Source organism: Acromyrmex echinatior, chromosome 18, assembly GCF_024713525.1.
Source record: "Acromyrmex echinatior isolate Ae372 chromosome 18, ASM2471352v2, whole genome shotgun sequence".
In the NCBI taxonomy this organism is placed as follows: Eukaryota; Metazoa; Arthropoda; class Insecta; order Hymenoptera; family Formicidae; genus Acromyrmex; species Acromyrmex echinatior.
The window spans coordinates 3843685-3987863 of record NC_141869.1 but is presented as its reverse complement, the minus strand read 5'-3'; the positions used below and the strand labels follow the sequence as shown (position 1 = coordinate 3987863).

General features: G+C 36.3%; 1 protein-coding gene across 4 annotated transcripts; it reads right to left on the bottom strand.

Moving 5' to 3' along the window:
- Nucleotides 1–56043: 56043 nt before the first annotated feature.
- LOC105144894 (T-box protein H15) lies at nucleotides 56044–127394 on the bottom strand. Of its 4 annotated transcripts, none has more exons than XM_011054129.2 (6): nucleotides 126641–127393; nucleotides 113297–113699; nucleotides 98708–98981; nucleotides 80496–80663; nucleotides 79329–79405; nucleotides 56044–59095 (listed from the first exon to the last, which is right to left on the bottom strand). In XM_011054129.2, the coding sequence occupies exons 1-6, from the start codon at nucleotides 126816–126818 to the stop codon at nucleotides 58642–58644; spliced, it is 1554 nt and encodes a 517-aa protein (XP_011052431.1). In that variant the 5' UTR covers nucleotides 126819–127393; the 3' UTR covers nucleotides 56044–58641. The 4 variants fall into 4 exon arrangements, with proteins under 4 accessions (XP_011052431.1, XP_087271520.1, XP_011052432.1 ...); XM_087415394.1 differs by having other exon boundaries at nucleotides 113297–113702; nucleotides 126641–127392; XM_011054130.2 differs by lacking the exon at nucleotides 126641–127393 and adding an exon at nucleotides 122390–126634 and having other exon boundaries at nucleotides 113297–113702.
- Nucleotides 127395–144179: the final 16785 nt, after the last annotated feature.

The following is a 144179-nucleotide window of genomic DNA, read 5'->3' as shown; positions in this document are numbered from 1 at the left end:
AAAAGTAATATAACGTCACTGTAAGTTACTCAAATCATCTATGCGTTATTTGTAATGAATAAAACACCGTTTATTTTATTTCCTTGAAATTTATAAATCACACTTGATTTGATATTTTTTTTAACTTTACGCTGCAAGCCTTCTCTGTTTTTTACTCCGAGAAGTATTCGTTTCTAACTGTCGCCTTTTTGACTGATATACGCATTCGGAACTCACAATATGACATGTTGTACGTAACAGTTGCATTGTTGAACCAGAAATTATAATGTTGCTCTTATATGTTAGTTTGTTTATTGGACGTCGCTTGGTTTTATGCTGACAATCACAGAAAAATCGGACACGATCGAATGTGCTGAAAAATCGACGAACAATTGAAAATAAAAAAAAATGCGCATTTTAATCTGCAGTTTCCATATATGGAGAGAACGTTTTGCTAAAATATCTACAAATTGAGCTAAAAATCTGAAAATAATTTTGTTAGGCCATTAAAATAATTGTGTAAGACGTACTACTTACTAGAATGTCAACATTTTTGCAGCATTGTTTATGTTTTCTACATATTTATTTTGATGGCAACAAAATTATTTTCAGATTTACCTAAATTTTTAGATACTTTAGCACAGCTTCTCTTCATGCATTAACTACAGAACGCGACAATAGGAATAAAATAAGAATGATAACCGTTTTCATCCAAGCGCAAATCATACGAGACATGAATTTTATTGCCCCATAATAGATTATTCTAAATTAACAACTAAAATTACGGATGCATAACGATTGCTTGATGCGTTCCAATGTAATTTTACCTAAGATCGCGCGTCGTGCGAATTTAATAAGTTACTCAACATAAATGGAGCAAGTTGTTAAAGTGATAGCTGACCGTTGCGCTGTAATTCATTTGTCGCGTTATTGCCTCAGTTCCTTTTGACTTTTAGTATCTCATTACCTTTCACATTTTTGTATGCGTGAGACAGGTAATGACGTTACGGTTTTAAATGATAAAAAAAAATCCATAGATTGCCGGTGGCCAGTTAATTAAATTTAAGTCATTCCCGAACCATACAAACCGAAAAAGCCGTCATTGAGATACGCATCGGCAGTTTCACGACCACCTTGCACGATAAAGAGGTTCATTATTAGACTTCCTCTCTGGAAGTCGACAAATCGCGATCGCCGTTTAATGACGTTCTCCTTAGCGACAGAAGGAGAGATCGTGGTCCTCGTTAGAGCGGGTTTACGCGACACCCGAGCTAGGTAAGAAGCGAGCCTGTGGATAGTATGGGTGCCACTCGACTACCGAATGGTCGAAAAGGGTGAAACCCGTAGAGAGAGAAGTGGAGAGAAAGAAGTCCTCGAAGGGCGAAACCTGAGCCGACCCCGGGGGGGGGCTCGCACTTTTTCCTCCTCTCTCTCCACCCCCATCTCCGCCAGATAGAGGCACCTCTATTCGTTCATTCATTCATTCATTCGTTCATTCGCTCGTTCTCGAGTGTGTGCTCGCATACATGGACCTACCGCGCGACGCCGCTAATCTCGATTTACAGCTAGAAGAAAAATCGATCGCACTCGACATCCAATCGGGTATATCGGAATCGGGTTCCGATATACTGGCTACCGCCGAACGTCGGTCGACGGTTTACTTCTTTTTTTTTCCCGTTCTTCTCTCGGTGCGACCTTTTTCGTTCCCTCGTTTTTTGGTAAAACTCGATTCGTAAAGCGATTCCCGGTGCTCCTTCTAAATTACTACGTTAATCGATTAGATTAGAGACGTGAAAAATATTACTTTGTGTTATCGCATATTCCATGTTGATATATTTTGCTGATTCGATTGTCTCACTATTTTTCTACAATTTTATACGATTTCTATAAAAACGTATGTGAAACAATGAAACTCTTATAGATAGTGTTTTAATAATTTTAACAATGCGCGCGCGCGCGTATAATAATTATTCTTCCATTTGTAATTTTAAATTTTAACTCAAATGTCTATCTAATGAAATCTCACTTTTTACGTTAAAAAAAAGTCACTTTCAACATTTCAGATATGCGTGAGAGTATTTTTTCACGCTTCCTTTCCTGGGGAAATTGTACGGCTTATTCCTCGATCTAAAAGCGTACGCAGCATTTTTTTTTTTTCGGTACACCGCTTAACGCGTGAGCGGCGCAGTCGTTAAAATTTGGTCGGCACAGTGAATGATTTACATCTGTTTGACACGCGGAAAGTTTGCGACGGCGGCGGAGACCAAATAAGCGCTCGGAAATCCGCGACGGATTCGACGCTTCGGCTCCTGAAAAATTCAAACGGCCCCGAGGGTGGATTTCGCGTCGGATAGCGAGCGCCATTAGGGTCGTAAATGTCGATAAGCGGAACACACGATAAATTAAGGACAATGGATCTGCGGATAAATAATAAATCTCGGGCCGCGCACGATTAAGCGAACGCTGCTTTTAGCCAGGCGACTACGGTGCGGAAAACGCGAGCGGTTACCCGCGTTAAATCTACACTTTCACGGACGATTCGATTCGTGTCCTGCGGGCCCGCTACCTGCTGAGAGTATCTTGTAGTACGTTCTGTTGAATAGAACGTAATCCGAATGCCATGATGATCGATCATACTCTTGTGACTTGAAAAGAAGCTAGTAGAGTCTATCGTTGTTCGTTTCGACGCTGCCACCCAAGTGGCACTCACAAATTTCTGTGGGCATCGCGCGATCATCTTATCGAAATTTCAATACTTCCACGTAATGCGTTGGTAGAATAAAATTTGACGAAGTCGAAGTCACAATATTGCAGTGATTGCAAGCGTAGAAATAACTTGGCTAAAAAAAGAGAGATGAGTTCGAAGTCGCTTAAAATTAAAAACAAAAAAATTAACATTAGTAGAATTTAGAAAATATAGTATGTAATACTGGTATTAAAATTATTATTTAAAATGATATTATTTATAGATATAAAAATATAAAACTTGATAAACTGAATTTTATTACGAAATGTTTAGTTTTAAATACAACAGGATTTTAAATACAACTATAATGATTCTATACTTGTTTTTCTGTATTTGTGATTTTAAATTGTATAAAATATGTACGTTTTTCGGTAATTTTGTTTTACACCTGCTAATTAAATTTTACTCCAAAATATAATATTTTATTATAATTTCGAAATGACGATTAAAAAAAATTAACATTAGTAGAATTTGAATAAATTTTAATACGGCAATAGTAAACAAAATTATTATTTAAAACGCTATTATTTATAATCTATAAATATAAAAAAGGAAAACTTGATAATTGAAATTTGTTACAAAATATAAAATGACAAGGCTTTATAAATCAATCACAATATAAGAGAAGAGTATAAAGAGTCTAAGAAATATTGTGATTTATTTATTACAAATTATAAAAATTTTATCAAGCTCTATGAAAAATAAAATAATCGAAAAACGTGTATCCTACACAATATAAAATCATAATTACAGAAATTAATACTACATTGTACTAATTGTGGAAACAATTATATTGTATAGGATACACGTTTTTCTGTAATTTTATTTTTCATAGAGTTTCGAAATTGCAAAAGTTTGACTGCAAAAGTTATCGAGCAGATTCCGACTGACAAGTCTTTGTAACGAAATCAAAGATGGTTGTAAGGCTCTTCTGGGTAATCCCCAAGCTTGACAATAGATTGGCGTGGCTGTGAAAATATTTGGAGTCCTGCGACAGATTCCTGAATTGTGATTCGACCGGTGCGACGTTCCCCGCCCTTTTCAAAAAGATTACGATACGATGGGGAAAGAGAGCAACGGCGAAGAATAAACCAAGTCCTTATGGTCCTTGATTCACCGCGTAATCCTATGTTCGAAGTTGTCACCGGTCGGAATCATGATCGATCGAGCTTGGGGATTTCTCTTGGTTGCTGAGAACACCTCGTCGATCACGAGCGATTGCTCAAGTTAAACTCGTCTGTCAGAATTAACCAACCTTTACGTATTCGCACAATTGAACAAACGAACAATGAGACATCTCTTGAAATAAATAAATGGAAGAATTTAAAAATCATACAGGAAAAAAGTAAGATTAACAGCATTAGTCAATATAGCAATAATTGAAAATAATCGTGTTGATTCAATTACAGTAACGAAACAAATAACATTTTAGGACAAAAGCATCCTGTACTTTTTAATATTGTCATTGAATTAACAAGATTATTTCAGTTAGACTATTGTCAGATAATGCTGTTGATACAACATGGTTTTCTTTTATGCAAAATAATGAAAAATAGATTTAATTTATAATTCAACTCACTTTAATAATTTAAAACAATAGTGTGATTTTAATTCTTCTTTTATTCTTCTTACATGTATAATCAGAAGATTATCTCTATAATATTATATTGTCATCATATTACATATTATATTATTATATTAAAATTAATGAAAATATATTAAGAAACGGAAGAACCGTATGGTTTATGGGATTACAAAGTTGCGAACGTGAGAATAACAGTGTCAGTTGCTAAACGTCGATCAAGGGAAAAATCTTCGATTCGATCACCTTGTCCAAATATTTGGAATCACCTCGCGACTGGGTGACACCGAAGGAAAAACGCACGCCTAACCCGTGACGAAACGCACGACTGCAGGTGGCCCACAGATGCCGGGGGGATTATGGGGTTTATATTCCCCAGCGGGATATTGATCCCATTGTGCTGCGGCTATGGAGCGAGCGACTCTCGTCGAGTCGTTTCTCGTTGCTCTCGGTTTCCTCCGAGATGAACCCGAAGACGGAAGTAGCGTGTTCACTCTCATCTCCATGACAGATCTCTCGTAATTTATGAAGAATAGTATTCTTACGCGTTTTATGTTTTTTTGTTAATCGTCGTTCTATGTATATCTATTGTAGACATTACGATTCGTCTTTATTTCAGATCATATCATATATTGCCATTTATTTATCTTAATTCGTTTATCTTTGTATTTTAATTCGTTTGTTATAACGACAAGCGCGCCCAATGCAATTCGGCTACAAAATATATGTACACGTCACATTATACAAAAAAATTTTGAGAGTAATACAACGAATGGAACATCGCGAGTCTGGGAAGTTATGTAACGAGCGCGACGCTAAATCCACATCGCCATTACACAGGATATGCAATACTTTATTCGGTAGAAAAACACGATACTTTATTTACGCGTCTCTATGTCCGATCATATTGTTCATGCCCGACGGTCTAATGTAATACTCGCTTAAAATAATTGATCCGCCGTTGCTGTCTCGCTATCCATCAATAATTTCTGCGACAGACTCGGAACCATAGCACAGGAAAACGTAAGGCAATAAACGAATTGGTCAATCAGGAAAGATCGTGAGGCAATAATGTAAACAGTCGCAAATTCAAAAAGTAAGATTAACAGCATTAGTCAATATAGCAATAATTGAAAATAATCTTGTTAATTCAAAATGTTGATTTACTTACATTGAGCAAAATTTCTAGTTAAAAACGAACGAATCAGAAGATTCTAATCATATCGATCAGAATTCTGATTATCTTAAATACATTTTAAAAATATATATAATAATCGTGCGGATTTAATATCATGCGGTGTCTATATAATTCTCATTGGTATTAATTAACACCAACATAATGAAAATTAATAAAGACATCGTATGGTATTAAAACCATATCGATATTTTTTAGAGTATAGAATTATTTATATTATATGTATAATAGACTCAACTTAGAAAATTTCGATTTGTCAATTTACAACTAGAACTTCAATTAATGCAATTAGATTCTTTTTCCACCATACTGCTTATGTACATTTTTTTGTGCCATAGTCTTTAAATCAAGGCTCTTGAAAAGAATACATCCGTTAATGCGATTATTTTGTAACAATCGACAATCTTCAAGGATATTCGCTAATTTATTTACGTAGCAATTCGTAGTAGATTGTACGATTGCTATTTGCAATAAGTATATTGTTGTTTAACAATACACTCGAGAGATTCCCCGAGAGCGACGATCGCGTGAGTCTGATTCGCTCGTAAATCGAAACCGAGGAGATCCGTGATCGAGGTAACCACTCCGCGATTTCGATCTCGACGCTCGAGCGATTTCGATGGTGGCGAATCAAGCGTCGGCAGGAAGGAAGCTGCCAATTTGCACCGCGCACGCCACGTCAGGACACGGATAACGGGGATGTCCTTCGGCTCCTCCTACTTCACGCTCCTTCGAGCAACGATGATTGGCTTGAGCGCGCAGGCTCCCCTTGCAGGTAAGAATTGCAACTGCACTCGTCGATGCGAATCCGAAGAGACTGATTCTCTGAATTTCTGCACGCTACACGAATAAACTGCAAGAAGAAAAAATTTATTGGTAGTTATGTCTCAATATCATTGTACAAGCTCGAATATAAATCAGCAATAATTATTAATCTTAGTTTTCTGTAAATTTTTTATTTTTATCTACGATTTAAGAGAAGACTAGATGTTTAATTTTATTTTATTACGAAATTTATTGCATTAATTTTTATTGATTAATTTGATTAATTATTTCGTTATTAATCTTTTATTAATCTTAATTTTCCATAAGTTTGATTTTTATTTACAAAAAACTAGGTACTTAAAATTTAATTTAATTTCGTTATGGAACTTGTTAAATTAATTTTTACTCGTTAATCTATTACTTATTTTACATTTAATATATATTTGATTTGCGCGTAAATAACACATACATTTTGCCTTTTAGAAACGGAATGTAGCTGCCAAGCTTTATTTAACCGAATGAAAAACAGACGAATTTATATCTACAAATAACAATTCGTGTAAGGCCATTCTGATATGCAGATTGATTTCGAAGAGTAACGTGAGAGTAGGAGAGATAAAGCATGATCGTTATACTATATTTGTGAAGCGTACCGATCCTATTAGGGGTTACGCCTTTTGGAAAATAAGCTGTCACATATCGTCACTAAACGCGAGGGGATCGGATAGGATAGAAATAAAGGGGAATAGTGTATTAGGTTCTAGTTATTCCCCATATCGAAATGTTACTTCCCCATATCCATATTACCACGGCCGTCGTGTGCAATTAGGGGGAAACGGCAGCACATGCATGTATATTTAAAGAGACGTTCATTTTTCATTATTTGTTCTGTATATGTGCTCATACATGCTTCACCATTTTTGTGACTATTGACTTTTTCTAGTCACCGCTTTCCTATCTTGTGTAGTCACATTCGATTACAATAATGCATCTGAGTGTATCCTGTTTGAATATTTGTGTACAGCTTGGAATTCTTGTCTCCCCCTTTTTCTGCCCCTTTCTATAATAATACGATCGTATATCAATATTCCTGAGTTTAAATAAGTCAATTAAAAATTAAATCAACTTGTTCTTTTGGGATACACGACAATTCGACGCTGTACTAATTCACAATTTTGCGTGTTATTTCTCATTTAATATTTTAGATATAAAATAAAATTCTAATATTTTTTTTTAAAAAAAGCTTCAACAGCCTTCAACAGCCTTCATCATAAGTATAAAACATATCCACATAAACGTTCTATATCTAACAAAAAATAAATAAAATTTTAATTTTCATAACAATTTAAATATTTTGTTCTTCTTTGACTTTGATCTTTTTCAAGAAAATGCAATAAATTTTATACTTAAGGTTGTTGATTGATGTAATATTGATGTTTTTATTTTATGTTTTAATTGAACAAATTATGAAATTGCAAATTTGTTGGGATTGTGCAAATATCGGAAAAGAAATCTTCCGCGACGGGACCCTTCGCGGAAGAGCGACGTCCAACCGCGGCGGACTTTCCGTCCGTTACACTTGGAAGGGCGCAAACTATATCAGGAAACGCGGCAATTGTCCTGTCGTGAGGAGAAGAGCTGTTCGTCCAAGGCGCGCAACACTCGACACGCAACTAACAGGAACCCGATAATTCGTGCGATCCGCCACGATCGGTTCGTGAAATCACCTGGAATCACTTTCGCGCGAGCCTCTCTCTTGCGAATTCAGCTCGAACAAAAATAATGTTAACCATCAATCTATCCTTTATATGAAAAAAGAAATATATCGTAGTTTTAACAATTTTGGAAAAACTTTCATATGGGTGTTAATTTTTAATGTCGACGAATAATTGTTTAAATTCAACAAATTATTGTGATTATTTATTTTATTATTCTGAAACGTGGATAAATTGCATTTGTCCTTCTGGAACGAAAATTTCATAGTCTCTATCTTCTAGGTGAAGATACATGAAAACTTTTTTTCTTTTATTCTCGGACACATTCAACCTTTCCGCGAAGTTGAATAACTTCCATCTACCATGCTTAAAAATACTTATGAAGAAACCTTAATTCCTAACAACTGGAGCGTGGATGCTCGCTGATTGTTTGTCGCGGGCGACACACGCGATGCGAAATCCTGTTATCCGGCCGGCTGATTTTCAGTCGGGGCGAGAGGAGTATCCTCGTTCACTCCCGCGTCTCAGCAACTACACACGGAGTTTAATTAAGCGTTGTACCTGAAGTGAAATGCACGGAGAAACAACTACGACGGTTATCTAAAGCCCAGCACGTAAATTACAGGTACAGGCACAAGACGTTCGAAAGAGAGAAAGAAATAGAGAGAGAGAGAGAGAGAGAAAAGGTTCTAGTTCACGCTCGCTGCTAGTAATTAACTCGAAGGGACGCTACAATTTCTTCCGCCAAACGCGTCCATTTGCTCGTCCTTTTACTACGGAATTGTTTAACTGACGCCGCCCGCCCATGTTTCACCATATCGATCGCACCTTTGCGTTGCTATTACGTTCTTTCATCTCGCGAATTTTTCACGTTCACAGCTTTGAGATCCTTAAAATCTTGAATTGGGAACTCTTAGGAGAGCTTGAAAAGTCGACAAATTTAAAATCTTCAAAATTTTTTAAATAATTATAAACGCGTATAAATAATTATACACGCTTTATAAGGACGTATCAGGCATTAAAATTAATAAAGCATTTAATTAATAAAGAGTACAAGTAATTATGTAAAGTGTACGAAGTATACACTTCAGATAAGATAAGACCTTTCCTATGAAAGCAAGACTGCTTTTATTAAAGAATTATGCCAACTGACTGTCAGCTGTCTCTCTGCGACATATACGCTTCTGTTGAACAGAGTTGCTAGCAGAGTGACAATCCGGTATCGTCGAAGGAGAAATTACCGACGAACAGGTGCGCGAGAACGCAAAAAATGAAGCGTGCAAGTGCGGTTCCGCGGAACCAAGGAACCTAACATCATTCGGTCGACACGCGAAAGCAACTTAAATACAGATGTAGCCAGTTCCTTTCGGGTTATGTCAACCCTAATTTCGCGTCCATCCTTTTGCAAGGATCACTTCCAATTAGGGTACAAGAATTTTTATTTCTCGGTATCTCAAATAGATATATATTAACTGCGCATATAATATGGTTTTCAGAAATATTGAAAAGGATATATATTTTACAAAGTGTGAACTTACAAAGTGTGTAATAGAGAACGATGCAAAAATATATATATATATATATCTAATATATCGTTGATCCCTTACTTCAAAAGTGACATAACTTAAAGAATTAAGTTTCTCAGAATTTAATAAGTTTTTTCACGAAAGAAAAAATTTTTTAACTTGACAGAAAATTATTTACTAATCGAATAATATCTCCCAAAAAATATATTCTTAATATAATCAAATATCATTTTTAATTATTTCACAACTCTTAAAAAATCCATTTTTAATTGCGACGATTTTTTTATGAAGTTAAGTTCACTTTTCATGATTGTAATGATTACTTAACTTATGGCAGTGGCTGATTCAACAGAGAAAGCACAACTTTGCAACTAATACATTATTATTTAATATGATTTATAGATTTAGATTAGATTCCAGTCAGGAACTCTAAGTGCAAAATCACACCAAAGAATTTTACAGCAATTGCAAAGCTACTTTCTCTGCTGAACGCAGCCAATAACTCGAAAATCACGTTTTTGAGTTGTGTAAAGTAAGGTAGCAATATATACATGACATTATGAAACTGCTGCATTTTTTCTAACTAAACTTTCTCAACTTAGAATTCGATTTAAAAAAAATTTAATTGAGCTTCTTGTTCAACATTTATCAATTTTCAGTACCTGATTACCTTCGCAATTAGGCTAGGGTTAAAAATTATGTTGAAGTCCGATCGGAATTGAGCACGAGCACGCTTAGGTACGTTGCAGATACTGAAGATACGTTCTCATTGCGCGCGCACACGCGTTCACGGACAAGTCCTGCGGCTGTGTATCGTCGATTGAGTGTATACATAGCCGTTGTTCCGCTATCGAAGAGAATCAACGCGCATCACGCAACGCTAATTTGTCTTCGATTGCTCGACCGCGCCGGACCTCGTGGCGTGGGAGATTCTGTTTATCCCTCGCTCCCACCCCAACGTTCCATTGTCATTTCCGGAAAGAGCACTTTTTACGGATTATCTCGTAACCGGTTTTTCAGGTGAAGTTCTTGCATCACCTGCATCGTTGGATAATCGCGGATGAACAAATTACAGATCGGGAATTAAGAGAAAGCCAAAGAAACTCTGCAAAGTGATGTCATTACTTCTTTCTATCTTACAGCACCAACAAAATTGTAGTGTGAGATTACCAACTCAGTATTTTACCGCTAAATTCCGACGCGGTTTACATTAGAGATACCAGATCCAAGAGTTTCTCTCCCTCGCTCCCGCGTTCTTCCGCAGAGGACCAGCGTTTCCTCTTCGACTTCTTCCCTCCTTTCTCCCTTCGAGATCTTCTCATCCCTTCGTCTGCCGCCGCCTGTAAAGAGAAAGCGCGAAGCCGGCGGGGCCCTCGATGCGAGCACGATGTCGGCGCGGAATATCGCGGGTCATCATACCGGGGTTCGTTTCGCAATGATACCGCGCGTCATAAATAACGTTTGTTTCAATGTTAATCTGCGGCTCGGATCAAATCTAATAAGTACAGAGGCGACGCGGAGCAATGCCGATGGCGATTGGCGCTCGGCGCGGAATCGGCCGCCACGAAACGCAGAGGCGAACGTTGGAGAACGGCGGAAGAGACGAGCGGTCCTCAAGGGAAGAAGGAGAAAAAGAGGAGAAGAAGGAAGAAGGAACAGCAGCGAGGTGGCGAGGAAGAGGAGGAAGAAGACGAGCAAGAAGGGCCGCTCGGCATTGTTCGCAGCCGCTCGCTCGTGACTCGTGACTCTTGCGACCCGGATGACCCGTAGCCTCAATTACCTCAGACACATCCGCCCGCTCGTTCTCTCCCTCCGCTTCACCCTCACCCCCTTCGACAAACCCTGTCCCCCCCTTCGACGTTCATCTGCGGCCCGTGACTCTGTACCAACACGGGTGAACCGCATGTCGGTATATCTCACCCGATATGTGTATACGAGGTTCATTTTTGTGGTAAGCTTGAACGATTGGATTTACTTATGAGCCAATTTGATGAATCTTTAATCTTCTTTCTCTTCTTACTTTCATGCGATTAACTATTTTCGTGACGTGGTCGTCATTTTCAAAATTTTAAGGTAATAAAGGAAAAAATGGGGCGGAACGAATATGATAAATTTGTATCAAAATTGAAATTAAGAAAGAAATAGATAAAATAAAAAGTAGTAGAGAGGTATTATATGTATCTATAGCGATCTTATTTAGTGTATTTAATATACTCGTATATATAATTTTATATATAAAGAAAATCTATTACAGTAAAAGTAGGACAGAATTTAGATGTATAAAAGATACAAAAATTGAGATTAGTAAAATACTTTAGTATATATGAACTTTATTTTTGCTTAGAATTTTTACAACACATTCTAGAAGTTTGTTGATTTTCTCACGGAACACCCTGTATAGAATATTGAATTATCAGATGCGCATTTACAAGGGAAATTGACAGTGCATCCAAATCTTCAATCAGGAAACGTTGAGTCGATACTGGAGTCACGTAACATATGTATCGGGTATCCAAATGCAAGCTGATCGTCTTCGCTTGCCTGAGGAAACTAAATGGCAACTGGTCAGAACCTGGACGTAGATCCTGTCCCGATAAAGTTCGGGGGATCCGACGCCGATGTCTCAGTTAGTCGTTTCGGTGCTTAAGGGAATCGGTGAATTGGCTGGGTGGTATCAGCTGTTTCCTCGACTTCCGATAGGCTCAATTCCGAAATCGGAATTGAGCCCTTTCGGTAAAATACACGCGCATTATTTACTTCTCGTGAGGCTGAGTGAAAAAGTTAAATTTAAAATAAAGAAAATTAAATTTGGATGGTGGATTATGTTTTCTTAACTTCTTTAACGCAATTGAGACATATGTGTCTTAATAATTCTGAGAATAATTTTATAAATAATAAAGTTTGACAAAAAATTTCAACATGTTTTATATCTTACAAAATTTAAAAGCAAATAAATTTTATCAATAATATATCATTTGTGTTTTTCAAACTTATTTATACTATAAATCAAGAATATATAATTGAGTTTAAACAATTTTCTTAAAAAGAATAAGAAAAGAATAATAGCGAAAAACTTTAAAATTCTGGAGACTTATATGTTCCTTTAGCATTACAAAAAATATTTCTGTTACAGGCAAAAAATTAATTGCCTATTAATGTCAATCTTTTAAAAAAATCAAATAATTATTTCATTTAAATTATTGAACAGATTTTTAAAAGTAAGAAATTTACACAGATTTTAATATATTAGTAAGTTATTTAGGAAAAAGAGACATTTAATGCAATGGATCCACGATCAAAGGATAGAAAAAAAGGAATAGGCGCCGGCGTTGAAGGGAATTTAAAGGGCCACAAGCATGCCTAGATCAGTACGTCGATCCCTATCGCGGATGGATTTACAAACACGTTTTCGAGAGGTCCATAGTTAATCTCTTGGGGTCCGGGAAGAAGTAGAAGAAGAAGGCTGGCAAACGGGGTTCTCGCGGCTAATAAATTGGACCCTCGTGTAAAAGTATCTACCGAAATTCCAGCGCGCGTCTCTCAACACCAAAGTACCGGACTTCCATGGTCCCGATAATTAGGCGAGTTATCGTCCGGCTTGACACTATCCTGGGTTGATCTACAAGTGTTCGGAATCTGTATGGTTCGTACCGGTTCGTTCTATCGTAAAAATTCGATCCTCACGCGCGGTGACTAATGAAGCTAATGAAACGTGTCCTCGGGGCTTTATAATCTCTCTCCCTCTTGGATAACGATCTCGAGGCGCCCACACGCGGATAGTCGAAGTTATCGGCGTCGGACGGTGCGAATTTACAAACCTGCGATCGTTAGCGGCGGTCAAGAACGTTAACACGTGATTAGGAACTCACACTTAGGAACTTCATCGAAACGTAAATTTTCATCGGATAATTTTGAATTATCTGTTGGCGGTGCGAGCACTGTACATCGACAAGATTTTTGCCTTGATCATACCGTGCCGTCGAGGCTCTCGATAAAAGCGAAGGACGTGGACTTGATGATAATTACGGATAATGGTAACGGCGAGTCTACCATTGCGCTATGCTTGTATCGAACCGGCGAAGACAAGATCGACAAAGAAGAGAAGAGAAGATCCGTACTGATCTCTCGACACATGCGGATCCGCCCACAACAGAACCAAGGAATCAATGTGTCCAACGAGAGGAACGGGGGTTAGGGTAACAAGTATCTCCGGAATCTTGAGGTCAAAGGGCAAAGACGCTCGAGCTCTGATACCCCGCTGAAATTAGTGTCCTGAGAATAATTGTTTCGAGCAGAGTCATTTCCATGTCACGCGAATACCATCTTCCACTGCTGAACTCGCGTAAGCATAACGTAATATCGTTGATTTTGAAAAAGATATTAGAACGAAAAAAATTAAGTTTTATAGAAAAGAAAAAAACTATTTTTCAACTTAACAGAAAATTATTAATTGTAATTAAATAATGTCGGCAAAAGATATTCTTAATATGATCTCATATCATTTTTGTCATTTTCGTTTTACAACTCTTACTCATCCTTTTTGAGTTGTAACAATTTTGATGATTTTTATGAAGTCAAGCTATTTCACTTTTAATAATATAATTGATAAAGTAATATTTACTCCAAAATATAATAATATTTACTTCATGACAATGACTAAAAAAATCGAAAGGTTTTTTTTTTTAATTATGTCTCTTTTGAAGTAAGGAAGCGGAATTTTAAATTTTTTCTTTCTTTATCTTTACACAATCAGTAGCCATGAGAAATATTTAATATTAATTATATAGATTGACTTCTTGCATGTTATAATTTACACTTACGTATTGATAGCTAAAATTATGCGTTTTGAACGTATCACGAACAATTCTGAAAAAAATGGATCTTACTTCGGCTCTGTTTGAATCAAATAGATCGAAATCGGATCGTGAACGTTCTCAGGAGATACGGTAATAAATGTTAATCGTATTTTTCTCCGTTTAACGGAATCGATCAGCCTTTCAAGATACACGATACTTCCTGGCATCACGCTATGACGGGAATTCAATTTACAAAGCGCTGCCGTAGATTCTATCTGAATAATCGCGAAGATTGGAGATCAAAGCGCATTTTATAAGCGTCATAATTGAGCTATGAAAGCGTGACGAAATCACCTCGCGATCCGACTTTATCCAACCGATTCGACTCGAGCTAACTCGACGCCGCGAGACCCCGAAGTCGCGTTCGCCAAAGACTTTGCAGCACGTTTAAAAAACTATGGCACATCGGAACGGCGGGCAATTCGCTCGCGGCCAGAACACGCGACCGTCACGTTATAAAACGTAGAAGCGACGTTGATGGATTTCACGCGGGCCGTGCGTTATGAAGACATTAGGAGGGACGGAAAGGTGCACGAAATTGCGACGTGAAAATGATCGTTAAATTGCGTCCCGTCTACAACAACATGCTAACGACGATGATCAGTCTGGGTGTGGTCTTCATGCTAAAAAGAGAAACGTAGAATGAAAAAGAGAGGGAGAAAAAGGGGGGAGAGGAACAGAAAGAAAGCGAAAAGCGACTCGAGCTTTGACTGACTCCAGTGGTCCTAATTCATACTTCGTCCGTGTCGCGATCATCGACTTCGCGGATCACCTTAAGCGAAGTATAATTGAGCTCGTTAGAACCAGGAGGCACCCAGTATAATGGTGGAATTCGTACCTGCGACGCCAGGCGGGTAGGCAGGCAGACAGTCGAGCAGGTTGCACCTGCTCGTGCAGTCAACTCGACCGACTTCTTAATCCGACAATGAGCTTTCATGATCTCACCATCGTGCCTCGTGCGAGATCTTGGTCGCATCATAAATTCTCGAATTAAATTCCCCCGACAACGGTTCGCCTCAAATCTTCATTCGAGGGTATCGGGATAGGATTCGATCGTATAATTTTGCCAACATGTTGTGAGTTGAATCTTAAGCATCGCCAGAGAAATGACGTTTGATAAGATAAATCATTCGAGCGGCAAATATTTTTGAAGCAATGTCTTTTCAATTCCTTTAATCCTTTGCATACTTATCTTCTTTTATTTATTATTTATAGGTAATTGTTTTCTTCGATTTGATAAAATGGTTAAACAAAATTAATTTTATTACGTTATAAATAAAGTAGTGCAGTATATTAAGTATATTAATTTTATATAAATGTTAAGTAATTTGATAAATTAATTATCTGTATATAATTAATTTATGAAAATGAATTCCTCTAAATGTTTACATAAAAATTAGACGAAGGAAATTTCGAAAAATAATAATTTTTTTAGAATAGATTCGTATAAGAAATTTAAACAGGTTTCGGTATAATAGCTATAAGATTAATTTGAAGTACGCTCGTGAATTATAAGTGAGTGAAAAAATATGCGATTTTATCTTTAGTTATTATGATGACATTAAGCTGATATTAAGTATCGGCGAAGATATATTACCTCGTCGAAGCCGGATTTTTGGTCCAATTTAAGTAACCTGTCACATTAATCGTAAATCTCCGGACAGGTTATTATTTTATACAATGTATCCTTGTATAAAATAATGTATAAAATATGTAAAATATTATACATAAAATAATGTAAAAGATATGTTTTTTCAAGTCCGATGTCTTTAAAAATGAAAACGAATTATATTATACGAGTATAAACCAGGATTATAATAAGAATAATTGTCGCTATATATACCTGTTTTTATTCATAAGAGCGAAAATTAAAAAGTCTTGGTAAATGAAGCAATTAAAGAAAGTCTTACATTTCAATTAATGTATCAAATGAGATTATGATCTTAATTTGAAGTGTAATTATCAAAGCATTAAAATATGAGATTCAATGAAAATTTCACGCTGAAGAGACATTGATGTGAAAACTTTTGAATTTCTCGACAGGGAAAAGGATCCATCAATTTTCTAACACATCTTATACATGTCTTCTGACTCACACGCGTCACGCTAAAGCGCGTTCGAAAAAAATGTAACGTCGAGAGTGATCGAATCACGGCACCTGCCTAAATGGTCCACTGTAGCAGCAACGACGGCGGCAGCCGCGGGCAATTTAAAAGCCGCGCGAATTACAGGGTCCGCCATCATTACTTGCGAAGAAAGGAAGCGGCCCCGGCAGGAGAGAAAGAACGAAAGAGAAAGATAAAGAGAAAGAGAGGATGGAGTGCGGAGAAAAGAGAAGGAGAGTAGAGGAGCCTCTTATGAAATAATTGCGGATTTCGCTATCTGATCGCGACATAAATGGTCATATAGAGAGCGCCAATGGAAGAAAACTATCTGCATCACGTACGCTCTCCGCATTCGCGGAGGAGTACGTGACCCCGAAACTTTCGACCTGCGACCTTTGAAAGGTGCTCCAAAAGCCGACGATAAAACGACGCGGTCCGAAAGATAATTTCGCGATCCCCTTTTCGCTCCCTTTTCCTTTTAATCGAGAAAACGGGGCCACGTCGCCGCCATTATTTTAGGAAGTGGAGTGGAGTTATCGCGCGTAATCTTAATAAATCGATTTTTAATGTGAAACTCCACAGAGTCCACAGATAGTCCGGATATGCCTCTTCTTTTGTCGATTTGTCTTCTGCGCTCGCGACGCGCTTTTATCATTATTTAACGATTGTAACGAGATAAACGAACTACTTTTACAGAACTTTTATATACAGAACTTTTATTATCATTCAGATATAGTAGATAATTATAGAAAAAAATAGCATGCAATATCTTTTAAAAGATATCTTTTGTTCAATTCTACAATTCTTAAAATTTTCATTCGAAAAGAAATCTTCAGCATAGTATAAATAGAAACAATAGATTCACTCTGTATCGGCACTTTTGATCTAAATGCTAAATGATTGCCATGTTGTGAGCTGTGCGCGGACAACTTATAACAACGAAGTTAGTGAAATTGCTTTGTTCTTATTAATTGATTTTTTTTAAATCCAATCGTAATTCTTTATTTGAATAGAAGAAAATGATTGACGAATATTGTAATTGCCATATTATTAATTGTGCAATTCAATTATGCGCGAGAGACAATTATTAATATAATTTTTGGCAAAATGAGCTTACCGTTCTTTATATAATACTTATACTGTATTTCCTTCGAAATAAGTTCAAAAGAAATCTAAGTTTTCTGTTACTTAAAAGAGAATTATTCTATTATTCAAATATGTTGAAAAGATTAAAAGGATTTTTCTGATCATGCCTTCTGTTTTTCGCACACTTCTCTGTTGCAGTAGTTTCGGTTGTCTTGAGCATTAAGCGGTATATCATTTTTCGTGAAAAGTAATAGTTATATAGTAGGTATATTTTCGAATTAATATTACTCTTCAGATCAGAAAACTATAGAGAAGAAAATAAAAGGAAAGAGCGTTAAGCTACAACGGCATAAACTGTATCTATTGTTTGCAATTTCGATCAGGACTTACAAAGCAATTGATCAAGCAACAAACTAAATTTATTATTAATATGAGAATGACGGCAAAAATATATTATTCTTATTCAGCCTATTCTTTTTGGCTGAATTTTTGCACCAGTTCATCTTTCTTTCTTTTCTCTTCAGAAGGAAAGATGAAAAAGAAAAATGAACTGATGTAAAAATTCAGTCAGAAACACGCCTATAATGGCTTCTCTGTCATTAGTCTTCTTTTTTTCTAAGAGACAACATCGATATTTTCGAACGTAAAGAATAAAGAAATCGTCAAAGCATCAACTACATGCCGCGTTAAGCTGTCAAGAAACTTGACTCTCTGTCATCAGTTATCTTTTTTTCTAAGAGACAACATCGATATTTTCAAGCATAAAGAACAAAGGAATCGTTGAAGTATCGACTGCGTTAAGCTGTCAAGAAGTTTGTGCTCACCTTCGACATTCGAAGAGAACCTTGTAGCCTAAAAAACAATTCATACCAAGAAACCTTGTAACCTAAGTCAAGTCCATACGGAGTGGAACTTTGTCCTTCGTCGATTGTCATGATTGCTATCTAGTACCTTCTCATTTTTTTTTCTTTTCTTCCAATCGTAGCAAAGGAAATTTGGTTTTCTTTTGCTTTAGGTTTAGGACACACAAATTTAAGCAATAAAATGTAAGCAGTAAGCAAATTAGCCAATCACATTAGAGACCGTAAGCAGTAGCCAATCCAACATATTAATTTCTTTATCGCTTAAGTTTTTTTGTGTGCCATGGCCCTTATAGTTACTTCAACGGAAAGCTATTCAGTATCAAGTGGGAGTATAATAATAAGTATCAGATAATTTCGAAATTTTATGGAAGATATCGCATTTGTATTCGTTTTAAGAGAACTTATATTTATTTGGCGATCTGAGATACAGTTCCGTCAAGCGCAATCACATAATCAGTACATAACAATGTAGGACACAAGATAATAATGACAGCAACAGAGTGCAGTCCATAAAAAGTAATATAAAAAAAGAATATTGTGTATGCATATGCGTGTGCTAAAGTCACTTTAAACACTAGACTGTATAAAGTAACACTATCTGTTTTGACACGTTTCAAGCCAAAATGTCAATTTTAGAATTGAAAAAAAATGAAAAATAAGTTGAACCGAGAAAAAAAAGTTAATCTTATATTTATGGAATTGGGCCTTATCCTGATCGATGCTAATGACTCGCTAGAAGCCGGTTATTTAATTGGGTCTTAGGCCCTCGGCTTCTCGCCTGGTCTCCACCTTGGCGTCAGCTGGAAGCTGAATTCCCCTACGCACCTAATTATCTTATGAAAAATGATTCATTTTTAGGAAGTGACAAACGAATCAAAGCGATTCGAGCTCTAGAAGATCCGACGAGCCTTCTACGAGCCCGCGTGTTGCCATAGTGACGCAATTGCTGGAGGTTGCGTCAGGTTCCTGATGCCAGGGGGTGGCAGGCAGACGCGCGCACGGAGGATAAAGGGTCGGTATACGCGGATGAGAGATAAATGTAATGCGTTGTAACGAGGGAGGAGGCGCGCTAGCAGTGCGATTGCTGGGGATCCCGCCAAGTGCCACTCCATTGTGGCGCGACTAACTGACTCGGCCCAAACAATTTGTCGGCGCGTGCAAGACTCGCACCCTCCCGACATCCCCGATCGACGCTACGCGTAGCGAGTTGATCTCTTTTACGGGGCTGTTTGCGAATCCGGTAGGCGGATGCTTGCGTGTCGTCGTGAGAGAAAAAGAGAGGTGGTCACGTGTACGCGTGTTATCTGTAATTTGTAAGGGGGTTGAAGAGACATATAGGGATCCGCATCGAAGGATACTTGCCAGCTTCTCTTAGAATTAATACCCTTACGATTAAAAATCCCGTTTAAAACTATTCGAGTTTTTACTAGAAAAAATTGTTAATAATAATTAAGCCTAGTTAATAAATATGTGTTTTGATGAAATAATTTCAATCAAATGTTTGATTAATATATTATATACGATATTATATATAACAAAAAATAATAATAGTAATCAATCGTTTGATAATAATTATTAAATATTTAGAAAAATAAAATTGTAGCATTTAATTGGACAAATTAAATACTAATTTTACTTTTCTATATATTTAGTGATTATTATCAAATTAGTTATTGTCATTATATTTGATAATATTTACTAAATATTACAACAATACGTTAAATACATTTGATAATTATTATCAGGTTTTTTTTTCTTTTAATAGATATCCTTAGAACAAAACAATACAATCGAATGAGCTTTGAATGAAGGTTAATACAACAAATTTTTCTCATACAATTTAAAATATTAAAAAGCAGCGCTGAACGTGAAAGACTTGCTAATTTTTCATAGAATTAATGCATATACAATTAAAAATTTTACTTAAGAGATTACATTCACGTTAACTTCTTTACGACAAAAAACAATACAATTAAAGGAGCTTGAAATATAATCTAACAGCAAATTTTCCTCGTATAGGAATTTAAAAAGCAAGCATAATACGGAGAAAATACGAAAGCTTCAAATTTATCTGGATGTAAAACATCTAGCTCGATGCAAGCTCAACTTAGAAGCTCAGCTTGCCTTCCTCGCTTTCCTTACTCCTGTCAAATTTAGAGTTAAGGTCAATAAGAAGAAATGAAAAAGAGCAAAGGAGGAATCGGAGAACGGCAGGGAAACTGTGCATCCTTCTGTGTCCTGGGAATAATACTATTACATGGAGCGTCGCGGTGCCACGCGTCGGATCGTGCCGAGCACGATTGTCCTGATCTAAATTGTCATGCTCCATTCTCAGGGGACAAAGGAGATCGCAGGTCTAGAGAATGCGTATCGTTCTCAGTCTACCCTTTCAAATCTCCTTCGAAATCAATTAAACTGCGTATTTTTCTGACACATTCCGGTCGCGACTATAACGATATCCATCCTTGCGGAGACACGATGATAGATGCCGTCGCAATAAAATCGCCAAATCGCCGACGGGATTGCCCAGCCATTTTAAAATTCCGCTCACGAAAGGAATTTCAAGTTATTGGTATCATAGGAGATTCGGGTATATCAGTTTGGTAACTTTCGGGTCAAGATGGACGCCGTGCACCCGCCGGTGGTGTTCCCGGAGGGCAGGCAGACCGAACAGATGCGAACTATTGGCAATCGGACATCGGGCTCGATCCAATAACACTCGGAAGCCCGTCCGTGCCCTTTGTTTCTTTTTACATCCCCCGCGATGCCGGATGCTCGTCGTATCTTTCGATCCCCGACAGCGCTTTACCGCGATTCCATGTAAAACTTTTACGAATACGCGGGGGTGAGGTATGCATTTTACGGAAAAATATGTCGCGCGTTGCGCGAATTTAAATCGCCTGTGTTTGGTCAACGTAAATGCCCAATCCTGCGGGATTCCCTCGCCTCGTTGCGTATTAGGAGCCTCGAATTGCCTTTAGTACGACGAACACTCTTTACATTCAATCGAATTGTTGCGCACCGCGACTGGATTTCTTTTTTCTCTCCTATTTTTTTTTTGTTTTTGTTGTAAATACGTGGAAGCGTATAACTTTTTCGCACATCTAATTTTTGCTAATTTATGTCTTCAGACCTTTAGAGAAATGTTTGCGGAAATTCTGCTTCTTTTAACGCATCGAGTTCCCAGAAGGTCGTGTATTTATACCTACCACGGAAAAAAAGATTTGTTAGAACAACTCAAAACTTGCTAAGATAACGTGTACTTTTTCCGTTGTAATGAAAAAACTTGTTACATTAGTAATTTTTATTGTAGCAAATAATTAGCTGAATTAGCATATAATTGTTTGCAGACATAATTTCTTGATTAAACCATCAAATCTTTTTAATTATAGATATTGAACTCGCGCAGCAAACTTAGTTTTGTAAAACCAATCTATTTTCTTTCCATACCCACATATATATATATTGTATATATATATATATATATATATTCATACCAGTTTAATATAAACTGTTTATGAATAATCGCGCTTTAAACCATGAGGTGGCAAACATCGCGGAGCTGCAGGCTTTGCACACCGTGAAACGGTACGCTTGATTATCAGCGGATGTAGCATAATCGACGTTCGCGCGACCGCGAGTCGGGGTGTGCACGCACGTAAAGAGGATGCAGGGAACGACGGCGCGGTAAAACGATTGCAATACAATTAGCCTGATTGGAGGCAATGAAGCTTCGGCACAGCACCATGTCCAAACGTTAATTAGCACGTAACGATTTTGCGTGTGGACAGTGACGCGAGGCGTTCCTCCGACGTGCTGCGGCATGATTATACCGGGTATACTGATGGGGATGGGGTTGGGGGGTGCCGCGGGGTGCGGATGACGATGCTGCCGCGCGACCGTGACTCTGCTCTTCGTGCATCCGGACCCACGGCTCCTCCGATCCTCGACTCGGTGCGTGTAATACGAGATGTTTATACGTCGTGAATGATTCTACACGGTATCAATGGGCCGGCACTTGAATGCTGTTTCCAGACAGCTCACGGAGAACAGACGCGCCACCCAGAGTGCGCAACTATGTTTCGGAAATGCGGACGGGGGCGTTCCGCGGTCGTTGGCTTCATCGTTTTTCGGTCATTGAACACTTGGCTCTTTGATTTTTATGAGTTTCCTTCATATTATTCATAATTATCGATATTTTCAGAGTAAGGTCTGGATTGTTGTTTCATTGTTAATTTTGTAACTTTTACACTGGATGGTGGTTAGAGTCTCATTACATGTTTTGAAATATTTGATTGGTCAATCAGAAAAATTTTACGAATTGATCAATCAAAACATGTATAATATTACGTTGATATTCATTATGGTTTTTATCTTATTTACATTAATTTTTTATATTATATAGTTTATCGTATTATCTTTTCACACGTAATACTGAATCTTATATTTCACATTAGCTTTAAGGACATGAATTCTTAAATCTTTTTCGTTGCATTAATGACAACTCTCACAAAAGGTTCAATACCGAAAGGTAGTGATTAATAGCTTATCTTGAGTATTCAGTTCAGTGGTTTTAATCTTTACAAGGAAAAGCCTGTAGTAACTTTGAAACAGCGTCATATATTTTAAAAAATACTTTGAGAAAATATTAAAAAAATAAAATAATGAATTATAACAAATCTTACAATTTAAACTTTTTGGAGTGAATCTCACTCTGAAGAGTAAAATTTCTCTCTTGAAGATTGAAAATTGAGCCACTCTTTCTCAAGATTGGCTTAATTTTCACTCTTTAGAATGAAATTCTATTCCAAAGGATTTAGAGAAGACTCAAGGAAAAGTTGTAAGATTTTAAAAATAGATCCTGTCGTTTAAAGATTAAAAGTCTTCTATTGTTTTGTCTTTTTAATTTCGAAATAAGTAATTTCCAGTATTAAATTGATCAGTATTAAATTAGATTTCGAAGGGAAAACGCGCGTATTGTAGGAACTTTTCAGAGAGAAATTTTTTACAGAATGATACGACAAATCGAAGCCCGTGGAATTCAGGGTCGATAAAGTCGACTCGGGTTGCAATCGGATCGCATTTCTTGCCTCCGTCGACGAGTTTGCGGCAGCCACGAGATTGCGGTCCATCATCTCAAACCGGAAACGGACCGTTACGAGCGATGTAAGACTCGATTCCATAGCGCGATCGCGTGCCGTATTGTCACGCGTGGCACGCGTGTACTACGTGAACGAGTGCGCGGTTTACCACCGCGCTTCTTGCAAGTGCGAATACTCAGCCCCGGTCGGCCGACGTGGCGCACGACGGCGGTTGCGAGAGCTTATTATTTCGGCCGTTAAGAAAATAAACAGAAGGCAGGAAAACACGCGAGAACGGCCGGCGAACGGCGGAAATTATAGGCGGCCCCAGCCAAATGGTTTGAAAAATGCTCGACCACAAATCAAGGTGCTGCTCTCGCTTCGGCGTAGGAGCCATCTGTCCGTTCGTCGCGGCTCTTCTCTGCCCTTTTAACACGCACGTATGCTCTCACGTATGTATATTTTCCCGTATTATTTTCCATATTATTTATAAGGGCGGAACTCAAAGCGTTCTTTGAGTTCCCATTTGCTTATCGATGCCTATGCTCGTCTATTGTAAATTAATAATTGATATTTCATCAAATGTATATTTTGTATGTATTATACACTAAGAAAAAAATATCCTAAATTTCAATAAATATTTATTTGAATAATATCAACTAAATATTTATTAAACAAAAATATATTTATTTAGTACAAAAAACATTAATTTCATTTAACAATCACTTCTTTTTATTAAGTAAATATTTATTTATTATAAGTAAATGTTTAGATAGCAGTATTCAAATAAATATTTATTTAAATTTAAGTTATTTCTTTCTCAGTGTATGTATATATAATATATATTCATGCATAATTATTATTATTAAATAAAAAAGTATTCTTTATAATAATGTATAAAATACTGATATCATTTTATGAAAATTATAAAAAATAATTTTAATTAAATTTCTATCTTGTTTTACGCAATTTTATCTCTGTATAATTAGTAAGAAAATAAAAAAAGAATCATACTTAGAATATTCTAAAGAACTCAATAAAGTAATTAGTATTACATATACACAGAATATCCTAAGAACAATTGAGATATATACATAGTTTATTCTATATATATGAATTTTTTAGAAATCAATAGAGAATTTTCCACAAGGAAGTTGATTTCTATTTATTAATTATTATTTAGAGAAAAATATACACATCTTTTTTAACTCTGTTAGTAATTATATAGAGATAAAATTAGGCAAAATATTATAATATTAAAATAACTTCATATAATTATCATAAAATGATACAAAATATTTTTTATAATATTATAAAGAATTGATACATACATTTTTTTTATTTAATAATAATCATGCATACATAATGTACGTTGTAAGGTAAGAATTTTATTTACCAAGAGTCAGATTACCAATTTCATGCTTGCGGTAACGTACAAGGCAAATATGCGCGAAGCGACTTTACGTAAGAGATATTTGCATGTAGGACGTATTGTCGATGCAACAACCGCGTGCAATCCTCACGATTACGTTAACGAACACCGGGGGAACGCGATGCGATGCAATTACGTGATCGGACGCTCAAGTTACATGCATCCCGGTCGACGTGATGGAAGCCTTCGCGTCAAATATTCCGGCGCAGCGGAGTTTCGCGAAGGCTCTTGACTTCTGGCCGTATACGACCTCATTTTCGTGTCACGATAAATGTCAGTGAGCGAGGCGCAACCCTTTCTTCCTGTCACGACAGTTGCAGCGAGGCCGCGACCGCGCATAAGTGGATTTACATGGGATATTCCCGTCCTCTGACAGGAAATCATCGCTTGCGAATATGTACAGGCATCGACCGGGCACATCGGCAGCTGCGCGCTTCGTAACGTTTCGCCTCACTTTGCACACAGCATACTTTTCCACGCCTGCCTTCACGCGACCGCGCCGCCGCCGCCGCCGCCGTCGTCGTCGTCGTCGTCGTCGTCGTCGTCGTCGTCGTCGTCGTCGTCGTCGTCGTCGTCGTCGGTGAAGTATTAAAAATATGGCGTGCTCGTTGACTCCACCGCAAGGAAAAACTGACGGCTCCTTTAGAAATTCATTCATCCATTTGTTCGTCCTGGCAAAAACTCGTCCCGAACAAATTTGTTCAGGAAAAACTCTCGGATGGCCTTTTTTTGTCTAAAATTGAGTTTTAGTTGCTGTAATGAATTAAATATTTTAAAGGACGTAGGTATTGCTGTCACGTATCACAGCTCTACGATGCTAAAAATCTACTTTCTTAATTATATTTACTTGCTTTATTAGATTTCAAGTACTTTGTGCGATTATGTGCTGCAAATTATACAATTTTTCGAAAACTATAATACTATTTCATGTAGCTTATTGTTCCACAGAGTAACTTTTTTTCGAAAACAAATAATATTAAAATCATTCGTTTTTATACTAAGCAATAAAGATAATATAAAAAATTAAATTAATTTAACGAGCAAAAGCGAGCGTAAAAGATAATAATAATTTATTGAAGAAATATAGGATAATAAAAATAAATGATGAAACGTTTGGAACTTAACTTAGTCATCATTAGAAATAATATCAGAAATAATAAATTAAAATATAATGAAGATCACCAGATAGAATGGATGTCAAAAGGAATTAAAAAGCCAAACGTCTAACAGTCAGAACGTTTTCTAGAAAATGTCAGATCGCAATTTAACTCATCGAAATACCCTGTGTAATTCGAGAATAGGTTCATGCTGTGAACGTAGTTAATCATTTAGATTGAAGCATTTTCCGGGATACGATTTCGGCCAAGTGGAGTCAAGTGTCAACGGATCTTCGATGTCACCCTCATTTCATTGACCTGGCTCGTGCCGTTCGCAAACGTTAATCCTCCGCCACGTGCGTGCTTCAATCCTAGATTACAAGTGTAGAAGGTCGAAATCAGTCATTGATCATTGAAGCACGATCTGATGGAAATGTTCATTAGACAAAAGAATAACCGTACATTAGACGTGGTTCGATAATAATTTAGAAAGGTCGATTGAAATCCGTTATTACTTCAATGATAATCGATTCATGAAGATTTCCCAATTTTCAATAAAGAAAGCACACTAAGAAAAATGTTTTGATTCTAACAAGATTCTGGTTATCCCAACTAGAATATTTAGATTTTGATAGATTTAATTGTAAGTCTGATTTGTTTCTCGTTGAATCTATAAAAATTCCGATTATTACAACAGAAACTTTTTTTTCAGTGCAATAAATATTTAATATATTTTATAAGTATATAGATATTTAATAATTAATTATTTTGTCGAGTTTTGTAGATATAATACTTAAATAATGCATTCTAAAGATTAATAAGAGTCGAAAGTTTTAAATATATTATATGAAATTTTAAATATATAAGTTTTGTCCCTTTTTATACAAATATAAATATTACACAGATAATAAAAAAATAGATATTAATAAATTATTGCTTATAAAGAAAATTATTTGACTTTATCTGTTTTAAGCAATTTGTTTAATTCCCTTTTAAATTTAAATTAATTTTTATTAATTTATGTTTCGTATATATATAAAAAATTATTAAATATGACATTAAACTTGAACTTTTGAAAAATGTTTTAAGAATTTTGATGAACAAATTTGTATTTGTTTTAATTAAAAGTAAAAATTAATTTCTTATTGTCTTTTTTCAAACAACTCTGTGCTTCTGAGAAGAGTGAATTTGTACGATATTCATAAATTATACAACAAATGGCTACATTTTTCTGCAATAATTTTCTTTCATTTTTACAGAAATTCAATTTAATATTGATTAATGTAATATTATTATAGAAATTTATTTAGTACCGAATACTGCTCTTAAAACTCAAAATAAGTAATTAATCACTATCTCTCAGTATTAAATTTCTGAAAGAAACTTGGCAAAAATTAATAACAATAATTTAAATGTAATACTTCATTGTGCAGAATAAAATACGAGTTTTACTCTTCAAGTAAAACATCAAGTATAACACATCGATAATTTGCTAGGCGCATTTAATTGAAAAGCAAGGAGCAGAATACTTTCAGCAAATGTTTAGTTTAAATTTACCTTAATACGTTAAATATTTCACAGACGGTGCGCATTGTGACGTCACTCGCGCGACGCGCGACGCATCGGTCTGATCGGTCACCTTGATTACCTTGATATTCGTGCGGTGGGGCTCGAGACGATAAACAGCGTCGCAATCATTCTGCACGTCGTATCATTTTGCGAGATGCGAACATGACAAGGAGAGTTCCACAGCATTCTTCTGAGAGCAATCGCTATTAACAGCAGTCTGATTAAGTAACCAACACGATATGTGAACTCAAGTAAGTAAATGTATAACCAATTGATCAATCTAACCTAACCTAACGATTCGAACGGTTCGCGTCGTGCTTCTTTTTTTTATCGCTCTAAGGACTAGTCCATTTTCGGAGATAAACTACTGTAGTCATTTATTTGATAGATAAAAGAGAGCGGGACAGAGAGAGAGAGAGAGAGAGAGAGAGAGAGAGAGAGAGAGAGAGAGCAGGCTGAATTTTATCGAGGGGTCCCTGGCGAAAATATAAATTGGAATGTAAGTATTGTATTTGGAGAAAATAGCGGAAGTGTAAACAAAGTTTCTAGAAGGCGAAAATTGAGACAACGTAAGAAATGTAAAAGAGTTTACTTTTCTTTTCATTTCGTGGTCTCAATTTTTGTCTGCTAGAAACTTTAAGTCTATTTGCAATGTGCTCTTTGTTTCCTGTTTCTTGCTTTTTACATCTTTTTCCTTCTTTGTAATTGTTTTATTGACAATTGCATTTTCTTGCCACGTATTTCCTGTTTCTTCCGAAGTTCATTAACTTTTATCTCAGGCGATAATAAAAAACCGGATGAGAAGCAAAAAGACAAGATGTAAAAAATAGCGAAAAGCGGAAAACCGAAAACAAAAAGCACATTGTAGAATAGGCTTTGTGCTTCGAAATGGAACACTATATTTTTACATTATGAGATGGAGTCGAATAATTATACAATAATTTTATTATCGCTTAAACCATACTCGTGACATCAAATGTTTCTATAATTATCAATTATTAGATCACGAATTTAACTCTGCAATCTCAATGAGTAATAAACGTATCATAGCAATGATTATCAGAGCAATTTTTTCACATTATTTTTCCATTCTAAAATATGTAAATATTTATAAACATTGTTTAAAATGTCGCATATATTCAATTCTCTCCCGTAATCATAATAACCTCTTGTCTGTAATATGGATCTTATTTGACACAAGCGAATCTTACTCTTAAATTTCGACCTAATTTTTGCTCAAATTTTAATTTTTATGAAATAATATTTGAGTTAAAAAACTATTTAGTAATGTAACACGGAGAGATGTTAAAAAATTATTTAGTAATATAACAGAGATTTTGAAAAGTAATTCTAAATTTTTTGACAGTTTTTGATAACCTAAGGGTTGATTATTCCATCTTTAGATAAACTATGTAATAATTTACTTATTGGATAAACAAAATAGTAAAAGGATAAAACAGAGAGTAAGAAAGTAAGACAGTGAGCTGAAGTTTACCAAAAGATGGAACAACCCAGCCTAAATCAGTAAAAAAATCTTGGGCTGAACAAAAAAGATCTACATAAATTGCAGACGAAGGGAGTAAAAATATAATTGTAGATAAAGGATTAATTACATTTTTATAATTATAGGAGTGCTACTTACAAACAATTATGGAAAACTAAGAAGAGATGAAAAGAAGACATCATGCTGATTTAATTGTGAAAAAATAAACGAACCACAACTGATTAGTCGCGCATTTGCTTTGAGTGTACCATTCAAGTTATCGGATTAAAAGACTTATTGATAATATAATTAGTTTATTCGCGATTATATTATCTGTGTGTACTTTTCTCGAGTGTGTGTGTCAAATGTTCTGTGTGTGTCCACGAGAGGATAAGGCCTTACAATTCAAACTTTCTGAAGAGGAGGAGGCCCAGGAAGGGCATCAGGCTCCGGCGAAGCAAGCTTGGGGTGAATATCATTTCTTATCCATGTAAAATTAATGTCTTTCCCATTTATTCGAATCATTTTATCTCGAATCATTTTATCAATTTATAAATAATAACAATTAAAAAAAATAAAGGAATTAAAATTTTATTTAAAAAAGATTTATTCTTGTGTGAAGATCTTTCTTCAAAAATATATGTATAATTATATCAGTAAATGTTTAATTGAAAAATAAATATTAGAAAAACTAATACGCATAAGAGATATTTTTTGAAACACTAATCATTTTGAACGTAGCTTATAATTTAAATTTTATATTTGTGTTATAGTATCGTCGTAGCTATGGCAGACAACTTCGCCCGTTGCGCATCAATCGGTGAGTAAAAAAAAGTTCATTTTACATTGAAGGATCTATGAAAAAAAAATTTTATCTGATACACATGGATATGTTGCACATCCATATAGATGTACCAACGATTAAAGCCAACATAATAATATATTCATAGATCCATTGCTTTGAAATGTATGAATAAGATTTATTTAGTCTAGATAGACTATATGTGGGGATTAAAATTAGATTTTAGGTTATAATTTAGTCTAAATAGATTAGATTAAGTCTAGATATTTAGGACGTAACATTATTTTTTGATATATTGTATGAGATTGCACGCAGAGCTTATCAGAAGTTAGGTTTTTATCTAGGAGTTCAATAAAAAATGCAATAAAATGAGACGTAAAATTATCATTGCTTTTGTATGTCATATTTTCGATATAGCAGTACAAAAGATTGAATGATAAAATATACAGCACAGCATATCGTCCAGGCGTTGCATTTCTCAACCAACAATTGCATGTAGGACGATAAAGATATATCCATTTTCACACAATGTACGCAAGGAAGTTTGCAAACAGTGTTTGAGTTATGTCGCGCGCGTTAAAGTTGACAAGTAAATGATCGCGGCTCCATTTTAGTTTCTCTTATAGTCCGACAACTATTATTTCAGGACAGAAACCAACTTCCTTGCTGATTATTGTCACCTTCGCCTCTTTTCCAGCGTTACACTAACATCCATCATGCTGTAAATTGTATACAAAAATGCGATCAGTTTTGATTTTCAACATCAAGAATTACTCGATCGAAATATACCTGTCGCAACACATGAAATCGTCATTTCCGTGCTGTTAATTTTAGAAACAAAGCGTCGATTTGCTCACTTTTACATATTAAAATCGCATCATCTCGCGTCTCGTTGTCTTCTTTATAAAGCGAGATTGAATCTTCGCTGTGCAAAATAAAGCAATGTAACATGAAGTTATACCAATAAGCAGTGAAATATAAATGGCTGTCACACTAAACTTTGATTAAAATATTTCGATAAGAAGCATTTAAGAAAAAAGTATCTCATTTCTTTTCAATCGAAATATTTCATTTTTTCAATTTTTCTTAGACATCCTTATGTCGATAAAAAAGTCGGATGCTTTAAAATAATTTAGAATGATTATAAATATATTATAAATATATTCATTTTGTAATACTACTAATAATAACGATAATATTAATAGCAATTTTTTATAATCTTAAGAATAACTTTTTAGATATTAAAATTATTACATTACAGATAGCATTTCTTATATGACATATACAGTACTATTTATAGAAAAGCTATGCACATACATGATAATTAAATATTAATGCAGTATTTCTCAAAGAAAGTCGAATCGATAAAACAAATTTATTATGAAAATGTAGAGAAGTTAAAATAAGCATCCATTGATTGGAAGAATATTGCTAGCTGAATGATTATTTCACAGTGATGACCACACATATGCGTTAAACCAACATTAAAAATAAGTCGCGGCGACCGATTAGTAGATGGTGCAATGCAATTTATAATTTGCGCTGCAGATTATCATTTATGAGTGACTTATAGCCACTTATAGGCACTTGCCCGCGCACACAGCTAATAAATAATTTCTACAGTTGTCCTCCTCTCAGGAAAACGAAGGAGAATGTATCACGTTCCATTGTGAACGTCACACTGACGTATCCGGTCAGTAATTCACTTTGTGGGATTGCACATATTGCACCGTCACGTGTGGCGTGTTAAGTTAATTTTTGATAAACCGGCCGCTGTCACTTGAGCTCAAAACACCGGGCGAGAAAGATTGCCTTTAAACGCTCACAGATATCTGAATTGGCGTGTCGATTTTTGATCCGATGTCCATTTTTCGCAGTTGTACGAAATATTTCTACTTGGTTGCAATGAGTTTTGGGTAGTTTCTAGAAAAACATTTATGAACACATTTGTGAAAAGTAATAATGTAATTTTTTTACTGTAATTAATCTGGCGAACATTTTGAAATATCTTTAAATCAACGAATGTCTGGTTTTGTTAATTTTTCTTTTAATTGCATCTTCGAATCTTTCCTGATTTAATTTTCTATTTTTCAAATTCCAATCTCAATAGAATAATTTACTTTTGCAATTCTTAAATCAATTAAATTCTAGTCATTTAACGAGTAGATAAGAAAATGATATGATGATTCCCATTTTTATTTCTCATAAAAGATTACTCGTGAGACAGAATTATCGCCGTTACTTTCTTACTTTTACGTATCAATTTGTCAGAAAGTTTGCCTGGATGTCGCAATCCGAAATACAGGAGCAATATAAGTTTGGTAGGATGAATTTCTCGTGACACCCCCGGATTCGGCCAATATCCATGAAGATGAGTGGCCGTTCGGTAGCACGGCGTCGCTATCCATGGGTCATGATTACCCCAAAGCGGGGCAAGCATCGCTCAATAAAAACGGTATCATCTGGGATGGAACGCGATGCACGTGCCGACGTCGTCCACGGAGTGAGAAACCCGGGAGCAAGTGTATCCCGGCTGATATTTATTAGCCTTCCAGCTGAACTTGGAGGGTGGCGCGGCGGCGGGGGTGGCAGGCCGAGGGTGAATGCGGATTTAACGAGGGGCACTAACAAATTTGATGGCACCCCAATTCACCGCGTCTGCCGATGAAACTTGATTCGCGGGAACATCTTATTCTGATCACTTAAAAGACTGGTAAATGTATGTTAAAAGTACAATATTACAATTAAATCTATCTGTTTTAGTTGTTTTGCTCATATCGTTATAGAGTTGCGATTTTATGAAAAGAAAAATTTATATGTATATAAAGTATCTTATAAATTTTTTATTTTAATATTAAATAAATCATATAACTCACTTTTAAACATTTAAAAATATTCCATATATCTAGAATTCAAAATTCTTCGATGAAGTTTCCTTTATTAGCGATGTCGATTTTCACCCCCCTTATTCGCAATTGTTTTTAGACTTTAGTGTAGATTTTTATATTATTCAGGACTAAAAAAAATCTGAAAAAATTCATTTCATATTTGTGAAAGCTTTAACAACATAATTATTAATGCTACTTTTGATAAAATTTCGGCACTCTGAAGAAATGATCTCTTAAAAGGTTGAAAACATTTTGCATTAAGAATTTTAATTGTCAGATAAGATATTCTAAATGTTTATACTGTTTTAAATAATAATCGTTGGTTATTATTTTAGCACGATTATTAAGTTCGGCTTTTAATCATTGCGTTTTTGTTTTACGGATTTTTACTATAGAAGTTGGATTTATTTTACTTATATTTTACAAATTTAAAAATTATCAAAATTTATAATAAAAAAAGTCAGTGCCTTTAAAGTCTAACATTGTCGATGGAGGATTAAATAGATTCTCCTTTCTTAAATAATTGCAATATTTATAATTTATTAAAATACATATACAATAAATTTGTATAAAATTAAAAGACCGAACAACGTATCGAGGACTCGCCCTGATAATCGCCTTGCGCGAGTCACACTATCGATCGCGCTAACGGTGGGGCCAATCCAATATAGTTGAAAGGTGGAAAAAGTGACGTACGTTCAATTGATATAGGGATGGCAAACGAGAATCGACGTCGACGTCGATGAGTACGACGCGTCCAGGGGGTGGCTTGCCCACCCGGTCGGTTTCTGCCGCGCCATATATCTTGATTTCACGACCCTTCTCGCAGGGGTATCAGGTTCCACACAAATCGGGAAACTCGGTTCGACGCGGCTCGAGCAACGTAATCCAAAGCCATGGGAACGCAACGCTGGTCGTCGCGTCTCGTGCCGTCCCACCCTCATTTCCCTTCGCCAGGGAGAAAGACCACCCCCCAGGATCAGGTCCCGCCGATAATCATTGTAAATTACCACGCATCTGTAGCGCGTTTCGGTCGTTAACGCAGACTTGCTTGTTCTCTCGACGAACTATTTCGAGTATTCCGTTCCGCTTCCATGGGAAGCCTGTTTGCCGATCGAGCGCGTTTCCAGATGCGTTCCTGATGTATATACAGTGCTGCGAGAGGCCTACTAGTAGTGAATGAGACGACTGGTTCGTTAGTTATTTTGTTAAATTCATTTATTATGTTCCAGAGGTTGTGAGAACAGCTTCGACTTCTCGTTTTACCTTTACAAACAGCTTTGGCGTCTCGTTTTACCTTTACAAATAGTTTTCTCCTTTTCTCTTCAATTCATAATTGAGAAAAACTGATATATATAGATAAGATATAGACCTTAATAAGAAAACCAAATAGATATAATATTTTATCAGGCAGAGTTGTTACTTATTAGTGCTGTTATTTCTTGAACTAATTATCCGTTCAAATACTATAATGATTCTCTTCTTTTCCGCTTTGATATAAAATGTTGATCTTTTTTCTTAGAAATTCGTAAGATAAAGTTAGCGTATAATTGTTTGCAAATAATGATATGGTTCGTCACAAAGGCAAAATTTTTCAGAGCTCAATATTTCTGAACATTAATTGAAAATATGAGAGGTTTTCAATATTTATATGAGTACAATGAAGACTTAATTATCCATGTAACTATCTACAAACAGCAAATAGACTAAGACACATAGGTATTATGAAACTGTTCGGGATGGATTCTGATTACGCGGAATTATTACATTTTCCCCTTAGAAAACATGATAAAAATCTAGGGAATAATTGAACAATTCCAACCGGAATCCATTCCAAATAATTAATACCAATACTTTTAATATAACCAATACTTTTAATATAATTTTATTAATATATTTATATTATATATAATTTAATTATATATAATAATTTTGATTTAATTTTTTTACGTCCATATTGAATACTAGATCATAGTAGACGCAGAGTTACCTTATGTTGAAAATACGTCTTTCCTCGTCCATCGTTTTCCCATAATATATAGCAAAGAAAAGAGCCCTCGAACGTGCCGTCAATCGGGGCTGTCAAAAGTTCGAAAGTCTCATTCCGCGCGGTTCCTCCGCGATTTAATTCTCGTTTCACGGTTGGAGCAGGAAACGAGTCGGCCGGACGGAACCGACCAGCGTTCGATGAGCCTAACAGCCGTTTTTCTCGGCAGTAGCACTTCATCCCCCCAAGTGCGCATGAGGCGTGCTTTTTGACCTGGCGCTAGTCGAATGGCTACCCGAGACGTGCGGACACAATTCCAGGCCCCGGACATCAAGTTGTCCAGGAGGCAGAGCGGGGCCGCACACACGCACGCGCGCGGATAGCGGATACGCCTAGGTTTCGAGAGCGTGCTGCTATTTAGCAGCCCTTAACGGTGATTTACTGGTGCGCCGCGGGGTGAAGTTATGTTAGCGCGGGGCTCGTCCGGTAGAGTCCTATGTATAGTAAACCCACACTTGGAAGGGTAGGAAAGAGACTGGGAGAGAGAGGCGAATGCATGTGGGTGCGTGTGCGGCCGGCCGCGTGTACCTATTTAGGCTCGTCGTGTCGTGATACATGGCACGGAAGAGGCCACCCGTGGACGGCCGAGGGTAGACCACCCCTGACCGACCTAGCTCGGCTATCTGCAGCCCCCCCTATTAATGATTATTTTATTCCCCGCATTGACAAAGTATCCCGCGATCGACCCTCATAGAAGATGCACACTATGTGCCCAAACTGGTCCAGGCTTTTGTGGTTACCACGGTTTGAATTTCAAGAAATAACCACGGGGCGCTTTGAAAAATCGGTCGGGGGGTTGGAACGGTTGCTTTGTCTCCATGGAAGATTTCAAGGAAGACATGGAAGTCATGTACAGATATTAATGGCCTTCGTAACGTACGTTTCGTATTCGCATATAAACACATGTCCGGTTTATATAGTCATCTATTAAGCGAGTCACGGTACGTGAGTTATAACGTTCTAGGACTCGGAGTTTACACTTACATACTTACGAAACGTTGAAAAATGATCGTTTTTAAAGTGAACGAGCTTCTGTGATGAGGGAACTTTAGTAGTCATTTAAAAGACTATTGGACTTCTCTGATAAACACGATGAAGTCTCCACGCAGTGACAAGATGGCTGCCGGTGTCTTTAAGGGGTCCGGATTGCGCGCGGGCCTTAAAGGGACGCCTCCTCACCTTTCGCTGCGCGGAAATCAATTTACGAGCGTAATACACGGGTACAGGACTAATTCCATGGCGGGGCCGTTCGAGAGTTCCGCATAAAAAGCGCGCTCGCGTCTCTCGCGGGCCCTCGTGAGCGAATGGACCCTACGGCGCGTATACGCACGCTAAACACGCACACACGCGAGTATATGTATCGCGACTTGCATACACGGAGGAACGTATATTACTCGCACGCACACGCACGTATAAGTACATATAAATATATAGATGTATATGTATGCGTGCGCGCGCGGCAGTTCTTGCCGGCCGGCCGGGCGGGTCTTGAGTATCGGTCAGAAGAGGATCTTGCCGACAAAGCCGAAGATTTCCCGGCTAATTACTAGGAGACTAATTGAATGCCGCTCCTTTCGCGCTCTCTCTGCTGCCTCTTCTCGCGCTCTCTTCCACCCTCTCGTTCTCCGCCACACCGATGGCCCCTCTCTCTCTCTCTCTCTCTCTCTCGCGTTTCCTTTCCCTCTGTCGCAATCTCCTTCCCGGGTTCTCGTCCTCTCCGCCACTAAGCAACGTTCTCCGTTGGCCCCGACTGCACTCTTATGCGAACGTCCTTCTCCGTCGACGTCCTCGGTCCTCCTCTCCCTCCACCTCCACCTCCTCGTCTCATTCATATTCATGCAGTGGTAATAGTCTGCCGCCTGCCCGCCGGCGGACATTACTACACTTCTTGCGCGCGTTCTCGCCACCGCGAGGCAGCGACGCCAGCAATACTCCTCCTCTCCTCCTTGCCTTCACCCCTGTGCCTCTCCGCTCTGTCCTCCGCCTTCTCCCCTTCGTTCCTGCTGTTTCTTCGACACAGCTCCTCGCCGTGCATCTCGGTAAACGCCAACCTCCGTTTTACTACCGTCTCCTCGAATAATTTGCAGACGTATCACGCGGTTCCCGCGGGGGGGGGGGGGGAGAGGCGGGTTCTTTATCTTCTGGCTGCTTGCCGCTCGCGGGAGTTTGCAAATAATTTCGCGCGCGGACTTTCCCTCAAAACGCCCCGTAAGGAGATATAAAATGAATATCGTCAAGGTTTGTGGGACCATCTCAGGATAGTTACTACGAAACTTTATGTAAGTCATGTTGTTGAATTTATTAATGGATGTACATAGGGGATATAGTTGGTTCTTTAAAACAGTGCGTTGCTGATAGTTGATTAGCGAATGATAGCACTATTGATTCTTTAGGAACAGAATCAGCTGTCACCAAAAAAGCATTTTTTTTTTCTAATAAAATATATTGTAATTGAAGAATTTATATATACATGTATTTTATATCAGTATATATTAATATACATCGACCTATAACTTTTCTAATGGTTAAAAGTACTACATTTAAGTGTTAAAATGTTATATACATTTCCATCTTTAGTTCTTAAGTGTAACTAATCTGCACAGATTCTAAATTTAATTTAAAATGAGCGTGAATAAATATGCATTACTTGCCCTTAGAGAGTGCAAACTTAAATTTTTTCTTTAAAGTATTGGAACTTATTGGTTTTTTTTTTATTAATATAAAACGAAATAATCATTGCTTATCGCTGCTGAAAAGTGATATTCCAATTAAATGCCATGGATTTTCTCTAAATCGATTTCTCAAAGTTTTCGCACCATCAAATTCGCAGTTCCCTCCACAGACGTGCGCTTATCTTTGTGCCAAGGATCGTATCCTTTCGCGAAGTTCCGTTTCGCGAAATTGGCTGGCTTCGCCGAGACGAAATGGCGGATAAGCCAGATCTCAAATTCACGACGGGAGTTAGAAAATCATGTATTACTCGCGCGTAGTTCTCCTGCGATGTCATACGAAAAATGAAATTTTACGTATTTAAATAAACAGAATCGAGATATATCTACATGTAATGTGTGTCTAGAAAATAATGGCGCGACGTTTCGATATAAAAGTGCGACGAACACGCATTTGCAATTGTTGTATTCCACGGTGTAATGTCAGTATAATGCATTGTCTACAATACACGGAGTAAGAAGTAAGAGTAAGAAATTGATCAATCACAGTCGATTATTCTCACATTCGACTTTGATTGATCAATTTTTTACTTTTACTTCTTACTCTGTGTATTATAGACAACGCATAAGAGGTCGAGTTTCTGCAATCCGCCCCTATGACGATTTCTTGAAACGTCGGGAGATCCTCCACCCCCGCGTCTTTTCTCGAATCCTTGCTTGCGCGAAATTGGACGGCTTTCGAAGGACGACAGGGTAATCTCGAATTCTCAGCGGTATTTCGCAACACGCGCGTTATTTCCAAGCAAAATAAACTTTTCTTTTTCTCTCTTTCTCACTCGCTTTCTCATTCCTTCCATTCTCATTTCGTTTTACAGTATTGTATTAAAATTACAGTCGCAGCGAATTTCTCAATTCTTCGCTGACATTGACGCATAATATCCTAAAGACGTGAAATTAAGATTCAATATATATATATTTATATATATATATATATAAAGTATAATATATTATATAAATCTAAATGCATAAATAATCTAAAGTATGACATAGATAAAATTAATCTAAATGCATTACTCTCTCTCTCACACATACACACACACATATATGCACGAATCTTACACTATGATAAGAATACAAAGAAAGTATAAGAGTCGTGGCACACAAAAAAGAATTTAAAAAGAGTTTAGCAGAAAACATAAGCAATAAGGAAATCAATATGTTGGATTTGCTACTGCTTATTTACGTTATGGCTGTAGTATGATTAGTCAATTGATAGTTATAGTATGATTAGTCAATTTGCTTACTGTTTATGTTTTACTGCTTAAGTTTTTCGTGTATGGCCTTAATGTTGTACCTAATGACGTCTGAATTTATAGCCAATTTCTAATCAGCATATTTCTAAAGCTGTTTGTACATAATTCGTAAATCGCAAATGCAGATGCAGAGTTTGCATTTTGCGAATAGCGATTATATTGACTGGACTGTCAATGTTCAGTTAACTTCTGCGCTGCGGCGATTGCATTGACCAATGACAGAACAGCAAAGTATAGTGGCAATGAATTTTATATTTGCTCATTTAGCAAGCAGAGCAGAGAGCGACCCTTTTTATAAATTTTCGTGATACAAAAAATATCAGACACACAGTAAGTTTCTCTAATTTTACTTAAATTAAAATATCAACGCTGTCGCAAAATATGAACGCTGTCGCAGTTCAATTCATTGTGGTTGGTTTGCATCTGCGTGTAGTGATATCATTCTGCGCTTATATTTGCAAACTGTCGTGAATGTAGGTAACTTGGAACAACATGATATCATGATTAAATTTAATAAAAATACATACTGTTTCAGGTTACCTACACTATCCCAAATCATCTACATTTACGTTTCGCAATTTGCGAATTATGTAGAGGCAGCTTAATAACGACTCTATATTTATTTTTAAGATTTGGAATTAATTTTGAATTGATGATAAGAGTTAATGATTATAAATCTACAGGAATGTACACACTGGAAACACAAATGCCTTTTCATTTTCTCATTTTGTATTATTTCTCATACTTTTTTTAATATGCATGCAACTTGTTAAGCCTTAAACACATTGAAAAATACAGGCAATAGAAACCAAAAATTAGAAAGATTTCAACTAAAATGCAATTCCTAGTAGATTCAAGTCTTTACTGTGTATCTATTGCAGTCTATGCTTTTCATTGTAAAAGGAAAATAAATTATTTTCGTTTGTGCCTGCATGAAAATAATTTATTTTCCTTTTACTGTCGGTTTTCTTATTCTTAAGAAAAAATTGATGTTAAACTTTCTCTTTTTAGTCACAGTTTAGTCATATAATAAATCTTTTACACTTTTATTTAAATAGTTTTTCTGGGAAAAGACGGTATTGTTCACTTTTATGTCTTTACGAAGGTGATTGAAACCACATTTTAATAGAATAATTTGATTTATTATTTTCTTAAGACATTCTTTCTTGTAGATAATAGAACGTTTTACATAAATTATATCAAAAATTGATTACATTCTTAAGAATTTCTGGACGTAACAGTTCTTAAGAATTTCTGAGAATTCGAATTTCTAACCAAAATTTTCGATCTGTAACATATATTTAAAAAAAACGAGCGCTAATAAGAATGAACTCTTATCGATGAACTCTCTGAACTGGTGCATATGATTTATTATAATAAGTTGAAGTAAAACAAATATTAATAAAGTTTTTTCAATTAACTTACCAATTCAGAGAATGCTTTGATAAAGAACAGGCTTATTGGTTAAATGTTTCTTTTTGAACTTCCTTTTGAATCATCTTTAGAGGCAATAGAAAACGTTCAAGCATTATCAGAAGAAAAAAGAATGAGCATTTTTTATTAATCATAAACCATTGTGTAAATCTAAGTAATATTTTAATGGTCTAACAAAACTATATATATATATTTTTTTATCTTTATCTACATTGAAGAAAATTGTATTAGTTAAGAATTTCAAACTTATTCCTATAATAATCTGTTTTAAAAAAGGATTTTCTTAACTTTAGAGGGACTTCTTTTGAAGGATAGATTAATACCAGATATTTCTTACCTTATGAGAATAGAAAAGGAAAAAAAGATTAGAGGAAAGTAGGGTACTTGTGCGCATTCTAGTTTGGCATTTTGCCGACAAAGGGAGACGCCACCGCAGTGGAATTTCTAATAGCTAGTGATATTTTTTATTTTGGGAATATAATTTTTTTTTATGTTTCTAAATTTTTATTAGGTGTTGGAATTAATTCGTAGCGTTTTACAAGTGATGGGAAGTACTTTCATTAATGTATTTTTTAATGCTCATGTGAAATAAATAACATTCTTTCATTAAAAAACGCTACGAATTAATTCCAACACCTAATAAATATTTCGGCAAAACCGTTGTTTCCGTGTATTAAGAGCGAAAGAGTTTAAATTTCTAACAGATTTGCGAAAAATCTTCATTATTGTTTTTCCCTCGATATCGACTGAATATAAAGCCGTAAACTATGAATTTATTCTCTCTGGACAGAATAAAATCATAAAGTGTTAGTGCTCATATACGCATTCTGTATTGTCTAGTTATATTCGTATAACTGGCATCTTGAAGCATGCCACCAAAGAATAAAGTTTCTTGAGGAGTAGGATTCTTCGAACTTCCGACAATCCCTTATTCGTGAATTTCTTGAATGGCGATGTATGAAATTTCGTAATCGGAAAAACGAAGTTAAGTTTAAATCCAAGTTTTTTATGAAACAATAAATAAAAAAAAGGTTGAAAAATTAATAAATAATAATAAAATAAGAAGAGACTGAGCTAGTAAGTACTAGGTTTTTTATATTTAACGCGTCTAATTTGCTTTATCACTGTCACCTACATTTGTACAAAACATTATTTTTTATTAACTTACAACTCTATTTAAATATATATATATATATTAGGTGTTGGAATTAATTCGTAGCGTTTTACAAGTGATGGGAAGTACTTTCATTAATGTATTTTTTAATGCTCATGTGAAATAAATAACATTCTTTCATTAAAAAACGCTACGAATTAATTCCAACACCTAATATAATATATATATATATATATATAAAGCATTTTAGAATTAAAAGGTTTACCGCAACAGTTAACCCACATTTTCTAAAAATATGGGTCAGCCTACTGTCATCACTTTTATTTTTTTCATTTTCATTAAATATAAATTAGCTTACTGATACCTTCAATATTATATCCTTTTTTATTTTAATTTAATATTTAATTTAATTGAATAATATTATATTAATAATATCATGTTTATGATATTATTTAATTAAAAGCTTCAAAAATGCAAATATATTCCGACAAATAATTCCAACCAAATTTAAATAAAATTTATAATAACAGTGAAAAAACATTAGCTAAAAATAGAATTTTCTCTCTATTTCTCCTATTTTTTAGGCTTAGATTGCTCTTTTATTGAACTCTCTCTCTCTCTCTATATATATATATCAATTATAAAAGAATTTATATTAAAAATAACATTTCTTCTGTCTGATTATAAGGAGACAAGATGCTTCTTATGTTGCCAGAAGGTGAAGATATTTGTAAAGTTAACCTTGAAGAAATAATTTTCAGCGTGTAAACTTTTAGATAGAAATTTTGTCATCTGTGACAACAAGGAGATGCCTCCTTGGAGAATTCTCCTTGACCCATTTAAGTCGAGTTAATGTTAGTGAATAGAAATTTTCGCCCTTTTATTTGTTGATAGAACGGTACGGAAGTTCGAAGTCAAGCAGGCCAGGAATTTCGGCACATTGTCGAAGTTTAGGTATTGTTATGAAAAATCGATGTGATAAATGTGACCGCGATGCTCTCCATGTGTCGCGTGACACCCAAGAAACCCCACTGTGAGGAACACCCAAGGGCTAAACTTGTTGAAAATTTCGTTCCAGGATCTTGTATATGTCTATATGTATTTGCAATTTAATATATCTTTATTTATTTTTTATAATACAATATAAAAATTATCTGCAGACACAAAAATAAAATATTACGTAATTAGGTTAATATCAATATCTTATATTTAACCCGTAAGTAACACTTGGGTGCAAATACGCGTCAACAAAATTTTCAGCTTGTGCAGGATATTTAAGAAAATTGGTTTTGTTTAACACGCAGATTTGAATGAATAATGTTTCGTTTTTCGAAAATTCATCATTGTTACCAATCGATTGATTAGAAAATTTTATATTGAAAAACATAGATTTTACTTTAATTTCGTTTTTAACTTTTAGAAGATATAAAATATTAAAAACACGGTGCAAAAATTTACATCCAGGTATTGTTTATGAATGATCAAAAGGAATGTGTTCTTTGAATTAAATAAGAGATATTTCGACATTTCTACATCAATCATCACAAATCAACACTTGTATTTCAGCTGAGGAATTCGAGTAGCTAAGAGTATTTCACACTCTCAGAGCATTTCTCATATTAAGTAAAAGATTATATTATTGATAGTTTAAAATAACATTAAATAAGTTTAAAATTACATTAATAAAAATTTAAGTATTTTTTAAAATATAAAAATAATATACATATACATATATATATATATATATATTAGGTGTTGGAATTAATTCGTAGCGTTTTACAAGTGATGGGAAGTACTTTCATTAATGTATTTTTTAATGCTCATGTGAAATAAATAACATTCTTTCATTAAAAACGCTACGAATTAATTCCAACACCTAATATATGTACATAGTAAGGGAATAATTTTTAGCCGAAAAATGAGTTTCTTGAGTTTTTAAGTTTTTAAATTAGAGTAAATTAGTTTTTTTCTCACATATTTTTAATTGTAACTATTATAACAATAATTAGATTTTTATTAAGATTTTGTTGAAATTTAATAAAATAATATATTATTTTTATTTTCAATAGAATTTTAATAAATATGTTATAACAGTTATAAATGAAAACTAATTTAAAAAATTTAAAAGGTAAAAAATTTCTATATGAGGATCATATAATGCGAAAATTCTAAAATCTCAAGCAACGAGATAATCAGAGGGAATATTGTCACGTATTTATTGTGAAAGAATCTTACAGGATAGAGCATTTACAAGGCCCCATGTCGAATCGCAGGTAGCTTTTTCCTGAAAACCACAATTGAAAATCAACAAGAGACTCAATGATGCTAGCAATTCTTTGAAGAGTCTCGCTAAATTACAACAATGTGTTTCTCTTCTTTTATTCTTTCAAAAATTTCTTTTTTCACGATTCAAGTGTTAATATTAACCTTAATGTATTAGTATAATAATTAAATACCTTAATGTATTGGTAATAATCGCATTGAAGTAAAATTACCACATGGTAACCGAAGGTTTGTTTGCATCGTTCTAACGTTCTCCAACATGCTCTTATCATAGCTCCTACTCACTTCAATGCAGTCAATGGAACGAACAGGAATTTTGGTAGGAACAATAATATGTTAGAGCATGCGAACAAACCTAGTATGTCGTTTATCTGTTAAATTTATTCTACAATTGCGTAAGTGTAGTTGTAAGTGGTTATAGTTGTAAGGATTCATCAATTACAATCAAATTCTTAGTTTACAATTACACGCTTACGAAATTGTAGAATAGGCTTTATAGAGAAAACTAAAAGAAAGGTTGTATGTATACTATGTCATACATAAATAATTTCAACTTATATTTCACTTTAAATAAAAAAAGGAGAAACCCCACTGAGGTCTGTTATTATGGGGTATGACAATCAATCCCTGGTCTCGTCTGATGCTCCCGGTCTCCTCTGATGTTCCCAGTCTCCTCTGTGAACGGTTTTCTTTGAAACATATTGTTAGATAAATTCTCTCTCTCTCTCTCTCTCTCTCTCTCTCTCTCTCTCTCTCTTTATTGTACTAAGAGAAATGTTTTACATATGTGTTACCATTTATTTTATTGATGTGTGACTAACAAAAATTTTTTCACTTTTTCATTACAAAATTAAACCGTTGTAAATAAAAATTTAATTAGAATAATCAAAATTGCATTATTTAATCAAAATTTTTTTAGATTAACAATTTTAATTGGAACAATATAATTTTGAAAGGTTAAGAAAGTTTTTGTTAGTCACATATCAATAAAATAAATGTTTCTCTCAATTACATGATACACACATTATTGATACATTAAAAGTTATGGGAAAAAACTAGGTTTTCTCTTTGTGAGAGGTATTTCTTTCCTTCTGAAGGTATTTTATTATATTACCAACAAGCTCAATTTGTTACAGTTTAATAATCAAATATTTTACAAAATCTAAGTGACTTAGACTTGAAAAACGAGCTCGGTTAAAGAAAGAGCGCATTGTGCACCTATGCCGATATCTTTACGAAATCTTTCCCATCAAATGACGGAAGAGAACGCCACACGATGGAGAGCTACGAAAAGATATCGATCATGGATGCGAATCTAAATTATTGATCTAAATTACGTTGTGCAACCTCCGCGATTCTGGCCGAGGACCGATGAGCCTTTGCCTCGCCGATCCGACCGAGATTAGGCGCGAAATCCCACGGAGAAGAGAATCGCCCCTTCCGGTTCGCCGGAGCGAGCTAATCGCAAATACTAACGACCGTCCCGAATTATTCGACCACTACCATCGCCACCACCATGGCCGGTGGTTAAGCGTCGCCGTTCGCTAGATTATTCGTGGAGGGAACAGTACTGATTATCTTCGAAAGAGATATCCGTCGTGATTACCCTGTTAAGTTCTATATTGTTGCAAGACAAATTTATCGAGCACCAAATAGTTCGCTATTCGACTTGTTTGCGTTTCTGATAAAAGAATTATAATTCTACAATTTTATTTTATTATACCACTGACAAAAGTGTTTGGTATTTGTGACTATAATTACATCATATAATATTATGGGTAAGTTCTTTATTTTTATTGTTATTACTACTATAATTCTTACTGCTATTAGTAATAATAATTATACTTATAGTTATATATACCACAAAGAATGTATTATTTGGTTAGTCAATAACTTTTAAGTCAATAACTTTTACTTTTGAAAAATAATCTTTTTCTTTTCTGGGAAAATTTTTTTATTTATTTTTAAGTAAAAAGCTGTGTATTAAAATTACGAAAACGAATATGTGATATAAAATTATAATTGTTTTCGGAGATCGTATATATTTTTAGTATTTATAATTATAAATATAATTATTATTACTAACAGTATAGAGTAGTAACTATAAAAATGGAGCTTCTAGTCATAATTACTTTACTGCAATTAAAGTTGCATATACAAAAAATTTTTCTTTCAGTGTAGAGTCGATTAAGAAATAAATTCTCAAGCGCTTCATAGACGAGAGATGAGAAACACGAGATTAGAAACACATTATAACCAGTATTCGAACTGCCTTGAATTTCTAATCTATATGTTCAAGCTGTTAGTTTGTTCTCACGTCGTTACGTGATAATCGTGTCATAAATTCTTCTTCTGCATTGTGTACAAAGTGACGATTAATAAAGTTTTAGTAATAAAATTTTGGTAATAACGTTAACGGTAAAAAAGGTCGCCTTGTAATCGGGAAATGACGATTATGAAAATTTACGATTGTTCCATATCTCTTGTACAACTTAGAACTTTCATTTCCGAAATAGTTTTATGTATTGTTGTTTGAAAATTATTTTATTAGAAAGATATAATTAATAAATTAAATTTTTAATTTGAATTCAAATCAAAATGTAGAGTTATTAGGAAAAAATGAGTTATATTTGAATAAATTATTATAAAAATTTAAATTTTAAGTATTTAAATGAAAGAGGATTTAATAGTAAATTTATTAAATTTAATAAATTTAAATAAAATATGTACAAATTGCCTGTCATTTTCATAAATAAAAAAGGTATTGAAAGGCTAACTTTTTGACTGTTGACTATTGGATCGAGAAAAAGTGTCTTTATGGCCGCAATGAAAAAAAAAGAGCATTGGGAAAAAATATGTTGTATTAAACGGTGATTAGGTTGAATAATAAACGTATATATTTGAAGAAAGGTAAATTTATTATGTTATGAAACTAGTCTCATGATTCTGTCTTAATCCGAACTTATTTTATAAGCATAGAATAGACGTTGTTTAATTCAAATAACTCTCGTAATTTGCAAAACTAATTATAGAACATTTTACTAACATTCTAAGTAGAACAATAAATCATGATATTAAAATGAACGTCATTTTGATGTTATCGTGACTTGTTCTGTTTGGGTTATATCTTTATGCAATTTAATATTTTATTTAATTACCAATTAAACTTAATTAGCAATTTTATTCGAATGTTTTTTTGAAATCCATAATTATTATCATTATATTAATAATGATTACTTTTATTTTATTTGTATATTCTTATTTTTTATATTACTTTTTATATTACAATCTTTTTCTATTGTTATTATTATGTAATTACTCTTTTATTAATATAATGTCTTTATAATTAATAATTATGTATTTTATTAATATAAATATATATATCGTAGCGCTTGAAAGGATGTTATCCCAAAGCGCACAATAGATAAAGTTATGTAGATATCTATTTATCTATTTATCTATCTAAAGAGCAGTTATTTACCAAGTTTATGATCTTATCGAATCACGATGTTTCATCGATTTCCGGAAAGGAAAAAGTATTAGGAGAAATGGAGAAACAAAAGTTTATATGAAACTTAGCGGTTAAGATAAACTCATGACGTAAAAGTAGGTAGAGAATATTCATGACGTGATTAGGGTTTTCACCGCTTGTGGGAACGGATTAGATCAGAGTGACTGTAAATAAGACCTGACCGAGCAGATAAAAAACAGAATTTATGACAGAAAATATTTGTGCGCATTCTCACACTGTGAAGTAAAACGGTAAAATGACGCGAATGTGTAGGCGGGGGTGTGTGGGCCCATTGACGATTCTGCTGAAAGTCGTAAATCCTGCGCACATTGTCGGACTTTCAAGAGGAAACCCCAATACTATTGTGACACGCCTCACGAACTGCTGTAAATAATAAACCCCTAACCACCCTTGTCACCTCTAAGCTCATCTGCTCCGATTTCGAAGCTAGACTTTTTTTTATAACACATAGTCGGTTCTTTGTGTTTTTTCTTTTCACCTTTTACTACCTCAAAAAATTTTTTTAAGATCGTGCAGTTTATTTGAGATGAATTATTGGTTTGCAAGAATGTACACACCTTGCATTTCTTTTTAAGAAATTCTCTTTTTAAGCTATGTACCGCATAAAATTAGAATTTCCGGAAATTTGTTTAAAATGTTCTACTTTTTGTACCACCATTTATTTGTGACAATACTAGGTTTTATTTTTTGTCAATTTCTAACTTTTTATTCCTATCTCTCTAATTTTTTTTCGCAGTGAAATTCTATTCTAACCGTGAAATTCATTGACCTTAACATTCGTCAAAGATATAACGTAAAAAAGTCTTAAAGTCTGCCGCCTAGAAGATTTTTTATACTTCTAAATTCTTTTAAGTTTCTACATTTCTTGTGAATTTGGCAAAAATAATCATTTAAAATAAATCTTAAAATCAATTTATGATGTGACGTAAAAAAATCACATTCTTTAAATCCAATTGAATTCTAATTTATCTCGATCGTAAAATCAGGCACAACAATTATCATGATTTATTATCGAAATGCACAATTATGCATATCCATGCCGAGCATAAATGTGCGAATTTGCTGGAGAAGTATCAAGCGGAAGAGCGCGTTCGTAACCGCTTGGATTTGTTGAGTTTAAATCCCATAAGCGGCCATAAATCTAGCCGTGCTAAGCGCATTATTGTCACATAGTTGCATCATAGAAAATCTGCATTTACGACACGGTTTGCAACAACGACTCGTTGATCCTGACAGATGGCCGCTGAAGAGAGACATTCTTACCGCTAACTATATAACTAATGTTAATCTAGATGGAGTATCCGTAATTGACCATTAACGTATATTTTAGTGCACCTACTTAGCACTCTGTCTTTCAGTGACTAGCGCGAACAGACATCCAATTATTCTTCGTGTCTCTATACGAAAATAGAAATCTTCATTAAAATTCGCAAACATTCATATAAAAATTATGATTGTCAGTTTAAAAATATAATTTCATTATAAATGCAGAGCGTTGAGAAATCAGTTATAAGATTAAATGAGCGGGACACAGGAAAAAAAACTTTGAATAATACAATATCTACTTAATATGATAAAAAATGTTTTCAATCAATTATATCTTTTTATAAAATTTTACAGAATAGATTTGCCTTTTTTTTAGTTATCTGTTAAAATGCATTTGTAATACATGCAAGCGCATGGCATCGATTTTCCAAGTACTATAAAGTTAAGATATTGTCCATTAATCTGATTTTATTATAGCTATTAAAAAAATTATTGTAATGAGATAATGCTCTTTTTCTGAAAATTAATTAATTTTTCATGATGAATAATGTTATTCGACGACATTAATTTTATTTATCTATTTAGTAGGCTTTTTGATCTACGACAAAAAGCCTACTTATGAAATCACTTTGTCTAAACCGCTGTTAGGTCGTAGCTCGTCCGATTATCATAGTCGGTTGACTTCGAGGACAGTTAATTCTTCTTCGTATGAGCAGGTGCGAAGAACGACCCAGCTGACGACGAGGTTAATCGTCGCTTTCGTTATTCTCTCTTCTTCATCTTCCATCGGTCCTCCAAAGTTGCCGTTCGAGCGGTATAGTCTCTTAAACGAGCTAATTAATAATCTGTCGATTGACTACCAAACTTTGCTGAGTTATTCTTCCTTTTTGTCACACATGTTCTGTTGTATCTTTTTTCTTCTACTGTTTTATATAAAATTTAAAAATATAATATTTTCTTTAAAGCATTGATTTTTTTATTGCATTGAAATTATTTTGTCAATGTAATTAATTCAATGTCAATAATATTTCTTTAGGGGAATCCCCCACAGACAAACCAACGCGTGAATCTGTTTCGCGTAATCGTGGTTGACAATGAGTTTCTGCGGTTAAAGCATGACCAGATTGTAATTGATCGCGTTTCACAGTTACTTTTATAGCGCGAAAGAACGTGTCGTAACCACTTGACGATGGCGATGAGAATAAATTTAGTATCGTGGCTCGTAAAACATATAATAATACAAAAGTAATAAAGTCTTCCTGAAAACGTTACTAATTCATATGCATATTTTATATTATATTTATATATACGTGTATATATAAATATATATAATATGATTATATAATATTGAATTTGTACCGCAATGAAAATTTTATACGATATCATGTACCTGAAAATTACAGAAAATATTCTCTCATAATATATTTGCAACGTAAATTAACGAATGGAACAGGCGATAGTGTTTAAGCAATTCGATGTCATAATATGTAATAATATGAAAACTTTTTACTAATTTATTATTTTATTTCATCATTAAAAAGTTAATAGAGTTATACACAAAAAATATGCAATTCCATTCTTTGCTCTAGAATCGTATTAACGTATCAACGTGTTCGTTCTATGGTTTTCGATTGTTACACGGTTCTTGCCACAGCTGCATTCGGTTGCATTCGAGCAAAAAGAGTGACAGGGATATCGAGATGCAGGGGCGTCACCTACCAAAGTAGCAGGATGCGTTAAGAGAAACGTCGCCGACTCCACGACGTTTGTGCGTGTACACATGTATATGTGTATGTATGCGAAAGGAAGGAAGGGAAAAGGAAAGGGAGATCTCTCTCGGCAACTACACCACCCACGGAGTCTTCTCGACGGCTCTCTTCTTCAGGTCCTACCGTTCCGTTTTCGTATTTCATTCCGCTCGGATTCTGTTGCGTGCTTTCGTCTCATTCTTTGCGTTTGTTCCACCAACAGTAATTACGACAATGTAAAACTAGAGTTCTTAGATTAAGCCGACTATTATCAAAGTCACGTATATAGAGATAACATTAGAATATTTAAAGATATGTATTTCTTAATTACTATAAGTTCATTACAAAGATTATTTGTATGAATGTCTTATTTATATAAGTTTTTTTATTAGATATTCGAAATCTAGACGGTCAAATTTTTGATTGATGAAATTCTGTATAAAATCGTTAGCTTTCTTCACGAATTTAGGAGTGACGAATTCTCGAACTAAAATTTTATCGTGCGTTGTTTCTCTTTAGGTCTAAAATTAAAATTCATAAATAGTAATAAGGCTCTGTAAGTATAAAACAATGTAATACAAACGAAGGGCAAAGAGAGCCAGTAATATAGCAAAGAATTTTAATTAAAATTAAAATTAAAGTTCTTTGCTACATTACTGGCTCTTTGCCCTTCTTTTATACTACATTGTCTAAAATTAAATTTGTGTAATATTTGTTTTGTATCTTGAATTATTTTAGAAAGAATCATTTTTATCCATAAAGGTTTCCAGACTACGAAGAAAGTTTAAATATAATTTAAGAACTCGAATCCTTTATCTTTGTCATCAGTAATCCTCACCGATCTCGTGATCGACCGTGATCATTTTTCTCGAAATTTCTTCAGCGATCTTGTGCACCACACGGATGAATCGCGGTTGGTGGCGGCATTAACGATACAGTGGTATTAGTAGTACATATGTATACCTACATTACAGAGAGAGAAAGAGAGGCGGACCCGATCCGGACGCGGTCCCGCGCGTCGCTACTTACTGATATTTATTGCGCTCAGAAATGTGTACGGGCCGCCATAAATCTCCGCATTCACATGGAGTTCCTAATTTACATATTCTCTGCCGAGTGCTTCTCTCTATTTCTCTCGTTCTCATCTCTCAGTCTCTTTCTCATTTCTCCTTCCGCGACTTTCTTCCCGTCCTCTTTTCTTGTTGCTGCATCCCTTCCTTTCTTTCTACGCGCAATGCATCATTTTCTTATGACGCTTTCCTTGAATTTTCTGCTTTCCTTGTCTAATTTACGCTTTACAAGAGTTATTTTACGTCAAACAAATGACTCGCTTGTTAACCCGAAATGTTGCCGAAATTAGAGTAGATAAATGGGATAGTACGTGAAAAAGTTCTTTTTAGCTGAATTTTTTTGTACCGTCTATTTCTCTCTCTCTCTCTCTCTCTCTCTCTCTCTCTCTCTCTCTCTCTCTCTCTCTCTCTCTCTCTCTCTCTCCTTTCTCTTCAATGTAGAGAGAAAAAGAGAAAAGATGGACAGTGTAAGAAGTTTGGAAAAGAACAATGAAAAAACGTTTATTTAGAGGATGCGACTTGACTCTTTTCTCTCTTTCTAGTTATAAAGAGCATTTGTAGTCATTTCATACTTTCGTTAGATCACCGAAAATTGCACATATCAAAATTTAATTAAAAAAAATTGGCGTTTGGAGGAAAAAAAATTCAAAGACAACGAGCGTGGACACCGCCTTCCGTAACGTGCTTCTTAATGGTGCATTAACCTTTGCCGGCCCTCGAAATAGCTCGTTCGATTGCAATTAAGGTATCGATCGTAAATTCGTTCGCCCCCAAAGAACAACTTGTAGCGACACGAAACGAGCAGCTCGTAAGAACTCGCCCCCATCGTACTTTCTCCGTCTCGGAGCTGTCAGAAGCGGCCAGTCATTTTTACAAACCGCTAATTCGTTACTAACTTTTATCACTGCGCTCGTAATTGCATGCCGCTCGGTCGAGCCTTCATTACGAACCTAAGCACTTTCAATGTTCATCGATCAATCCCGGAGCTTCTAATCTATCCCGCGTCAACAACACGTACGTGATTATTTCCTGTTAAGGTATGATCCTAACTTTGTCGGCTTTCTTTTTTAATTTCTTAATATTTAATAAAAAATTATCTTATATTTTATTAAATAAAGAAATACGAGTGATTAATATAATGTCTACTTTCACCAATATAGATCAACTTTATCTCAGTTAATTTACTCTTCATCTTTTTCTAATTGTAAGAATCAATAATTTTTTCTGATTTTAAAAATTAGAAATAAATAAAGAGTGAATTGAAATAAATTAAAAATAATCTTACATTGGTGGAACTGGGTTTGTAAGTGCTATAAAAATGCAAAAATATACAACTTCTGGCATTAAAAAATTTATATATTATTCTCTCGTAATTTAGAAACTTTCTATATTAGTGCGAATAGGAAATGACTGTTAATTTCGTCGTCGGCTTCGTGCCGCATTGACTTCATCGTGATTTTATCGTGGTTAATCACCGGCAATCTCGACGATTAACCCTTCCGCACTTGGAACGCGGGAGGATGAAAACGCGTCTCTCCCGCGCGAAGTACGACGAGGTGGGCAAGGGTTAATACCTCACCTCCATCCTTCCCGCCGAAATCATCGCGGAACGAGGCGTGAGAAAACGATTATGCCCGGCAAGGCCGCTCTCTTGTCGAGGGGCATCCACCGATACATTATAATGCGTATTTATGCGTTCGATGTTGTGCGCGTATGCGTCGCACGCGTGTGCGGTTGCCGCAAGAAAGAGGGTAATAAAAGGTATAGTTGTCAAGAGGAAGAGATAGAGTGTGAGGTGGAAGATGCGGTGCAAAAGAGAAAGAGGGCGAGAGAGGGAGAGAGGGAGAGACGTGCGGATGCAGGACAGACAGGCTGCAACTGCTCGGGGGTGGGAATGGATGCTGCGCAGCGGGTGGAGGAGCGTCTTCCCCGAGAGAGCCTCGTAAAATGGAAATCAATTACATCTACACTTAACCACTTAAACTGGTTTCGCCACGGTCCTAAAGTCTGGTCCTCTCTCTCTCTCTCTCTCTCTCTCTCTCTCTCTCTCTCTCTCTCTCATCGCGGGGATGAGCAAGAGCAATGCGTGCGGGTAGATGCACAGAGGGAACGTTATATACAGTGTCAAGGAAAGGAGGAGGTGAGGAGAAAATGAGGGGAAGAAAGTACCAATGAGAGAGAGGGAGAAAAAGGCAGGAAGATCGAGAAAAAGAAAGAAGAAATGGGGGTACACAGAGCAGCCGGTGAGCATTGCTAGAGGCTTCACCCTCTCTTCTCCTTTTCTTTCTTCTCCTCCTTCTGCTCGTATCCTTCCTTTTCTTCTTCGCTTTCTTCTCCACCTCTTCTCCTGTTGCTCTTCGCCGGTTTGCGGCGAGCCGCAGATCATTCGTATCAACATAATTACAAGCTCGGGAGCCGCCTCTCTGTTTCTCTCACCTCGCTCCACCCATCACGACGTAACACACGATCGCTTTCGCGCCCCGGCGAAACCTCCGTTGTCTTCTTCTTCTTCTTCTTCTCCGTCGTCTTCTGCTCCTTTCGCGTTTCTTCCGACCGTGGATGCCTTCTATCTAGCCGCCGCGTCCTTCCCGTCGCTGACTCAACGGGTCCTTAAAAGACTCTCTCGAGTACTCGTTGAATGTCTTCGGAGTAATTGGTGAACGCCCTACGTGCAATTTAGATGTTTAACCTTGGCTTCCTTGTTTTTCCGAATAAAAAAAAAGGTATTATTAAGCTATTCTCTGTGAGGTTAGTGAGGATTTTAGATTTGCCTGTTTTTCAAGTTCCAAGAAAGATATACCAGGATCGTTATCCTCGCAGATGCGACTTTTTAGTGATAACTTTATTACTAGTTTCCAACTATCAAAGTTAGATATTTTTAATATTTTAAATATTCTATATAATTCGTTTATGCAATAAAATATATGCTGATACGAAATGGAAAATTATAGGTAATGCACTTTATGTCAATTATCTTGATCGTATTGTTTCCTTTTTCTAATTGAGTTACCTGCTATGGCTAAAAGTATCATCATATACCTACATTATAATGTGTATTTTCGTTATTGGTATCTGATTCGACGCTTCATATTTCGCGTTTAAACGAGGGTTAAAGGGCATCTCATGTCGTCGCGGCTGCGCTCCATCGCGCGAAACAGTTGCGGTGCAGCGACCCGACGCGCCCAACGACGCGACGTGAAGCGACCATCGCAATGACGAGGACTACACAATACGATACGGCGATAGCGACATGCTCCCGATGCTGAACTGAGGGTTCGAGTGACAGAAAGAAAGAACAAGTGGAAGAGAGAGGGAATAAGAGTGAGAAAAGGTGTTAGTCATGGAACGAATCGAGCCCTTAAAGCGGCCTCATCTGAGAATAATTGCTCGCTGACAGGCCGTGAAATGAATTTATTTAATTTCAGATAGGTATAACAGAATTACACGGCAGTTGAAAGTGCGATGAAGCTTGGGTGGCGCGACGAGGACGTACATTGAGAGGAGTAAGAATAGGTGACGGGAGAAACGCGCGGTTCTACTCTCGAATCGTCCGCGAAATGAATGCAAAATGAATGAAATTCTACGAGTCTTTGATCGATAAAAAAACAGACATGATAAAACTGATTATATGTCCTCTTACGAGAGATGTAAGAATTTGAATCAAAATCAAATAAAAGAGTATCAAAGAAAGATAATCCTGCTACTATTAATTTTCCTTATATGATGTACACAATGCAATAAAACGTTTTATTACATTCTGTGTTCGTTAAATATCTTATATCAAATTGATACATAATAATTAATTAGTAATTAATTTTAATGAATTTTATTATGGCGGAAGGTCACTGATACACTGACATAACATTTTGTTTTTGGATAGTATTTCCTAAACAAAGGTTAAAAATAAAACTTTAGAAATATAAATAAAAATTAAAAAAAAACCATGTAAATGTTAAAACATAAAAAAAATCCCGTTAAACATTAAATGTTACTATAAAATATTTTTCATTCATTTATATGTATACTTTATGTTCTGCAAGGCATAAACATGTAACGAGAGTTTTTTTCTTGAGGTTTTTCTCATAAATACATGGTTGCCTTTAGTTGATAGAATTATTTGATACTATAACGCAACATTATAAAAATTAAGTTAGTTCATGGACTGTTTTACAGATAGGTGTATCGGTTTACGCTATACCTCGATTTTATGTTTAAAACCGTATTATAAAAAAATAAATAAGAAAAAATATAAATAAAACCGATTTAGGAAACTATAAGCATGTAAAACGATTTAATATTATCAATAATATTGGTATTATTATTTACGCAATTTGCAAGAGAAAAGAATTTTATTTTTGCATTTTTAGAATTCGTTTGTAATTGATTTTGTACAGAAATAAACCACAAATATATGAATTATGAATTCTTATTTCTTTAATTATCTAAACAGTATATTTTTATTAATCTAAAATGCAAGCTAGTTTCTGAAAAATAAGGAGTGTCTATGGCAGTATTAGTGATTTCTCCTAATATTATAATAGAAATTTATTTTTATTGTAATAGGAATTCCACGATTTTTCTGTAATATTTTAAGGATAATGTTTACTAAGTCAAAAGGAAATGTGTAATCTCAACTAAACATTTTTCAATAATGATAAATAATTTAAAAACGAAAAATTACAAAAAATATAAATAATAAAAAGATCGATAAAAGTTCATCCTCACCGAAACAATTATTGGCTTGGATAACCTTTAAAAAAACGCAAAAAGTACAGGCGATTGAATGATTAAAGTCGGTTAATGAAAATTCATTTTTATTTTCGTCGTGCTACATCGAGGAAATATGGAGCTGTACTATTCGCTATCATAAGATGTTTCTTTATGTACAAATCTGCATCGTCTTGACAAGACGCGCGTTAATACTATCGCGGTATATAATACAGTTATGTCGAATCGTACTCTCACGCACGATTTCACACTTCCTCGCATTTATACATGTTTAGCAGTCAAGCATACATACATACATACATACATACATGCATGCACACACAATTGTCACGTTACAACAGATATTTGTCCGTTCTAATGAGCGTAGAATATTTACAAGTCGAGATCGAAAACCAGAATATGAAGATTCGCGTACTTCGCGATCCTCTGTGATACTCGCAAATCTTTACAATGATGAGATATTACGGGAACACGAGGCGAGGCATATCCCGAGTCTGTATTCTTGAATTTATATTGCATATAAAAATCTATAATACTTAACGTATATAGTATTTTTGTACACGATATTTTACAAGAATAAGACCTCTTCCGCTAAATCATTCATACATACAGCGAATCGTCGAAATTTATTATAACGCTGAAACGCTTGCGATTCTTGCGAATAAATTCGATTCTCGAGTATCCAAATGCTTAGATCCCATACATCTCCCTGTATATCTTTGAATATCTCAATGTATGATTTCGTTACTTTGAACTCAATCCACAATCAGATTCATTCAAATAGGATGTTTAGAATTTTGACATAAACGATTATGCACATAAACTCACGTATATCCAATATATCTGTAATTTCTTGAGATGCCTGATTCCATTGCTCGTACTTGAATATTTTTGAATAGTCTATGTTGTTGATACGAAACTTTACATTGTTAAATTCATTATATCAAATTATATTCAATTTGAATATTTTTAACCATTTCTATAAATTGCCATTACTATTCAATATCATTAATTTGTTAAAATAATAGAGTTAAACAATTTAACTTAAAAAAATGTATTAAATTTGAGTCAAAATTATTATATCAGAGTTATTATTATTTACTAAATGCGTACGTTAATATGAACGACATTTAACTTTGAAGCTAATCATTAAAATACACTTTGACACACATGGAAGTCGAAAATAATAAAATGTTATTTGACTTAAGGGATTGGGTTATCATTGCTCCTTTCATGTTTAACAGTGTAGCTGACATCGATATGTTCGCCTCGTGCACATTAATGGAACGACATGTATACATAGAATTACATTTATATATTATATCATATAAATATATACGCGTTATATGCATCCACGCTCACACACACACTCATGCATGCACGCACGTATGTATGCACGCACGCACGCATACACATCCTAGTATTCAGAGTGTTAATCTGTGATTAATTAAACACACTGATGCTAGGGACATTCTTCTTTGGTTGCACCTGTGTGCTAAGGAAAAACACGAATGTTAAGAACACCATACACGCTTAAGCTCGCAGTCACAAACGACATACTGCGACATCATTTCGATTTCTCCCTTGCACATACGTGATAGGACTAAGTGACATCACAAAGAATATGAGGAATCAAGGAAAAATCATAGATTCGATTAATATTCTTAGTTCTTCTTTAAAAAAAGTTGATCTAAAAATGTAATAATATTAATTTCTTTAATAATATTTAATTCCTTTAACGAAACTATTAATATATTACTAATAATCAACATAATAAAATTATAATCTGTAACATGATAATAATTTCTAAAAATTATTAATGAACAAAAAAGATACATTTATGTCAAACATCATGTTCCAGACATAAGTACATATATTCAACATAAATTATCTTTTTTAACATATAATAATTACATAATACAATAATTAACAGAAACTTAAAAGATGAAGAGACTTAAAAGATTAAAATTGAATTATTAGTTTAGTTATAATAGTTTCGCTTCTGATGTATATTATTGTTTTCAAACTATTTGGTTAAATTAATAAAATTTATGTCTTTCAGGCCATTACACCAATGTTATTTTAGCTTTAAGCGAGGCTCTTCCCCTTTACCTCTCTCTTTCTCTCTTTCTCTCTCTCTTTCTTTCGATTTTAAAAAGAGAGAGAGAAAGAAAGAAAGAAAGAGAAAAAGTAAAGTTTAAGCCTCATTTAAAGTCAAACAATTGGACCTTATAAGATAATATTAGAAAAATAATTCTTTAAGATGGCAAATAAGCTTAATTTTCCAATTTAAAAAATATAATAAAGGCTCGAAAGAACATGTAATCATATCATACAATAAAGTTACATCCAGTTTCTTTGCTCCAATTGCACAATTCAATATTATTCTAATTTACGGTTAATAATTAATAATCACTTTTATTCCGAATCCTATATTTGTTTATCATTGTAACAATAGTGCAACGAGATGTCACTTACCCTATATTGCCACCCGTAATCTATCGATAATACAACGCGTGTATGTATACGCGCCATCGCACTCCTGACGAAATAAAAACGTGTCAGGACAATTTCGATTTCAATTCCGATGTCAATGTTCCATAATCACAGAGAGAGGGAAGAGGGATGATGCCGCAGTCGTCGAGTCGCCAGCGCCAGCGGGGATCGCTAATTAGGGGTGGGCGGGCGTGTCCGTAGCGGCGGGGGTGAGCTGGTCGTTGTTGGATAGGGCACGTACCTCAGGTTGGTGGGGGGCGAGGACCGTCGCGAGATCATCGCGACGGAGGGTGGTTGCCAGGGCCACGCCAGCGGCGGATATGGGAAACCAGGGGTGGCAGTAATAGCTGCGTTGGAGTAGAGTGATGGAGAACTGGCTGCACCCCTACCGTATAAAAGCGGTGTTGATACTGGTGCCAGCCAGGACGATAACGCGTGTCCGCCGCTCTCATGCTGTTGCTGCTGTTGCGCGGATGGCTGATGATGTTGCTGCTGCGGTTGTTGCTGCTGAGCACCCAACGTTGCAGCTACCACGGCCTGCGACGACATAGCAAGGTGTTCGTAGATTCTTACCGGGGGTACGCCGCATCTCATCAGTTGCTGTTCCATAATTTCCATAGGATCTCTGAAATAGTAAGAGACAGAGGATATCGTCAGCGTAGAATAGATGGGTTAGATACGTTTGATACCTAAGATAAATCGCTTAATTCTTTTCTTCCCAATTTTGCATTGTAAGTAGAAAAGAATTTTCTTAAATTACTTTAGCTTAAATATGATTCTCGTATACAAGAACAAGTTGCATTAGATCGTTGTGTCATAGTATTTCAATCAATCAGAAGGATGACAGTCTTCAGGGCAAACGACAAGATACTATGTGACTTAGTCATAACATAATCTAAGTTTCAAATTGTAAGAATTGGGCCATCTCCATTCAGTCACTGATTAACTTATTGTCTTATAACTTCTGACTTACAATTCTGACTTCTAATTACTAATAGCTTATTATAGAGAGCCATCCCCCTCAATAGACATAGGATAGAAAGTCAGACTCTCAAATATTATTATCTTTTTTTAAAATATATATTACAAATCGCAGTACTTCTGCATGCAATATCGAAATGTATTTTTGAAGATATTGAGTAAAAGGGAGAAATCCTCATCGCTTGTCATTAATAATGGAATAATCGAATAGCAGATAAAAGACTTCATTTATAAAATTTAGCACACAAGTCGTCTGGGAATCGGCGCTCGCTGGGCACCGGGATTAGATGAGAAACCGATCGAGCGCAAATCGTATGACCGAGAGGTCGCGATCCTGCACGCGGCGAATCGACCGAAACGGCAAAGATCGCGCCGGGCGAGCAAATAAATCGTCTGAAGCCGCGGGAACGCGAGACAGAGCGAGATAAAATCGTCCGTTCTTAAGGCGAGAGAGGCGGCCCTCGCCGGTCGGCTGATTAATCGATCGACGTTATCGGCATTAATAGCACTTAAAAGGGAGTAAATCAATGAGATTCCTTCACGGACACAGAGTCGACAGAGAGACAAGACAGAGAGAGAATGGCGGGTAATTAAGATGAGCTTTCCTCTCATAGAGAGACGTACGCACAAGATGAGGTAGGTAGTGAGAGAGGAGGGCAACGACGATCGCGAGAATCTCTTTCTCCCCCAAAGCAACAAATGTGATGGATGATTTCGTGCGTTAGGTACGGGCTTAATTAGGGTTAATTACGCGCGATTGTGCGCGGACGCGCCTTCGTTGCTTCGTTGCTATCGCGGCAGAAACGCTAACGAGCGGATTATTGGCTGATCATGGATGAAAACGCGTCGCGAATGGTGAGAGGGTCATTCTGTATCTCTTTCTTCCTCCTTTCCCTTCTCTCTTTCTCTTTCTCTTTCCCTTTACGTCGACGATAATTAACGACCAAGTCTCATTGCGCACGGAATCACAACGGCGAGTCACTTCCTACTTTCGTGATTACGCGCGGGAGCGGCGTGTAGGGACACGCCGATTATCGATCGGTCTATCTCAATTATTAAGACTTCATTACGATATCGCGAATCCGAGGCGCGAGGCGGCGCTTCGTAATTGCTTTTGATTTCAAGCCCGGCGAGGTAAGACCGATTGCGCAAAGCCAAAGACCGTAGGAGCGAATGCTTGATGGATTCTCGACTTAGCGTAGCCTGAAGGAGTCCCAGTCATTTTCTGCCATTTAAAGCGAACGAATCGGTTTGACGCTAGATAGACTTCATTTTGTTCGATTAGCAAATCTCAAATCAATAATCCGCTTCGTTACTTGAGTTTTACACTTTTAACTGATTGGAATGATGCTTTCTTCATTGTCTTCTTTCTGGCTTGTATAAATCCATAGGATTTAAAGAAAAACAATTTTCTATATTTTTGTCACAGATCTAATGTGCCCATCAATGACACTCTTATAGATATATTATTTTAATTGTTTCAAATATTTATCACTATTTTAATTTTTGACTAATCTTCATTAGACTTATTAAGCCAAAGAAATTCTTAACATAAAAATTAATCAAGAGAAATAAATTTAATCAGTCAATTTAATCAGTCTAGAATTTAATCAATATTTTATTTAAAAAGAACATTATAAGAAAAGCGTGTCCTCTTTTTTAAAATTAAAATCAATGTTTGTTAAACAGCTAGGAAGTGCATTCTGCATATTTCTAACATTTTTCCAGATTAAATGATTTGCCAAAAGTTTCGATGTCTACTTGATCTCACATCTTGACAAAGGGCAGCGTCGATGAATGGCTGCTGGTTCTTCGCGCTTCTCGAAAGTCAAGTGGTTGAGAGACAACTTGATACTAGTATTCTGCCGGATAATTTGAGTATGGGCCGCCCACGAATAATACCTCTTATCGATCATCCAGTTCCGCGAACTCGCGTCCGTCGAGATATTCGAAGACGCCTTTATTCATAACTGGCGTTCGATAACTCAGCATTTCGTGCATGAAATAATTTAGGGGCGTGCATAATAAAAAGGTTCCGAAACATATTTGTTCCTGTCCTTAGAACTTTAGGCCATGTCTTCAATCTACACTCTCGTATATGATATAAATAATATACTAGAGTGTGAATTATATAAATCTTATATACGATATAAATACACTCACATATACGTAAGTTTAATCGTTGTAAAAATAGTCACAAAATAATAAAATAATCGTAAATTAATTGTTATAAGAAATAGTCTAACATAATAAAATCTACATAGATTTCACAATCTATTCACATACAATTAAAGAGAAAAAGAAACATGATAGAGACAAGATTAATCTCAACAAGATTATTATGACAAAAAATTATTATCTCATAGAAAGTTATAAAAAGGAAAATAAAAGAGAAGTTAATGTTTCTCGAGTAGAAAATTGTTTGTTATGTTGAATAATCGTTATTCGTGAGACATTCGGCGCGAAGCACTTCATCATCTCGCGCGACCAACGTCGTCGGGACTATACAATTCAATCCCGAACGGTACCCGTAATGATTCTGTTTCTCTCTATGGACTGGAGCCGGGGGTGGAAGGGGGGCAGCTGACTCTCGCGGGTCTAGTTACCTCGGAGGTCACCAGGGCAGGCGACACCCAGTCAAGGAGAGAAGGATTCGTTCAGTAGTTGCGAGCCAGCACGTCGATGACGAGAGTCCCGACTCGTAAGGTCATAAAACCGTGGTGCGAGGGCGAGACAAAACCACTGTGACTGTGCGAGACCCGATCCACGAAAAATAAGAGAATTGCGAGAAATGAGGTCTGCCAAAAGGGATTCAATCGCAACGATTCTAGCAAGATCTTTAATTATTCTATATCTTTATATATTAGAGTTCTATGCGTATATGTGTTATTTAGTTGCGTATATGTTATTTAGATATGTGGGCGAAGTTAGGATATTTGAAATAATTTTAGAAAATTTTCTGAGGATATTAAATATGGCGGCTGAAATATTATAAACCATAGCTTTTGGAATGAATAATTATACAAAACCGTTATGTTCTTGCTATCCAAAGTTATATCATGCAAAAGCGTTTTTATTTCTCGTTATTACAAAAATATAGTTAATTCATTAGTAGTATTGAAGATGAAAATATGTGTAACATTGAACACTGAAATATAGTATTTTTATAATGAGTATATATCGACATGTATCGGTGTATGTCAATAGAGTATATCAATAGATTCTTCATTTATAAGATATTTTTGAGTAAAATTAGTAAAAAAAATTGATTTGTTAATGTCAAGACGATTTCGCCTCTGTTGGAATGTTAAGATCGCCGTATATTCCTTGCAAAATGCAGTGGTAACAGCTATTACAGTGGTAACATCCGGTAACTGCAATATTCTGTCGCGTACAGTATTGATATCCGATGAAATCAAGAGACGGTGAAGATCTGAGGAAGTGAGATGGCGAAGGGCAAATCAACCAAAAAGACCCATTCTCGAGTCAGTCCGAAGAGCGCGATTATGAGCGGGGGTGGACAAGGGAACGCGGTGACTGCGGGAGCAGACGGTGGGACGTAGGGAGGCCTCGGGAACAATGGGTCCGGTGTGCAGTCTGCGTCTCGGTTACCATTCGGCCGTACCGCTTAGCACGTAACACGACACCCGAGGAGGCGCACGAGCGTACATACACACATCCTCGTACCACAAAACGCACTCACAGACAAGGCATACACGAACACACACGCATATACACGCAAGCGATGATACGTGGATGCATGAGAGTAAGCTTCGAGCAGGAAAGAGGAAGAGACTGCGTGCAAGAGGAAGAAGCCTAACCCCGAAGGGTGAAACCAGCTACGGGGGAGTGAGGGAGGGATTAGGAGGCCTGGGGCTAATCGCCGTCCACTCGGACGTGCTGGACCACACACCGGCGCGTCCGTCCGCGGCCATTTCTCTTCTTGTTCTCGTGAAATATCGCTGTCAAGGGCCCGAACTCTATTAGTCGAGTTCCGCGAGTATACTTGCCCAAGTACTTGCCTCGTGTATCGATTCGTCTGGATCGATCGTGATCCGAGATCTCGCGGATAACAGGATCCCATAGAGGAGGGTAGGGCGGAGTCGATGATTTAGGCGGATCCCGAACATGGATCTCGATCGCGATTAGGTGAGCGCAGCTTGGAAATCTTAAATGTACGAAAGTGTCAAGACTCCGCGTGCCAGTCTACAGTCTTGCGTAATTTAGATGTATTAATTTTTATTGTTAATACACACAATTAGATCATTTGTTTCTTACATTTCTTTGAAATACTAAGAGCACCAAGTTATATATAATTTTTTTATATATACAATTTATACGAAAAGAATAATTTTACTGAACGATCTAAAACTTTGCTGCGGATACAGAGTTGAAAAATAATTTTATTGAAAACTCAAATTGATAGCTTATAGAATATCAAAATTTTTTTGCAACATTGCTCATCATTTTTTAGTTTCCAGCATAACTATTTTAATAGTCGAACAAAATTATTTTCAGATCTGTAAGTTATTCAATCCAGCAAAATTTTAGATCTTTTAGCAAAATCATTCTTTCTACAAATACTTTTTAAAATATATGTAAAAATCACATTTAATAATTTTGGTATAGATTTGTAAAATTGATGAAAATTAACTTGGAACTCAAACAATTCATTGTATAGTAAATAGTGAATAATATATATTCAGTAAAGAATCGGAAAATTATTATGTGTAATAAAGTGTTAAAAAATTACATATATAATGTACACATATTATAATACCACAATTTACTTGAAAGTTATGCTCTGTACATTGATGCACGAATACAAATAATATTCTCGATAGTTATATAATTATAACGAGAAACTAATTATGCGCTTGTGTTTCAGAATAGTAAAGTTAAAATTTCGAAAATGTCAGACAAGCGAAGGGTAAGGGATGTAAATCCAAGGCGCGGAAGATGTTATGTGCTACCACCATTCGCCTTCGGCGCGCTATCTCTCTTAGTTTCGAAAATAGCTTAATCACACAGGACTTGTAGAAAAATCCAGAAATCAAATTACACTGTTCGTACACGGAGAGAAACAGGTAGGCAGTCTCCGTCACACACAAGAGGGCTTACGCGCGTTTCGTGTTCGTGTGTGTGTGTGTGTGTGTGTGTGTGTGTGTGTGTGTGTATTGTGTATACGCAAAACGGAAATGACGCAGCGCGCCAGCAACGCGATCTCCTGTGCATTAAGGCCCAGGCTGCAATTCACGGCGGAGTGTGCTAGTGCTGCGCCTCTCCCCGGCCTTGAATTATATCCTTAATGTTTTCATAAAGCTTCCTTATGTACAGACAATAAAAGCCCTAATTACAGTCGTTCGCCGGGCGAGAGAGCGGCCTCCGAGGCTGGCCGCCTATTACTATTCGCGCTATGCCGGGGCTCCCGTAATTGTTACACCGCGATAAATATTCCTCATCGATCTGACGAGTCTGCGTTTTCCCCCGTAATGGCGCGGTTACGGTCGAAACGTTCTAATTAGAGGCCACTGCCGTTACCCATTAAAATGTCCATGACGTTCTCGCGGCTACACCCCTCGAGTACCGTCGTTCAGGAGAGAAAGAGAGAGAAAGAGCGAGAGAGGGGGAGGGGAGGGGAGGAAGAGAGAGAGAGAGACTAGTTTATAGTTAAATAAGAAAGAAACATCCGGCACAATCTATCCGAATTTTTTTATAACCACACTGTCACAACGTTCGTGTTTTATAATAAATTATATAAATAAAGGATATATAGAACCAACCGCGGATTTTGATGTGTAAAGTATATTATATTTCAATCGTTAATAATGTAAAAATTAATAATGTTATACATGTTTCGACTACATGATTGAGAAACCTTTTCAGAAACAAAAACTTTTAACAAAATTACTGTTAATATTTTTACAAAATTTTTTTATAATTAATTTTATCTGAATATGTAATTAATGATAAATGCAACGTAAACTAAATGTTACGTTGCATTTATCATTAATTACAAAAATATCAAATAATCAATTTTATCAAAAAAAATCCCTCCAAAAAACCCAATAAAATCTAATGGGGAGGTTGAGCTTTTTCAAAAAGCCTGGGGTTTTTTCCAAAAAATCTCTCTTCAACGGGTCATCAAAATCTGTTCAATCTGTCCAATCTGTCATGCCTAAAGCTGAACAGCATGACAAATCTGAAATTATTTGAAAAATAGATTTATATACTTCGTTTGGCGAAAAATATAAAATTTATTTCTCATCTCTCGACAATTGAATTTTACGATGACTATCTTTACCGTAATTATCAAATATAAATTTCTTGTCATTCATTGAAAATTATTGTTGAAAAGATTTGTTAAATATTGTTGAAAATAGACTGAGAAATATGTTCAACATAAATGAGTTAAGAAGGCCATATTCGGTCAAGGCGGATTTTGGTGTTCATATCTTTGTGCGAGTCCATTTTCATTTAATATTTATTTACATCATCTGAAAAAGATATGTGTTCTTTTTACATAGATTAATTAATGCAATTAAAAATCTGGATTATAAATATTTTTTCATCATCACATAAACATCCCATACGTAATTCGAAAGATTCAAAAATTCATGGCTAAGATGATTTTTGCAATAAATTATTTAGAGTGATTTAAAGACGCTTATGAGAACATCAATTAAATTGCATGTCAATTTAATTTGTAATATTACATACTCCAGCTTCAGTCTAAAGTTATGTTTCAAGATCGATGAATAATCGGCGTGTAGTTCGCTTGAACTGGAAATTATAAAAAATTCACATAAATGTATTATTATTAGGCAACAAAACATGCCTCAAATATAGTCCTCTTCACTCATTTATGTAAAAAGATTTAGTTAGATTTAGATGGAACTGGACACTCAACTTTTTTATTTAATTTGGAGAATTCCTTCGAAAATATAGACTTAGAATTATATAAGTCATCTATTATATAAGTTATTACTCGATTCCTCTTATCTTTAATTGACATAGAATCACACTAGTGTTAGAATTGGATAAGCTAGCCGACAGCTATAATTGAGAAAAAAACATTTCCTGGACGTAATAAGCAATAAGACGCTTTTTGTGCGTAATCGCATGTGCGTTGCGTCCGCTTCTCCAATCGAAAAGAGAAAGAAATAGGAATTGATCCGTGGAGAGTTAATTGGAACAAAACTGACGGCGTCGTGACGGCTTTTAGCGGTTAATAGCCGCATCCGTAATTTTCGAACGTATCTGTTTCTTGTTCCCCGAAGCGGCTCTGACAAGAAAATATAGTATATTCTCGCATGCCTTAATGTTCCGTAATTTTTCTTGGAGCCCTTTTCTTGGCAACGTCGTCTGAGGGCCCGCGGTGCCAGTCAGGTGCTACTATGCGTGGGCACCGCGAAAGGGCCCTTTTCGGGAAACGGAGCCGTTCTTTCTCACGCGAACCTCCTTAAGTCCTCGATCATCGCGTAGGGACGACAACGGCGTCTAGCAGAGTCTGACACTCTCAGAGAAGTCGTCCTTGCTGCTCGCCTTTTGCGTTGTTCTATCGCGTGAGCTTCAACATAATTTAATTATCCAATTACACGATCCAATTATACACGAGCCGCGCCCTATTCGTCTCGTCTCACGGCCGTGAGTTTACGCGTTTACGCTGATAATTCGCACATAATATTTGCATGCCGGCAGACTCCGGGCGTAAGCGCGTAAATAATAAAATTACGGCCGGCCATGGCATAAGAATGCAATCACTTATACGCGCCGGTGATCGCCGCCGAGCTGATGTTAATTGCCAAGAATCGCTACTGGTTATATCGCGCACAAAGATTTTCCTCGGTTAGTTACTTCGAATTAAAACCTGGTCCCGATTTTTAACGAACATTCGAGTGCGCGCAATAAAATTTAACTTTCTTAATTTAGCATTGGTTATATAACATGATGCAAACACTTAAATATCTCTTCAAATTTTCGCCTTAAAATTCAGCATAACATCGCGAGGAACATAATATATAATTGAAGTATTAAAGTGGAGAATAGGTACAAAACGCGTAATTGTTATCTGATCTCAATTTAATGATAAAGTTAATTTACACGGTACTTCGTGCTCGACGAAGTCGATACTTTACGGCTTCCCTTAATTGATCACCTTTTTGACACCTAGTCGATAAATTCCCCAAAATCGCGCGCGGCGCGCTCAAGTGACGTGAAATGGCTCGCGATATTAAAGCACGGGGAATTCCGTCGACCGAAGAGAGCCTGTTATTCTCCATCTACCCCGGGGCTGACATAGGGCATTAGGTAAGTGGTAGATAATAATAGGTTACACCCCGCTGATGGCCGAAGGTAGTTCATCGAATGCTGCGGTTTGGCTCATCTCGGTTCCTCTCGCACGCATCCCACGAGGACTATCAAGCTTCCTTGTGGAATGCTTTACCGTTCTGGTGATATTACATGATTCGAGAAACGGGAATTAGCTTAAAACGAATGAAAGACAATGTTCCGAGTATAATCGAATGGATAATTCATTTTAATCTAAAACTAAAAGTTGTAATAGTACTTTAACACACTTAAAAAAAACAGCTGCTTTTTATAAGTTTTTTTTTTCAATCATAAGACTGTCGGTAGGGATTTTAAATTCATATATCTCTTTAAAGGTTAAAAAAGATTAATCCAAATTTCCATTTCCTCGACCATAAAATTAACTTTTTATAAACGATTTTTTTAAAGCAAGGAAATATCAATTAGTAGGCTAAAGTCTATAATGTCTAAAAGAATTTCCTAACACTGTTTCCTAATAACGAAGATCGTTTGAGCTCACGGGACGATGTCTATGAAAAGGAGGTCGATTAAATTTGAAGAAAAAAGAGTGGAAATGAGGAAGCTACATTGGAATTATTGAGAGATTTATGGCTAACAACTCCGCTCACAGTACCAACAGTGAGCGAGCTGTCGTCGCTCAGGATGACGCCAGACTTCGTGATGGCGGAACACGAAGAGAGGTGAAAAGCAAAACGCATGAAAAAGAAGGAAGCTGGTTCACGGGCCGCACTGAATGTCTCTGCGAGCGAACGTATCGCGTGAAGACTTCGACAAAGGAAGAAACCGACGATGGGGAGAAAGAAGAGGTGTGAGGTTGAAGAAGTTCCGCGGATTCTTCCTTCGACATGGAATGCTGTTAAGGGAGAATATTAGAAGATAGATGAAAAAGAGGGGAAGAAAAGTGCAAAGAAAGGCAGAAGCTGCAGAAAGAGACACTAAAGAGGAGGAGGAGGCAAGAGGAAGAGTATAACGCAAATTGGGGAGAGACAAAGAAAAGAATTACAGAAAAGGAGAATGAGGCGAGAGAGAGTCGAAGATAAAAAAGAGAGGGGAAATAGAGAAGACGATGGTAGAGAGCGAGGTGAAGCGAAGTGCGGCGAAGGGGAGGCAAACGGGTAGAGAGCGAGTGTAACAGCGAAGAAATTAATAGCCATAAAATATGAATAGAAATTAGCAGGTTCGGGGTGGCGTGACGCGTTTGCTCGCTCATTTCCTTTCGGCGCGTTGAAAAACAACAAGACAACACAAAATACGGTCGAGCCTGTAATTTACCCGGCTGCCGCCGAGCGGGCCGACGCGCGATCGCCGCCGCGTCGAACGAGCGAGTGTGCGAGTACGCACACACCTACATGCACATACGCATACACGAGCAAATCCGCGTACAGAAAGGTACGAGAACGTTAACGCCCGAGAAGTCAGAGCTCTAGATGCGAGTAGGAACGCTCGTGCATGTATAGGGATGTGCGTATATATGCACGTGTATATGTGTGTACGAGAGATGGAAGTCTGTCGGTGGTGCTCGCAAGCTCGGGCCATCATCGTCGTCGCACAGTAGGTATGGTAGGTAATGATCCGGTAATGACCCTGACGCCTCGGATAGCCAGCCGATATATGGTGGAGTGTGCGTATGCGTGTGTATGTGCGAGTGTATGCGAGTTGGAGCCTTCTCTCCCTGCTCCGCCTCCTCCCTCCGTCTCTCTTGCTGTTTCTTCTTCCCGCGGGTACCCCTGACCGGGCCTAAAGCCCCGATGATGCACGGCGAGACCTTTGTTTTTGCGTTTTAAACGGCGGTTATTAGCTTCGTAGCAGCCACGGCCACTGATGCTGCCTCTCCACCTCTCGTGTCTTCTCTCGCCCTCTCCAGCTCCTTCCTCTTCTTCTTCTACTTCGTCTTCGGAGTCTTTCATCTTTGTCCATCGCCGTGCCCCGCGACTCGCTCTGTCCGTCTCCCTCTGGCACTTTGATAATGCGGCCCGCTAATGGGCCGGCAAGGAGACTGGCGGTATCGGTTGGAGGTGTCTGCGTTGTCGGGGTTGATGCTGGTAGTTGTGTCGAGGAGGTGGAGGAGAGAGGGAGAAAGACGGAGGGAAGGTGCGAGCTGTGAAGAAGAGGTAGGCCGAGTGAGACGAAAAAGATAGAGAGACTTCGCGAGGAGAGGAGAGGAAGAGGAGGAAGAAGAGAGCCAGAGCGGCAGCGGTAATGACAGGCCGTCCGCTCTCGAAGCTAATATAGATGAATGCCCTGCCCTCCTCTTGCCCTCCGGAACCGGGAGAACTTGGAATCGCTCTCTTTCTCCTATGTTACCACCCGTTTCTTTCTTCGGGGCACTTCCACGGCGAGCCGCGAGCCCAAACGACCGGGCCGAGATGCGACTGGCGCGGAACTGTGCGCGAGTAGCGACCGAAATGTACTCTGCCAAATGCGTATCTCTTAGATACAATCATTAAAACATAACACATGGTTGAACGTTGAAAATATAGATTGATCTACGTTCATGTTCGAAGCTGTTTTCCCAGAGTTTGGTCCCAAAGATTCTACAAAGTTTTAGCAAATTTTAATACAAAGTTTCCTATTTCAATATATAATGCTAAATAGTGTTTTCTAATAATTCTGACAAGTTCAAGAAGTACAAAAAGAAGGAAAGAAGTGAACGTATGTCAACGCGTTTAGAATTTCTTTGAATATAAATGAGGTAAGATGTCCAATATAGCTTTATACTCAATATAGTTTATTTGCTGTTTGTAATTACATGGATAATTAAATCATCACTGCACTCATATAAATATTGAAAATCTGTTATATTTTCAATCAATATTCAGAAATGTTTCCTATTTTGAATCTGATCACCTGTTCTGTTTTCAATGTTAGACTCAGCAAAAATTGCAACGTTTAGACAAACTATATTGGATAATACACTTTACAACAAGTTCAAGTATCATCGTTCCAAACAACATTGAATAACAATGTACAACTTCAGTGCCTACTTTCCCCCATAGACCTTAACGACTTCGCCTAGTCCTAGAATCATCAATCTGTACCGTAAAACGGCGCCTCTCATCCGCCATCGCGCTTTCGCATAGGCAGCCGCGATTCCGCGATCCTCGGCTGTCCGTGCTGATGTTTTCACGACGTTGACGGCAGTGCTGTGCGCGCCGCGAACACGTACGCGAGGAGGAGACCGAACACACGTACGCGAGAAGAGAAGGCAGAGAAAAGGGAAAGAGGGAGTGAAAGAAAGAGGGCCGGAGGGGCATCTATCTATCAGCGCCGGCGTGAAGTGGGCGGGTGCATGCGCCGTATTGCTCCGTACGGCCGCTCTCTCATTAACTCCGGACGCCGCCGGAGCGGCGCATCCGTGTACGGCTAACGTGGAGGCGACTGCCGGCGTTCCTCATCGGGACGGAGGGGTCCGGCCGTTCGCGCTGGACCCTCTCGATCTTCGCGGCTGTACGTGCTTATCTGGAGCGAGTACGGCAACGATCGGTGTCATCGGCTGATGGAGAACGCGAAGACGCGCGCGAGTTCTTTCAATGTCAGTAACTTCCGCCCAGAATCACTCCCGGTCTCGTAATCTCTCTTCTCCGACATTTCAAATGCGCCCTTTCAAAATTACACTACTATTCAAAAGTATTTTTTTATTCCGATTTTTGTACGCCTGAATTTCGTTGTACACTCAAAGAAAAAGACGTAGTATAATGACAACTATATGAATGATACTATACAAGTTTCATATTATGTGAAATTAATGTACAGTTGAATGAATTATTTTATAGTTGCATTAAATGTAAAATAGTTTATTCAACTACACACACATACATAATATATATAAAACCTGCATAGTTGTTACTGGAGACTCTCAGTAGGAGTCTGGTCACTCAAATATGGCGGCAACATTTTACTTTATATTGTTAGAGTATATACATAGACTTCTATAAACTTTATGTGACTCATTCTACATCCTTTGTAATACAGAGTTATATTTACCTCAGATGTGAACAGATGGTGAACAATAAGCTATTGAATGTCCAGACTCTTACTTGAGAATCTCTAGTTGTCACCTACGTGACATCACTTGTCTTTGTCTGAGTGTAATTCTATTATTCTCTTTGCATAAGTAAAATGCTATTTTGATTAAATCTTATTATTAAGCCTAACATCTAGAAGATTAAAATAGATTGAAAATCACGCTTCTTTATTTAATTAAAGAAGACAAGATGGGTAAATACTTTCGAGTAATAGCATATACATTTGCACAACATTGTCATCTCTAGGTTTATAGATTGTTCATATTTCTAACGCAGCATTATCTGAAGTTAACATACGTTGCATCGTGTTACCATACAGCGCATTGCAATTTCAATAGCCAGAAAATATTGATCAATCCATGAATTTTTACAACCATCGAACGCGCAGTTTCGAAAATGTAAATCACCTTGATTCATAGATTGCTAAATGTTCCTAATACTCATATATCTTTTAGATATACATAATTCTATATACGTATCTATAGATTACTAGACGACGTATTCACAGAAGGTTTAACTGCTCAAGAGAGTAAATTTATACACTTAAAAATTATCGCTAAAAGGTTGCAGTGACGCGTATATAAATCTTCCCCATAAATACAGTTTTTATTTTTTTTAAATATATGTATATCGCTGTAAACAAAACAGCATAATTAACTTGAAATTTCGTGTCTTTGCATGAATGAATGTTTATCAACAAGTATTGCTAATTCGAATGGTGAGATGGGGGTATAGGCAACTGATAAAGAACCCGCATCGAATCACCGGACTCCAAATTAGTTCCGCGATAACCCGACCACCCGGAATGATTTTCGCCTATCGATAATTTCTGATCAGCTACGCATGCTAGCACTAGCTACGAAGCGTTGCTTCAACTAACAAAGTTGGAATCCCAAGCGGGCACACCCAGTGCCAAGAGCGACAGCGTTATCGGAGTATTGGTGACCCTAAAAGATTTTTATCGATGACAGAGTCCCACGGTAGTCTATCTCGAGCGAGTTTTATGGGGATGTTTCCACGTGTAGTAATTTCGAAAAATGAAGGGGGAGGGTGGCAGGAGGCGTATAATTCTCGATAGTGGTCGGAACTCAATGACTTCGATGGCGGTGTTCTTTTCAACGGAATGCAAAGCAGCGAACCGATCGACTTTTCGAGAGCTCGAGATAACGGACGAGTCTTAGAATGACGATGCAGAATTTAGGCGGCCGTCTGTTAGGCAGGTGCTGATTTAGGGAGGATCGTGGTGTGGCAGTGATTCCGGGACGAGATCATGTCCGTGCAACCAAGATGTGGAGTCATTAAAATGCACACGTAGCTCGTTGTTATTTGATTCGCCATGAAATCGCCTTGATGGAACGAAAGTAGGTACGTGTGCGTAAACAAACCGATTGTAAAGGCTATATAATGGCACACATAAAATTTAAGCGGTAAACAAAGCAACATTTTGGACATTCTGACATTCTTTATTGTTATTGACCAACTTGCTTACTATCTACTATCGTCTTTTTGCCCTACATTTTTCTGTATGGACTTAGGACTATCACACACATTTTCTGTAACAGTAATCATAAAACTTATAAGACTTAGTCAAATTTTTTTTAGAATTCTTGACTGTGATTGGCTAATTCTTATGATACGTCTAACGGTTACTGTTACGGAAAGAGTGTGTGCGGCAGTCGTAAATAGTTCGAAGATCTCACGGTTATCCATTGTCAGATGGAAAAATAGCTTTGTTTCCATTGTCAGATGAAAATTAGAACTGTGTTTCAAGATAATAAATAGTTGGCGTGCAGTTCATATATGAGACTTTGCTTCCAAGAAAGTTGACTTTAAATATTTGCCGCGGGTAAGGATTTAATTGATGAATTAGAATAGTAGAACTCATGAAAATATATCATTTTATTACTTTTTAATTATCAATTTTATTATATGAAATTAGGAAATTATTTATTAGAAATTTTTAAAAATTCAGAGACATCTATATATAAGTATTCAAAAATACAACAGTAATGTCACAATTCCATCGTTTACGAGTCCGAGGATACGAAGAAAAAGCAATAAGATCATTTATATTTGCAAAGTTCAGGAATACGAGTCCCCTAAAATCTGAGAATAATTGGAAGAAAAATAACGATTCCTAACTCGTGCTCCAAAGGTCTTAGGGACAGACCAAGGATTTTAGCATTCACGGAGCCCGGGGACCATTACCATAAATTTATCGCGACCTTCGGTGTTTGCATCCTGCGATCCTTAGACCTGCGTTTTCCGCCGACCTCCCACGCACACCTCCTTTTAATAGAGAAGCGGCATAAATTCGCTTTGATATACGTCCAGGTCGGGTAGCACTCGTACATACATGAAAATATCGCGCGTACGGCTCGATCCATCACGGAACTTCTTTCTGCCGCGCCACGCGCAGATCGTTCGAGCGGCGAGCATACAGCTCGCGAGTGGGAAGATCGCGCGCTTCGGCTATTAATAATCGTAAACGAGAAGTTCGCGTGTTTTTGCCGGACGCGTTTCGCGCAACTTAATTTTTTAACGATCAGCTCGGGGATCGCGATGGGGTGCGACGGAGAAGTGCGCAGGGCACGAAGAATCGCCGGGGAGAATTGAAAAAAAAAAAGATACGCGAGCCGATAATCCGATGTGCATACTTGACAATAAACGCAGCACCCGGGAGAAACGCATGGTGCTGTAATAATATTCGCTCCAAGAGCGCGCAGCGGGACGACGGTGCTGAAATCGGTCGGTAATTAAAAGCCACGTTACTTTTATTGTCGTCCCCCTTTCGGTGCCACCCCAACTGGACCTCTTTCCGTCGCCGCTGGCCGGCTCGTAGGTTTTTCTCGGTCGATTGCCTCTTCGCACCATGGACTGACTTCTTCTCGCGGCGAGGCGGTTATCGGACCGTTCGGCCTCATTTAATAAGTAAGAACGACACGCCGGTAGCCGAGCGAGCATCGACGCGAGCAACGCCCACTAAATTGTTAACGGCGTCGACTTGCGGCGATCTCTCGGGGATCGCGATGCAGGGTTTTTATGCAAATCGACTCGTATATGTATACGATGTGTGTCCGCGAATCGATAACGGACACCCAATAAAGTCGTCTCTTCCCTCCCTAATGCGAGCTTCTCGTCCTTCGCTCTGTGTTTCAGGATCGTTCTCCGTTACTTCGTTCTTGTATCCCTGCTATTTAATCTTGAATAAACGTTGTGTAATTCTTGTGTACGTTTCTACCAATGTAGATTAACTTCAATCTTTAACTTGCCTTTTTTTATCTTTATATATTCTTATCTCGCCAGTTCTTTAGAAAAAGATAAAGAGTAAATTAAATCGAGATTTTAGTTTGCATTGATAGAAAGGACTATTAGAGAGATTTTCTGTGTTAATGTTCGCTTTATGTCGCGTCTATTTAATTATGCATTTGTGATGGAAGTATATTGTTTGCGACAAGGTAAGAATTAAGAGATAGGAATTCAGATTTTTCAAAATCTGTAGTCTGAAGTCTTGACAGAAAATCGCAAGAATTTAGGTTCTGTTTTTCGTTTGGAATACATAATTCTGAATTAAGCTGTCAATATTTAATGAACAAGTCTTAGAATTAATATACGCAGAAGAGAATTAATAATTGAAAATAAAGATGGTAATACTTGATCCTGAACGTCCAACCATCATTACAATATTAATCATCCGAATGATATATTGCCTCCTGACTGTTTGTTTTGAATTTTTTAAAGAAGGTATCAATAATATTGTACAAAATAATTATATAATAATATTAATAAACTTAATTTAGAATTATTTATTTCAAATGAAATACGGAAATCCGTTGATTATTGTTAGTTAAGTATCAGGAGATTGCTTAGGGTTTGTATACGTACAACCAAATTTTGGTTCGAAATTATTCTATATGTACTTAAGTTACTTAATATCATGTACGTTCTCCTGGAATAAGTTGTGGTCTTAGTACTATAAACTGCATCTTTTTCTCTTTTTTTCTGCTTTTTCTCCCTTTCTCGAACGCTCTCATTTTTTATTTGTTCTTCTCATCGCTTTAACGATCACGAAACCGTTCGCGTACCTGTCGTGAAGCACCTGCCTCGCGAGAAGCGAAATGCAATTAAATTGTTTATCCGATCGTAATGAGGCGGTAATCGCGACACTTAAATGCCGTTAGGGTTTTCGGTGCCGATCGAGAGGATTATTAACGATACGATGGAACGGTCGTGTTCAGCTGAGTTTCGCGGATTTTTCAGGGGTCGAAAAACACGGTTGCATTAATAGCGCGAATTATGAACGGCGATGTTCTGAATTATGAGCTTAATTAATCGCAAAACGATCTTGCACGGGGAGATAGGTGCCATGCCCAAACCGGGAATTTTTCGTGAAAGTGGCATTCAGCGGCCCAGCTGCGATCACGTGCAAATTGGAAGAGGCGTGACGAGAGTCCTGCCTCACTTAACGCGCGCCGCGTTCCTTAATATATTTCTGAGGATCGGTGGGCGGTGCGAGAGCACCAGACGGTTTTTCGTAAAATATGGTACCGAATCCGAGACCCCGCGACCGAAGCCCCTGCCTTCTCTCTCGGGGCGGACTAATCAATTTTTAAACGCAAGGCTGTAGCAAGAAGCCGGGAAATTGAACATAAAATTCTCAATCTTGATATGGTGGCGTATAATTTACAACAATACGAGGAGAGATGCCTCCGTGTCTTACGCTAGTTCCGAATTATGTTAATTTTATATTGGTATACATGTTACAATTAAAATTAAATTGGAATTACAATAAATTGGTTATCCATATTAATTTGTTTTCATGTTCTATCTCTTATTATATAATTATATTTTATTTATTACATGTCTGTCTTTCTCAATTGTCTCTTTATACGTTATGTTTACATTTTGAAATTACTTTTAAAGATTTTAGAATCCTCTCGAATCCTATAGAAAAGATTTTGCAATCTGAATTCTCTGATATATGTATATTCCAAAATTTCTCTTTCTTTCTTTAGATCAATAAATCTTGAAGATCCAAATTGATTCCTTCTGTAAATAAGTGATTTCTTATGTTTATTTGAATCCTTTGATTTAAAGGTGAATATTTTGCTGAAATAGTGACGAATTATCATCAAGCAAAAAAATAAAAGAAATGATTGAAATGCCATTTTATACAGGCATGATAAACAATATTGATAATCGATTAATCATACAATCATCTGTTAAGGAGATCCTAAAGCGAAACTCCGACTGTTACCAGAGGTTACTGTTTTTCAAACGTATCGATATATCTTCATATACTACCACACCAATATTTCACGCAACTTATGATACACACAGTCGTATATTCGTGTCAATTTTCGTATAATAAATTCGTCGCGATAAAACGTTTAAGTCTAATTCTAAGAATTCGACGTTATTTGTTCATGCAAATTATTTGTAAATTACTATTTCGTAAGTATAAGTTACAAAATTTTCGTATCAAGCAAATGTCATGACTTGACAGTTTGAGATGCCATGTTATAATAAGAAATGATGAAAATATATTAATTTCGAAATTTTTGATCGTTTTAACACGTATTAACGCGTATACTTTAATTCTGGAAAAGGATTTTCGAATCTGTAAAAGGGAAAAAAAAGTATTTGTTATACAAAAAAATTATATGATTTAGTCGATAATACAGACGGCTTTAGGATCTCTTTAACAACAGAATGTTGGCATCAAAGATGATCTTGCGATGACGGCGGCGCTGAACAAATGCATTCGCATATATATAAATATATATATTTTTCCGTTATGTGTCTCGTAGCCGCAAACACGGAGAGGAGAGAGAAAGACAGAAGGAATGCATGTGATGAGCAGGTGCATCGTCATTCGTGCAGATAGATGATCATGGATAATTCGAAATCGGCCGCGTGCGCGTGCTCATTTCGGTGCCGATCTTACTTGCTTCGACGTTTAACGTTGTTGTAAATTTCCGCCTTGAACGCGAGAGATCTAAGCGATAATTTAGTCTGCGCCGTGTGCGATTAAGTGCCGACGTTCTAATGGGATGTAATGATCGGCCGTGACGATCGAGAAGAGCCGCGTGTCGATAGGTCGGATCCTCGCGATGCGAAACGCGATGCAAGAAACGAGCCGGATGATCGCGTAAAAACTTGTCCCGGAAATATAAAATGGTAGAATACTAGTCGATTGAACGCGATGTATAATATTAGAAAGAGGCAAAAGAAAATAAACAGGAAAATTCCTTGATTTGCATACCATGGAACGAGACACACGATTGTTAGAGATTTTTGGAACCATCTTTGAATAATAATTTGTACAATAGCATCTTTTATTTTTGAAAAAAAAGCTAAAAAAGCTATTCATTTTATTTATCCTTTCGATTTAACTATTAAAAAAATTAATATTTTTGAAGAGAAATAAATTATCAGCAATTTTATATCTCGATTGGAATTATTTTGCCACTTTTTCGTGTTATAAAAGCCTATTATATAAATATTAGTATCTAAATAAGATAACAATAGTAATCAAATTGACTCTTTATTATCAAATAAACTCTTTATTTAAAAAAAAAACAAAATAAATATCTTTAATAATAAAGTATGTATTAAATAAATTTTTTGTGATTATAAACCATTTTGAAAAGACTTTAATAAACAAAAATATTAGAATATTAGAAATCACGCAAATTAAAATACAATTTAAAAGCTGCTGCAGTTTTAGATAAAACTTTTATCTAAAACTGTAGCAGAATATGATAATTTCGCTGCATAAACCATTATAAGATTTACTTGTTGTTTTTTGCATTTGACTTCAGGACATATTTACGACCACAATTTTTTGCTGATATTAGCTTTTTTGGTTAATTTTTTAGTTTTCAGCTGATGTACAAACATCTTTAAAAACCGACTAATAATTAATCAATCTTTATCGTACATTGGAACTCCTTCGTCGTTCGTAATTTCTTTCGAGCGTCGTAGTTTTTTTTCGAGAGCAATTAATTCGTTCGTAGATCCGAGGATGATTCGCGTGAGAAAAAATCGAGGAAATTGTCGGCTGGATAACGTATGCGCTGACACTCTAATCGCGTTTTAATTAACCCCTTCCAGTAGGACGTCGGCGCCGTGCCGACACGGGAGTTATAGATATTTCATTCGAAAATATAGGTTTTAATTTAGCGGCCGCTCGATCAACGTCCGGTCGTTATAAATGGACGCTATGATTGCTCGTTACACCGCTATGCAGAAAAGCGTTCGCCGGGACTGGACGGTTTGGAACTCCCTGGCGAGGAGAGACGGTTGCGGCGCAGACAGATTAGCTGCTAGGCTAGCTGAGGTATATTTTAATCGACTTTCGTGAATTATTATTATTATTATTCGATCAGTTATCGATATAAAGCCAGCGCGAATTTCAAATCTTTCTTAATTCTTTAATTAAATCCCTTTTCATCCTGAATTCTGAATATGGAATTGAGAAAGTATTATCTTGTATTTTCTACGAGAGTTTGAACTTACCGATCGAAGTCTGTGAGTCTTGATGAGTCCCTAAAACCCTTGGCGAACGGATTACTATCGATCTTCAATCTCGTTATCTGCAAGAAACATATTCTTCCATCAAGTTTGATATTTCTTTCAAGATTTTAAATAATATTTAAAATTTAAAAAAGATTTTATATTATAAGAAAAGAAATGCTATTATTACGCATAAATCTTAATCTGAAGTTGCTGCTAATTTTAATATTTTGCATAATAAACTTGAAGTTTGATTTTTGCAAAGCAATTGAAATATATATGAGAATATGAAGGTCAAAATAAAAAGATTATTATATACTGTTAGCTGACGAAAACTTGGGTTCATATTCATAGTCGATTCTTATATTTAAAACTGTCTTGATACAATCCTGAGACGTCATAAGCTAATCACAGAACCGTATTAACATCTGAAGATATTAATTATGATAGTTTTAAAATAAGAACAGACTATGAATATCAGCTTTAGTATAGTAACGAAACGTATCACATTATTGTTTTCTTTTAAGAGTGAATACATATTTATGTTTATAACAACATCTTTATGAGCTTATTATTTAGACCTCATATTCCTTTCTATTAATATTTTATTATTACATGGTTAAAAATTTTTAATAAATAAAAAATGAAAGAGACTGTCACTTCTGTGTATCTAATATGGGATGCGTTCTTGAAACTATATAGTATATGTTACGTGCGCTATAGATTTTCAGCACTGGCAGTGAATATCGGAACGCATTCACGATGAACAGAAGATCTTTCTTTTTAACATTAGAACCGTGATTATATCATTTTTAACCCATCTGATAGTTCTTTTTTTTTTCAATTAATTTGAAATTCCACGTGGAGTTTTATATTTTCGTGACTTTTTATAAATAATGATTATAATTAATTACAAATAATTTTATTTTTACGGTAACCTTCCCCATAATCATCCAATAAATATCCAGATTTACCTCGAAAATTAGATTAATTATGTAACGTGATTTTAAGCAATACGAAAAAAATCGCAGGTCTCAAAAACTAATTCGAAAGCATAACTTTAATTTCGCGATGCAAATATTCAGCGATCTATTCGAATGGTCCGTGTTCGTTGAGAATTAACTTGCACTGTATAATCGACTGTGTATTTGACGATACATCTGGACTCACCAACTGATTCTGATACGCAGTGACAGCGGTGAAAATGGCCTCCGGAAAGATAAACGTCTTATACTCTTCCTTTTGAAGGTCGGTGATATGCAAGTTGCTGTCGTCGGTGTGTCGACAGCGAATCAAGTGTATCCTCGGCTGATACCTGTGCATCGAGTTCAGTACAATCTGCAACAACGAAAAGATCTGCCGTTTGATTATTGCTCCTCTCGACAGGATTAAACGCGAAAAATTGATTTCACGTTCTTTCCTTCAATGAATTCCATGAGCGAAATTGCGCGGCTTGTATCGCGATACCCCCAATAACAATAAAATACGATTATCATTGCGATCGGCGACGATATTCCGCGCGAACGCACACCTTAAGTCGCCGATTATCGTAAGTTACCGGGTAATTATTTAGCTTACATGTCTCCGTACTTAATATATTTCGTGTCCAAAGAAACGCTGGGCTCCAGTTATCGCAAGTAGATTATCAACGGAAGGTAGGATACCTCTACCTTATTCGCCTGACTTTTACATTTCTAGAAATGGGTCACAACGGTCCATAGTGTAATCTTCCTAATGGACACGAGAGATAATAAATACAGAGACAGAGAAAACTTATATATAACGATGTAGCAACATGGAGTACTCACTATCGTTTAAGCCCGATTCGCCCGATTTAACGAAAATTCGTTTCGACCTAAACTTAATTAACTAAACTTAGCTAACTACAAGATCCATTCAAAATTAAGCTAGAGCAACATCTTATTGTTATCTGCCTCATGTACATTGAGAGAAAATGGTTGCAATTATTATAATTCATAGTCATTTTTAATGTCAACTATACGTATATTTTTTGATAAAACTAAAATATAATCATTATTGTTAACATTATAGCAATAATAATTTATACAAAACTTGAAGAAGTAAAAGTTGAATCAATAAATTCCAAAATGAAACGATCTAAGACGGATCTTGTACGGATCTTAAAAAAAATTGGAGTTGGATGTTTAAAGATTTGAAAGCTGAAATTATTAAAACGTTTTTTTTTTTGAAATTTTAAAAATTTACGCGATATGGAGTATTAAATACAATTATAAAAATGGAGTTCCAATTAAGAACCATAATTATTTTACGATGCAATTATAATCACAAAGACTGAATTTTTTTTTTTTCAGTGTAAAACCTGTGATTCAGGAGATTCTCTTAATTCTCGATATGAGAGAAATAGAAATGGAAGCTTCTCGTTATTGCGCAAGCATTTTTCTCGAATATCTCGAGACTGGCGTGTCATTTGGAAAAGTCGCGCAGATAGGTAGGTTAAAGTTTGAAGTGAGATTTCCATTTCCAAGAGAGAGAGAGAGAGAGAGAGAGGGGGGGGGAGGGGAGAGGGACTCTGTCGCAGGTAGATACTGTAGATAGCGCGCGGCGCTACAGCCGGGGCGAAGTCCTGTATCGATTTCCTGTCCGAAACAATGTGGCGCGACGAAACAAATTCCCCGCGACGGTATCATGTAACGCGCGAGCAACCGCGCGCGCATCGCGCTCCGCCTTACCATTTTCGAGGGCAATCCGCGCGACGAGACATACGAAGGTGATTAGAATCGGGGGATGGTTTGGATTAAAATTAACTCCTGAGAGGGAAAAGATAGAGAGAGAGAGAGAGAGAGAGAGAGAGAGAGACGAAGAGAGTAATTAGACATTGAAGATTAAACGTGATATTCGCATCTTGTGAACCGCAAGAATATCCAAATTATGCTTTCGAGTAAATTACACAGAGTAAAGCGGCTTTTAGACGATCGATATTGTTGTACAATATTTGATGTTGCACAATTTTACAGATCGTCTGGAAGTTCAATATAGCCTCCCTGTGGAAATTTCATGTACTTTTGAAGCAAGACTTTTTTAGCAGCAATTATTGGACAATTGTATTAACTCTGTCTGTAACCGAAACTATACTTATTGTTAGGATTCCATTCAAGATGTAACTCTTTGTCTGTAATTACTACGCACAAAAGATGCGCAAAATGAATCCATTTACTGAAGAAAAACAAGACAATAACTGAGCAGGTGTTTATACAAGTACTTTTATCAAGAAAACTGCTTCAACCTTTGAATAAAAATGATCAAGTTCAAGGGCATATCAATAATATTGTACAAAATAATTGCACAATAACATTGAGCATTTAGGCGTGTAGAGAGGAATCACAAAATTAAAAAAAGATTGTACGTATCATTCTTGCATGAATTTGTATAAATACATTTTTGGAAACAGATGTGGATTCAATAGACCTCGGGACGGTGGGCTAATTACTGAAATCGAGCCGGTCGGACGGGCTCGTTAGCATACATCGGGAATGATCCTAGAACGAGAAGCAGAGTCTCGCAACAGGAGGCGCGAGAGAGAAAGAGAGAACACGAGGGAAAAAGAGAGAGTGTGTCGGTAGCCGGACTTATATATTATCGCTAATATGAAATATGAAGGCGGCTGCGATGCCGCAACTGTTGAGACTTAACGGCTGCAGGTGGCCTGACAGAGTCTTTGGGCATTTCGGGCCCTTCTCGCCGGCCCTGACTTTTAAGTCCCGTTTGCGCGACCGGCTTCGATCCTACGCATACATGTGTGTGAGTAAACGGACGCGACGATCACGTATTATACGATTATGTATATAAAAAAATATGTGTATTTATACAGAGTATTCCGTATAAAGACCGTATCAATGCTTAAGGGTAAAGTCCTGAGATCATTTTAAGACGAAAATCCTAATACTCCAAATCGAGGCTATATATAGTTTTTGAATTATAAGCATTTAAAGTTAGTTAATCATGATATTATCTGAAGTGCGTGTGTTTGTGTGTGATTGGCATTTTACGTTATATCACATTATAATCACACCTGAATGCGCGAACTTTAGGTACTCCCTAAATTTGAATCTAGTCACTGATTATTCAGTGGCATACTTGACACTGGATACTCAGTGAAGTTCAACTAAAAAAGACAGAAAATTTGAGCATTATATATCTAAAATACTGATATTTGCATATTAATTTCAATCTTTTAATACCATATTTATTGATTTTATGCACTAAAACAAGATTAGTTAGATCACATAATAAAGGTTAGCTAGATTAGGGATCTCACATTTCACTGATTACCAGTGGCATATTTGACACTGGTATCAGTGATTATCCACTGATTCAGATTTAAAGAGTGATTCGATAATTTTATGTACTTATAATTCGAAATGATCTCAGAACTCTACCTTTAAGTGTTATTACAGTCTTTGCAGTCACCAAGTATATTTTACATATATATATATATATATATATATATATATATATATATATATATACACATGTAAACATATACGATCGAGTATGCATATCTGCGATAAACTGTCGTGCGTACGTCCGATCGGATAACTTATTCCGTCGAGCACGACCAGTTTGGGAATTCGATTATCTCGATTTTCCCGGGAAACATGTGTACGAACAATACTTCATCCGACAAAATTGTCAACGAGCGATGAAAGGGAAACGTCGGCTCTACCGGAATCTCGATCTCCCGTTATCACGAACTGTCATGAAAACGAATGTGTAGTCTTGTTTTTCCTATCTGATTTTATTTAATTCAGTTATAATCGATTCATAATTAACCCTTATGAAGACCGTGTCTTCATGAGTATAAATTACACGTCTTTAAAGTTTATTTATTTCCTTTCGTTACGCGAGATGCGGGAAGACGACTCGATGCGGGCTTGCGTTTTATTCCAACAAATTGTGTGTCCGTAGGAGTTTACGACACATTGTAGATTACAATCGTAAGAACGTATTTCTCATCGATGGGACGTGTTCTTACTACATCATCAATGTTTAAGACAAATACACAAATAACCATGCACGAATACACATTGTGCCAGCGCCAAACACGAGGGAAAATATTTATGATGTGCAGCTGACATCTATGTGAAAATATCTATCGAATAAAATCAACTTTTCCACAAAGAGAAACAACGAAAAACATCTGGTCTTCAGCGATAATTTTTATATATTCCAAAATATTTCACGCCTCGGAAGAAAATATTATTTCTATAAAATGTTCAAGCATCGCGAAGATATATTTAATAAAATTAATATTTTACAAAATTCGTAAAGAAATAAAGATTGAATCAGTAAATAAGACGAAATGAGATTACAAAATTTCTGAGTTAAAAATTTAAAGATTTAAAAATTAAATGATTACAGATTTTATTGCTAAAAATTTACATTATACTCAATATAGAATGATTTATTGGCGGTAAACAATTTAAATTTTAATATAAAGTTCAGATAGGTTATTCTTCGAGATTTCCTGTTTTTCCGCATCATCGAGTTTCTCGCGTAAAAACATTTTCCGGAAAAAAGTTAGCTCGCTTTGCGTGCCGTAAACGACGTGGATACTTTTTCTTCCAGTTCAATCGATTAGAGTCCATTTGTAATAATTAGCCACGAAAGGCTACCGAGAAACCGATCCGCTCTCCAACGTGATTTGCATGTGGCGATTTATCAAAGATCGCGTCATCCACGTAATACATGTTGATAGCGGCATTACACGGGCGATTTATTGGCATTTTTCTCCCCATGGATAGATAGCAATCACAACGGAATGTCAGGTCGATCGTTAATCCCAGTCTCAATTAATACAAACGTGTTTCTAGATATGTATACTACATATAATAGGTATAGATAAAATGGAATATCCTGGCAGCGATTTGTAAGAAAAATTAAAATTAAAATATCTCCGCGGAGATGAAAGGCAGAGATCAGCAGGGTTCGATGATTTAAAAGACCATAAATACCAGGATCTGATATTTAAAATAAAAAATCAAGGATAGAAGATCCAAAAGTCTAACAAATTAAAGATTTGGTGATTTAAAGATTCAGACAGATGCGAAAAAATCCAAAGGTCATGATTTTTAGGATTCAAATACTTAAAAGATTGTGTATAAAACGTATAAAATATTTTTTATCTTTAATCAAAAATCCTGAAAATTCTCAAAATGCAGGATTATTTTGCACGGGCAAATGAAACGATGCTTTCGCAATTCTGAAGCTGATTATAATCCGTATTCTCGCAAAATATGCAAAACGCCAAGAATCACAGGATAGGGACAAAAAGGATCCCACACTAATTATACTTATAGAAAGTTGGATCCCAGTGGAATGAGTTAATTTTCAATACGTATAATGTGATGACTAAAAGATGTCATATACACAAAGCTTAATAATAGATGGATTTTTTAACTATGGTGTATCAAAGATGTTCCATGAGTAAGTTTTACTGTTGACTATAACTGTATTACACTATAACTGTATTTAAATAAATTGTTAGATACTTTAACAAAATCTTGTTGTGTATATCTCTCTCTCTCTCTCTCTCATTATCTAAAATATCGAATTAAAGAGAGATGCTGATATGTTTAATTCTTTCTAACTTAGCAAATGCTAAGATCAGAAAATGCGCTGTCTATATCTATCTATTACATCTATGATGCAGCTAACTCATTTCATCGGGACTTAATTTTCCACATAATTAGTGCAGGATCCTTTCCGAGCATGTCACGAACAGAATAAATGACGGTCGTTTAAAGTCCACCAGAAAATCGCGTTTAGGGTACAACCGGTGGAATCTACCAAGCGTGCTCACTTCGGTAACTTCACATTAATATCACACACGCGATTCGCCGTGTGGTGCAAGTCGCACACTACCGGGCATATCTCGGCAGAAACCCGCGAGCTCTTCGGCTACCTGTCGCAAGTATTAAACCAGTTTGAAAAATATCGCCGGCGATCTCGCGGCCAGGCGAAAAACAAACGTCGCGTCGCGACGTCCGGAATATTCATATACACTCGCACGCGAGTGCTTGCCGCTTAGGATGCTCGCAAAAGCGAGTTTGGTTGTGTCGTGACGTTGGAAATCCTTCGTTTTCTTTTTCCTTCTTTCTCACTCTCAGAATCTCTCTTCCTTTCCATCCCGTTTCCTCTACTTTTTCCCTGTCCTTCTTCCACGGACACGCGGAGCAGGCTATGGATTATCCGGATCTACACGCAGGATACCCACAATGTAAGCGTATATAATTACGCAAAGGCCGCGAATTATAGGCGTATTAATTAAACGGCCCAAGGGCGTAATTGAGCAAGGCCTCGCTCGAGGAGAGGTGTCCGATGCCACTTCATTGATTATAACGTGCGTTAAATTTGCGCCGTTTCGCAAATCGCATTTATTGCATCGCATCGGTCTGTTGTGCGTTTCAGAATTCTTTCATCGACAATTTTTTTTTCCATCTTATCGCGCTCCATAAAAATGCGACGATTCTTTTTTTTATTTAAACCAATTGAGAATATCACACAAAAAAAATATTCTCAGTGGATTTTGGAAAGGATTTTATTAATTAAGTTTACTTGAAGTATCTTATCTCGCATTGGATTAATGGAAGAATTTAGGCCCTTATTGATTTAGGCCCGGATTGGATAACTGAAGATAAGAAAAAAAAGGAGCAATATAGCATTATATAAAATGTCGTGATGCTTCTTCTTTTCTTATCTTATAAGACTTATAAGATCAGAATACAGATACATCTTTGCTACTGCATAAAGTATTGGTAAAGTAAGAAACTTAACCAATCAGAGTTCTTCATTCAAAGAAAGGAAAGACTCTGATTGATTGATTCTCTTATGCTTTATATATGAAGGTAGTTCAAAAAGTTCTTGGCCTGATACAGAAATGGCATCACAAATATCAGACAGATGCGTTTATTAGTTTTTTTTCTGTTATATAAAGCAAGCAATTTTTTGTTCATGAGAATGCTTTCGCTCTTATTTCTATTTCTTTAATTGCAATCGCAAAATTGCATGAATTGGGCTTCGAATTAGTTCCGCACTAAGATTAGCAAAGACACTAATGTTTTTCTTTAAAAGAATAAAATATTGTGTTTCTTTTAAACATGTTTTTAATGCTTCAAACATATTTAAACGGTATTATTATAAAACGTATTTAAAACATTGTCTCTTTCCAAAAATGAAGAAATGGCTCGAAGGAAAGAGATCCGATACAAATACTGAAATAATTAATAAAACTAACTTACTTTAGATTTAGATAAATTATATTATACAGAATATGGTAAATAAGATAAATAATATAATATATGATAAATAAAAAAGTTAGAATATCATCGTTCAGATGAGTGTATTGGATTTAAATTGGGCTAGTTGAAAAATAAAAAAAATTTTGCCAAAAATCATGTGTGTTTCCTTTATCAGGTCAGAAATTTTTCGAACTACCCTCTTATTATGCATTTTGCAAAAATCTGTGTTTTCACTGATAATGAGCGAAACGTTAGATATCATCACACATCGTTCGCACCGCGAAGCGTTGAAATAATGTTTCCGCTAGAATAACATTTCCAAGCAATAAAGATCCGAATTTAATTCCGCGAGAAACTGGCTCTCACCGAGAAGTCGTTTTCCGAAGGTAGCAGCTTTATGGTGAGAGAGATGATCACATTGCGGTGTCCTGGAGTGTTCCTATTCGTTTTCTGCGTGTGGGACAACTCGCCGCAACCTGTCGGGACAACAATCCGCTTCGCTCCGTTTGGCTCCTCTACGCGCGGCGTGTGCGTACACCGGTCAAGCACGAGTAGCGATGTACGCACACGCGAAACATTACTCGTTTCTTTCCTGTTCTTCGTTTTCTACATAACTTTTCGCTTAATTTATCAACACCGCCGTTCGGGCATTCCCGCGGGAAACCGAGATAGGAAACCTAATATCTCGCTTTAAACGAAAGGAGGAACGATCGCGAGATCGTGAGAAGGCTTTTCCCGAGCTAATTGTAAGATACTCTGCGAAATCGATCGCGTTTTTTCCTGCAAGTCAATCGTGAGTATAATTAAGAAGCCGATCATTGCACTTATTCTACGCTATTTTCTTTTTTTATCATTTTTTAGATTTATCATCGAGCAATTATCGCCGAGTAATTAAACGTGCCTATATGTTTTTCAGTTAAATTATATTTGTATCGATTAAAAGAATTAATATATGATATTGCTTTTACTAACGAGCTGTGTGATAATTTTTTTTGTTCAAGGATGTTGGCAATTTTATGTTACGCCAGAATATACAGTGAATGTAAGAATTATTCGTACAGGGAAAATTTTGATTTAAAAAATTTTATTTGTAGAAAATGAACATTAATTAGTAAATTATTAATAAGTATATTCCTGATAAAAATAAAAAAATTTTGCAAAAATAATCTTATTTATGATTTTAGAAATTAAATTTTTCAATTGTACCAGTACTTTTTGTGAGCTCAAACAATATGATTTTTCATTTTTGTTTACTATTACGATATTTTACTATTACTATTATTTTACTATTAAGATATTTTAATTATTATACATCTTTTTAAAATATCGTAGTTTTAAGAATCTATATTTTATATAGATTCTTTGTTAATAAATTACTAATTAATTTATTTTCTAAAAATAAGATTTTTTTTAAATACCTCCTCTGTGCGAATATTTTTTGTCATACTCATTTATACACTAGTATAAACAAATTTCTACGCTTGTGCATAATAAACAACTGTATAATATTTAAAAGTATATAATTAATAATATAGCTTAATACAATAAAATTAACAATAATAATGTCAAGGGCTACGAGCCGAAACAATGACTTTAATCTTCAAAAAATACACACAAAAAAACACTACAGACGTACTTATTACTTCATAAATAGATTATTAGATGCCTAACGAACTGTGATATAACTGTGATATAACTGACTGTGTTTTGCCATTCAAGAAAAATATCGTCGACAAATATATTTATGCCAGAATATATATACATATAAAAATAAATTAATTTCTACGTGCTTGTACATAGATAATTACATAACATTTATTACTTCATAAATAAATTATTAAATGCATTGAATTATCGATTATTCAATTTCATAAATTTACATATCAATGATTATTTATAAGATTAGACACACATTAAATATACATTGCTAATATCCAAATAGCCTGCAAATTACTGCAGATTTTTAGACTTGTAAATAAATTTATAAGTAGAAATTCTTGAGTATCTTGAACCTCGTATATTCGCAAGTGGCCTATTTGTCATTGTAAAATCAACTTGACCATAATACGCTTCTCGCAGCATTCAGAACTATTTAAATTGTGTGTACTATACGATGGGCACATCGTTGCCTTGGTACTTATTTATTAGCTGTTATTTATGTACTGCGGATTTGAATACACATCATGCCTGGCTCTCCGCGGTCGGCTCGTAAAAATTCCGTCGCTCGAAAATGACTTTCTCCTCCATGGCAAGACCGCGAAAGGAATCGAAAAAAAAAGGAACGAGAGAAGGGTGAGGGAAGAGATGGGGGCAGGTAACAACGCAAGTTTCGAGAAACGGGTGGTAGGACAATCCGCTACGTTTTCCCACCTGTCGATCAGCGTTGCATCGCGCGCACTTTATCCGCGTGTTTACCGAGCAACCAGTAATTACGGCAAATCCTTCTCGTCCACGATATTTCAAGGAGATTAACTTTACATCTCTCCCGCAGTAACTTCTTTTCCGCGCTCGGAGAAGTACCGGTTTCTTCAAAACTGTACGGTGGTATGGCACCGTTTATCGAGAGATAAAACTACCCGATATCTTCCGCATACGATGAACAGAAATCGTTGATGCTGTCGTATCACGGTATTGTTCTTTGTTTCTTTTATTCTCACAATCACACTGAAAGAAAAAATTGGCTGCTGTAGCAAATTAGATGGTAAAATATGGCATAGCATTTTTAATTGGCTGCAGCAGCTAATTTTTAGTTAACCTATTCGTAATGTCAGTAAAATTTCAATACAACGGCTAACGCAACCAAAAATTAGTTGTAGCAACCAATTAAAAATCCTGTGCCATATTCAGCCAATCTTTTCTTTCAGTGTAGACGTACTTTTGTGCGAATTTTTAAAACACTTTTATTTTTATTGAAAAAAAAAATCAAATCATGATATGTCTTAATCAAGATTCGCATAAAAAACACAGAGCATTTGTTAGAAGTTTTATTTTTATATCAAAAATATGAGGAGAGAGAGAGCTGGTCTGTGGGCTTTACTTATCTGTGCTGTCATAAAACATGAATGTAGCATGGCGCACGCCATGCTTGTAATGGAGGCGCTACGAATATGACCGGAAGTAGAGGATTAATCCTCACGTTTCTACGGTATAAAAACACGCATCGAATTGACTTACAGCTGCGTGAATAAATTCTAGATGAAAGAGCAGCCAACAAAAAATAACGGAATAACGGAAGCAAGTAGCGGTAACTTTACAGGTAGAGTAAAAAAATAGAAAAAAGTTGTAGAAATAAAAGTAAATTTTACACGTCAATCGCGAATTCCGTCTTGAAAGAAAATGGGAAGACGAAGATTCGAATTCTTGAAATCTGAATCAGTGGATGTTCACTGATTACTCAGAGGCCTACTTGGGCACTGGATGAAATTAAATTCACTGAGTGTAAAAGAAAAGAAGTTTTAGCATTATACCTATAATTAAAATACAGATATTTGCATTCCAATTCCAATATACCATATACATTGAATTTATACACTAAAGCAAGGTTAGCTAGATTAGGGGTTCCGCATTTCATTTTTTTAGTTGAATTTCACTACGAATTCATGAACTGATTATCATAATTAGGACCAATGTCAGTGATTATTCACTGATTCAGCTTTATGCCTGTTTCTACTAATGTAATTTAACTTTAATCTTGGTTTAACTAAACTCTTCATCTTTTTCCAGTTCTAAGAATTAGAAAAATGTAGAATAAGTTGAACTGAGTTGAACTTACAGTTAATCTACATTGGTAAAAATGGGCATAAATCTGAATCGTTGGATAATCACATCAATTCTACATTGATAGGAACGAGTGTTAGAGAGAAGAGTTTGACGGGAGAGAACTCGCGCGCGCGCGGGTGGATGACCGCTTTTGGACCACCGTGTAGTAGCCGAGTCGCGCAGGCGGGGGTCTTATAATATCGCGTCATACGAAACGATGAAATAGTGGCCGTAGCGAAGGAATGTTCCCTACCACTCGAGTCGTCGAGTTGAGTTGACTGGCGCGTTGCGTGGTTCGCCCGGCTCGACCGACCGCTTTCAGCCGGTGTGTCTGTTCTCCGTTCCTCGCCAGTGTTTCTCTGTGCGCGTACAGGGTGTTTGGCAATTGCCGGATACAACCGGAAAGGAATAACCGGGTTCCCCGTCACGAAGCTCGACTCGATCTCCCTTTTGATCTCCCTTCCTCTCCCTTGAGAGCAATCCTCTTCGTTTCTATTTCTTTTTTTTTTTTCCTTTCCTTTCGAAGCCGACTGCACTTACGAATTGTTTCTGATCGCAGTTAACGCAAATCGACCGTGACGGGGAATCAAAATGTCTTTGAAAGGATTGTTACAAGAACGATTGAACCTCAAACATCTCGAAAAGCGCGTCGGTCGTTGGGAATTATACTCGGTTTCTTAACCGAGAGGATCCGCTCTCGGATCTACTTGTTATTTTATGCTTATTGACAGTTTATATTTGCGTATTCGCCCACTCGACACGGGGAGATCGTAGAATTCATATACTGATGCGTATTATGACTACTTTTACGAGCGATATCAATGAGCGAGCATCGCGACGAACATTACGATACTGGGCAGCGATACCAACTATTAAAGATAACGCATGTATAAAACAGTAAATCGGGACAGCAATATCCAGGCGAGAACTGTTAATAATCTTCTTCTCTCGTGTCTAATGTCATGTTGATTTATATATAGAATGCCATTAACTTTATTCAATGAAGATTAGCGTGTCTTCAATGAAAGTATTATAAATGGAACAAAAGCGAGAAATTGCGATCGTATTATAAAAGGAGGAAAATTTCGATTCTTTTAACAAATTTTCTACCTTCTGAAAAGGAATGAAAGAATAAACGTTTGGTAAGAGATAATTAACTTTAATTATTTCATGACAAAAGTATAATTTTGAAAATGCTATGTGAATGAGTATGTCAAAAGTTATATTGAAAATTCCTTGAAACATTTTTCTCAATGTGTTAAAAGCACTAGATTTTAAGAAATCTTCTAGATTTTGGAGTTAACGAAGGCCTACATGGCATTAATCTTTAAATGGATAGGTAGGATGGCCAGGTATTTTTTTTTTAAATCTTATTTTAAAAAACTCAGAAATCTTGTAGTTTATTATTTTTATATATCTCTACCTCATAAAAATATAATTATTATAAATTTAACTGTAACATAATTTATTAGTAAAAAATATAGTCATAAAATAAATTTTTTTAAGTATTTTTTGAGTATCTCATCTACCAACTTACGACTAAAGATATCTTTAGACCACCTACTGAAAAGTTAAATACATTTAGGAGGCGCATTCGCTTCCTTCGCAATGACATTGAAGTACCGCGATTGCACGGTTACCGAGTCATCCGAGTAAATCGCGTAAAAGAGGAGAAGAGGAAAAAAAAAGAATATTTGCAGCGAAGAGAGACAGGAAATCGCCCATCGTGATTATCATTTCTACGATTTATCCTTCACTCGCGGATAAAGCTCCGAAAAGCATTCATGCGCGCGTTTACACGCGTCCTCCTCAGTCGTCGTGAGGAAGAGACATGCTGAGGTGAAGCCGAGAACGGCCGGAGCCGTCTCGAGAGATTCAAAAGGTGCTCGACGGGGCCAGGCGTGGGCTACCCGTGATCATCATGACAAAAGCTCGGGGCAAACATCCGCTCAATTTATTAGCTTATAGGTAACGCCGTCTTCGTACTACCTACTATACACCACCTACGATACCAGCCATGGATCGCCTATAATACCCACAACATTATGAGCATGCTCCCAAGCTAGCACGAGGCCCCCCCCCTCCCCTTTTCTCTTTTCTTGTGGCCCGCTGCACCCTCCCGAGGCGAACAATCCCATCCTTCCCATAGAGTCCCAGTTTTTACGGTCACGAAAAACCTGACTTTTCCGGACTCCAGGGGTAGAAAGTCGCAGCTTGTTTATTCAAGCCTGTTTAATCCTACCTAACAATTTAATGACAAGTTTGCAATAAATAGGGTAAAGAGAGAAAATAATTTTTTTTTTTTTTTAAGTAAATGATCTTTTGTTAGGGCATTTATAATTTTAGAGTAGTGCGCGATTAAAAATTAGAAGAATTCTGATGATTGTTATAATTATTAATTGTTTGCATCATTAATCAAAATATATATTATTATACGATTTGGAATTAATCAAAAATTTCAATAATTATACATGAAAAGAACGATTTGGCTAAGTATTCAAAAATGTATTTACATATTTACGGATCTGAAAATAATTTTGTTAATCATCGAAATAATTACACATAATATTGTAAAAAATTTTGATATTCTAACAATCAGTTTGAATATCTTACATAATTATTTTCAGATCTGTATCTAATTAAAGTTTTAATAAAACAGTATTTTTCTTGCATTAAAAAAAGAATTTAGTTATAGCTATCAAATATTGAATGAAATAATTTTAATTACATTAATATAACCAACAATAATTTTACTTTTCTAAATGTTCAGTGATTATTTACTGAATATTTGATTGTATTAATATTATTATGATTGATAATACTAAATATTTAGAGAAGTAAAATTATTTTTGGTTATATTAATCAAACATTTGATTAAAATTATTTCATTAAACATTTGATAGCTGCTATTCTTTTTTCAGTGTGTAAAATCGGAAATCAACTTGATAAGTGTCTTTGAGATTTCAAGACGAGAATTTAGGCGTATAAAATCATAATCTCAGAAATATCTTATTATCTTGTTAAGATTATTTTTATCGAGCATTACAAGCATCATTGTTTTTAAGGGAACTCGATATGTTTCGGATTTAGTAATCTCTCGTTTCTCGTATTCGTGCCATGCGGGATGCGTGAAAATACATGTTTCCAATTAAGGAATAAAAGAGATATTTCAGGCTGAGGATTAACTTTTATCGAACGTTTACAACAGGACGCCAGAAGAGATAGCGGAATATTAAGTTTCGCGCAGTTTATTGCCAATCTCGCGGTAAAGGCAGAAATCGCGCCGTAAATTCGCGCATTTATTCTACGCGGTTTCGAGTTCTCACGTTAATAAGAAGGAAAACGCATCGAGATGAAGTATCAATGTACTTATCATTCATTCGCGAATTAAACAACACTGTTAGTTTTGAAATTCGTCCAAGGATTTATTTCACACATTCGATCGTGTCCCTAATATAATGCGAGTATTGATGACTTTTACATGAAAAATGTGGAAACGTAACAAAAGGAAAATTCTTTGTTTCGTATTTCATGCGCGCAACTGAAGCGATCAACAATCGCTACTTTGTATGGTGGAGGTGGAAGGATATAAAAAGAAACTCTACGATGTTGTTCAATTTAATGAAAAGTTCAATTTCACTCATTTGAGCTTCAATTACATTTTGTCCCTCCTGTTCATGGGAGATAAAAGAGTATCGCCTAATTATAATCAAATTATGATTATGTGCGTTACTTTCAATAAAAAAATTTATTATATATGGCGCAATATTAGGAATAATAGGAATCAAATATTTTGTCACGAGTGCCGAAAATCTTTAGAAAATGTCTAGATTACAATTCTTCAGTTATAAATGATTAAAGTTAATTAAAATTCAGACAATCAAGTTTGTCTTTTCAATCGTAAAAGAATTTATAGATGTTACTTCATTGTTATCCTTTTTTAAAATGTTTACATCTCGAGAATAATGAAGAAGTATGTGATTTTAATTATGAAAAAAAGAAAACATTTATTTTTATGTGATATTTTTTGTTATGATTTCATTTAATTTTTTTAATTTATTAAAATTATAATTTATTTAATTCCCTTAGATTTATATTGAATAAAAAAAATTCATAAATAAAAATTAATTAATTCCCATAAAAAGATTTTCGACCAAAACAGAAAAAAATAAATGTGATTCTTCAAGTAATAAGAAGAAACGTAACAACATTTTTTATCATTGAAATAATTTGCAGCTCAAATCCTAACTGACAATCTATCGTGTTGCATTGAAATTTTGGTAGTATTATAATATTATTGCAATAAAAGTTTATTATATAATTGCCTTTTAGAGTATCATATCATAATTACTCAATTCTTTTTATATAAATATTCTTAACTACTTTTAAGATATCAACGAAAGCAGTCTATTTGTTGATTGCATTTTAATTTGTTACATAAATTATGCATTGACTCAATTCTGTTTACATAATTATTAAATATGAAGGAAATTAGTACATTTATCAATTACATTTTAGTTTATTCCATAAGTTATGTACTGGTTCATTTTTTATATAAATACTTTTAAGGTGTAATAGAACTTGCATTGTGTGCAAAATATTTTTAATCGATATGATTAAAACTACTTGTCTTCTAAGACTAGTCAATTAACAACATTTCCTGTTGTAATTTCCGACTTCAGTTGCCAAGCGCTATTCCGCCTCTTTTCCATGAACTTCCAACTTTTCATTATCGCACGGCAACTTCGCGCTTGCAATGTTACTTTATCAGGAAAGGAGACGGCGTTTTATTGCCATACAGACTCGCGCGGCCTGAAATTTTCTTCTCAATATCAGCTTTATCGGCTCAACGACTTTGCACGTAAATGCCCAAAATTATAGTCAATCAACCGATTTCGCTTCGAAATTTTCATTAATTCTCACCATGTAAATGTTCGCCTGTATTTTTCTTCGTGGTTTACATATTGCTACAAAATTCATCAAATTTTCCTCTCGAGTCACTTTCCGATTATCATATACATAATTTTAAATAAACTTTTTTCCGATCACACCTTCGTTCTGAATGAAATACGTTTCCACGGATGGCGAGAAATTGGCTCGTCATCGATCGGCCAACGACGGCGACAATGGCGAGGATGGAATATTATTCGTGGGCAACATCGACGCCCACGATTAACGACCTGCGCCGATAACCCATGGGCCCTTCCACGCTTCCACCCTGAGGGTGTTGTCCCTCATTCGTTTTACGAGGCCATTTTCGGCGCGCGCGGCTACTCGAGGACTCGTCAATGATCACGCGAGCGCGAGAAAAGGCTGAGGGAATTGATATGAGGGCGTGAAAAACGGCATCGCCAATGTTGCTATGTTAAACAAATTCGCAGGTCGTTTTTGCAGTCGTCCGATTTACGAAGGCAACAGTTCTTCACGATGTCACCGTCCGCGAGAATGTCTAAATAGATTTTTATTTTAACAATAGTCTAATTTAACACACGCGAATAAAAAATGTCATATTCGAGGCGGTTCTTCGTTCCTAATATTTTTTACGAATTTATACAATTTTTAGTTCGAACTGGAAATATAATATGTAAATAATTTCATTGATCTATTTTCATTTAATGTAGTCTAATTTCCGTTTATGTTAATCAAGATACTAATTTAAGTACTAATTTATGTTAGTCAACAGATACTAATTAGTATCAAGAAAATAAAATGATACAATTCATATTAAAAAAAATGAATATTAAGTGTTTTAATAAGAATAATCCAAATTTACAGATGTAACATAAAAAAAAATTAAATTGTTTGACAAAGAGATTTATAATTGATTGGATCCACCCTTATAGAAATCTACTGGTCATTTTATTACTGAAAAACAGTAGGTGATAATGTGATATATTAGGTGTTGGAATTAATTCGTAGCGTTTTACAAGTGATGGGAAGTACTTTCATTAATGTATTTTTTAATGCTCATGTGAAATAAATAACATTCTTTCATTAAAAACGCTACGAATTAATTCCAACACCTAATAATTTCGAACATAGTATAATTCTGAGAATGATATATCTAGAATTATTTAAATCCACTTTTCAAGATTCAAGGCTTCTTCCTAATTGTTTAATACCTTTTAATATCCTCCGTATAAAGAGATCAAGGTTACCAAACGTAAACTTTGAAATTGGAAATCTTATTTCGTTCAGAATTGTATCATATTCGAAACATGCTATCCTAATTGATTATTTATTTGTATTAAAAGTATTAAACAACATTACTTTTACTACCTAAAATAAATAATTAATTATTGTATTTCGATGTTAAATTGACTAATATTAGATTTCTATAAAGGCATTAGACCGTCAGTTCCGGAAGATTAAAATTGAACATTTAAAAAAAAATATAATCTCAAAATCTTCTCTGAGAATTAAGTCCTTCTAAGTTAAGTCTTTTCCATTTTTTTTTAAGCCAAGGCATTTCTTTAAAATCTGAATATAATCATCGTCGGTGTTATATTCGTGGATTATATATCTCCGGGGCGTAATCGAACGCGACGGGAAGAGGGTTCCCCGCGCCACGTAATAGCGGTAGCATGTTCAACGGTTCCGACATTTCGCGTCCGGCGGCCATTGTGCGCTAAACTCCGAAATAAAGGGGAGATACGCCGCGGCCCAGAAATTACGCATCCGCTGAAAGGCAGGCGCAAATTACAGAACGGGATAATGGCCGGGGTGCATGAAGCGCCTTATCGCCGACAATTTCTGCGCGCGGGCCGCCGCAGGAGGAGGAAAATCTCGCGCGCGAAATTATTCTACGTAGATTATATGGAGATTGGTGGTCGATCTTACACGCTTCGTTGGCGATGTATAAATGTTTAACCGTTTTGACGCTGAACTGACTATGGATTACATTGAGTGTGTGATAGATCTTTAAAAAAATCATCAATATTTGAATTGCAATATTGCAATATTAAATTTCTTATTACAAGTAGCCGTAAAATGAGTAAATAAATTATTTGCACTATGAATAGCGAGTAATTAGAAATTATAGAGAAAAATATTTAATATTTGTAACTATAATTACATGGTAAAATAATCAGAAACTTCAATTATCACTCTGTAATGTTAGTAATAATAAAATATACAGTTAGCACCGAAAAATAATAGTCGCTTTAGCAAAAAAAAATCTGTATCAATGTACTGAAATAAATATAAAAATTTCAGTACTTTTTTTTTTTAATTTTAATTCAATTTTAGAATTTTAAAGATATGCCTCCTAAAAAGAAGCTATCGTTAAAACTGAACTCGATGACATCCGAATTGATTATGGATAGATTTAAGTGGTCCTCTTACCTGACCGTGCTTATCCATGTCGTTATTTGTCAGCTTGACTTTCTCGAAGGAGACGACCTGTTTCCGCAGTTGCTCACCGGTGAAGGGTGAGTCGGGATGAACGTAAAGTCGCACGGGCGCCGGCGGATCCGCTTTACCAGCCTCGAGCCAACAACTTCGATGATAGGCGTATCGATACCTCTTGTTGTCGACCGGCACGATGTCCATTAATACTGCATAACGGCCCTCAGACTTGAGCCCGGTAAAAGATACCCGACACGTCGGAAACATCCGTCTGCGAAAGAACAGAAACAATGTAATTACAAGCGAATCATAATCACGATAAATTATTCGAATTGAATATGTGGGAACACTTATTTATATAAACAAATTATATATATTTCACAAAATATACTTATAATATCGCATAAAAAACGAGTGCAACGTTATAGTGACCCATTTTTTTGCGAATATCTACTTAGAATCTTATTTTTTTTAATTACATTTAATTAATTACTTGCGCAAAAACGATGTTAAATCATTTTAAAACAAGATAAAAAAATCTTAATTTAAACCTAGGTAATTAAAGATATAATTACATATGTACATTTGTGAAATGTGATAAATTCTAAACTTTAAAACGACAAACAAAAACGAGTCTCGATCTTTATCGTTTGATATCTGGTGTATATAACCTAATAATCACAAAATGACGTAGCAAAATCAAGGTAAAACCTTTGCACTTCGTGACCGCTTTCACGATCGTTGTAGTCTCGCAACGGTAGAAGTTATTAATTATAGAACACTGCCTGCAACAAGTTTTCTTCAGCAGCGTAAACGTTTCACCGCGCGTGCAGTATAACTTTCTGAACAGTTAAAACGCTTTTCTAAGTTTTATAATCTTGCTCCCTTTTCTAAACGTAGTCCTAAGAGATCATTCGTCACAAAACTAAGAAAATGTCAAATCTATTTGTATTCGTCATTATTATCAGTTTCTTTATATTTTTCTTAATATGTTTCACTCAGTCATGTCGAATTTAACTGTAGGTATATTCGATCAAAGGAAACATTCGTTTCGGCACCTCGAGTTTCGTCACAAAAGCCTAGCTCCAGCCTTGGATCGCGTCTGCAATCGACCTTTCAACACTTCAAGAGACGTCAGAGCGCACGCGCCTTCGTCGACGATGCAAAGACGCGCTGAAAATTTCCCGCTGGCATAACAGGGAAAATTGTAGCCTGACCTTCATCCTCCCGTTCCCAACCGAAACCTTTCATCTTGCCCACAATGTACGTCCTCGCTGCGACCGCACGCAATGGATCGCGTCCTGTGATTTACTCGTGGAAGAATGCCAAACATTTTTCCGCGATCAGATGATGAGATACATTAATAGCGATTTTTTCACAGTGAAAAATTGACTTGCAGTTAATTTATTGCTGAAAATGTCGAACTTGGATCGGACGTGGGTCTAACTAAATTTCTAAATATTTTAGTAAAATCTTTCTTCCGTGCCATAGTTTCTTAAATAAAATAACTAAAAGTCTTGTATTTCTTATTATTTGATTTTCATTATTATTTTATTGTGTGTTAAGAATTACAGAGCATACTCAATAAAATCTAAATCGGTTAAATTTTTGATCCACTGAAGAAAATACTAAATTTTAATAAATATTCGTTTGGATAGTTTTAAGTAAATATTTATTAAATGTAGACATATATTTATTTGATACAAAAAATTAATTTGATTTAACTATTGTTTTTTTTATTGAGTAAATTTTATTTACTATAAGTAAATGTTTACTTATTATTATTCAAAAAAATATGTATTAGTAAATTTTATTTAGTGTACTTTAGTAAAAGCGTCCTTTCCATACTACGTGCACGTAATTCTTGATAACTGTACCACGCGTGTACGCTATTACAGTTCTGATCTAATTATTGTTGCGCTAGACGCAAGCTTGATCGAACCATCAGAGAAGATTGAAGATGACGGATCCACCTCGACATGCCTGTCGAGGTCAGCCAATGGTATGTCCAGGACCATGCAATCCACTAAAGACTCATCATCACCATCATCACCATCGTCGTCATCATCATCAGAAACCCGATATGCCGGGAATTGACACGCCAGGGAAAGACGTCTTGCCGGATGAGTTTTCTCAAATAACGCTGCTAAGTTCTTTAAAGACAGACGCTGCTATCACATCTGTGACTTCGAAGGATGCTACGTCGATCTCCACAACCTCATCCTCCACCAAAATTGCTGTGATCAGAATTCCGAAAACTTCTCAGGCCAAAAAAACCGACGTTCCTGCGATTATACAACAAATTCTGACAACAAATTCAACGCCGGACAGACTGAAAATGCTCGGAGAACCGTCGAAATCGAAAACCGAGAGGACGAGCGAGTTGGTGGCGTCTTTGAAAAAAATTGAATCGCCGATCGCAACGACAACGATAATCTACCCGAAGGAAACAGCTGCGAGGGCAACACCATATCATATTGTTCAGACACCGAGGAATTGTCTGAACAATATAATATGCGCGATTATGATGAAACTGAACAGACTGACGCTGAAGATAACGTCGCCTTTTTTACTGTGTCTGACAATTCTGATAATCTACGTAGGAATTCATATATTATTGGCTATAATCGCACGAACATCTGCGTACCAGTTCTTCATGTCCAGTCAGATCTGCGGGGTCCTCGCGGTTCTTATGTGGCGACTGACCGGCACGATACTAATCTAAACCACGCGAATAGATAATGCATCGAGATAATACGCTACCAGACAAATATCGAAATTGATCGACGTGTCTTATATTAATTTATCATAATTACATATACATACATACGTAAAATAGTTACGTAAGCTCTTCCGTTAAAGCATGGATTAATTAATTGATGTTCAGTGGTAAATTGATGAGTTCTATGAGTCTAGGAAACGTCACATGTGAACATTAGAATTCTAAGGAGTGAGATTATATTTGGATTTCAAAAGTCTATGAGGATTAATTGATCAATATTAATTATTGGAAAACGTTATGATTAATGATGTTATTGAAATAACCACTATTTTTTAATAGTTTATCATAATTCTCTAGTATATATAGCTAGAAAGACATTCGATACTATTGGAATATATAAAAATATATTTCTCGAATGTATGCGTATATATTTTCGAGTCAGACATCTCTTACATCGTTCGATTATAAAAAAAAAATATGTTTCCATTAAGATATTGCATCGCATATAAAATCATCGATAAAACTGCAGTCGCATTTATTGATGATTTTCAATAAAATCATTATTTTCATCATTTTTATTTCATCATTTTCATGTGGAATAACTTAAAAACACGCGCTTTCGTTCTCCCTGAATCCTTGTTCACGGAAAGAACAGTTTTCCTGAAGTACCTAAAAATTTAGCTAAATATAGAAAATAATCCTAAAAATAATTTTATTGAATTATCCACCATGAAATTGTCATTATATAGGACACTCAAGTTGCTTGCTAGAATATCAAAATTTTTTGCAGCTTGTTTGAGTTTCCTACATAATTATTTTAATGATCCAACAAAATTATTTTCAAATCTGTATCTAGCTAAGTTTTTGGACATTTCAATAAATTTGTTCTCTCTGTGCACAATTTTACACTCCTGCACAAGAATAACGATTTTAATCTACATAAAGTATCTAAAAATTACTAGCTAATACAAATCTGAAAATAATTTTGTTGGATTATCCAAATTATTCAATCAGTTGAACATCCTGTACAATTATTTTGATGTCTAAAATAAAATAATTTTTAAATCTGTATCTAGCTAAATTTTTAGATACTTTGGCAAAACCATGCTTTCCACGCGGCTTCTCCGAAAGACAACAAGATCGCAAGCGTAATTGTTGCGGTTTTCTAGATCTATTTATTCGATGACAGGCCTTTTCCTTTTACAGAGGGCCTGAGGCCGTAGGACTCGTTCCCGACGGAGCTGGACGAAACGAGATTGGGCCTTAAGCAAAACGCAGATAAGAAAGGTTGCGTCACGCGAATGCTTTGCCACTGTCTATTCGTAGTCCCACCTTGGTCCCCTGCGACGCGGACCTCACCGCCTCGGGAAGTGGTTTTGCGGTTTTCGAGCTTCTCGAAAATGATCCTCCCTATTCCGCAGCACGTACGCGTTCGGTTAGGTTCGTGTGGTTTTTAACAAGCATATTGTCTAATCGCGTTGAATAGTATCGTCGTTACGTCGCCCGGGGATCCGACACACCTTAACGACACGATTGTCGGCCCTCAGGCGAGGAATTAGCCGAGCGGTGCATTCGAAATGCGCACACATCGCCTGCGCGCAAGAAACAAGCTCTTTATTCGTGGAGCCGAGGACGGAGTCTGCGAGACCTCGCGCCTCATTTCTCCACGTTTGTAATTCAATTCCGAGTGCGTCATACCTGAGATTCGCTTCTCGATTTCATGGCGACGACGACGTGACATTTGATACATAAAATTCGAAATTACTGTGATTGACAACGTCGTCGTGAAACTGCTACAAGGTAGAACGTTAGGGAACTGCATGTAACTCCTCCTGAACGAAGAAGAATTTTAGGGATAACAAAAAGAAAATCCGAAAATTTTTTAATTCAATACAATGCTATCAATCGTACGATAATATTATTTAATCAGCAATTATAGAAGTGACCTGGATTCCTATTAAACTAGAAATTCTTAAATAATTTATTTTTAGTACAAGTGAGCTGTATTAATTCTTAATGTTAATTCTTAGTTTACAAGATAAGTGCCTTGTACATTTCTTTTTCTTTAAAATACTTGAGCACCTGGCTAAGTAATACTCTACCTTTTCCTTTTTTTTTTTTTACACAATTTTATAAAGATCTACTTTCTAAAAATGTTAATGTATACGTATATATGTCAGAATCACTTAATAATTTTTGCACATTTATAAAAGTGATGAAAATTAATCCGGACACGAATGTGTGTAGCAAAGAACCGGAAAATCATATGTATTAAGGGTGAATTTCCGCACACAGGATTTTTGTTGTTTACTTAAAGGCAGGTGCTAAACACTCGTATATCCCCGGGCTATATACAGTTTTGCATATATTTCGAAATGAGCAGTGAGCATTTGTGGCCACGCACGTTGCCGTAATGTGGGTATTAATCCCGCCATCAAAAAACAACACGGTTGTGCGCACTATCGTAATTACCCCGAGTTGACACTTTATAAAATCATCAGGGTCGTTTACACCTCCTTCAGCCCTCCACCCTGAGGCAGCTGCAACTAACTCGCTTATCGCCTGAAGCCGGCCTTGACGTGGACGACGTTTCCTCCGAGGTGCTCGACTTTCACCTGCTGCACGCACGCGCGCGCGGTTATGCCAAGAATAAATTTCACAATCGTGCGTATATACAACAACACCCATTCTCACCGGTGTTTCTGTTGATATACGATCGTCGCGTTTCCGTAAACTTTAACCGACACGATAAATCATCCGGAAAATTGCCATTAGAGGGAGGACCGACCACCCTGCTGGATAAGCGCGCCGACTATTTAAGTATCGATGGCGAACCGATCGACGATCTCTCCCTCGAGATCTGTCACCCTTAGTGATCCCTATCGCGCATTACATGAATCCTGTGCTTAGTGACTCATGTTTTTACGAGGATCGCACGACGAACGAGTCAATTCCTGCGGCGCGTGTCACTTTCGGATACGGAGCGCGTATCGCTATCGAAATTATCGCGACCGTGTCGGAGTGGCAGCCCCATTTTGCTTTAAGTATATTTTCGAAACAAAAACACGGCTTTGTAAAGCACGGTTTAAAAAAATTTTGTTTAAAAATAATATTCAAAAATACACACAATCATGAAAATGGATATAATATTAAAAATTAAATATCTCGTGATACAAAGTTTATTTAGCATTGTTTATGAAATCGAATTTGTACGTTCTCAATTTATTCATTTTACAATTAATCTGCTACAATTTTTATTAGACTTCTGTTCACTCAGTATTATTTAGATTATTAGAAGAAAATAGGCAATAAAAATTTTTATAAATTATATTCAAATAGAAATATTTTTCAATAAAATAACATTTGCAATCAATAGAATAGACTAATAAATATTCCAAGAACTGTATTTATGTTTATGAGAAGAAATGATAGTTATGAGAAGAAATTAAATCATATTTATTTCTAATTAATTTGACAGTCATGGCTGTGAACATAGCTTATTTCGGTTTTGGTTATGCACGTAATTATGCATGATTCATTTCCAGAGATATGGTTGTTTAAAAAGGAATTTTTAGTACATTTGACAAGTTGATTCTACCGATCGTAAGTGTTATTTTATTAAATTATTTCCATATTAATATAAATGTTTTACAAAAATTTTTATCATGTATTTTCTCGCTTCTGATATCACATTTTGAAATAATAATAAGTCAGCGGAAGCCCCTTAAAAATTAAATATCTTATGATATAATTTATTTAGCATTGTATATGAAATGGAAATTTTATGTGTCCTCATTCATTCCTTTTCAAAATTAATCTATTCCAACTTCTATTAACTTCAATACATATTAAATAGCTCTGTAATTGATTCGGGATGCCCATCTTAGTAAATGTGCGTTCGTTCCTCTACATTAATTTTTTCGGCAATTAATTACGTTACTATCGTATGGCCTCAGATATTAAGATCATAATAATAGCAGCAATTAAAACCTTCGCTCGCCACATGGCCCCCTCTTATTACTTCTCGAGAAGAATTATCGCGGCTTAACCGATCCAAGTGTTTTCCTGCGTCACTTTTCTCGATCGCGATAACAGACGTCCTAAATTTACCTGCAGGTAAATTTATTTTTTATTTCAACGTCAACGTCCCATTGCGGCACATTTCCCCGTCAAATTAGGTGGGAATAAACAAGCCTTCGATGGCCCATGGCTAACGAGGCCGTAATCGCAGAAACACCTCAACCCCGAACTCCTTTGAATCATTCGTATATCTTTCCCTGCTCCGCCAAGGGAAACAGGATACAAGAGGGCCACCGAGGAAAAGACCCGTCGTACCCAGTGAAGTTAGTACAAATGGATCACGGAAGCGCGCTGGATATACATCGCGATTCGACCTGAGTCAAACCTAAAATGTGTTTACCGAGCTAACGACTTCGTATGCCAGGTGGGATCGCTGCCTATTGTAATTATATCGCGGCTGTCACGCATTTCACGTTCTGATGATCGTGACACTGCGCCACTCGGCAGGATATTCTTGTTCCTATATGGAAAAAAGACAACGAAGCGAAAGCGACTACTTGCTTCGAGACGATACGTACGTTGGAGTTTGCATCATTCAATATATAAAAATTAAAACGTGTTCTTCTCCAATCAAAAATAAAAGAAGTAGAATTAGTCAAGAATATTAATATTAAATATTGATTTTTTATGTATCGTAGATACGTTCGTAAATTAATCGCTTAAGACGATCTTTAACTCGTTCGAATTTATTAGTAATATTTATATTTTTTCTCAGAACGTTCGATAATATTGAACACTTTAATGATACAAGAGAAACGATTTTGTTGAAGTATCTAAAAATTTAGCTGAATACAAAAAAATACTGAAAATAATTTTATTGGACAGTCAATTATAAATCTCTTTGTCAAAAATGTCAAACGATTCAATTTTCTTTATGTTACATCTGCATAATTCTTTGAATTATTCTTAAATATATCTTAAATATTGTATATCTTAAATATATCTAAAATATATTTATAAGTGTTCATTTCTTTTAAATGAAAAAAACGGTTTTGCTAAGTATCTAAAAATTTGTCTAAATACAGATCTGAAAATAATTTTGTTGAACTATCAAAATAATAATTGGAATATTTTACTGATAATACAAAATATGTTTTAACATTCTAACAATTAGTTTCAGCGTCTACATAATTATTTTAATATCCATAAAATTATTTTTATCTCTAAATTTTTAGATACTTCTCACTAAAATTGTTTTCTTTTTTTATCTAACAATGATAAATTCGCAAAGATTCTGCATTTATTAATTAAACTGCGGCAAGCTATATCAGACACGCGAGTATATTTGATTATACTTGGTATATGTTGCTTTGATATATTTGATGCGAGACGCAGTATCCATTCTTAATCCGTTGCGAGTTCTCTCGAGGATGTTATCTTTCGTATTCGTTACGTGCATTAGTGTGTTTAGTCCACTCGGAGGCCTTCTAAGGCTGTTATCCCGCGTATTTATTATGTGCACTTCGTGTAACCGCGCGAAAACGGGGTCTAAAATGAAGAGATGTCTATCTACCCCTCCCCTCCTCTCTCTCTTTCTCTCTCCTCCCTATTTCCACCTCCTCTCGACTTCTCTATCTTTTATTTCCCTCTCTCTTTTTCTCCTTCTCTCGACATGTTGTTCTCTGTGCATGTTCTCCGCGGTGTAACGTGCACACGATCCCAGGCCAGGTCGCGTGTGAGTGTATAATGTAGGTTGCTGGCACCTTGATGAAGGGTTCGCGTGACGAGTACCCTCTATCCGCCAGTATCCTGTCTCTCTCCTGACCTGCTCGTCCGCACCTCCTATTCCGTGTGGTTCACAGTCCACGGTTATCCACTTAAACGTTGAAAAAACGCACAGCCGCGATGACGACGACGACAACGGCAACGATAGCGTTCGCTTCGCGGAGCGACTATTTCGCTTTCCGCCGCATATACAAAAAACAGTTTAACCGATCCAGCCGCTACATCATCGATAAATTATAGCGGTTTGTTTGACAAGTGAACGCCTAATTAGAACGAATATTATATCCTTACTGAAATTAAAAAGAGAATGGATGAAATTACTGGATTTTTACCTAAATGATGGAACTTTTTTTGCACAAAGAAAAAAAAAAGATACATAAGACGATTCTATTGATTTGATCAAAATTGTTCTATTGTATTCATTGCCCACGTCATTGAGTAAAAAGTTTAACCTCTAAGCAATGGAACCTCTCTTATGTGTTTTTTTTTTGTATTTTTTCATGTGTTGAATTATTTGCAAATGTTAATTTCAAGATAAACTGATGGAAAATTATTGAAAATTGCAATCAAGAATCAGATTTCGATGAAATTGTGTTATTTTGAATACGATTCTCAACATATTCCCATCAGAGCAGTTTAAAATTAAACATTTGCACATAGCACATCAGAAAATACAAGAAAACATGAATAACAGCATCAGAAAGTTTGCAAAAGAGGAACCACTTTTACGAATAAACGGTTATGTAAAAGGTTCTACTTAATTATTTTTCATACCCTCGTTTTTTCTTTTTAAATTACAAATCAAGAGAATATTTACATTATTTTCTTCAAAAAGAAAATAATTCTTTCAAAGAAAATAATATCGGGAGATCTATTCCTTTTTTTCGGTAACCTTTGTTTACCGTTTAGTCGAATTTGTACATGTCGAATTTGTACATGTGTTTTCTGTTTTTAAAACAGCTAAACTATAGAAAATGTAAAGGAAATAATAAATAAAGGTAAAGAGAAGCGAGAGGGATGGTCGAAATGTGGCGAGTGTGAACGTGGGAAAGAAAGAACCCTGGGACGCTTGAGAAGAAACCAAAGGAGTTTACGGTCCTGGCACCCCGTAGGGCCGGACAATTCCACCTGATTGGTAGAATCCGAATCCGTATTGTCACTCGGACTGACGTTCAGCTCGCTCAGCTGGGATTTCGTGCCAAGTCGCTCGTGCTAACGACGCTATTCGTGCATCGTCGCGTTCTTGATATATCGATCGTCGTCGCTCCGCCGAGGACACGGAGAACAGCGGCACGCCCTGGGATTACTTCGAATTTTTTTAATGAAGCTCAGTGGTACTTATTGTGTCCAGGAATCTCTGAAATCTCTGGAGTACCTAATGCTCAAGGCTCTAAATCTGTAAGCAGTTAATCCCGTTTATTTCGGAAAGGCTAAAGCATTGTTTGTCGATGTCTTAATTTATCTTTCCTTATCTTTCAATTCCCCACGGTTGTTAAATCATCGGAGTAAAGACTTTGCCACATATACGTGTCATCGAACAACCTTCTCTCTTGTAATTCGCTCACTTGTGCTTTTCACGATTAGTCCAAGCAACATTGTGAATGGCTATTAAAGCTCGATATCGCTTTCCACTTCCCTGACGACGATATCGCGGCGGCATGTTCTTTGCGACGACGTCTCAAGGTTGCACGGATTGCGGCGGGTTATATTCTCATGGCGATCATCGCTACTTCTTGCCCGAGGCATTCTCGCGGCGTTTTGTAATTACGCGCCGTCCGTCTTATCCGAAATCATCCCGTGCATACGCGGCTTATCCAATTATCATCTGCTTTCCTCGCGCTGGCGTAAACACACACACTTCGGTTACTTATAATGTAGCAGTCCACCGATCGCGTTTCTGAAGTTTTCGCCCGCTGGAAGGTGGCTCCTCATCCCCGACACCTTACACCCGACGATAATTACCCGGCTCCCCAAGAGCCGCTAAATATTTCGTAATTAGAGGCCTGCCCCGTCTTATCCAAAATCGCACTCTCGATTACAAGCTCGCGCGTCTTATCGATTATCATCTCTACCTCCAAGTCGCTTACTTTTACCTTCTACCATATACTCTCTTGATTTCCACTATTTCTCAGTTATATCTTTTATTGCGAATAAGATAGCAAGAAGCACGTCACGTCAATCAATCGTGGCTCGAGGATCATTCAAGGGTCATTCGTTACTTCGGAATGATGTTGAAGATCCGGAAAATTTGCTGTGGAACCGTGAAGCATTGATACTCGCGCGAGTATCTACTTTGCTGCTCGACGAAGATCGTGATCGAAGAGATGACGATGACGAAGTCAAACGAGTCAATGTGCAATTTATCTAACATGTCGCTTTCTCCTTTCGATAATGTAATAGTGCCGCGTGTCACATTGTTGCGCATACGAGGAGGAACCGTAGGCGTTAATGATGAAGTTGCGGGGCTTATCCGGAGTACATCTAATGTCCGAGTGCGCTCTGGACAAACACGTATGGCGTACGCTCGACGTTGATCACCTCGGTAACACCTCAAGGTTGCGCTTTAGTAACAGCTACATTTCTACCGACGAACAGCCTGCGGTACGGCGAACCATGGGGTGCCCGGAGAAGAAGCAAGAAAGTACACATTCATAGAAAGAATTAGCTCGTATAATGCCTTTAGAGCGCAATGGTGGATTTATCAAGCAATCTGAACGGCAATTTGAACGGTAATCTGAACGGTCACTCGAGGTCGCGAAGCTTCAGATTCTCGATCTCGTAATTTGTTATTTGGCGAGCGAGTTAAATGAACATAGGATAGAAAGACGAAAATGATTTGAGGCGATCTTATCAATGGAGCTTATTCTCTCAAATATGTGGAATATCTCAAGAGACACGGATCTCTAAGATGCTGTAAGTAGATTCCGCGTAGATAGGCTCGATCGCAAGGTACCTGTTTGCGCAATTCTCGTAGTTGCGCTTCGTAATTGCGCATGGCGCGGCTTAACCGCAATCACTGTAGTTGCGTAGCTTATCGGATTATCGTCTACTTTCTGCACCGCATAAATATACCACAGTGTCGCTAGTAAAACGCGCTACTCGAAGCAAAACGTTAGCTGCGTGAAATAAAACACTGGTGTCCAGCGGAGCGAATGATTAATACATGTTTAATTGTAATTAAAGTACGCGATCTAAGTGAATTAAACGTGAGGTTCCATAAAAAACAAATTATAGAAAGATTGCTATTGGCGAGAAATTTTATCAGTTTCGTAATAGGTCTTTCCATAAATAGTAATTTTATAATTATGGATGACATGCCATTATTGAGAGAGAATATTGGAATCAAATATGGTTAAAATTACCAGAAATAATAGAAAATTATCATAAAAAGAATACTAAATATTAATTTCTACAGAAGTGATTGTAATTTGTTGAATTATTTATTGTTGCTTATTATTATTTATTGAATATCTTATGCTTCATATTTAAATTTCCATAAATTAAAGAATTCTTTTGCAAACATTCAAAATGTTTTACATCGTAACTGTGAATATGTTTTTTGGCACTTCCTACAGAACATAAATTATCAGAATATTATACCCAAAGACTTATAAGATAAACCCAGCATGCCCCCATGGTAGAAATGAAGCCGATAATACAGTAAGAATGAGTAAGAGCAAAAATAACGGTAAAGAATCTCTATTCTTCTCCATTATTGTGAATATGTGCACGTAAGAGAAAGATAGAAATTCACCGATGTTTTGCATCTCTCATCGTTCTGTTGACTTCACTTCATAGGGGCATGCTGGGTCTTATAAGTGATTACCAATATATTATAATTTAACACGATTCCACAACGATGTTACTGTTATGTACAACATGTGTCATATTAGGTTGTTGATTGGGAAATTATAATATTGATATAATGTTAGTGTCGTAGCTTGTGTTCTGCAAGTTATTAATAATAATAAAGCACGCGATTCGGAAATCTTTCCATTATTACTATTAATAAATTGATTTCCCGATTCCAGAGAAAATGTATAGATCGATTCATCTGATGCGCAATTTTAAATTAGACGAGACGCTTTGCGCAAAAATCAATTAATAGAAAAATTGCAAATGGCATAGAAACTTTATTAATAGTATCGATAAAATCTTTAAGAATTCCGGATAATAGATCAACTATCATGTCATTATTGGAAAAGAGTTGGAATCGAATATTGATGAAATGCCAGAAGTAATATTAGAAATTGCAATAAAAAAAGTATTAAACATTAATTTCTGCAGTAGCGATTATTATTAATTTAATATCTCAAGTTACAAAATCTTATAATTAATGAACGATACTATCCTACAAACATTCGAAATGTTTTTTCATCGTGATCACAAGAATCTGTTTTCTACTAGTTATTAATAATAATCGAGAGACAAAAAGAGAGAGAGAGAAACGCGCGTCCAGTTCACAAGTACCTCGACACCGTCGAGCAAAAGATGCAGATCCGTTCTACCCGGTGCGGTATTTCGCAATTAGCCTGGAAGCTTATCTCGATCGCAGCATCTCCGGGGAGTTTCTAAAGAGCGGAGTCCCGGCGTTCCGCGGGTCCTCGATCGCGATCGCGAAACTTCGGGCGATAATGCGACGCATCGATCATCGCCGTAGCGCCTCGAGGCTGTACACGACTACACGCACGCACACGCACCGTTGGGACAACCGATGGTTAGCTCTCTCGACTAACCCCGCGCAACCGTGTGCACGAATATCTCATAATTCCGACGTGGTCACGCATCCCAGCCGCAGCTGCGACCACGCCGGCCGAACTTTATTAGCATACATATAAAAATGCGTGCGTCCGCGCGTAAACGGGCGCGATAAATTACGTCTGAAACTCCCTTAAATATCTCGTAAAACGTCAGTCAATGAAATCCATTAGTTCAGGTACGCCGACGTAGCTGGTCGCTGCCCCGCATTACCGACAACGTCCCCTTCTCGGGGGTTCTTGCCCACGCCTTTTCTCGTTGTTTGCTTGCGAATTAAAGTCGCTCGTTTCGACGTCGCGGTCTTTAAATACGACTGATTAACGAGCGCGTGAATATGAGTCGCGTTATGATATCGTAAAGATAATTGCCGATGGATGACGAGGTTGAAAGAGCCGAAGGACTTCTCTATTCTGTATGTGTTCTCCTGCGTTAAAAATACGATCTCTCTTATGCCTCTGCAGACTCTTTGAGACTGATACATTAATTTAAAGAAAGACTTGAATATATATATATATTTCTTTATAGATAAATTGCTGCATTAAGATAATTGATAAGCCTTCGTACGAATAAAATTATGTTATGAATAATAAATAATACAGATAATATAACTTTAAATTTTCGTTTTTGTGAAATAAATAAATTACATGTCTGACCTTCATATTCTCAATATTTTCGTAGAATTTGCTATAAATTTCAGAGTTTCTATGAAATGTGAAATACTCACAAATTATTGATCTTCTTCGAAACAATTAGGAGAAATAAAGAGAAACAACAACTCTCAAAGAATCATCTTTGTTAAAAATTCGTCGTTTCTATCCACTCAGAATAAAAGACATAGTGGTAACAACTATAAAAGTAACAACTATACAAGTTTTGTAGAATTAAAATGTACATGGTTGAATAAATATTATTTTATATTTTATAGTTTTTTGTTACTTTATATTATTTTATAATTATTGCAATTATAAGAGAGTGTTTATTTAATGTATTTTTACATTCAGAAAAATTTCTTGTTGAACAAACCAGAAGATTCTGGTCATATCAGTTATCTCAACTAGAATTATATTTGTCGATTTTAAACCTGCGGAATTTTAATTAATGCAACTAGATTTTTTCCAGTGTATAAAACTTGTATAACTGTCACATTTATAGCTGCCACCACCGTTTTTTTTCTGAGTGTCCAACAACGACTCGCCCGAATTTGCCCTGCAATACGTATAGCGTGTCTCGCATCGAGTTCCTTGAAACTCGTCAGCACCGATACTCTCGCGCATCTCTTTCGATCGACACGCGTCACTTACCGGCCGGTCTTCGTGATGATCATCTCCGTCCCGAGGTCGTTGAACTTGTCCCAGAGATCCTTGGTCTCGAGGTGGCACTCGACATCACGCAGCTCTTCGGAATTGCAGCTGATCCTTAGACGTTGCCTCCTCTCGTCCGCGTTGCTGCTACTTTCCGCACTGCTTCTTCGCGAGGGCGTGCCGGCCTCGGCAGAGTCTTCGGCTAGCATTTCATGGACTGGCCCATCGTCGACGCTGCTACATTCCTCCACATCGACGTCTACCTCCTCATCTTCCTCATTCGCGGACTTCTCGGTACTCTCGCTCTCGCCCTCGCAGTTCTCAGTCTCCTCGTCGCCCAAAAGTGCTTCTTCCGTCACTACGGTCGCTGTCGCCACGATGTTCACTGGTGACTGTTGAACACCTGCTACAAGAAATCCTTCATTCATCACACTTGAACGTATATTATCAATACATAATATAAAAAGTACAGTTAGGAAAGATATTATTAATTTACCAGGCCAATAGGATTATCTGGAGTGATTTTTACACCCCAGTAGCAAGGAAATGAAGCTCGATCGTAATAATTTGTTTTTATTAATTAGGAATCCATTTCTTATTTTTTTTTTTTAGAAAAGTGAATCTATAAATATACATAATAATTTCAAATATATTAATAAATTATAGAAGAATCAATAATATTCTCAATATGTAATTAATAACAGTGGCTTTAATTGGGATTTAAAAACACCTCAGGTGACATTTATGTAAAAAAAATTAAATAATTGCATTCTTGTGTTAATTATATTATTTATTCATCAGAAATGTAACTTGCAAGCAGTTTTAATTTCCATCCTAATTGTAATATTGATAATAAATCGTCTGTCTTTGAAATAAAAATAGTTTCGTGGCTGCAAGAATAAATTACATGTAAGTAAATTATCTCCGTGATTATCAGTGCATAAATAATGCATTTATAAAGCAATATAAAATAAGTCTATCTCTGATTAAAACTTTCAGTCAATGATTCCAAGATTATAGTCACCGATCGGAGTTTATCAGGTTGAGATTTATCGCGAAGTAACGGCGTCAACGACCGTCGCGTAAGACGCGGAAAGGAAATCCCCGAAGCAGGCACGCGATTATCACGAACCGCGTCGATTTAAATGAGCAAGATGAGTCCGAACGATATCGGGGGGGGGGGGGGGGGCACTTGTTTAATTAATCGACTGGGCCCCACATCTGCCACAAGGTGGCCGGCGCCTAATTAAACCGTCAGATTTTCAAGAAAGCCGATCTGCCGCCGTACCGGTGTGTACACAATGTTAATTGCGCCGGGTCCGCGATATCGATCTGTTAATTTGTACTATTCCGCGCGAACAATGCGTCTTCCGGGCGTGCGTTTATCTCAAATTGGATCCGCCGACCGCGTTGTTCGCGAGTGCGTTCACGCACGTGCGGTGGTACGCGGGAAAATTTATCGACACGGTTGCCGTCGACGAGAAGCGGGTCGCTGACATCGCCGTGGCTCTTCTGTTCCGCATAAACTACCTGTTCACACGGAAAAGACTATTACGATCCGTGTTCTTATTTCCATTTAGCGCCATGTTACCGTTAGATATGGCTATCCGATATGGAGAATTTATTCGCTTAATGTGAAAATCGCGTATCGGTAGGAGGGTTGAGGAGAATCCGACAGCGTATTTAATACTGAATCCGAGAGCCTTACTTATCTAGTATCAAGATAGCGTTCAATGTTAACGGGAAACAAGACGCAATAAATATTTCTAAAATATTTTATGATAATAAATATTTTATGATAATATTTTTAAGAGGAAGAAGGGAGGATAATTATTTATGATATACTGATTTATGTTTATGAAGATGGTTATTCGATAAAAACGGTCGAATACCCGAGTCCCTTTTGTTTCCTGGGGAGATCAACTTCGTGGGCTAATGACTTAATGAGTCACCGAGTGTGCTTCTTCCCGTTTCGCTGAAACGGAGAGGCGAGTTTCTACTTTTTGATCACAAATAATCGAACAGCTTCTGCCTGAGAAAGTATAAATCACACGGCTCGCCATGTCAGAAAGCACGGCGATTATCGCCTATTGATCGTAGACGCTAATTCGATGCATCGCTTCCCATTTTTTTTCTGGTCACACACCATCACACACCATGCTGACTCGTGACGTTCTCTTACAAACCGGTTACGCTAAATTTTCGATAATAATGGTGACAACGATGACGATGACGACGACGACGACACGCATTCGATGGCGATTACTTTCGCTTTTTCGTACGTCGCGTTGCGCGCGAACTTATTACAGCAATTTGCATTCCGTTTAGGCGAAACCAGTTGTTTTTTTACGGGGCTTTATCGCCAGATTTCTTAATTGCCTTGAAACAATCTTTCTTCGCTACTTAAAATTCATAGAAAGCTTATATATGTAACAGAAAGTTTTATATCTGTCATCTTAATTCTAAAATATGAGAATCGTTTGGACTTCGATTTTCAAGGTAACTTTTGGCAGCCAGACGAGCAAAAATATGGTAATTTTAAAGAGAAAATTAATGAAACGAAATTAATGAAAAATGTAATTTTAAAAGAACTTTTAACATTTGACATTTTCGTTAACAATTAATCGTATTTAATTATGAAACAGAGAAAGCACTTTTAACATCAGAATATAATTATATATATTACATTTTTTTATTATAGAATTAAATTATATGTTTAAAAAAAAGAATAAAAAGGGAAAATAAATTGATGGATTTATGTATTGCAATAAAAATCACATTTAAAAAAATGTAATAACTTTAAAACTGATATAATCAACTATTTTAAATTTCTAATTGTTATAAATTTGAAAAAAAGACTTTTGACCGTTTCTTATAAAGCATAAAATATTCCAACGACATGCAACATTGCAGCAACATTATAATGTTACTACATTATTACTGATACGTTGCAATATCGTTAGAATGATTTGTACAGGTTTAGTATTAAACTTTTTTTATAATATGAGTTGGAGCCGATTGTTTCAGCTTCAGATAAACTAATTTACCTATTGAATAAACAAAAGAGTAAAAGAATAAGACAGTGAGCTGAAGTTTACTAAAAGGTGGGACAACCTTAATTAATTTTTTTTTTAAGAAACGATTAACAAGCAAATAAACAGAGCACTTCGCGGGTGTGGAGATATTTGCAGATGTATATGAGTGGAATATGCGAATTTCGCGAAATTCAAACGCCAAAACGACACGAATTGCTGGATAGCGCCAGGAGGCGAAGCGCGCCTTGAACGCGCACAATAGTTACGCGCATCGCGTGCGGCTCGCGCGTTGCGTGCGCGCACATCTGCGTGCACGCACGCACGCACGCACTCATGCATTCACGCACACACACGGCCGGCTAATAATAATGCGCTGTGGAGGCCACGTCCGTAGTTCGCGTCGCGGCACGCGTGTCACGTCGCTCGCGAGTTACATGTAGAGAATCGCGCGAACGAGCGAAAACGGACATATGCACGCATTCTTTTTATTTTTTTTTTCTCGCGAGGTTCCGAAATCGCTCGATTTTCTTATTGAACTATCGCCGCCTTGCCGAGAACTGTCCGGTTCTGGGGAAGAACTTAGGAAGCGCGTGAACAGCCGGTGAACGCGCGCTCGATAGGGAAAAAAAAAGAGCCCGGTGCGTTAAAATTAACACCTCGACACGCGCATCTCTCGCGTGAGCCGCGACTGCGTCGTCGTCGGCCTTCCGCGACGTCACGCACGATGAAATTGCCCGAACGTGCATCTTGCCCCGACGTTGCTCGTTAATTTGCGAACAATCGGCTTTCCGGCTGAAAATCTACTTATTCCAGCAACGACACGTTCTCCTCCCGTTTTTCCGAGAAAGAGATACATAAACATATAAACAGATAGAGGAGTAAAATAAATACTGTGTGAAACAGCAGTAGCATAGTTATAACTCATTAAAAAATTTCCTGAGAAAACGTATATACGATACTCTCGACAAAATTATTAAAAATTTGTTAAAATTATATACAGTGAATGCAAAAAGTATATTCACGCAGAGATTTTTAGTAAAAAGTTTTATTTATAGAAAATAAACGTTAATTTTGCAATTTTACGCAATGAGTTCTAATATAAACAAAAAATTTTTGCAAAAATAATCATATTCATGATTTTAGAAGCTAAGTTTCTCAACTGTACAAATATTTTTTTGTATAATCCAAATAATACCAATAATAAAATTTTTAATCGTTTTTGCTTATTGGGATGTACTTTAATTATTACACATCTTTTTAAGTAAAATAATTTTAAGAAACCTATTTTACTCTTTGTTAATAAATTGTTAATTATTTCTGGTTGTTTAAATCTGTATCTTCTTTATTATATAGAGTTCTTAGAATGTAGGTCAAATAAATTATTAGAAACAGGTAAATACATTACATTGGTCTTTATCTTCTTGCTTTATTCGTAAACCGTTTTCAATTGTTACAAATGATCTATTTCGCTTTCTCCTCGGCTCCTTCATTTTTCAAACATTAACAAGAATAAATGGCAACTTCGGATGCGATTTCGGGGTCACGTGAGGCGCACAGCGTGTCGTATATGAAAAACAGACACGGGTTCCGATGGTGAATTTAAAGTGTGCCGTGTCGTAATCGACACACGAACTCATAAAGCGACACCACAGGCCAGAATGAATGCTCGACCGGAAGCTTTGCGGGCAAATATACAGAAGGAGTTATAGGGAGAGAAAGAAAGAGAGAGAGAGGAATAGCTTCGCACAATGTGTATGCGCGCGCGCGTGCGAGAAGGTGGTCCCATGTTCCATGTGATCTTTTAAGACCAGAAGAAATATGACCGAGCTACTGACGTTAGCTTCCTTTTGCTGAGACCGACGGCCGACCACCCAGAATCCTGTCACCACCAGGGACCCGCTTTGAAGGACGTCGCCCGAGAGGATGGACACAAACGCAATCCGACGAACAATCGTCTTATCGGAATCGTCATTTTATCCTGGATGGGAAAAGAGGAATTAACACCCCCGTCGCAGGTACGGGGATTAATTTACAATTCCACGCGAGAGGTATAACTCTGGAAAGAATATATCGACTCATTCAGAATCAAGTGATATCTATGAATTAAACGGATCTCATACAGCTACTTCGAGTGAGTCGAGTTGCTCTAATTTCGGAATCGCGATCAATTTAATCAACAGTCTATGTATTTATATGACTGATACTCTACCAATGTAAATTAACTTTAATCTCGGTTCAGCTTACTCTTCATACTCTTTTTTTAATTCTTAGAACTAGAAAAAGATGACGAGTTAGTTAAATCAAAATTAAAATTAAATTACGTTGATAGAAAGAAACATGAAAGAATGATTTTACTAAAACATCTAAAAATTTAGCTAGATATAAATCTGAAAACAATGGGATTATTAAAATAGGGTAGTGTAGAATGCTAAAATATATAAGCACTGCTGCAAAAAGTTTAGACATTCTGGCGACAACTTTGAACATTCTACATGATTATTTTGATGATCTAATCTGACAAAATTATTTTACATTTGTAGCTAGCTAAATTTTTTAATATTTCAGCAAAAATATTTCTATGCGTGCATAGTTGGAACTAACTGTCACGATTTGCGGATTATCGCTGTTCGCGGTGAAAACAATTTTCAAATTATATGGTGCGTAACGTGTGATATATACTAGAAGATTACGCTACGGAAAATTGTGATAATTATAGTTCAAATAACTACAGTAAATGTTGTTCTCGCTCGATACCGATATGATCCGGTGGCGAAGTGTGATGACTCTTAATTAGAGTGCTTTTAAAGAAGTAATCGACGCGCGTCAACGGAAATGTACGCAAAAAACGATAGCGCGTGTATGAAACGTCGGCATTCACCCAGTTTCGCAATGAAGCGTCAACACGGCGCCATTATCATCGACGGATTAGAGAGAAGTGCGCGTTAAAAAATAAATTGCGTTTCATTTAGATCGTGAGAAACACCGCTACTTGATCACGCGAGAGCGACTCTGTCTCGCGGGCTAATTACATCGCTATAATCCAGTCGGAGATGGAGTTTAGACCGAGTATATGTGGCATTCCTCTGTCGGGATTGGATTAGTTTTAAGAGATTCCACATGACAATTAAATTACGCCCGAGTTATTCTTGGAGCCGGAGTTATTTTCGCGTCGCGTTATTTTCACATCAAGTTCACTCGATTTTCCGCTAACCCAGAGCGCATCTCATATACATATACCTCTTGCAATATCAATCATCGTACGAAACCGACTGCCGTATGAAGTTTGAGAAGATCACAAATTGAGTTTTGTTAGTTTAATATACATCTTTCTGTCTCGTATAAATTCTGTGAATATTTAATTATGCATAACATGAATGAGGTATTTGAAAAGAGAGTTATCTTTAAATACAATATATTTAAATAACTATTTACACACAGATGTGAGTGAAGAAGGTCATATTCGGTTAGCGTCTAACTTATTATTGTTTAAATAATTATGATTAAAGTCACGATATACATAAAGTGCCGCCATTTGGCTTGAAACATGACGTTTAAAATTGAGTGCAATTATCAGAATAGAATAATTGCACTAAGTATGCACTATCCGACGTCATTTTAGTTCAAAAAATTGAAATTGCGATAGCTTATCAGTCTACAGTGACTTTTATCCTTCGCGAACTATTGTGATCTTTAAAGGCACTATCGATATTTTTATTGTAAATTTGATAAATGAATTTAAATGTAAGAAATAAGTAAAATAATTCAACTTCTATGATAGTTAGTACAAAAATTTGTACTTGTTAAAGCTTTGACAAATATATCAAAATTTTTTTAGATTTTTACAATTGTAAAAAATATCGGTGTGAATTTAACACCTTTAGTGTAGATTTAATATCTCAGATGTGTGGATTTAACACCCATGCGTTGTCTATATAATTCTGTGTTGGTGTTATTAACACTAACACGGTATGGATTTTAAATCTCTGGAATTTATAACAATACTATCATGATGTGAATTTAAAATCTATGATGTTAAATCCACATCATTGGTGTCAATATTAACACAATGAGAATTATATAGGCACCGCTATTTTTTATAGTATAAATAATACAGAATATTTGCTCTATTTCTCGAAGATTCCTATTTAATTATGATGTTTAATCTCACGGCGCATCCATATTTTATATCGTCAAAATCCTCGCCGTACAGCTTGGTGATCGCTCACGTTCGAGTAGCGCTGTTACGTAAAAGCAATTTTGTTCGTCGGATACGCGAACAGGCGTGGGGCAATCTTTTATCAGAGACCCGTGCGAATTTACGTAATTCCTTAATTCGAATGCCCTTCTCCCGTGCACGGCGCGGTCACGCTTACAGGGTAAGAGAGGGTTTAAACCGGTTTGTAACGGATCCACTAATTTCGCACATGCGAGGATCTTCGCAGTGCAAGAAGGACGAGAGCAAGTCCGATTTCGCTAGTTGGGAAATTAGACGAGAAAGTGCGGGGATATAGGTATATCCCACACCCGATCGCGGTACACGCGAACCGGTTTCAGATCTCGCACCACGCAGGAAGCCGCGATCTCTCGAAAATAACGAAAAAGAACGCGATCCTCGATCCGCGACGAAGAGAGAGAAGAAAGGATTATAGAAAGAAAAGATGAAGAAGAGGAAGGATAAGGAGCAATGCTCAGGCATCATAATCGATTTAAATCTGGGTTAAGCCAGTGATAGTTGTAATCGCGACGATCGCGACTTTGCGTTACTCTCGGGCGTGAAATAATGGATTCGCCAGAGACAACGATTACGATCTCTCGCGGGGCGATGTCGCGGATCCTATGAATCTCTAATTGAAGCTGGTATTTAATGCCCGCCCACTACTTCGGATAGCGAAAGCGGACCCTGTGAGTGTAGGCGACGATTAAGAATCCTCCGGATTGCCAGCGGCAAGCGTAATGGCATCGTTAAGTGCGCTAATGTGATTACTGGCTGAAAGGCGATGGACAAGTCTCTACCAAGCGACAAAAACACGCCACAGCGATTTATGTTCGAGCGAGCGGCGCAAAAATGCAGGTCGCGTAGAAAAACGTGGAGAGGTCTTCTTTTTCGTCCACATCTCGTCTCTTCTTATCATTGCATCTTCGAGTTCGAGTTACTTGCAAATAGCGCGAGATTATCAATTGAAAAAAGCGCTGTTATGAACAACTATAAAAAAAAAACGTACTTTTTTATCTTAAATCCATCGCGCACATCGACTATTTCTTGTTGCTCGGGTTTGTGAGTTTTTTTCTTATCATATTGTAAAATATATTTTCAAATACTATGCGAGCATAATTTTCTAATAATTTATACTCACGTAACTCACACATGCTAGAAATAGAAAAAAAAGGTAAATTGTAAACATTTTTCAGAAACGCTGAAAAGAAAATGAAGTGATAACGCGCACCGTCTCGTGCGATCTCCATTTGAATACGTTAACACGTTTCTTATCTCGTAATTTCATAATTACACCACGCCACATCGATCGCTATACACATCGAGCACAAACATGAGGGAATACACACGCGACAATAATTTCACAATGCTGGTACGCGACGGAGTACACGCGGTAACGACGTGCTCCGCAATGGCGAATGATAAGTATTAAGTCGCATTACTTGATTTTTATATACGTGTCTTCTAATAATTTGTACTCACTTAACTCGCGATTATTATACACATCGTCAATCAATTGTTTTTCACAACGATTGTCTCGCAATAAGTAGTCTAGGATTTTTTTATAATTAAACACACCTTTAATTTTTTTCATCACCGAGAAAAAATTCTCGCTCTCCCGACATATGAATGTTTTAAAAGAGATTATGTTTAGTTGATACTTTGGAATTTCTGATATTTTTTTAGGTAGAATGATACGCAGTTTTTGTAAGTGTAAACTTTTAGATTAGCTTTTTCGTAATGACATTTGGCTTTTTCTCAACATTTCTATGGGCTTTTTTTTAAGAAAATAAACTTTCGACACAACTTCGTCTAAGAATTTAGAACTATAATTTTTAAACTTACGTTTATAAGAAATACAGAAAAACCTTGACAGGATCAGCTTTAAATTTAAGAACATCTTAAATACTATACTAAACTTCATCCTAATTACAGTATACAATAAACACATAATCACGATCAAATCTTTTTGAATAATTCCGTCTATCACTCTCTGAAAGTGCAAAGAGCTGTCACAATTCTTCTCAATACAATACAATTTTATACCCACACAACTTTATCATACTTAAACCGAGTACTGTCAACGCTCTGATTCCGACTACCATTGACAACAGTTCGCTACTCGCTAATCTGTTCATTCCTCGATTTACTTATCCTAAGGTGTAAACAGAAAACATAACAAGACCACTTTTCGCTTCGTCAGGTCTAAGCATCTATACTACATGTACATCTATACAATATATTATATGTTTTCTAATATCTAGAACCAATAAATACATAAAAAATAGTTTTGTTTTGAAGTATTTAAAAATCCAACTAGATATAGATTTGAAAAAGATTTTATTTAAATCATTAAAATAAGTATATAGAATGCTTTAGTATTACTGACAATGTTGCAAAAAGTTTTAACATTCTACTAATCAATTTGAGCATCCTACATAATTATTTTGATAGTCCATGCAAAATTATTTTCAGATTTACATCTAACTAAATTTTTAGATATTTCAACAAGATCATTTCCGTGTCATATCAAGATAAGTATCAAATTAGATATCAACTGAATAAAATAAGTGAAAGTAGAGCATTGAGAATCACATATCGGTCATAGAATAAATTGTCGATAAATCATATCAATCAATAATATAGAATAACGCGAATTCTTTTGGTTCAATTGGTGCAAGTAGCGAATTAACAAGGACAGGAAGAATGAAAGAATGAAAATTTATCAAGTATTAAAATAAAGGCAAGCGTTTGAAGATAGCTTATAAAATATAAGCTTTAAACTGTGTGTACAAACTTCGATTTCCGATATCAGAGTTCAAATCTACACATTTTTTATGTATTTCTAATCGTATGAAAGTAGTGAAAATTTCTATTCAATACTATTGTAGAATTATATCTGCAAATAACTATCAAGTTATCTTAAAAAATAAGAACTTTACAGACATTACGATTTTTACAGAGATTCAACTTCATTTTTGTATATTTTTAAGCAATGCAACAAATCGATCGTGACGCCGAATAATTAAACATTACTATTGTATATTTTCATACAATTTGCCCATCGATATTTGCATATCTTGACTCTTATTGCTTTTACATTACTTTTTTGTTTTTTTTATATATTTTTATTTGTATACTTTTATTATATTTTATTGTTGTATATATTTTAACGATGTCACAATCTTAATACTCTGTACTTCAATCATATGACCTTTGCATGAAAAATATTACATTAAAAAAATCTAAAAAGCATTATACTGAAAAAAATCTAATTTCACTAATTCTTAAACGAAATTACACGCAGATAAAATTTTCCACTAAATTTGTAAGAAGGTGATTTTAATGTAAGAAATGACAAAGCGCTGTTTGCGTAACACATTTCCTGGCTACGAATCCCTGTGCCCAATTTGCATCGAGTTTCTTTCGTCGCCGAAAAGCACCATAAATCTGCAAAGGGGACTCGAGAATCCGATTTCGCTAGATCACCATCTGCTTAACGTGTCTAGCGGACGCTCGTTAATTCTGGTGTGAACAGGTAAAATTTACGCACGATTTGTTGGCAGCGATTTCGTCGGTAACGGCCATGGCCCGACGTTCTTGTTGCATGAACGCAACTGATGCTATTTCGGCTAATTATCGCACAGCTTGCCAAACGACGCTTTTTTCTTCCGTTATCGTATGCTCGGCAAATCGCGTATTCCTAATGAACGGAATGGAGTGATCAACAACTCCTAGACTGAACTAGCAGAAAACAGAAACTAGTCTGTTGCTTATCTTATTTTACGATCTTATTTTACGCAGTTTTAATAAACTTTTTTTTCGAATTCAAATATCTTTCGAAAAATAATTATTTGATATTATGATTAAAGAATTTAAAAATTCCCAAAAACGAGGAAATAAAGAAAAAAAGCTTCAGGACTATAAAAATTCAAAATTAATATATTCGAGAGAGATATTTAATTTAATTTACTGGTAAAAATTTAATAAATAATATCTAATTATATATCAGTTGTATTTGTGAAAATGTTTGTAGATGCATTATTAAAAATAATTATAATCATGGGTTTGAATATGTGCGCATGTTTTGCTAATAGTTGGTTAATAGCTTAAATATTGAAATTAACAGAATATGTAATAGCCTGTTCAGCTCCGATGAATCGCAAGCCGTCGGATAGAAAAGCGCGTCATAATGTGGAGGACAGAACGGAAGGCGCCATACATATACTCTAACACTAACAAGCTCTAAATAAGCTCGTTAAATCGTAAACTCAGTTATCCCCAAGATGAACCCGTAATTTAACCTCTTGCAACCCGAAAAGACTTTTATTGCAGCGCTAACAATCATGCGAGATAATTTGATTCGTTAAATCAAATTTTCTGTGGTGACATATGTTAAAGTACGTGTCGTTCTCCAAATAGGCATGCAATTATTAGAATTAAATTACTAAAAATAATAATTTTTAACGGAATAAATAAAATATAAGATAAATAAGGCAAAAAAGAGAGATAAAAAAAGAATCTTCAAATCAAAAAGAAGATTTGAAAAAAGATAATCTAGGCTTCATACAAATAGCAACATTTTTTTAATATTTAATATTTAATATTTAATTTAATATTTAATTCGTTTTTTAAACTAATTGCATGTATTTCTTGAATTTTTTTTCAATATTATATAATAAAAATAGAGCACACAACAAATTTTAACAAAATATGAAGAATTTTTATGCTATTCTTCTCTGCCATCTTTAACTTGTTCGTGTAGAATTTCTCAAAAGATTGTTAATCAGTCCTAAAATTTTGCCATTAAAACTTTAAGATCAATCGTGAACAAAAATGCTGACTTGATATGGAGAAGACAGCAGTGAAGTATCCAATGAAAATCAAGATGAACGAATTTTCTTGAGCACATTTTCGTTCTCAACTATACAGAATTAGGACCTGTCTTCGTGACGGACTACATTACAGTGTCTTATGACATCGTGAAGATACGATTAAATTGTTTTACGACGATGTTGCAAAGTGCGTTCCATCGTTTACGACCATCGCTGCCGGCAGCGACGCACCGAACGAGCCGCGTTCACGTTTATCACTTCAACGTCTGACATTTCCATCAGCTTCGCTTCTTCTTCGCGTCCGCGTTCCATTTGCGATAGTTTATTTCTCACACTTTCCATTGTCACCTCACACTTTAGAAATGTCAAATATATAAATATCTCAAATCAAAGAAAGTAATTGGCTTCGAAATCAATGACATTTTAAATCGAAGAACTCATTTACAAAAATTCATAAAATTTTGATTAATAACAAACGAGTTGTCTCTGTCGAAGCGGTTCAATTTGTAGAAATGATTGAAGATTTCCTGTTTGTCAATGTTCTTATCTTATCATTTGGCTGAAATTATGTTAGCCTTCATCCTATCAATAACAAATTGATTTTTGTGGGATTAACGGTATCCAAGTATTGATAAGTAATAATTGATCAATTACTTTGAAATGTGACTGTCGTTTTGTGCTTTTCAAAAGTTCTTTTTATTTACTATCAAAGCAAAAATGATAAAGCTTCATCTTTTCATAAAAAATCATTGTGCTTTGTGAATTCGAATGAAGATAGATTAACATGATATTCGATTTTATGGACTCTGTGATTATTTTCATAAATGATATGTAAAAAGGTCTATGGTACTTAGGGATATATTGTATGTACCTTGGGATACACTAATTATTTTGTAGTAATAATTATTTTTAATGTGGATTGTGCTCATTTACTTCAGTTAAAAAGTATATAACTGAGCAGCCAACATTAAAAAAATCTTGTTATTATTAAAAAAATAGTTAGTGTTTCCAACCCATACATAGACCTCTAAAGAATATTCTAAAAATGTTCAAATGATATTCCTATCCTCTGAATGTTCTAAAGACATTTCCAAGATATTTCTGATATAAAGTGTAGAAAAGTATTACAGTCCCTATATAGGTATTATAGTCCCGCCTAATATATAAAGATTATAGAAGTATTTTGATAATCAAGGATGAATATTTTTTAAGAAGTTGATGATTTCTATATATCATCATATTCCATAAAAAAAGGACTTACAGTGATCTAACGTCGACTCAGCAACAAATCCGGCTGGACATTCTAGGCTGGTATTAGCGGTGGTAGCAGCATTGCCGATGCCCTGCAGGTGGTAATGCCCGAAGGACGGACCCCTGGGCGCCATGATGGCCGCGATGCTGAAGTCCGTCGCTTTTCCCCTCTCCCCCTTCGTAGGCATCCCTCCTCGCGCGCGCGACGACACTTACTCGTACGCGTTCAGTCTCTCGTTACTCCAATCTTCTTGCTCCGATCGATCCGTCCTTTCTCCCTGTCTCTAATGTCTTCTCAATGGTTTATCTCACCGTCGCGAGGTCCTCCACTTTCCTCTCTTCTTTAAGGAAAGAGAGAACCACCACCCTCACATGCGATAAGGCATATTAAGTTCTCTCGTTGTCTTTTCTTTTCCCCTTTGTCCTCTTTGTGTCACCAGGCGTACCTTCGTATCGACATGATGGCTCGTGACAACGAGAGAGGCGCCTCCACCTCTCCCCTTGAAACAATCGCGAGAGAGCGGTATCCAGTTATTACAGAGGACGTTCCGGTAGGTCGCGAATCACTATCCACCCTGGATTACGAAACGCTACGTCGTCACGACGGATTGATCGTGGCTGTCGATTGCTGTCGCCTGGATTTTACGAGGAACGTAACAACGCACAACGCGTCTGCGCTGCTCGACTTCCCGGACTCCACTGGCTCTCCGTTCCTCCTCCCACGCGCACCGACTGCCCCACCACTGGTACCGTGGAAGCACGGCGGTTTCGCGCAGCGTGACACCAGGAGAAGAGCTTTGCGCGCGCAGTATCGACCAGCTTCATAGGCGGGGCTTGGTGGTTGGCAGGAACGCTTAACCATTTGGGCTTCTCTTTCTCTTTGCCTTCGTCGAACCGTCAACCCAACTGCAGGATCACGTGACTCGATGAAGGCGGCGCGTGAAGGAGAGGCGCTTCTCCTCACTCGCCACACCCTGTAAACTAGCAACAACAACCACCACCACCACCGTCAAACCTGACACCGACTTCCCCACCAGCGACGACGACGACGACGTGGGTATCTCGGAGTGGCGTGGCAGCGACACGGTGGCCGCGCAACGACGAAAGAGAGATCGATCGACCTCTCGCGTCGGATGGCCGGCGTTCGTATATGTATCTACGTATGTACCTCCACCGCACTCGCAGTGGCGTAGAACGAGGCTGCGAGGGGCAAGAATTACAGGAGTGTAAGAATGATTTCCTGTCTGTTGATTAATGTAAACACCTAAACCACTGCACACAGTTAATAGATGCTGTCTAATTAAACGAATTACCCTGTTGGAGTTAAACAAAGATGGGGAGATTTGACTTGATGATCCGTTGTAACTTTAGATCATTGTTGTGTAAGTTAAACGAGTGTTTGAACTATCTTATCGAGCATGATAATTGGGCCTATTCTTTGTCGTTACACTGAGCTGCATCAAAAATTCCTTTCTCGTTTTTCATCAAGCTTTAAGTATCTTAAAATCCCAAGTATAATAGAACACAATACACTATACAACACAAATCTTTAATGGACGTTTTAAAGAGACTGTTTTTAGAAATATTTATCTCTCAGATAATGTAATTGGGTAATAAATTATCATGGTTTAAAGTGATGTCAAAATGGTTTCAAAATGATAACTAAAAGTCATTTTTCTATTAGTCATAATTCACTTCAATATTATCTTAATATATAATAACATGATTTATTTTGCTTAGGACATATCTATTTTATTTTAACACAAATAAAACTTTAGTGTGTACAAATGTATATTAGTTCAGCCACAAAAAACGGATCTAATATTTACGTGTGATAAGAGCAGATAAAAGTTTGTTTGAGGAAAATTAAAATTTTCGATAACCACAGTTCAAACGATACGGTTGTATGATGCGGTTGTACGCCTCTGACGGAGGTGTTCTCGCGTTGATTTTCCCGGAGAAGGGCAGCAATAGCATGAAGAGAATTTATTTAAGCCGAAAACCAGGGCTGCGATGGGATACGCCAGCACGTAATACTAAAAGCTTTCGCGAGCACTTCTAGAAAACGAGGAGGGTTGTTTGTGCTGGGAATAATCATGAGGACCTGCCGGGTGGTATAACCGTCGACAGTGTACAATCCGTTTACGCCGTACGTTGTAATTTGCGGCGAAAAAGATCGTATCTTTGGAGAGTTACTTAGACCGCCGTAATACGTGTGTCTATTCCATAGTTTTTCCGTTTAACGCTAACTCACGTATTCCATCGTTACGCTAGGATTGCGCCGACCTTTCCATCATCTGTGACATGATTGATAATGCCCTCATCACGATTTCCGTTTTCTGGAATGTTACGAGACCTTGTTCCTTTACTGTACAAAGTATATTTATTCATGTACTATTTAGCTATCCTTTACATCAGAAATATTTTTATTTACATTAGAATTAGCAACATTATGTTAAATATTATTATTTAACATATGTCTATTTCTACCGTTTACACTATTAAAAGTAAAAAGTTAATTTTAATTTGAAGACTAGCGACTTTTTGAGACATGTAAAAATATTAAAATTAACATTTTATTTTTAATAATGTAAAAAAATATATTATACTATACTAATATATTAAAAAATTTTTTAAAAGAGGAAAAATAAAAAAACAAAGTGAGAAAGTGTACTTTATAAATTTTATGAAAAATTAGAAACTAATTGTTTCGATTGTATTGATAATTCTACTGTTTAGAATTCAACAATAGGGTCCGTTTTTTTTTTCAAAAAATATTCTAAATTAGTATCCTGATATAACAAATTATATTTATTTCATTTTAACTTACTGCAACAGTGTACACTAGGTCAGAACATTTTTCTGAAAAGATCAGACCTATTGATCTAAGTTACTATAAATTATAAATGGTTATTTTTCTTTTTAGGAAACACAATCGACACAAGAGTCACTCTATCTTTATCTATATTTATTGAATTCCAAAAAGGACGGAACGATTGCTTATACCGATTGTGTCTCTTAAAACGGAAGTAATCAATCTTATAAAGGAAAATTATGGATGCTTTTCATTTAGTGACAAAGTTCGTCCTATTTTTAGTATTCAATGAATAACAAAGACAGAATAATACTAGTGTCGAATATGGAATTTTTTGTAAAAAATAGGTTATTTCCTTAAAAAGTATCTACAATTTAATTTTTTAAATTTTAAAAAATCTTTATACTTATTGTAATCTATTAAATATCGTATTGATATTTGTAGATACTAAGAGTTGACGAACACGTCACTAACAACATCATCGACATTTCGTTACGTCAGAAGTCTTCGCCCCAGTGTTTCACATAAATTTTTACTCAAAGCACGTACCACGAATATTCGAGAACGATAAAATGCAGTCGAATTCCGTGACCATTATCGTCAAAAGCGCGATGAGACGGAGTGATGGTGGAGAGATGAAAAGTTGGATAGACGTTACGGCGAGCGGTAATAAAACCGTCGATGACGCGATGGGAATCGTTGGAGGCTGCGTCTGCGTTTGAGATGCATTTCGATCGATCAAACGCCACAAAGTGACCCTCGAAGAAACAATTTCGATGGCGACCCGATCGGCGGATACATTCGCGGATCAGCGACAGTATCAGCGAGACATTCGGAGAAGCAGAGAGGGAAGGGGAAATTTACGATGTCTGTTTAGGCACTTAGGCGCTTTATTTTTAGTCCCCTTTATTATACTAATTTCTTGGGCATGTCAAAATATCTATCGCGTATATACCCAGCCTTCTGAATTCTATTCGACACGCTGGGTGCCTTCTGGGTAGTTGAGCACATAAAGGATCCCTAAAAGTATAAAATATGAAGCAGGCACTCGCCCTCAGTCTTTCTTCTTTCCTTTATCATTCGGGTCGTTTTCAGGTAGCCGGATAGAGAGAGCCTAACTCACGCGCAAGTCGTCAAGTCGTCTCTTCTGTGAACCGCAGGAACAAGCCAGTTCTCCGGAACAATCCCCCCATCCCCCTTGCTTCTTCTCCGTTACCCTGCACTTTTCATGGTGCTTTTTGAAGCGGTTGCTAAGACGTGTCACCGTCGTCTTTCACAGTTGTCACCCGTGGCGAAGTCTACTATTTAACCGACTACTGTATCCACTTAACTGCACGTTCGAAAGTCGTGTGGATTTAACTTGAAGCGCGTTGTTAATCGGATATTACGACCATTCGGTTACAATATAGATTCAGGGAGATTCTTTTCGTAGATTATTGTCGTGAATATATAGGTTTCATCATGCGTGAACATCGAATGTAAACATAACGCACAATCATCCTCCAAAAGTCAAATAACATCACTATATGTTTTTTTAGATATCGTAATAAATTACATTAATATCGTCGGAATAAATTACATCGAAATTGTCAATGAAAGATGGTAATGATATTGATTTAATCTTGCGAAGCTGGTGGTAAGTCTATTGGACCCATTCAATTGTAAAATTTTTCATAAAAAATGTTAAACAATTCATTTCCTTCATGTTATATATAATATGTAAAGTTGGATTATTTTTATTAAAATGTACTTGGTATTCTTTTTTTATGTGATACATTATTTTGGTTTCGAAATTAATTAGTGCCTTTTTATTAATGTAAATTATATAAATGGTCCTTATAGACTCAGAATTAATAATTTGTTACAGATTTTGACGTCAGCTTCAAAGGGCTAAAATATTGTAGCGAATTTACTTTGTACTAATTTCACGATATAACAGCGATGGCTTATTAGCAAGATATGTAGCGACGTCCCGTCGTTTTATTGTTCTTGCGCTTCTTAGCGAGAAGATAATAGAACGATTCGTATTGATGTTTAAGTACAGTTTCGAACTTATAAAATTTCCTTTCTCCCAGCAAATAATTTTCCCTTGGTGGTGAGTCGCTCGCTTCTACGCCGGTTGTTGCTCGCGGCAACCGGCTGGGACAGCGGCGGCAACAGCAGCAGCTCGGATGCAAATTGCATCTCGACGGTTTGCGGGTGGGAAAAATAAACGAGAAATAAAACGAGCGTGCTCTGGCAGGGGGAGAGGAAGCGAGCGAAACCTACCAGAGCGAGGTTGCTCGATGACGGGGTCGGGAGATGTGAGAGGGGAGTGTATCATGGTGGAATGGCGCGGCGGAGGGCGGACGAGCACGTTGGCCGAAGCTGGACGTGGAAAGCCGGTAGGACCGCGACAGGGTGCGAGTCGCGTGGAGGAAGGGACCGTGGGGTACGCGGGGATCATTCATCATCCGAGGAGAAGAGAGGTCTGCGCGAACACACCACCGTACCACACCACATAGCCGATGGTGGTGGAAGGTTGCGGTGTTGGAGGAGGTGGTAGGCCACCCACGCGGAACGATCGGGTTCGGTGGCGATTCTGAAGCTGAATACACGGACACCAACGAGACTGATCTTATCGTGGTTTCTCTACGTATGGCTGGCGCCGTGACCAGGTAATCAGCGTGTTACGAGAGTTAGGCATTGGGTAAATTATTTATAACAATTTTCGCGTTATCATAGAAGCCATACATAAAGTCGTAATTCAGAACTGAGACTATACGTTGGCTATACCAGCTGAATCCGATGCAAGAGCTGAAAAAAGATTAATAACCGATATGTTTGTACGATATGTGACTAAAATAATATTAAAATATTACCATATAGTACGGTAAAATATTTCCATATAACTGATGCTGAAGATATAACGAAAAAATTATGTACGTACACAGCCCATATCTCGAATAATCGGAAATAATGTGCTATTAAAATTAAGAGTCTCAACATTGAAGTTTTCTTGATGTCAAGCAATAAAGAGACATTATCAGTCGCGCTTAAATCAGTCCTATTCACAGTTGGACCGCTTCCCTTCCGAAACGACCGCATGCCAGAAACCAGTCGAGCAGAGTTACAAACTCCGAATTCTCGTGGCACGAGCTGCTCTTTCAAGTGCTTTCTAGAGAGGGTAAACACACGGTTTCTTTCTAGTTAGGTGGTCACCCCCGCTCAGCCTCGGGTGATCCTAATAATAACGATGAAATTGTCATTTGTGGCGATAACGAGGAGACGATCGAGGAAATGGTCGAAGAAAGACACAGAGTATCCTGTTTCGAGTGTCGTTCGGAACAAAAAGAGGAAAAAAGACGAGATTGAACGGAAGCGGGGAGGGTAAAAAAAGGACGACACACACCAGCGACTCGAGTCGTAGAAAGACACGGGCTTCCGACGACTCGAGGGCCGCTAAGAGGACTTGATTTTGCTCGAGTGTCACGGCGCCAGCAGCCCTTTCCAAAGAGAGTCTTCGGAAAGTAAAACATAACGCCATGTAAAATGAGAACTCGTGTACATAATTCTTGGGGGAATATATCTCCCGTGAGAAAATTGTGCCTAGAAAAAATAAACTCGAAGGCACTTTGCTTAATTTCTAAAAAAATATTGGTTTTATGATTGTATTACTGTAACTATAATTTATTCTGATTAGAGCAAAAATTATGCTAATTAAATACTGATTGAATCGCATCTAAAATCTATATTACACTAAGAAAAATTTCTGGTTTAAATGAACGAATCAGAAGATTCGATTATATTAAGCAGAATTCTTTTTATCTCAATCAGAATTATAATAGAACCAGAAAATTTAAATAAATTTCTAGTGCATAGTTTCTGAAACTTGATTTAGTCGATTCGATAACACATAATTTAAAATATTAAATATCAAGTCATTCAAATATATTTTAAAGAAAGATTTCGAATACTTTTTTTGTAAATTTTCTCTTTTTCTATAATTTTTTATAGAATATTCACATTGTGAGGGAATTTTTTTTCAGAAAAAAAGAGCCGATAATTACGCATAAAGTACGTTCTCCTCGCACTTTTTTATACAGGTAGCAATGTAGGCAAAGGAAGGAAAAACGATAATACAAAAAAAAAATAAACGCAAAGAAAAGAGAAAGTATAAAGAAGGCGAAAGTAAATGGAGAAGAAAAGAAAGAAATGGGACAGAAGAGGCGTATAAGACACATGTAGGGGCAGGAACCGGGCTATGTATCCCATGAATAACCCATAGCAGGGCGCATACAGAGTGCTCGCTTTCGTGTATATCCGCAACCATAATCATACTGAGGAATGGTGGCACTGTGCACACTCGCTTGATGCTTGCCTCGCATTGACGCCTTGACGAACGATGTGGATATATGGCAACCATCGGGACGTACGCGCTGCCATAACTCGATCCAAATGACTAAGAGACGTTCATCACGCAGGAATGGGAACGACCCTAAAGTACCTAGGTAGAAACGCTAGAAAGACGACACCTCCTCCGTTATGACTCATGACAGTATTCGTGAATCCATGAATCTTGATGATCGAACCTTCACGTTTCTTTTTGTTATTCCGATGTAATGAAATCCAAGATAAAAAGCTGATTGTACGATAAATTAATATTATGACGCGATAAATTAAAGTGTAAAGGGGATGATGCGACGAATACTTACATAAAATAAGATCACGCTTTTTCGTTCGTATTTAAATTATTCGGAATCACAAGTAAGATTGTTGGCTGAATTTCCAAAAACGTCCCACGCCGTGAATGAATGTAGAAATACTCGAAATGACGTCAAATGAATTTTCTCTTTTTTAATTCCCCCAATTTTATTTCTTCCGTTTCAGAAGTAAGGCTTCCTTTGAACTAAAGTCGCTCGACTGGAAAGGGTTAAATACCTGCCTAAGTTTGCGGTGGACCGCATCGTATACTACAGCACACATCTACCTATCTGCTGGCGTTGTTGCTGATACATAAACGCAACACGCCGGTAGGTATATCGTTTTAGGCTCACTCGGAATCGTTTACCTGCCACGATCGTGCACCAAGCCCAGTGTATTAAACGTACGATACTTACCTAGGCTTCTAGTGTGCGTATGAATCCACACACGTTAATGAGTAACGCAAAATATGCAAGGAATAGATATCACGATGATAGCGCGATTATTTAATCGGTTCATTTATTTGTGCTATTTGTTATTGACTGTTTAATTCTGTCGATATTATTTTTTATATTAGACGATATAGTAGAAAATATTTTATATTTATGTTAAAACTGGTCCTAAAATTTTTAACATTTTTTTTATCAACATAATGTTGTGTTATTTAAATATTTTATGTTAAATTGATATTTAATATTTCTTCGTTAAAATAACACAATTTACAAGTATAAAGTAAAAAAATAATAATAATGTATTTTAAATTCTAAGATAAATGATTTTAAAGTAAATTCTAAGACAAAATGTGTTAATTTAACATATTATAAATGTTCATTTTACTGAAAAAATATGTTTCTACAATTTAGAACAATTTATTTAAAAATTGTTTTAGTATTATATATATATTTTTTTCATAATTATATGTGTGTGTGTGTGTGTGTGTGTGTGTGTGTGTGTGTGTGTGTGTGTGTGTGTGTGTGTGTGTGTGTGTGTGTGTGTGTGTGTGTGTGTGTGTGTGTGTGTGTGTGTGTGTGTGTGTGTGTGTGTGTTACTTTCTAATACTTATCTCATATTGAATTAACACAAAAATTCCAGAGAACCGTTCGGGATACACAAAATGTATTAAATTTAATACAAATTTTCTTACTGGTAAAATATACCAACTTGGAACACACATCTAACAATATTACAAAATACCTCAAATAGCATTAGGTTAATTAAGTAGCATTTATCAACTCTGATATAAATTCGGAGATGTTTAAAAATAAAAATAAGACGAAAAGCTGTTAATAGAAACATTCAGAATCTGCCAGTCGAAACAATATCCAGAATAGAATACTTCTTAATTTGTACGACTGTACGAAATATTTTTATCCATGCAGTATTCTTATCATCTTCCTCGATTCTGCCTAGAACGAATCTCTGCACGCAATAAGAGTGAATTAAAATTCCACGACACTGTCGGAAATGGTATCGTTGCTATTGTCGTCTTCATCGTATAGCTCGCATCAAAAATTGTATAACGAGAATCTTGGAAATACCACGACACTAAATTTTTCACACATCGCGTATTTATGCTAATCGAAGATAATATCTTGCTTCGTAGTAGGTTCGTTCATTTTCCCTATCTCTCTCTCGAACGTATAGACTAATAAAAATCAACGAGAGTCACTGTACAATCGACACAGTGTCTTAATTTGTTTAACCGGAGAAAAATACATCAAGATGCAAATGATAAAAAATAAATAATAATGTTACCGTAATAAGTCAATTTGATGGGAAACAGAAGGGGCAGAAAGAGAGAGAGAGAGAGAAAAACAGAAATACAAAAGAAGATTAAATATATAAAATGTAGAGATTAAAATATTAACTTGTACGTGAAATTTTGGAAGAAAAAGAAGAAAATGAATAAGATAGAATTTATTACACATCCGAGGACATCTATCGGCACGAAACATTTTCCAGCGAAATATTTTGGATTGGAAGAATAAATCGTAAAAGAGTAAAATTTCAGAGAACAGAGTAGAGGTAATGATAAATCCGCCTTTTTATTGAAAATATAGAAAAAGAAAGAGAGAGAGCAAAACGCGCTGAGCGCAGATACCACCGGATCGACGGAAATCTTTTCAATGGGCACAAAGCTTACAGTCACGTGGGTGAGCCTCACGGGAGGATGGAATTCCAGGAGGACCGGCGTTACAACGTGTTTCACACTTCGGGTTTCACCCGCCCACGCCCAAACAAATATATAATGCGACATTAGAATAACAAATGGCGGCTGAGGCGTCCACGCCTGAGAGCCACGGGGTGCCGTAGGTGCACACCTAACATAAATACTAATACGGACATAAATAAGTGTATGCTTATACCGCGCCTCCTTCGTGGCCCGAAGAAAAATTCTGCGTAGAGCAGTCTCTGGGGGAACGCGATAAAGAGGAAACGCGGAGGAAAAGTTGTGAGAAGTTGTCTCGCATTCGGATAGGATGAAATTCTAAAGCACTATGAAAACCCACTCCTGAAAGAAATTCCAGGAATGCTTAAAAATGCTTGAATATACAAATCAGATTGTACAGATTTTTTTTCTTTTCTTGATTAACATTTGAATAGCAATCGTTATACGAGCTGAATATAATTGCTGACTTGATTAATCAGTCAAGATCATTTAGCTTAATAAAAAAAAAATCATAATCGGATTTTACTTAATTGAAGTTGCGGAAAAAATGTATTAAATAATTGTTCATATTCCAATGATTCGAATAATTATTCCATCAAAATTGGCTATTAATTTCATAGGATTTTGCTCACATTTAAGTAACAAATATTCATATCTTCTTTTGCTTTTTTAGAAGAGATTTCATACCTTTTATATACTCGTACCAAACGTCAAAGAATTCCTCCAGACATGGCGAATAAAGCTCGACTGTCCTTTTTCATCTCGCTTAAATAATATCCTAATAAAATGCATTGTATATTCCAAGATATCAAATTTAGGTGTCCCTGCTGTTAGAATGCTACTAATGCACGCCACCACAAGCGGATGATAAAACGCAACAACAACGGACAGAAGTCGCAGCGTAAAAAAATAACGCCAATCATTTTCCTCCCTTTGTCGTTCCATATCGCACTCAGCGACTTTCCTTTCATTCCTGCCAACCCTTCACCCTTGCTATCCTATGGGATGTAGTTACACGATGCCAAATGGCCACCCGGGGACTCTAATCGAAATTAGTTTTTTAATTGAGGGGACTTATTTAGTCGTTAAGGCCTGGAAAGGGCGAGGAGTTGCGGCAGAAGGGAGAAACGTAGAATGATGCGAACGAGCACTTCGACTTTTCTCCTCCAGTCATTTTCCTTCATCGCTCAATCTGCTTTTTATTTAAACCACCGTCTCCTTTTTACGCGTGGTATCTCAGCTGTAATTATTGTGATATTGTTATAGCTGCTTGTCAGGAAACATCTGATAATTGCATTCCTTAATTATCGAATTCCTTACGTTTGTAAGATATAAACGAAAAATAATATTAAATATCACAATATTGCAAGTATGAAAATTTTTAGACATTTCTCTTATTATTTTTACTACTATTAATGAGTATCATTAATGGGTGCCTGGGACATCCAGTATATCTTAATGTATTTTATATTATACATATGACAGTGTAACAGTAGTACTTTATAAAAATTGACTACTGAAAATGTTAATTTTGGCATACAGATTATGTTTTTTTTTTTTTTCATAAATTAAGAGATTAGATATGCGTTAATCTTAAATAGAATTTTATAAAACACCCATTGAAACATCGCCACAGTCGATATTAATTATTTATTTTCGCGCGACTTGTTTACGGCTTAAATCATGAATCAATTAGCATAACTCGCCGGGCTGTGCCCGAAATAGTCTGCGAATTTCATGAATGTTACGGAACAAGGCCGGGCCATTAACCGGATAAGTTTCTCGACGCCAGGACGACGAGGAGAGAAAGGTCACGAAGGATGAGGTCGGTCGGCAGGACGACGAGGAGAGGTGGAGAGAAATAATGAGGAGGATGAAGAGAGTACCCGGCATAATTCGCGCTCAAATATCGCCCGGGAAGATGGAAAAGGAGGACTGACGAGGAGTCTGATGGTACGGAACGTTCCCGGGTAATTTCATAATTAGCGGGAGGCAAAAAGCGAGCGAAGCTCGACACGTTCCATCAGGCGATCTCCAGCCTCGATTGGACTGGGACTATTAACTGGAAGAGCTTAAAAATTAATAATGCGATCTTCACACGCGACGTTTTGATTGAATGTAAAAAAATGTAAGCGAGATAATTTACATCTTCCGTTTCAAGAAGTGAAAGGAAGAGAGAACTTTCTTGTCCGCAATTATTTAACGACTTCGATAAAATAACGAAGTATTATCTTTATTGAACACAATTCACAAAAGGGTACGGGAAACTATTTTAAGTTTAAATAAATACTTACTAAATAATACATGTCACGTTCCGCGAACATTCGCTGATTATCTTTTATTTCTGTAATAGTTTCTGTAATAAATTTATGGAAGATCCATCGCGCCACCATTTTGAACATTTTCACCCCTGAGCGAAATTAAAGTTACCACATTTCCGTTCGAAGCCTCGCCTCTCTCCGAGCTTTTTTTCGAACGAGGAAACAAGTGAAATTTACTTTACGAGTCTTCGCCAACCCCCGTTTGGAATTACACGTAAATCTGTGCCACAGTTTGTTCGAGGGGGAAGAAACAGTAATCAGCTCGATCCTATTTCTCCCTTCTTCGCCACTTTCCCCGTAGATTCCTCCTTGAATGGGACAGTCCGGTCGATAAAACAATTGCCGGGGGGATAATCGGCATTATTTACGCCGGATCCGGCGTAAGGTACACAACTGCATGGGGAAGCAGCGAGGTTACAGCAGGAGAGAAGGGGATGCTTCGTGTGTGTAACTACCGAGGGTGAAGACCCGCGGAAGATCTCCCGGATGGTTATAAGCCTAAGGGGGGAGGGCTGATCTCCCAGCGGTGGTGGATGGCTCACGGCTTATCCCACCCTGCCCGCCCCCGTGGTTAAAGTGGCTCCAATTAGACACGTCGCTAGATTTCGATGTCAACCGAGTGTGCACATCATCCCCTTTGCCCGCAAACCTTCGCTGTACCGAGTTGTCCCTCGAGAACGAAGCGACGAGCGGGCGCGATCTGAAAGCTACCCTCTCCCGTGCGCTTCTACAAAGCCCCCACGATCCCGAAGAGCCAAACTTTACGAGGATTTAGCGGTCACGCGTGTCTATTACCATCGCACGTCGATCAATTCGCCGCTAATGAGTCGCCGTGTGTAATCACGCGCGAAGGGGTTGCAATTAGCTCCGCAATTGGGTTCTCGATGCGTAAGAGAGAAATTACGAATACAGATTAGCATCAAATCCTCTCGCGTTAATAATAAATAGGTGTACTTTATCAATTTGGAAGCCAAGTCATTCTCTTTTATCCTTTAAATAAAAACGATGAAAGTATTGATACTTTAATTAGACTTAAGATTTTGTACTGCACTGCTTGTGAGAGAAAAATTACGATTAACATAATTTAACTATATCATTTATAAACAATTATACATAGAAATTAGACGATAATAAGTCAATTAGGAAAAATAATTTTATATAACTGAAAAATTTACATATAAATGTTATTAAGAAAGAAAATGTTATCAAGATCTGTTTTAATCGATTTATTTTAATTGATATATAATTTTTAGTCATTTTCGAAGTACCAACTGTATAGTTTTTGATAGAACAATATTATTATACCAACATTATAGCAATAATAATTATAAAAATAGAGCTTTTATAATTATTTTATTATTCAATTGTATTCGCAAATATCAAACACTTTTTTCTCAGTATATCATCGATTATTGTTTTGCTGCCGATTAATTCGCAAATAGACGAACTTTCATTTATTCTCGCGAGAGCAAGTAGTATTCATAGATAATATTTGCTCTATCTTTATTACAACGATTCTAATTGACTCCGAAAAATGATATTGATACACTGAGGATGACCGAATCATGTAATCGAAACGTCTGTAATTGGTGATTGACATAAATATTACATTTTATTATACACATACAACTGTGTTGGCTCTCATTATATTTTTTTATTCATTTAATCTTTGGAGCCTTTGTCAATTTTTAATTTTTAAGTGTTCATGGATATTCCAAGATATGGTGAAGATTTATACTATTTATATAATACCGTCATCGTGTCATAAAGAACAATCTAGACGGATTCAATCCGCGCGTTCCATTATTGCCCGCAATCCTCAGATCTACTTCCAACCGGTGGATTTACGTGTGCCACTGCATTCTTCCACCGTCGCAATAAAATCCAGGACTCAGTCGGTCCAGAACATTCAAGTCCCTACGTATACATTAGTCGTGTAAAATTTATGTCGTAAATTATTGTCAAAAATAATACGCCGTGACAAAAATTCATTGGAAACTGTCGAGCGAAACGAACGTAATGTACAAGTTGCTACAAGTCCTAATCAGCGAAAATATTCATAATTTCTTAAAGATTTCGTTAGTCTTGCAATTATTTTGAATATTATGTAATAGTTTAAGAAGAGGAATAAAAATTTTGTAGCATCTTAATTTTTTTAAACTGGAGGCTCTATATTATAATCTACAATTTCGTAAAGTCTTCGAGATATAAATTAAATTTACTTATTTAAATTAAGAGAAACATAAAAATAAAGTTAAATTAAGAGAAAAGTCTAAAGATGTAAACAATTTCACCTAAAAACATGAAGAAAAATGATTGAATAATTTTTACCTTATAATATATAAGATTAAAAATATTTTTCCTAGTTTTGTCGAACTTACAATAAATTTTACTTGAAAATTTTACCTGAAAATAAAAATACCAGAAGATGTAAAATAAAAAATACACTACAATTATGATAAATCCATTTAAGTAATTATTACTTTGCTCTAAAGTAAATCATACTCTATTTTATTGTAAGCACAATCAACTCTTAAGATTTTTTATATTTGTATTTTTTACTGCTTAGTAAAAAATACTTATTATAGGCAAAAAATACTCATCAATAAAATAAATTATATTGAGATATGTATGAGATATGCATCTTTAATAAAATATACTTTATGAAATATAAAAAATATCTTTATTATGGCAATCACTCATTTATTAGGAAAAAAGTAAGTTTAACATAAGTGAACGCCTTAAATTATTCCTATAGAGATCTGCCAATTTCATAAAATTTATTAGAATTCTAACACTTATATTTTTATGAATTAATAATTTCAAGATAAAGAATTCATAGATCATAAAAATCCAGATTTCTTAGAACTTCCAGCTTCAAAGGTTCGAGCGCGGAAACACTGGAGGGTCCAAGGATTCCGGTGTTACGAATTCACAGGATTCAATTTAAAAGAGAGGATGATATCTTTGCGCGTCGCGGTTTCGCAGTCTCGGAACGCTTTACCGCCGACAAAGGGCGGCTTTTTCTAGTCGTGCGGGTATCACAAGAGTCGGTCGGCAGATGCCACGGAATCGCGTGTCGGCGTTTAGCAGGCGGGCAAGATATTCGTTTAAACACGGCTAAACGGCCGTGCGAAAGGCTGTGCGCGGCCAGTTACTCGCGGCCATTGTGCCGGCCATCTTTGTTGATCAGGGCCTTATTACACTCGGGTCCAAGCCGGTTAAGCTCGCGAACACGAAATGATAGGTTTCGATAGCCCGCTGGCCACATTTGGGCGACACACGCAAAAAATCCTTCGATTTCTTCTTTTATATATCCGACGACAATGGTCCTTTCGCGGCTCGCTCGAAAATGGCGGGCATAATTGGCGTGACGTGGTGGATGCTTCCGTTATAGATCGCGTGTCCTAATCGTTTGTCGCCCCAAATTGCCGCCAATTTCAGATCGCGCACCGTGTGTCGCCATTATGCACGTAATTTGGACCGTAATTTTGGGCATCTAGTCAGGAAGTGATCCTCTTTCGAAAAAACCCAGACGCCGACAGAGGGAACATTTGGTGGTCCATCAGCTACTTTGTTAAGGGCCTGTTAATCTCGTCGACGCTCACCAGACAATCTATTATTATTATCGTACTTATTATACTGTTGCTATTGTCATTTTAAATGCTATTACAATTACCAAATATCTGATGTAAATTAGTTCGTTAATAATACCTTTTTCAACCATCAATCATAAACTAATCATAAACATTATTGAGCATCCTAATTTGCAGTTCTAATTAAAGTACTTAGCAAAAAAAGATTAAAAAGGAATCAACCTTTTATGCTTCCTTTTTACATTTCAAATTTTTCGATACATATAACAGTTCAGTTTTAAATAAATTTTTTTATTTTAATTCTAGATATTTTAACTTTTTCTTATTTTAAATAAATAAGTCCGGTAAACCGAATTGGCGCGCAGCTTATAAAATTGAAAAATGTATTTGTAAATCTATACATTTGAATATTATTAAGAGTATTAAGATTTTCTTTGATCAAAAATAGAATTTTCTTTTCCTCTTATTTGATTTCTTATTGATCAAATTTTTTCATAATTGTTAAATAAATAAACATTTAATTTACATTTGTTATACTAATATAAAATTCTAAATAATATTAAACGATATTAAAAGTAAATTGTTTTACATATACATTTATGTTTACATGAATATAACGTTTACTTCAATTATTTAAACATACTGAAATTTGGCTGAAACAAGTCGGGGTAAAGCATAAATGCGATGACACGAATGTAAACATTCGATTTAATAAGGGTGCGCTTATACATTGTTAGATTAAAAAGTCGCTCCTCACATCTTTTATTCTCGCGATGTCAGAAAATGTCCCTCTGCATGCGTAATTGGCGTTAAGAAAGATCTGCGATACTTGTCCGCAACTTCCTTTCCACCCTCGGGGCGAAAAGGTCCGCGCGTGGTGAAGCAATTTCCGCGGAAATCTGCTAGAGTCGACAAAGAGCGAGTCTTCGATCGCGACGCAACCCCCGTACGGGCGAAAGCGCGGGTGTTCACGAGGGATTGTCGAGGGGGTGAGCGCGCTCGCGCACATCGGGACCCCATTACCCAGGAGATTATGGTAAAGTGACTAGCTGCCAGGGGTGGTGCAATTAGGGCGCTACGAGGGTATAGAGATGGAAACGGTGAGGAAGACTGTCGAGGGTTGAAGGATCGGAGTGTCAGGGAAGAAAAGAGGGGAGCAGGAGGAAACGGTTTACACAGAGGGCGGATCGTGACGGGCCTTGGTTTCGATGGAATTGCTGTATACTATTTTTGTGTTGGGGTTTAGATAGATACACATGTTTTCTAAAAAGAGGAATGATCTTTAAATGCTTTTATGTGTCTGATGACTTTACATTTGAATACTTCGACCAACTGACGATCGAAAATTATACAATTAAGGATTCAATTTTGATTCCAAGCTTTGATAAGCTTCGATGAGGAAAACTGTGGTATCCAGGAATATGTTATACTTTGGAACACAGTATTTTTTAATAATAGACAAGGTTATTATGCTACTTCAGTGATCTCGTTTATAAATCTTCAACATTAAAAATACTGTTATTATTAAAAAAAATAAATTATATTATTAAAAAAATATATTATTAAAAATAGTAATTATAATGTGCTTCAGGATACAACATGCTCTGAGTATCACAGTCTTCCCAAAGTAGAAACAAAAAGTATATGTTATATTACTTTACTGAAATAATGTAAGTGAGCTTACATTAACATAACAAAAAATATTAATTCTGAGCGATAATAAATGTCTAATCACTAATTCATATCATCGCAAAACTTACAAGTTAAGTACCAAACCACAGAGTACCAAGCAAAATGTCTTCAGCGTAATGAAGTTTGATTTTGTAGATAACAAGTTGATGTCATCTGGCAGAATAGAAACTCAATTTGTGACAGATCGAACAGAAACCATTTTTCATCACAAATTTGCTTGTCGAGTAATCCAAATTGCGAAAAGTAGTCTAATCTGAAAATTCTACCTGGCA

Excerpts from the sequence above, each read along its gene's own strand:
- LOC105144894 (XM_087415394.1), bottom strand. The coding sequence starts at position 126,818 with ATGCCTACGAAGGGGGAGAGGGGAAAAGCGACGGACTTCAGCATCGCG. Across the intron at positions 98,982-113,296 it reads ATCATCACGAAGACCGGCCG|ACGGATGTTTCCGACGTGTC; the intron begins GTAAGTGACGCG and ends GTTCTTTCGCAG. Across the intron at positions 80,664-98,707 it reads ACATGGATAAGCACGGTCAG|ATTGTACTGAACTCGATGCA; the intron begins GTAAGAGGACCA and ends TCGTTGTTGCAG.